The sequence below is a fragment of the Ochotona curzoniae genome, unplaced genomic scaffold (assembly GCF_017591425.1).
Source record: "Ochotona curzoniae isolate NIBS_2020 unplaced genomic scaffold, NIBS_Ocur_1.0 contig_430, whole genome shotgun sequence".
NCBI lineage: Eukaryota > Metazoa > Chordata > Mammalia > Lagomorpha > Ochotonidae > Ochotona > Ochotona curzoniae.
In genome coordinates this window covers 6,605,488-6,749,666 of record NW_024466219.1, presented here as the reverse complement: position 1 = coordinate 6,749,666, position 144,179 = coordinate 6,605,488, and the positions used below count along the sequence as shown (strand labels likewise).

General features: G+C 43.3%; 2 protein-coding genes across 2 annotated transcripts; one reads left to right on the top strand and one right to left on the bottom strand.

Moving 5' to 3' along the window:
• Positions 1-38,650: 38,650 nt before the first annotated feature.
• On the bottom strand, positions 38,651-136,930 carry CDC73 (cell division cycle 73). Its single transcript, XM_040985399.1, has 17 exons — positions 136,769-136,930; positions 134,302-134,407; positions 130,116-130,185; positions 125,516-125,578; positions 125,379-125,431; positions 121,265-121,353; positions 113,845-114,061; positions 109,493-109,591; positions 106,681-106,759; positions 103,178-103,242; positions 70,013-70,070; positions 58,733-58,768; positions 58,335-58,422; positions 52,533-52,694; positions 49,791-49,891; positions 42,652-42,793; positions 38,651-41,878 (listed from the first exon to the last, which is right to left on the bottom strand). Exons 1-17 carry the CDS (start codon positions 136,897-136,899, stop codon positions 41,842-41,844), a joined length of 1,596 nt encoding a protein of 531 aa, XP_040841333.1. The 5' UTR covers positions 136,900-136,930; the 3' UTR covers positions 38,651-41,841.
• Positions 80,246-86,154, top strand: B3GALT2 (beta-1,3-galactosyltransferase 2). The gene is made up of 2 exons (XM_040985332.1): positions 80,246-80,830; positions 85,013-86,154. Exon 2 carries the CDS (start codon positions 85,132-85,134, stop codon positions 86,152-86,154), a length of 1,023 nt encoding a protein of 340 aa, XP_040841266.1. The 5' UTR covers positions 80,246-80,830; positions 85,013-85,131.
• Positions 136,931-144,179: the final 7,249 nt, after the last annotated feature.

Below are 144,179 nucleotides of genomic sequence, written 5' to 3'. Positions count from 1 at the left end.
GTCACTGCTTGCAATATCCACCTGTTCTCGCATGTTGCCCACCTATCCCCTTCGAGTCCTCAGCATATTGCTCACTGTTGTTTTAAAGAAAGTACTGGTATGGTAACTCCAACTTCCCCGCCGTAACTAATCCAGCTGCCTGTTGTCTTTTTTAACTGGGCTTTCTGCCCTTAGTGTGTCTTGTGATTATCTGTGGTGAGCCGGACACACAGGTTGGAATGAAGCGTGTACTGGAGCCAACACGCCTTCAGTGATGTGCTGGCAAGGTGCAGGGAGAGGCGTGACATTCCGTGGCACTCTGGTCACCTCTCGGGCTGTTTGTGAACCTGCCCTTGCGCTGTGAAGCCCACACACATCTCAGGAGGGACAGGAAGGCTACGGGGGCTGCAGGAGGTATCCGCTTTCCCTACATGGAAGCTGCAGCAGCTGGAGTCAGAGATCTTTCTTCCAGGCTGCTGAGGCTCTGCTTAAACCCGAGCAGGATGGGCTCCCAACTCAATATTTCCTTTGAGGACAGGCCTTGTCGAACAATATACTCTGGGCATATTTCAGATGGTTCCTTTCTCCTTCCTCCTGAAGCACTCTGAGGTCCTTGGTGAGCTTCTGGAAGGAAAGACTGACGAACAGGTGGGGCTCTCCACAGCTGAGGGCCTCTGGAGTTCTCAACTCTCAGACTTGTCCATGAGGAGCCCCTAGCAGCGTAGCCATTGTGGCTCGGAGCCTCCAGCGAGGCCACTGACACACAGAGGCACGTGCTCCTGTGGGCTTCCATCTCGGCTAAGTCTGAGGCTCAGCACCCTCGGAGCCAGCTCCGCAGCCTCTTGCTCAGTCGCTTTCTCTGTGACTGATTCTCCGGACAGACCTCGGAAGATCTGGCTGTTAGGGCACAGTACTGACTTCCAAGCTCTGGCTCCCCGCACTGGAGCTCAGCAGCCTGTGGTTTGCACAGGGCTTGAGTGTGAGCCCCACTGGCTCGGGGGCTGGCAGCTGGGTGCCCGGTTTGGTAGTGCTGGGAGGTGGTAGAACTTTAAGCAGATGGGGCCTAGTGGAAGATGGTTAGGTCCCCGGGGGTGCCGTTCTCAGCATGGATTCATGTAGTTCTCTGGGACCTGGCTACTTCCCACGAGAGGATGTTGGCAGGAAAGCAAGCCGAACTCTTGCGTCTCTCCAGCTTCCTGGCCTGTCCCCTGACCTCTCTCATGCACGCTCCACCGCGATGCGCTGCAATGTGATACGCACAAAGAAGCCCACACCAGCTCCAGAACTCTGCACCACAGAAACTCGCTTTCCTTATAAACAGGTAACAGACGGTGGATTGAAACACAGTGCCAAAGGAAAACACTACAGAAACTTATTAGTCAGAAGGATTTTTAGTCAGACGTCCCCAGAGAGGGAGAAAGACTCCAGTAGGAACTGAGCTCAGCTCTAACGTAGAGGTTCTTAGAGGGAGAACAAAGAGGGAATGAAAAAGCAGGCCTTGAGAAAACTAAACAAGAGGGAAGTAGGTGGCAGGCAGAGCAGGGACCAGAAGGAAGTGACCCAACCACGCTCACGTCCTGGGAGCTGGGCTGGCCTGTGGGATGGCCAGGCCCACCTCGTCACGTCCTGGGAGCTGGGCTGGCCTGTGGGATGGCCAGGCCCACCTCGTCACGTCCTGGGAGCTGCACTGGCCTGTGGGATGGCCAGGCCCACCTCGTCACATCCCGGAGCTGGGCTCGCCTGTGGGATGGCCAGGCCCACCTCGTCACGTCCTGGGAGCTGCACTGGCCTGTGGGATGGCCAGGCCCACCTTGTCACATCCCGGAGCTGGGCTGGCCTGTGGGATGGCCAGGTCAACCACGCTCACGTTCTATGACCTGGGCTAGCCTGTAGGATGGCCAGGCCCACTGCGTTGACATCGTGTGGTACAGAGTCAGCACCAGTCTTTTATGTGCAAGATTATGGTTACAGCAATTCTTTAACTCATCTTTTCTAAATACTACTTTATTTTAAAAGGCAGTTTCACAGAGAGAAAGAGAAGGGGAGAATTTATCATCCTTCTCCTGGTTCACTCCCCAAATGGCTACAACAGCTAGGACTGGGCAAGGCTGAAGCCAGGAACCAAGAGATTAATCAGTGTGTCCCAGATAGGTGTGCCATCCCCAGTACTTGAGCCACCTTGAGCTGTTTTCTCAGGTACACTAGCAGGAAGCTGGATAAGGAATAGAGCATCCAAGGCTTGAATTGGCCCTCACATGGGATTGACCCTCATGTGGGAAGTACATGTAGGCAGTGCTTAACATGCTGAGCTCTGACACCGGGCCCTCACAACAACTTTATTGACATGTTTGACCAACAATATAACAATGATAAGTGTGCAACTATTTTATAGCCCTAAAAGTTAGTAATTTCTCTACATAAATAATTAATGGAATTTTTCAATGCTAACGAAATAATATTTAGGGGTCAGAACTGTGGTGTCTAGGTTAAGCCACAGCTTGTAATACCAGCACCTCTTATGGCACCAGCTAAAGTCCTGCATGCTCCACTTCCAACCTGACTCTGCTAATGCCCCTGGGAAAGCAACAGATGAGAGCCCAAGTGCTGGAATCCTGCCCCACACGAGAGACCTGAAACAAGCTGCAAGGTCTACAGCCAGCTGGGGAGCAAACGAGAGAATGAAAATCTCCCTCTCGCAGCTGTAGGCAATTGTCTAGGTTACATTATACCTAGGCAAGCGTTATACAGCTAAGAGAAAAGCAACAGCTGGCAGGCATCCTGGGTCTGGTTAATGTTGAATTTGTGTTAACTATACCAGTGCACTAGCATAACTGCCTATTCTATCAAAAAAAAAGAGATATATGGGGGGCAGAAGCTGGTACGGCAGCAGACAGGGTCTGGGGCCCCATGCACAAGTACACATGGGCCCTTGGCAGGAAAGCAAGGTCCCAGCTGCCATGACACGCCGCCATGTGCTTGGGGATCTGCATGCTCACAGGCTTGTGGCTTGAACAGGAAAGTGGGTCTGGAGATGTGCAGGAGGAAGGGCTGCCGAGGGAGAATATGACAGGTGAAGGAGTGATTTCCACCTACCAGTCTTCTGCACTTGCAGGTAAATGAAGGGGCTGGGACTGGGTGCTTTAGAGGACCTTTTGAGGCCAAACCAATACACTGGCCCACTAGCGGGGCTAGTAGGCATCTACCACTGCCTACTGATGCACATGAAAGCCATAGCTGGGGACCTACCTGTCAGGGTTTAACCACAGTACCTTTCAGTGAGTGTTGGGGCAGCAGGTGGGCCATACTACACTGGGCCATGACACTAACCAGCTCATGCAGAACTGGGTCTGGGGTGGGAAATCATGGGCTCATCCCTGTGGGACTGCCATACCAGCTGGTTTGCTCAAGGGCTGGGGATGGTAATGGGCTGAGCTAGGCATGACTGTGGAACTCACCAACACTCATGGGTACTGAGGTTGAGAACAGGTGAGGCTGGTCCAGGCACCTGTAGGCACACCCAAGAATTGGGTGTGGGGCAGCCAGGCATAACATCAACCAGCATACACAAAGGCCAAGATCAGGGGACAGACTGTAATGGGTAAGGGTCCACTGGCACATGTGAGCTCTGGGTCTTGGAGTAGATCTTGTGGGAGAACTTGGGAAACTTCCCAGCTCCCCTGGTAGGCCATCACTCTGGCTGGTCAGGCCGGGAGGGGCTGCTTCACATGTTGGCAGGTGTGTGGGATGGCTTTCAGGGGGCAGACCAGGCAGGACCAGGCAAACAGAGCACACTGGCTTGCATGTGAGCCAGGCCAAGCTAGGCTAGGCTATCACACCTGGCAGTTTGCATGAAAGCCAGGGATGGGAGCAGCCTGGGGAGGGCTAGGCTGCAGCATCTCCCAGTAAGTTAGGACAGGGAGGCAGGCCAGGCCAGACTGCAGCAAAGGCCAAGCTAGGTGATAGGTTATGCCAGGCTAGATCAGAATAACCAAAGCAGCATGCACAAGGTCTGTGGCTGGCAGCAGGAGCTAAGGAGATACCCTAGCAGGGCTGCAGTCCCTATAGTGAGTGCAATAGTCAGAGTGGAGGCAGTGAACTGGGCTGAACATGGCTATAGTATCCATTGGCATGGGGGTGGACTGGGTCTGGGATGTGCGAGACTGGGCTAGACTCCAGCACCTACTGGTGCTTGTAAGAGCCAGAGTGGGTGTAGAATGCTCTGGACTAGGACTCTGCACTCACAAAACATTCAAAAGCTGGGTCTGGGGGTGGACCAGGCAGGGATGGGCTGTAACACCCAATAGCAAGAGCAGGAATAGGTGTGGCCTGGTCAGGCAAGGCTGCTGTTCCTGCCATGATAGGAGGTGGGCGAAATTAGGCGAGGCCAAGAACCCACCAGTGTGCACGAGATCTGCAACTGAGAGGTGATCCAGTAAAGGAGCTCAGGGAACTCTATCAGATACGGTCCCTGCAGGTAAGCACAAGAACCAGAGCTGAAAGCAGCCCAGAACAGGCCAGGTCACAGTACCTGCCAGCATACTTGTGGCTCAGGTCTGGAGACAGGTCAGGTTGAGCCAGTTCGTAGCATCCACTGGTAGAGGTGAGAACCAGGGCGGGGTGTAGTACAAGCCGGATTAGGCCACAACACCACCCGGTTCACATTAGGGCCAGGACTGGGGGATGGCTGGACTGGACTAGGCTGCAGCCCTGCCAGCATGAGCTGGAACTAGGTGCAGGCCAGGCTGAGTCAGACTACAGCATTCACTGGTGAATGCTGAGATGAGGCAGGCCATGCCAGTATGGATCCCAGCTTATATCTCCCTCTCTCTCTCTCTGTCCCATCCCAACTCCTTTTTGTAAGTCTGTCTTTCAAATAAATAAATAAATCCAAAGGGAAAATAATTATGGTTATTGAATATAGGTTAAATGATATTTAAAAGGCACTTCTTCAGGACCAGTGCAATGGCAGTGCCAGCATTCCATATGGGCACCAGTTCATGTCCCAGCTGCTCCACGTCCCATCCAGCTCCCTGCTTATGGCCTGGGCAAGTCCAAAAGTCTGGGATGGCCCAAAGCCTTAGGACCCTGCACCTGCACGGGAGACCTGGCCTTAAATTGGTTCAGCTCCAGCCATTGCAGCCATTTGGGGAGTGAGCCATTGGATGGGAGATCTTTATCTCTGTATCCTTCTCTCTGTAATTCTGCTTTTCTTTTTTCTTTTTTTTTAATAAGATTCTTTTTATTATTATTATTGGAAAGGCAGATAACAGAGAGGAAGAGAGACAGAGAGGAAGATCTTCCATCTGATGGTTCACTCCCCAAGTGAGCGCAATGGCTGGAGCTGAGCCAATCCGAAGCCAAGAGCCAGGAGCTCTTCCAGGTCTCCCACATGGGTACAGGGTCCCAAGGCTTTGGGCCATCCTTGACTGCCATCCCAGGCCACAAGCTGGGAGCTGGATGGGAAGCAGGGCCGTCAGGATTAGAACAGGTGCCCATATGGGATCGCAGCACGGTCAAGGCCAGGAATTTAACCACTACACTGTCATGCCGGGCCCTAACTCTGCTTTTCTAACAAATACAAAAAAATTTTTTAAAGGAATCATATTTAATGCAATTTCAGGAATGTTAACCATTTCATCTGATTCCGTTAATATGAATGATTTATATAGATACATATGGGCTATTCCATAAAACTTTTAGCTCTTAATAAATAATATTTCTCCCCAAAGCAACTCAAAATGTAATATGAAAACAATCTTGGGCCCGGCGCGGTGGCACAAGTGGTTAAAGGTCCTCGCCTTGCACGCCCGGGATCCCATATGGGCGCTGGTTCTAATCCCAGCAGCCCTGCTTCCCTTCCAGCTCCCTGCCTGTGGCCCGGGAAAGCAGTCGAGGACGGCACAAAGCTTTGGGAACCTGCACCCGCGTGGGAGACCCGGAAGAGGCTCCTGGCTTCGGATCGGCATAGTATCGGCCCGTTGCGCTCACTTGGGGAGTGAATCATCGGACGGAAGATCTTCCTCTCTGTCTCTCCTCTCTGTATATCCGCCTTTCCAATAAAAAAAAATAATAATAATAAAAATAAATCTTTAAAAAAAATCTATATTATAAATAGGGATACTACAGTTCATCCACTTTGCCAATTCAGGTTCATGATCCGATTTTATTTTATTTTATTTTATTTTTGAAAGCTTTGCAGCTCAATGCAGCTGGAAATGCAGAATTTTCTGGAATTTAGCTAGGTCATGCATTGCTGATACCATTTGTTATGTAACAACAGTTCCACAGAATGAGATTCATTAAGACTTTAGGAGCAAAGTACATGTATATCCACGCTAAGTGTGATCGAGGAAACCGCATAAAACTTCGTGTCAGCTCAGCTCAAGCTACGCTACCAAATGCATGTTGGACCCAAACTGGTGAAACATTTCTCACACTGCTGAAAATTCTTCATTTCAAACTACAGATGAAAGACTGTGAATATTTATGAACAAACTGAGGTTTCTAGAAACGGACTGAAAGCCATGCCCTGCTGGTGCAGGACACAAGGCTGAGGCCAGATGTTATCTATCAGCACATGTAACATGACCAGGACCAGGGCCTAGGACACCTGTGTTCTTTCCAGAACCACTCTAACTGGTGGCTGGTTCTAGTGCTTGGTAGCACTGCTTCGTTTGGAAGACAGGTGTAGCCGTCCTTGACTGCTTTCCCAGGCCACAAGCAGGAAGCTGAATGGGAAGTGGGGCTGCCAGGACTGAAACCAGCATCCATATAGGATCCTGGCATGTGCAAGGCGAGGACTGTAACCACTGAACGATTGCGCCAGGCCCACAAATCTTGCTTGCAACATACAATTTGAAATTTTGTTTTTATTGAAACAGAATTCAAGTACCTGATAATCAGTGGGGCAATCCCAACTATCCCAGTCTACCCATCTTTGTCTTCCACTCGAATTTTCATTTTTATAGACAAAAGCACTTCATTTTCTAAAAAAAGATATATGTATCTTTCTTCATTGTTTCAACAAGTAAAAAATTGGTCTCGTTGAGACATCATAGCAAACAAAATTTTCAGACAAGCCATATGGAAACTGTACTAAGAAATTCCAGGAAGCAAAAAAAAAAAAGAAAGAAATTCCAGGAAGCCACAGTTGGCATGGAAGCTGACTCACAAACACTTTCGTATCATCTTAGCATTTTACTCTGAACAATTAATTTTTAACTCTATAACAAATTCTTAACCAGAACCACATCCTTTGTTGAATTCTGGTCCTAAGTCTTTTTGGGCTCCCAACACTCCTTATCAGGGGCAAATTCCCCTAAGATGGTAGCTCGCAGCTTTGGCTGAGCCAGGGACTCACATGCGAGTTTGAACGGACACTGCTGCCAGAGCCACCCCAGCAGTGCCTGGGATCCCCGTTGGTGTGGGCCGAGGCAAGCTCACAGGGAGCTGGAGCTCCTCGTCTGTGGATGCTGAGGCATGAGCAGTGCTGAGAACGGCTGCCCCACATCACGCACTGTGTCTATCAGCTTGTTCAGCTGCCTAACAGGAGCCTAGGACATCCACCTCGCTGCAGAGGCATCTCATAAAGCCTTACTCTTCATGTCTACTGTGGTAGTTTGGAGTAGGAAAATCTTATAGGAAAATGATTCTTTTCAACAGCATTTCTCTATGGGTGGCCCAGCCCTCCTGTCAGCTGGATTGTCTTTTCTATCCACCTTTCCTTAGCCATTTGATATGAAACCAATCACCTGCCAACCTGGACTATTAGCACTTGGATGGGCAGTGCTCTAGACTTCTAGGGACACACACACATATCCTGTCCGTACCTTCGATTTACAACTGAAAGCATGTTCCACATATCTCCATCTCAGACACAGTGCCTACTTCACTCAATCTGTAGTACAAACACAGTGCTTTTCTATGACTCTCCGGAGCTGCCAGGATTTTCAATTCCTTTTCTGTTCACATTTTTATACTGACCACAGGCTATTTCTTGTAAAATACAGAATGTGGTATTTCTCAATTAGAAATTCCCAAAGTGAAATCCTTTGAGTTCCACAGGTTTACCTTTTTCCTCTGACATCCTATATTTGACATTCGTTAGATTTTCACTGTGGAGGGGAAATCGTTGGCCCTGAAGCCGGGGGGATGGTTCTCATGTGAATTCAGCCCTCCTGACCCAACTGCAATCTACGCGGTAGACCTGCAGTCACATTCCTGATAGTATTTGACCAGAATTCAAAACAGTGTGTAGAGCTCTAAACATACGACTTTCCAATAATCATTTACTTCTGTTAAATAGAAGAAGTCAAGTCAATTGTTTTAGGGAGCAACTCCAGTCACAGTTTGGAGAAATGCAATTTAATCTTTTTGGCTGAAGTATTTGTCCATAAAGGAAAAACAACGCAACAAAATCAAAAGATGCACCTGCAGCTGTGGACCCTGGTCCATGCTCTGGGATGAATGCTGAGCCCCACGGCCACCGAGCCAGGAAGCCCCTCGGGGAAGCAGGCAGCAGACTGCAGGGGTCCCTAGGAAAGCATCTCCCATACCCGTGGGAGCCACTTCCAACCAGTCCCGTCCTCACCCAGCTCAGGCACCTGGCAGAAGCAGCCCAACAGTGGCACTCGGAGACCCCATCTTTACAGCAGGCGGCGACCCATTCCCTCATCCACAGCACACTTCACAGACAACAGCAGATTTCCTGTACAAAGCTCAGAACTTAATCTTTGGTCTCTTAAACAGAATTAGCATGCATTTCTTTTCTTTTTAAAGATTTATCCATTTGGCATGTACAGGGGTCTTTTAAGATTTATTTATTTCCATTGGAAAGGCAGATTTGTAAACAGAAGAGACAAAGGGGAAGATCTTCCATCCACTGGTTCACTCCCCATATGGCTGCAACAACCAGAGCTGAACCGATCCAAAGCCAAAAGCAGGAGCTTCTGCCAGGTCTCCCATGTGGGTTCAGGGCCCCAGGGCTTTCGGTCACCCTCTACTGCCTTCCCAGGCCACAAGCAGGGGCCTAGATGGGGAGTGGAGCAGTCAAGACATGAACCAGCATCTATATGGGATCCCAGTGCTTGCAAAAGTGAAGATTTAGCCATTGAGCCATCATGCCAAACTCTGTGCGGGGGGAGGGGAAGTAGAGTGTGTCTTCAAAAATTCATGAAAAAGGCATTCTTTAAAAGTTAAGTTAAGCATGAGCTTCAGGGCCAACACTATGGTATAGCATGTTGAGCCACCATCTGCAACATCAGCATCTCATATGAGTGCCGGTTCAACTTCCGTCTACCCGACTCTGATCCAGCTCCCTGACAGTATGCCTGTAAGAACCGCAGAGGATGACCCAAATGCTTGAGCCCATGCACCCACATGGGACACTCAAAAGAAGCTCCTGGCTCCTGGCTCTCGGGTTGGGCCTGGCCCAGCTATTTGGCAAGTGAACCTGCACAGACAGACCTCTCTCTGTCTCTTGCTCCATCTCTCTCATTCTTTGTAACTCAGCCTCAAATAAATAAAAATCTTTTTTAAAAGACAGTTTAAAAATGAATTTCAAAATTAAATAAGCTGGGCCCGGCGCGGTGGCGCAAGTGGTTAAAGGTCCTCGCCTTGCACGCCCGGGATCCCATATGGGCGCCGGTTCTAATCCCGGCAGCCCCGCTTCCCTTCCAGCTCCCTGCCTGTGGCCTGGGAAAGCAGTCGAGGACGGCCCAAAGCTTTGGGAACCTGCACCCAAGCGGGAGACCTGGAAGAGGCTTCTGGCTTCGGATCGGCACAGTATCGGCCCGTTGCGCTCACTTGGGGAGTGAATCATCGGACGGAAGATCTTCCTCTCTGTCTCTCCTCTCTGTATATCCGCCTTTCCAATGAAAAAATAACAAAAATAAATCTTAAAAAAAAAAACAAAGAAAAAAACAAAATTAAATAAGCTTATCTTTTAAGTCCATTATTTCTATAAATTTTCTGAAGTATCTTGATTGCCATTTGGTTTGGTGATGCAACTTGTGAGTGGAGCCTAAGGAAACAAAAGGAAGACTGATCTAATACAGACACGTCCCACACTCACTGCAGAACTGTGTGGAGGAGCTTTCTTGCTCAAGCCAGCAGGCACGGCCATCAATGACTTTCCTGTTGATAAATCAAAACTTGAGTTGCTTCTGTTATGGGTCCCTTGTGCTACCTTGAATCTCCACACTCCCTGGATGCTTTTGTTACTGGACACGCCTTCTCAGCACGTTCGGCTGACTCCATTTCATCAACACAAGCGGATTCTTTGGCATGTCCTGGGTTACAGCGCTTACACTTGTCCTCTTTATTACTGCTAGTCTAAGCATCTCAGCTGGTTTTATGGCTCCAAAAGCATAACGCCGAACTTGGTTTCTCCAGCCATGATTTCTCTCCTAATCTCCATCCAGCTGCCTACCTGTCGATGCTTCAAACCAAACACTGAATTCCCCCTCTTAATGCTAATGACCCCGTATAAACCTGCGCCAAGTTCATTCCAATGAAAGGAAATGATTTGTAGGAATACAAAACCAGAACTCAAGCCAAGAGTTAGAGACATTTTTAAGTTACTTTTTGCCTTCACAACCCACAGGCAAATCATCAATACATTCTCTCCACTTTAACTTCTAGACACGTCCCAACACCTAGCATTTCTCATTGTCTCCACCAACAGATTGTCTCATTGTCTCTCAACAAGATTACTTCAATAACTGCCTTCCTAACCTTGCTGTTACTTCCCTGTATATCCTAAACACAGCAGCCATTTTCTTCAAACAAGATCCCTCTAGCCCCTCCCTAGTTTTGGCTCCCATACCCTCCCTCTCACTGGCACTTCACCATCCAACCTGACCTTCTTGGGTCTTGCTATGCCCTAAGCTTCAGGGTCATTTACACTCACTGCTTCTATTGCTTGAGAAAGTCTCCTTCCAGATTATCTGTGGATCTTCATTATCCTACTCATTTATTGCCATATTACTCTCCTTTTACTGCTATCTACCATACTAAAGGCTTACTTATTAATTGCCTGAATCTCCCCTTAGAATGCAAGCTTCATTAATACATGGATTTTGTTTTATTGACTATTGTATTACTCATGCATAGTGTGGGATCTTGAAGACCAGAAACTAAGAAAACATGTGTTCAGGGAATAAACAGACACTTGCATGAGATGTAAAAAGAACAGGATAGGATGGAAAAGGTGTATTTTCCTCCACTGCTTTCCATAAAGTCAGTCAAAATCATCTTCCACAGTTGCATTGTACAGTGCGACAGCCACTGCACAGAAACTCCCGTTGAACAACTACAGCATGGTTAAGTCCAAAACAAGATATAACAGCTGTGACATAAAATTTGCTTTCTTTTCAAAAACTTATTTCCAAAAAAAAGAAGCAACCAGCATAATAATAATAATAATTTCCATACTAATTCTACAATGGAATGGCGAGTATCGGGTGGGGCAGGCAGTGTGGCACAACACACCAGCCACAATCTGCAACGCTGGCATCCCATATGGTTGCCAATGTGAACACTGGCTGTACCACTTCTGATCCAGCTACCTACTGGTGTGCCTGGGGAAGCAGTGGAAGATGGTCCAAGTCCTTGGACCCCTGGACCCACATGGGAGACCCAGACAGAATTCCAGGTTCCTGGCTTTGGTCCAGCACAGCTCAACCCTGGCTGCTGCTGTAATTCACAAAGTGAACAAGCAGGTAAAAAAATTTCTGTCTCTTCCTCTCTGTAATCCCACCTCTCAAATAAATGAACGAATCCCTCAAATATATTTTGAACATATAAACTACATTGTTAAAATCAACTTTACTTCTCTTTAGTGTGCACATGAGAAAATCAAAAATTACATCTGTTACTGTGCTATTCTAAAATATTTCTTTTAAAGTTCAGTACTATCTTTATTCTCAATTCTTGTGGCAGAGATTAAGAATTACAGCCTCAGCATCTCCTCACCCTTTCTGCTTTGGTAATAGTGTTTATCATTTTTAGTGAGGCAGACAACAGCCAGAACAAAGATGTCTTATCCCTGGCCCGCTGCTTCCCATTCCATCCCCTAAGCCTACTCCCTGCAGGCTGGATTAGGTCCAAAGTGACATGTCACCACAGAACTTGCAAACAAGAACAAAATCTGACACAGTGACAGATCAACAAGCTGAAAACGACGACACTGGGCTGGCCACACTGGTCCATGGGAGGAACACAAAATTCAATATTATCCAAACCACTGTTGATTTGGATCTCAATTGTAAGCAGTTAAAATTTAATTGACACAACTGACCATTATATAAAATCAGTTTCATGGTACAGTCATACACCTCATTTCACATTTCTAAACATTTCTCAGTATTTCATTTAATGGTTACAACAGCCCATCAAATCTGCAGACACACCCCAGTATTAAAGTTGGGAGACCCAGGCTCAAAGAAACTTTGGGACTTGTCTAGAGGTGAGATGCTGGAGTGGCTACATGGCGTCACTCCTAGTGTTTCCTGCATTGTCCTCCAAGGCCCCTTGCCCTGTGCCATCCTGCTGCCTTGTGGGAAGCCCCCAAGAGCGCCACACAGGGCATCCCCCCAGGCCTCTCATACAAAAACACAATACACACATTTCGGAGGACATCTCTGTTTCGGCAGGAAATATAGCTAACCCTACAGAGGCTGAGAATGTAGACTACACTTTCCAAGACTGCGGTCTCCAGGCCAGTGTTCTGAATGGTGGGTCACCTTAGAGAAAAGAAGTGCAAGTAACGGCACAGAAAGTTCTGTGGGCAGAGTCAGAATCAAAAGCCAAGTGTGGGAATGGCAAAGAAGATACCATTGAAAGAAGAAACACGACGCGTGCAGTAAAGGCCCCACCAGCTCAGGAGCTACCAATGAGGACATTTTGCATTTTTCAGTGACAATATTATACTAAAGGAAATTACTGAAACATTAAATTCAGGAAATGCCTAGGTTTAAATTTAGATGTTATAACTTTTTGTAATAATGTTAAAAGAGAAAACAAAAAAATAATAAAACACCACTGAGTGGGACTTCAGGAATTTTTGTAACACATTTTTCTTACCAACTTGAGTTTTAGTAAAGAATTAAACAGTTTGATGCTCTGAAAACAAAACCCTGTTTTAACAACTGCGGTGTTGGAAGTCCCCATGCTGTCTTCCACATAAGCATCCAAACTTGTGCCCAAATCCACACTCAGAGGTCTCTCCTCATTCACGTCATCCTCTGCGAGGTAGACCGGCAATAAGGCAGCTATTGCAACAGCACTTTGAGGGATAACGGCTTTGGTCTACAGGAAATTGAATTGAGAACCACCCATTTTACACACTCACTAGCCATCAAGGGATACAATTCAATCTCTATAAAACCCTGACAAAAGGGAAAAGGCTTGAATTCCCTATCTGTTTAGTTCCTGTATCTCTATTTGCTTTTTAAAGAGTTTTTAACTGGAATATCACTGAAAAATACATTTAAAATCACCTTAGGATAGGTCTGATGTGGTGGCAACGTGGGCTAATCTTCCACAGGCAGCATCAGCATCCCATATGGGCACTGGTTCAAGTCCCAGATGTCCACTGCTGCTCCAGCACTCTGCTAATGGCCAGGGAAAACAGAAGATGGTGGCTCAGGATCTTGGGATTCTGCACCCACATGGGAGGCCTGCAAGAATCTGCTGCCTCCCAGCCTTGAACCAGCTCAGCTCTGGCCATTGAGGCCATGTGGGGAATGGAAGTGGAGAGAAGATCTCTCTCTCTCTAACTCTTTGTAACTCTTAACGAAAAAAATCACTTTAGGGCCCGGCGCGACAGTGTAGTGGTTAAAGTTCTCGCCTTGCACGAGCCAGGATTCCATATGGACACTGATTCTAATCCCACCTGCCCTGCTTCCCATCCAGCTCCCTGCTTGTGGCCTGGAACAGCAGTCAAAGGCGGCCCAAAGCCTTGAGACCCTGCATCCACATGGGAGACCCAGAAAAAGCTCCTGGCTCTTGGCTTCGGATTGGCTCAGCTCCAGCCATTGCGCTCACTTGGGAGTGAATCATCAGACAGAAGATCTTCCTCTCTGTCTCTCCTTCTCTGCATATCTGCCTTTCCAATAAAAATAAATAAATCTTTTTTTTAATCACTTTAGTGGTCCAACATAATGGTTCAATGCTTAAATCCTCACCTTGCAGTTACCAGAATCCCATATGGGTGTCAGTTCGTGTCCTGGCTGCTCGACATCTAACCCAGCTTCCTGCTTGTGGCCTGAGAAAGCAGCTGAGGATGAACCAAAGCCTTGGGACTCTGCACCCATGTGAGAGACCTGGAAGAGCTCCTGACTCCTGGCTTCAGATTGGCACAGCTCTGGCCATCACAGCCTTTGGGAAATCACACTGCAAATGCAAGACCCTTTTCTCTGTCTCTCCTTCTTTCTGTAAATCTAATCTGCCTTTCCAGTAAAAATAAATCTTTTTTCAAAATCACTGTAGCAGAAATATATAGTGTATATAAATATATAGTATATATATATATAGTATATATGTGAACTTAAGGCTACAATGTTTTTATAAAAAATGTATACAAACAGGTAAACTTTAAGTTGACTTTTTAAAGTCATTACTTTATTTAAATTCAAAGTTATGAACTCGAAGAAATGATCTCACACATTTCCACAAGTGGCTTCCAAAATAGTCAAACCAGATTAAACTAATGAATAAGTTTCCACATGAAGCAAGCCGGAAATCGAGGTGGCATTGCTTAGAATTAATTGCCTCTTTCACGCCTGAGTTTCAACCAGAACTAAGACTTTAGGATTTACTTATTTGGAAGGCAATTACAGAAACACAGAACAATCCCATCAGCTGGTTCACTCCCCAGATGGCCAGAACACCGAGCAGGGGGCCAGGTCACAGCCAGGAGCCAGGAACTCCATCCACTGTCCCACATGGCTGGGCCATCGTCCACTGCTTTCTCAAAGGAGCGGGACCGGAAGAGCTCATATTGGATGCTAGCAGTTTAGCACACTGAGCCCCTAGGCGAGCTTCTCTATTCTTGAGATTCTAGTTTGAGACAGCCTACATATCAAACTCAGCCTACACTCATACTTCGTTTGATTCAGTGTGTTCCATTGAAGGATAGGAGATCCCACAAGAAAAGCCTTCTGAAGATACAGCTGTTCCAACACTGAGACACCTGCCCAGGTAGCAGCGGGCTGCATTCTGACGCTCTCCTGAAGCCACAACAACTCTAAGACAATTTCAACACGGATGGATTTCTAGAAAAAGTCATCAATCTTCAGGCATGGATGAAAGAAAAGGCCCATCAGCTTTATGTTTCAAGAAAAATATGGAAAACATCTATTCCAGGACAGTAAGGTATTTTTATTCTATTTATGGTGTAAAAATATCTATCTCAGGGCTGGCACCTGTGTAGCAGCCTAAGCCTCTGGCTTGACACCAGTATCCCCTATGGACACCGGTTCATATCCTAGCTGCTCCATATCCCACCCGGCTCCCTGATAAAGGCCTGGAAAGGGAATGGAGGATCACTCAATGGCTTGGGCACCTGCACTCACACGGGAGGCCTGACAGATGCTCCTGGCTCCTGGCTGCAGCTGTTGCAACCATTTGGGGAGGGAACCAGCAGATGGAAGACCTCTCTCCATCTCTTCTTCTTTCTCGGTAACTACCTTTAAGATAGAAATACATTTTAAAAATGTATGTCTAGCAAAATAAGATGAAACTCCAAAATGACACAATCATGGAGACAAAACAGGAACTATGAACAGCGAGCTTAACTGCAAATGTGCTATAAAGACTAAGATTGCAACTGTGCTTGTTAATATGATTCAAGCTGAGGACAGGAAGAATAGCCAGTCCTAAGTAAACTCACTGCCCAAGCCTCAACATCTTATAAGTTTATGAACTGATTTACAGATGTGCCGACTGACTGCAGCAGAATGTGAAGACACAAATGCCAGTAACCGCAAGGCTGCTCAGAAACACGGTGCTGCACGTGAGGGTGCACCGGAGTGCCTGGAATCACAGCCACCGAGATGACACTGGGCTTCCAGTGAAATGCCCTGCACACACCAGAGAGGCCCTCCACTTGACACAACTACAAGACCTCTGAAAATCTGCTCAAAATTGACCTTTCAGAGACTAGGAAACAACAATAACAAAAACTGTTGCCATTTGCACAGCTGCAATTCAATAACTAATTGTGAAAGCACTTGCTCAAGAAGCACTTCACTAAGGAAATGAACATTTCTGTTTTATCAGCACAGTTCAACAAATATGCTGGGATGAGAAGGGTTTATTAAAAGCCATAGGAAAGCAAAAAAATCAAAGGGATACTTCAAATCTTGTATTTCAAAATTCCTGCTACCACAAGTTGTCCATGCTTCCACAGACTCCCTAAATCCAGGCTCTCACTCAGCCAGACACCTGTCTCCGAACAGACTTGCTGTCTGTGGTTCAGCTGAGACCTTGAATGCTCCTTGGGGATGCTTCCCTGGGTGATCACGGGGACACAGACCTGGCAGCCAGCCTCCCTGCACCCACGTGCTACTCCAGTCCCCTCCACACTTCCCAATGTTGCTCAGTGTGACTACCCACATAGGCTACTTCCAAGATCAGGTTACAGGGCAGCCTGAGATCCTCTTGGCCTTTAACATAATTCGCTATGCAGGAAGCACTGGGCTGTGCCACCTGCCGACCCGTGCAGGGGCTTCCAGGGACAGAACCGGGAGCCTGTAGAGGAAGGTAGAAGAGAGTAGAGTGCAGGCAGCATTGGCAGCTTGGAGCGGGAAAGCTGACGCTCTGTCCTCAGGAAACCTCAGGAGCAGCGCAGCGACCAGCCGACCTGAGGCAGTACTGAGCAGCCAGGCAACCCGCAGAGGTGACTCAGAAACTCGCTGACAGCATCACTTGCTTAAATCTACTGTCAGGGTGCTTGGTTACAGCAACGAATGAACTGCACACTCTCATGATGACTTTAATGGATAGTGCTATAAAGCAGCAATCCCATTGTAAACACACTTAATCCAGGGGTTCTTGGTATGTTCTTCTGATTGTCTTAAAATAATTCCCAAAAAGTCAAACATTTTATAACAACGAATACTGTAAAACTTTCAGTGTCCCAAAATAGCACAGTGACTCGTACGTGGTAGACACTCTCTAAACACCTTAATGTAATTTTTTTTAACATTTTGTTTTTTTTATTGGAAAGGCAGATTTATAGAGAAAAGAAGAGAAAGATAAAGATCCTCCATCTGCTGGTTCACTCCCCAGCTGGCTTTAATGGCTGGAGTTGAGCCAATCCAAAGCCAGGAGTCAGGAGTTTCTTCCTAGTACCCACAGACAGACTGGCCTCCTTTTAACCACTGAATATCATCTCGAACTTTATATGAACTCACTCAGGGCATGCTCTGCTACCTTGGTCTTCTTAGGTTCAACATGATGTTTTGAGGTCTGTCCATAGCTTTACTTATATCAATAATCTTATGAGTTTCTGGGCTCAGTCGGTTGATTTGGCATTTCACTTCAGTCATTATTTTAAATATTTTCTTCTCCATTTTCTCACTCCCCCCCCCTTTTTTTTTAAAATATTTACTTGTTTTTATTGCAAAGTCAGACATACAGACAGGAGGAGAGACAGAGAGGAAGATCTTCCATCTGATGATTCACTCCCCAAGTGGCTGCAAGTGCTGGAGCTAAGGCAATCTGAAGACAGGGGCCAGGAGCTTCTTCTGGATCTCCCATGCGGGTACAGGGTCCCAAGGCTTTGGGCCATCCTCGACTGCTTCCCCAGGCCACAAACAGGGAGCTGTACAGGAAGTGGAGCAGCCAGAACATGAACCAGTGCCCCTACAGGATCCCAGCACATGCAAGGTAAGTTTGTAATTCTTAAGCCATGTTTTACAGTACACACTACTGAAGGTTTGTATGCCCTCGTGTAGTTACAAAGTGACTCTAGATCCCAAGAACTAAGTGATCAAAGAACAACACACAATTAACATGAGAAATCAGAAATGTAAGGAGAAACACCTTTGATAAAAGTCTTCAATAAATCTCAAGTAGTTGGATCAGGTAGTGAAATGTAACAACATAAGAGTGAAACTTGGGGGCCATGGTTTACCAGCATCCCATATGGGTTCCAGGTCAAGTCCTGGCTGTTCCACTTCTGGTCCAGCTCCCTGCCTTTGGCCTGGGAAAGCAGAGAAGGATGCCACAGGCCCTTGGGACCCTGCACCCAACTGGGAAACCCTGGAAAGGATTCTGGCTCTTGGCTTCGGACTGGCCCAGCTTCGGCCATTGTGGCCACTTGGGGAATGAACCAGTGGATAAAAGATCTCTCTGTCTCTCTGGCTCTTCTTTACTCTCTAATTCTGCCTTTCAAATAAAAATAAACCATTGTTTTAATAGTGAAAACTTTTCTGTATTGAGTCACACTAAGTCAGTACAATTTTCCAGATACCTTCAAGCCCTCATTTATTTAATTTCTATGAAGATTTTTTAAATGGCAATATCCAATTTACACTGATACACCAAATAAAAAGTTTTAATATTTACAAAGCTAGGTTTTCTCAAAATGCTTTAAGCTGGTCTATGATCTGTGGCTGATTTCTCTGTCATTCAGCATCAGTAGGGGGAGCGGATCTCAGATGACGTCACTGGTCTCTGGCAGCCTCACGCAGGCCAGTCCCTAACACATTTTGTCCCTTTTTGACTCCAATGCGACCAAATCATTCCATTTTCTATTACACTTCTGACATTGCACGATCCAGAAGATGCAGGCGGAATGTTCTGACACTCGCCATGGTAGGAAGTGAGACAGAATTCAAAAGCTGTGATGGGGAACAGTGTCCCATGACAACAGACAGGTTTAAGGGAATCCATAGACCAAACGTCAGAGCGTAATTAATTGTAGGTCACTGAAAACAGTAGGAATCCATGAGTTCAAATTGACAGTAAATGAATGAACCTACAAGCAGATACATGAAAGAAGTTAGGGCTCTGCTGACAGTAGACTGCTGAGGCCCAGCTGGCATGGAGAGACAGCTTGAGCTGGAAAACTCTCATTTTGGAATCATGATGGGCAAGATTGGTTTGGGCAGGAAATGTCAAAGGACGATAAATTGGTGGGATGAGAAGCTTGATTTTGAGTCTTTTCCTTTTAAAGATTTATTTATTTTCATTGCAAAGTCAGCTATACATCGAAGAGAAGAGACAGAGAGGAAGATCTTCTGTCCGATGAAGTGACCGCAATGGCTGGTACTGCTGATCCAAAGCCAGGAGCCTAAAACCTCCTCCAGGTCTCCCACGCAGGTGCAGGGTCCCAAGGCTTTGGGCCGTCCTCCACTGCTTTACCATGCCACAAGCCGGAAACTGGATGGGAAGTGAAGCTGCCGGGATTAGAACCAGTACCCATATGGGATCCTGGCATGTTCAGGGTAAGGACTTTAGCCTCTAGGCCACGCTGCCAGGCCCGATTTTGACAGTCTTAAAAACTACATCTCAACAAACTGCTTACTCAATATAATAGGTTGAATATGGTAAAGATACAGAGGAGAAACTGGACAGCACCTTGACCAAGTGATCCAAGAGTCCCCACTAAAAGAAACACTGTGAGCCCCTGGCTGTGACGCCTGGAGACTGGCTCTGTCCCAGCAGCACATCCGTCATTAATAAATACTCCTCAACCTTGTTGTGAGAATTTATCTGCCAAACTTAACAGGAGGAACCTTTAACTTAAAGGCAGGTGACCGTACTCCTCAAAAACACGTTATCAATGGAGCCCAAGGAACCCCTCCCAATGGGAGTCAGGAAATTAAATTAGTAGATGAGGCTAGGCTAGGGCCAAATACACACTATTAAAAAGGCATTACTGGGCCCAGCACAATACCTTAGTGGTTAAAGTCCTTGCCTTGCACGAGCCAGGGATCCCATATGGGTGCCGGTTCTAATCCCGGCAGCCCTGCTTCCCATCCAGCTCCCTGCTTGTGGCCTGGGACAGCAGTTGAGAATGACCCAAAGCCTTTGGCCCTGCAAGACCCGGAAGAGCTCCTGGCTCCTGCCTTCGGATTGGCTCAGCTCCAGCCGTTGTGCTCACTTAGTGAGTGAACCATCGGACCAAAGATCTTCTCTGCCTCTCCTCTCCATATATCTGCCTTTCCAATAAAAATAAATAAATCTTTTTTAAAAAAAGAAAGACATTACTGGGTCAGTAAACAAAACTGAAATATGGACACCAAAGTATTCTGTCACGATAAGTACACTTACAAGAATTACCTCCTTAACACGTGAGAGTCCTAGGACAATGATGAATGAACAGACTCCATGTGTGTCTGGGGATGTGGGTGTTGATAGAGGGGGAAGGTAAGGAAAAGTGAATGACACAGAGAGAGAAAGTGGCATAAACGTTAAATGTCAACAATACATGCACGTTAGCAAACCGTACTAACACCAGCTAACTCTTGGGGAGAGCATACAATACTTTCACTCTGTTTTTTCTATAAACTTCAAATTCTTTCCAGACAAATAGAAAATAAAACTAAATCATTGGGAATGGGTATCTACCCTAATGGTAGAGATGTCCACACGCCACAACCAAGCACTTGGCCGTGGTTCCCAAATCTGGCTTCCGAGTCCAGCTCCTGCTGACGCAGACCCTGGAAGGCAATCATTACGGCTCATGTAACAGTTCTCACAACCCCATGGGAGACTGGACTGCGTTTCCAGGTCCTGTCTCCAGGCCCAGCCCAACCCCAGCCAGAATGAATTAACAGATGAAAGAATGTTCGTATGTTCATTCTGTCTGTTTCTGCTTCTCATGGTCAAAATAAAACTAAATGAATTTTCATCTAAAAAAACTAATCATTTTAAAATCCAAAGACAAAATAATTAGACTCTATTTAAATGTTACAAATGCATTTTTTAGGATTCTAATCACTTCTCTAAGCACTATGTACTTAAGTCCTGGATCACACCAGTTTTTATGGATGACTTTGGCAGAAGTAATTTTCATGTGTGCAGTTTCTTTCTTTTAAGACACCAACGCTGCGCATGCATTTGAAGTTCCCAAGCTTCAAAAGTAGGATGAACTTGAGTATCCCTGGCACTACCTACAGTCTTTGATCCCATAATTCTTAAACTCTCTCTACCTGAAAGTCAGCTCGCACAGTGCAGAGGCCCCTTCGCACTTCTCCACCGGCTCCTTTCTGCTCTGTGAGTTCATACAAAAGGATCATGACCACCGCTACCCCTTTAATTTCCAACACTACACTTTATCCTGGACACCCAGCAGGTCTGGACATGAAAGTACCTATGGGTACTCTTACTTCTGCTCTTCCTGTTTAGGCAAGCACAGTCTCTTCTAAGAGTGACAGTCTTCAATTCCACGTGGTTTCATTCGTCACCTCCCTATAAACCAAATGTGGTCCCTCCTTTACCTCATCCTTCACCACATAAATTGCTCCATGTGGAACGGTGTTCAATTCTGTAAGCCTGTTTTTCAAATCTGTCTCATCTATCCTCATGACTACCGCTATCTGAATTCAGAATTCATCCTCTGCTTGCATCATCCCAGCTCTACGGCCATCCTCCAACTACGCTCTTGCCAGAGTTCTCTCAAAGTGAGCATGTTGATATTTGCACAGGCATGTTCACAGTGGCACAACTCATGGTAATTAAGATATGCAAGGCAAACATCCACCAACAAATGAATGGACAACCAGAGTGTGCTATGCACATGCAATTGAGCCTAAGCTAGCCCTTAAAGGAAGGCAAAGACAGGAAGTGAAATAATCTAGTTACAAAGACAGATACCAAATTATTCCACTTGCACGAGGGATCTGAAGTAATCCAACTGACAGAAATAGAAAGCGAGAGTGCTGGTTTCCTGGGTTTGAGGGGAGGGGGAACTGGAGAGGTGTTGGGAAGTACAGTCTCAGATTTGCAAGACAAATCAGAGCTGGAAAGGAAGCGTGGTGATGATTGCAAAACAGGGTGAGTACACCAGATACCACCAAACCGCCTGCCACCTTCAGAAAAAGTGGAAATTCTGTATTTCTTTCTAATATTTATTTATATATTTGCTTATTTATTTTGGAAAAGCAGATTTTTTGGGAAGCAGGGCCACTGGGATTAGAACCGGCACCCATATGGGGTCCTAGTACCTGCAAGGTGAAGATTTAACTGTTGAGCCATCATGTCAGGCCCAGAAATTCCATATTTCAATGAAGGCATCTCATGATCTGACCACTATTTTCTATTGTAATCAGCTCCATCATAATAGTTCCAAGTAAGTAACTCCCTAAATTCATAATTTTCTGTTCCCTTCCTGTCTTTGCCTTCAACAATATCCTCAAGTCTCATTCATGTCAAGATCAATGCAAACCTCACCCCCCTCTGTACTCTTCTTTGAGATACCTGGGCAGAGGCAGGACCTCCCCACTGCCTTCTCTCATCTCATCCCATAAATACTTGAGCTTAGCACTCTACACCATAACCACAGCACTAGTTGCTTGTCTCTCAAAGTGGTGATCCTCAGGTTAGCAAAACAAATGCAGATTTTTACTGCCAGAGCCCCAGCTCGAGCACAGCCACTGTATCTGTGGTAGCAAATCAGTAAGAACCAACACAGGAATTCCTAACCAAGCTCTTAAAACTTCTAGAAATTGTTCATACCATAAAAACATGTTTAAAATAAATACTCACGTTGCTTAGGAAAATCCTTCAAAATTATTTTTGGCAGACTAGTATTTATCCCCCTTTTTGGAGAACTTAGCACTTTGCCCTCTGCATAAATTCTGATGGGAATAACAATCAAGGTGACTTTTTTTCACACAAGGCTTGGGCACACGACCCAAGTCAGATCAAGTTATATCTTTATTTACCAAATTTGGATCCTGATGACAGAGTAGCTACAGTGGAAATAGGCAGATTGAGAGAGAGAGGTTTTCCATTACTTGGTTCACTCCACAAATGTCTGTCACAGCTGGGCAGACCGAAAGAAGGAGCCTGAAACTCAACCTGGGTGTTGCACGTGGGTGGCAGGGACCAAATCACTTGAGCTATCTCTCATGATGCCCATTAATAGGAAACAAGTAGAAGCAGAACCTGGACTTGAACATAGCTATGTTGATACAGGATGCAGACATACCAAGCAGAGTCTTAAATGCTGTGCCAACCACCTGCCTTCATCAGTTACTCTTCTATATCAATTATTTCTTGTCACAATGATATTATATAGTCAACTATTCTAAAACTTAACGTCTTAAGGGACTGACATGGGGCTCAACAAGATCATCCAGCAGCATTGGCATCCCATATGGGCACTAGTTCATGTTCCAGCTGCTCCACTTCCCATCCAGCTCCCTGCTTGTGGCCTGGGAAAGCAGTCGAGGAGGGTCCAAAGCTTGGGGATCCTGCACCCATGTGGGAGACCCAGAAGAAGCTTCTGGCTTCAGATTGGCTCAGCCCCAGCCATTGCGGCCACTTGGGGAGTGAATCAGTGGATGGAAGATCTTTGTCTCTCCTTTTCTCTGTAAATCTAATTTTCCAATAAAAATAAATAAATCTTAAAAAAAAAAACTAATGCCTTGAAAAAGTAAGTATTTATGTGGCTCATGTAGTATGGATCACTGATATGAGCTAGTTGTTACTGAGCCGTTTTTCCTGTTTTGTACAAGCTCACATGGATGTCTGGCCATGGCATTCTGCTTGCTGTGGTGACAGAAGAAAGTGACATTTGAAATTCACTGGTTGGCTAGTCTTGTGTATTTCCACAGTAGGAAAAGCAAAGAAGCCCTAATCACTTTTCAAGTTCCTGAATAGAACAAGTCCCATGGCTGACTTGACTCCAAGTCAAGCAGTGCAGCAGGCAGGCGCAGCCAGAGTGGGAGTCTTCATCCATTTTTCAGCCATCAACTGTCTGCAAGCTCTGGGAAAGCAAGATCACTAATCGACAGGATCAGTGAGAAAAGGGCAGAGAGAGCCTCAGCCATCATTGGTTCAAAATTAACTGGATTGAGTAGATAAAACATACATAGACTCTAACATGGACTATGTCAATCAGTGGATTCTTCAACGACCTCATCGTGTTTGGAGTGGCAAGATTGGCAGCAATTCATAACTGCTGAACTCTCCAAACCACTTGAGCAAGACCCTCAGAGCATGCCCCACATCCAGGACCTGGGGTGGGAAACTGGGTGGGGTTTCTCCCTTAAAACCCCCTTTACCTCAGATACATGAAACATTGTGAAAATAATAGTCTTACCCACTTTCCTGTAGCCCTTGAACCTTTTTACCCTAATTAACTATGTAAAGATTGCCAAACATAAAAATGGAAAAACTTAAAGTTTTGAAACTGTTTACCAATTATTATGACTATGCTATAAATATTATTTACTAAATTAGCTATAAATGAAATGTTTATTTGTGCCACCCTTTGATAAATGGAGAATAAAGAAATTGTCTCATTGTAGTTATTATAATTACTGGTGAACCATGGACTCTAAACTCCACAAAGATCATGCATATATTCTGATTGGGAATGAATAGAAAGAAAATCGCACGCCGTAGCCATTAATCCTGCAAATCCTGCAAATTCATCCCGCAGTGCCAGAATATCATATATCATATGGATGCAGATTTGAGTCACAGCTGCTCTGCTTCTGAGCCAGTTCCTTGTTAATGTGGCTCGAACAGCAGCGAAAGACAGCTCATCTCCTTGGGTACCACACCCACATGGGAGACCTGGCTTCAGCCTGGTTCAGTTCTGGCCATTGGGATGATTTAGGGAATGAGCCAGAGGATGGAAGATCTGTCTTTCTGTTGTAACACTGCCTTTCAAGTTAATAAGTCTTTTAAAAATTAAATTAACAATGAAGAGTACATGGTTTCTAAGTTTATCATTTCTAGCAAATGATAAATTTGAAGCTATTTGCCAATTTTTCAGTACAAAAGTTTAGCAAAGCCACGTAGAACAAAAGAAAATATGAACTATAAATACCTCCTGGGACTTAAAAGAAATATTTCCACTACAAATAACCCAGGAGAGATCATAAGATCTTATCGCCTAGGAGATCTTAGATAATGTCCTATTTTCCACACTGATAATTTAGAAATTCTACTTTCATTTAAGAAAGATAGATAGTAAAGAAATCTAACAGGATGTTAAAAATTAAAGCTTGGGCCCAGCGTGGTGGCCTAGTGGTTAAAGTCCTCACCTTGAACATGCTGGGATCATATACGAGTGCCAGTTCTAATCCAGGCGCTCTGCTTCTCACCCAGCTCTCTGTTTATGCCTGGGAAAGCAGTCGAGGACGGCCCAAAGCCTAGGGACCCTGCACCTGCGTGGGAGATAATGAAGAGGCTTCTGGATCCTGGCTTCAGATCGGCGCAGCACCAACTGTTGCACTCACTTGGGGAGTGAACCATCGGTTGGAAGATTTTCCTCTCTCTCTCCTTCTCTATATAGATCTGACTTTGTGATGAAAATAAACATTTTTAAAAAATCAAAGTTGTGGCTGAGGTAGAAAATGTAATACATGTGAAATTCCAAAAGCCCACCAACATGTAACTTACAAAGGCAACACCAAGAAATCACGCTTGGAGTCTTGTACTCTTCATCCAGCAAGAGGAACTCAAAGGAGCATCAACAACGATGTTTGTGGATAGCTTGCTGTTCACTGTGCTAGGAGCAGGGAATTGTGATGGAGGAGTTTCTGCCTTCACTCCGCACAGGGGAATCCACAGAATACTGGAGCGACACTTGCAGGTAAGAAGACATACACTACCTCATGTCAGAGTCAGTATGGACAGTGGCCTGAGACACAGCTACGAGGCCATTTTGAAGAAAATGCATGGATAACGAGGGAGCGGGAGTGAGCTGTGGATCAGCTCAGGTCCCCTTGAGAAACACTGCAACCCTGGGCAGAGGCTGGGGGGAGCACGGAGGTGCAGCAATAGGGAAGACCTCATGAGACCTCCCGGGAGGACAGACCGGCACTGCAACCCTGGGCAGAGGCTGGGGAGGCGCGGAGGTGCAGCAATAGGGAAGACCTCATGAGACCTCCCAGGAGGACAGACCGGCACTGCAACCCTGGGCAGAGGCTGGGGGGGCATGGAGGTGCAGCAATAGGAAGACCTTATGAGACCTCCCGGGAGGACAGACCGGCACTGCAACCCTGGGCAGAGGCTTGGGGGAGCACGGAGGTGCAGCAATAGGGAAGACCTCATGAGACCTCCCGGGAGGACAGACCGGCAGTGCAATCTACTCCCACAAGGAACAACATCTGCACTAACCCTGTGCTGGCCTAGAGTGTGACATCAGCTTCCAAAGGTGCCGTTTTCTATGTGAACTTATTTCCTTCCCATTCTTCTCTCCCAGCTCCAGCCTTGGAGAAGTCAGCACTGAGAGAAGAAACCAGAAATCTCTAACTCTACCTTTCAAACAAAAATAAATCTTTTATAAAAAAAAAACTTGTATATTAACAACTATAAAATGCTATAAAACCCCAGTTATAGGAAACTGCCTAGGTTGCCTTGTACCTAGGCAGTGTTACACTGCTGGAATAAAAGCCACCAGGGCCTGGCAGGCATTCCAGGGCTAATTAATGCCAGATTTGTGTTAATTATACCAGCATGCCAACACAGTTGTTTGCGGGGAAGGTGGGGCACTCAAGGCTGGGACATGCCACCCTGGCACCCAGGCAGGGGAGGGTGGACCAGGCCAGGCTAGACTATAGCACCCACTAGAGAGAGCAGGATTGGGTGTGGGCAAGTTGGGTTAGCGCATAGTAGCCGCTGGTGAGTACTAGGACAGGGGCTGACCATGTCAGTCTGGCCAGCAGCACCCACTGGCACATATAAGATCTATTATTGGAAGTGGGCCTGGTAAGGAAACTTAGGGAATTCGCCCACTAGGCCACAATGCCCACAGTGAGTCAAGAGCCAGGGCTGGGAGCAGGTCTGACCAGGCTGGGCTGCACCATCGATTGGCAAACGTGTAAGCTGTATCTGGGTTTGGGCCAGGCAGGGTCAGTCTACAGCACATACTAGCACAAGTAACAGCCAGGATGGGATGTGGGTCAGATCAGCTTGGACTACAACACCTGCCAGGCTGGGCTGGGCTGCTACACGTGCTGGCAAGCGCTGGAGCAGGGTACAAGCTAGGCTGAATCAGGCTGCAGCAGCTGCTGATGAATGCTGAGAGTGAATGATGAGATGGAGGGTAGGCCATCTTAGACCAGGCTGCAGCTGGCACACACACCAACCAGGGCTGGGAATGGGCCTGACAGGGGAACTTCAGGGTCTCCCTTGCTGGATCACTGCTTCTACTGGGACTGGCAACAGCCAGGCTAGGCCACAGCACCAGCTAGTAACTGCCAGGACTGGATGTCAAGTTATACAATGCCAGTCCACAGTATCCCCTGGCAGGTGCAAAGTCTAAGGCTGGTAGCATGCCTGGCAGGGGATCTGTGAGTAAGTCCCTGCTAGGCTGTTATCTCCTGCTGGTGAGCATGACAACCAGGGCCAGAGGTGGGCCAGGCTGGATAAGGTGGAGGCAGTAGTAGGCATATTTGAGGACGAGGTCTGGGGGCATGTTGGGCTCAGCTAAGCTGGAGCACCCATGGGTGTGCATGAGAACCAGATGGGATGTGAGCTGGACCAGGCTAGGCTGCAGCAGAGGCTGGCACACACAAAATCTGGGGCTAGGGGTGGGCCTGGTGGAGGTTTTCAGGGGTCACACCAAGTAGGCCATGCTACTGGCTGGTATGCTAGAGAACTGGGTCTGTGGCAAGCTGGCTGAATTGGGCTGTAGGGTCTATAACTTCACTTGAGGTATGGGGCTATGGTGGAACTGACAAGGCAGGGTGTCCACTAGTATGAGCACTGGCAGGTACAGGTGACAGAACGAACCCGACCCTGCACTGTCTTACAAACACAACAGTCAGGTCTGAGGTCACCCGAGGCAAAGTTTTTTGAGTCATTCCCCAACTAGTTTGCTGACCTCAGACCCTGCTAACAAGGAAACCACAGAATATATGTTCCAAACTTGGAGGACTGGGCCTCCTCAGTTGCTAATCCCTGTGCAGTAAACAGCATGCCCAGATGCACACAGGGGACATGACAGCCAGCTTATCCAGCCCACTAGGGGATGTCAACTGCCTTGTCAATGGATAGACAGCAGAACAGGGCGGATCTCTCCCGGCCGAGCCTTGCTTCATGCTCCTGGACCCACAGTTGCACTAAGGTAGAACTGGTCAACCAATAGGCCTCCGAAAGATTTTCTCAACCCTGAAACAATGAAACCAATAAAGTCTCCAAACTACCAAAAACTCTCACGATTTTATGTCATGCCCTTGGAACACTCTTCCTTACGACAGGGTCTCTAAAGTGTCATCAAATGACTATCCCCACCCACATCAGGGTGTGGACGTAGTCTGTCAGCAGAGCGGCCCCCTCCTCATCTCACCATGAGGACACAGTAGAAAAAAATACTGCAACATTTGTTTCACCCATTTTTTTCCATTTCTGACCATCTCCACCCTAATTGGAGGCCCATATAGGGGTTCATCCCTCTAAATTATATAAACATCAAAAAGAAATTTTTTGGAATTTTTAAAAATTCTAAATACTATGTAAACAATTAAGAAAACTTTAAATGAAGACACTGCGCTCATGAATTAGAAAAATTCCACAATGCACAGGTAATCATCTCCAAACTGAGCTACACAGGATTGTAATTTCTATCCAAATATGAGCTTAACTGGTTTTGAATTATTTTTAGATGATTTCAAAATCTAAATGAAAAACGGAAAGAATTAGCCATTTCAGTTTAAAAAAAAAAAAAGATGGGAGGAATATTTCTACTCAGCATTGTACATAAGACAACGTAGCATTTTCGGAAGGATAAAGCCATTAAATCAGTGGAAAAGAAGAAAGAAGCCAGACATAGGAAGCAGATTTTCACCGTGTGCGTGGAGGCAGGACGGCCTGTCCCATCAGCAAGGGTAAAGTACAGCCACAGTAAGAGAAAACAAACCTGACACAAAGCTCACAGCTTGACTGATAATTAACTGAAAACACACTGAAACATATTCGTAAACCATATATCTTCAACCTTTGCATAAGGAAATCACCAGGTCTTACAAGTAAAGACTTCTTATGTATGACACCAGAAGCGCAATAGGTCAATTGCATTCCATCAAAATTATTTTTATACCACGAAAGAAACCTGTTAGGAGGCTGAAAATGCAAACTGTAAACTAGAAGAAAGCATTTTCTAACTGTGAGCCCAAGACAATATTAGTATCTAGGGGATACTTGGCTGTGTTTATTTGTGTGCAGCACAGCGCGTTAACGATGACTGCACAGGGGCCAGGCAGCTAACAGTGGTTAACAGTGCTCGGATGTAGCAACACATGCACTGCAGTGCCTCGCCTCAGTGCTGGCTCCTTCACTTCAGCTGCCTGCGTGGACTGTGGGAGGCAGCTCCAGAGGCTGGGATGCAGATGCTGTTCCAAGCTCAACTAAAGCCTGGTCCAGCCAGCTGTTCATAAGCATTTGAAGTGGAAAAGTATATGGAAACTACCCCCTTCTCGCCTCTCCTTCAAACAAAAACTGAAACATCTTGAAGTGCGTTTAGTAATCATGCAAACTGAGCTCACACAAAACAATCTTAATAGTGGGAAAATTTGTAATTGTTCGATTTTTAAAAACTGCCAAAATTTTATCAATAAGAGCACAGGGAAATTTAAAATGCCTTAAAGCTAGTAAATGTATTCAGTTCACTTAACAAACACATTAGAAAGTTCAGAAATCATTTTTTTTTAATCTTGGTTAAAAACATCAAAGTTACTTATACTGCCTTCTTAGGTCAGAGATGCATGTTTTCTATGCCACGGTGTAATATTTATTTGGATCAACTTCCAGAACTTTCTCTTGAATATCTAACGGCATGAACTACCCCTTAGGCTTTCTCGGTGCTCTGGACCAGCTTTATTCTCTCCTTTATGTCACTAGATCTGCTCCCACTCAATTCCTCGGGCCACCCCCTACAGTCTACTGAACAGCAGCAGAGCCCAATTAGCTTCTCATGGTTTATTAGAAATTCAGTCTGTTGTTATAATTTTTTTTCTGTGCTGCACTTTAATCTTTGCTGGCCAACAGTTACTTTTAAGCTTCCATTTTCATAAAATGTGACATGTATTTATGTTGGATAAGGAGGCAACACAACACTAAGATGTGTAACAATCATGAGAAGACTTGGGAAGGGGGCCTTTAGCATTAACCATGAACATCTGTGACCTAGAGAGCCAGCAGTGCCTGCCATCACTCAGTTAACAGAAAATGGCAACTGAAATACAGAGGGTTTGTTAAGCTATGGCAACAGGAAGCCACAGATATTGGAAGCACACAGAATTGGGACTGTTGCATGAAGAATTCTCAACATTCAATGACTAAAACGAATCAAATTACAAATGGGCAAAAGAACTGAGAAGATACTTTAAAAATGAGGATAAACTACAACAGCAAACACATGAGACCATATTCACTATCACTAGCCATTAGGGACAAATAAAAACCATGATATATTGCTACTAACAGATCACTCACAAAGGAGGGAGAATTACGAAGGTGTTTTGCTGTAAAAAATGTTTTTAAAAACTCAGCATTTTTTAATAGAACACATTTTCCATGAATTTTTGTTAGGATTCCTTGTGATTTTAACTTTTGCTCCCCAAATAAACTTCTCATCACATTGTTCACAAATGTTTGAAATTACTTTTCAGCTTAGTAAGTTATTTTCCAGAATGATCATACTGCTTTGAGAATGACAGTTTCTCTCAATATTTTCCAACCCTGGATTCTCATTTCTTTTCCCCAATCTGAGTTATGGGGGAGCTTTAAAAAAAAAAAAAAAGCCCAAGGAAAAAGAAATTTACCTTAGTGTAAAAGAGCTTTGATATTCACAGATGTTCATTTTCAGCTTCTTGAAGACTTCTCATAAAATATTTGCCTTAATTTCAAGGAAAAAATTAAGAAATCAGAGAAAAAGTTAAAAGGAGATACAATGACTTAAAAAAAAAAAAGGTTTATTTTTATCGGAGAGTAAGATATACAGAGAGGAGAGACGGAGAGGAAGATCTTCCGAACACTGATTTACTCCCCAAGTGACTGCAATGGCTGGAGCTGAGCCAATCTGAAGGCAGGAGCCAGGAGCTTCTTCTGGATCTCCCATGCAGGTACAGAGTCACAAGGCTTTGGGCTGTCCTTGACTGCTTCCCCAGGCCACAAGCAGGGAGCTGGATGGGAAGCAGGGCAGGTGGGATTAGAACTGGCGCCCATATGCGATCCCAGCACATTCACGATGAGGACTTGAGCCAGTTGGTTACCATGCCTGGCCCCACCCACATGATGACTTTTAAGACACACTATTAATCTTGTCTAATGGCTGTGACCTCCCCACAACCAAGAAGTGCAACATTTGGAATCGTGTCCTTCATGGTTGTAGAGTTGGCAAAGCAGAAAATAAAGGAATTACATGTGCAAAATAAATATATGCTATTAACTGAACAAGATACAGAATGTTGGTGTTCACATGACAGATGTTGATTTACGGGTTAGTCTATCAACACAACCACGCAGGAAGGTTCCAGCAAGCAAGACAACTGCTTACAAAATGTTGGCTTTTAAAATTTTCATTCCATGTAAACAAGTCAACGTTTATTAATGCCTAGATTCCTACCATCAACACCATGATTTCACACTCAGGTCAGGTACCAAAACTCAGTATCTAATCCCCCCACACACAATTGTTCACCACAAAGTTCTCTCTCTCTGCAGTGGCTCTGACACTGTATGTTCTCATACAAGGCTCCTAGCACACTTCATTCATCCTGTTGGAAAGAAGTTCTCATGAACCCCACAGCTCACGTACAAAGCACAGTGCAGAGCTTGTGGGGAAGCGCGATGAGGAGACCAGCGGGGGGTGGGCACAAATCTAATGTTAAGACACCAGGTCCAGCTCTTGGCTCCAGCTTCCCACAGTGGTGGTGGCCCAAGGAATCGGGCACCTGCTATTCACATTCAGGACCTGAAGAGTGTTTCCAGCTTCTGGCTCCAGTCCCAGCTCAGCCCAGCTTCCGTGGGAGCTTCAGAGTGAGCCAGTCGGTGAGAATTGTCTGTCTCTATGTATCACCACCCCCTCAAGCTTAAAATGGAAATAAATCCAATTTTGTTCAAAAAATGTTTTAAAATCCACATTTTTTAATATATATTTTCCAGGAATTTTCTGAAGACACTTCATATGCAGATTTCAAACACATATGCAGCAAAAAAAAAAATCCATTTTTAATCAATTTTTACAGATTTATTCATTTTTATTGGAAAGGTAGATTGACATACAGAAGCAGAGACTGAAAGATCTTCCACCTGCTGGTTCACTCCTCAAATGGCTGTAATGGCCAGAGCTGAGACAATCAGAAGCCAGGAGCCAGGAGCTTATTCTGGGTCTCCCACGCGGGTGCAGGCTCCCAAGGCTTTGGGCTGTCCTCGACTGCTCTCCCAGGCCACAGGCAGGGAGCTGAACAGAAGTGGGGCTGTTGGGGCACAAACTGGTACCAGTGTGGGATCCCAGCCCTTGCAAGAGGAGGATCAGCCAATTCAGTCATCGCATCAGGACCTTTTAATCAACAGTTTGAAGTCCACTAAGATAAATCAGCATCCAATCAAAAGACAGAAACCATAATTTATGTAATTTCAGCAGAGTGGATTAGAATATTGTTAGTAAGAGATGATTAACTTAAAGTAACCATGAAATGAGAAGAACACAGAGTTCACTCTCCATGTGACTGTGGGAAACGAGAAAGAACAACTAGGGCCTGGTGACAGCATTCAGGTGCCAGGGGAAGAAACCGGCCCAACCGGGCAGTCCCACCTGGTGGGAGATACGGCACCGGCTGCTGCAGCGAATGCTACCAGACCCGCCCCACGCCAGGCTGGTGGCAGCCAGGAACCAAAGGTAAACCCTTGGTCCTTACTGTGTCCTTGCAGTGACAATGCCCGGCACATAAGAGAAACCCGCACAGCGCTGTCAAACATTACAAAGCAGGGCAAGCAAGGTTGTATCTGAATCTGAGACAGCCTGAGGTCAGATGAATGTGTGCTGTGGTTAAGGGGTGCTGCTGCTGCTGCGAAAGGACCAAAAGGGAAATGTGAATCTCTAAGTTCTCTTTATTAATCCCCAAAACAGGTAAGAGGTTCATGTTTTTTTTTTTTTCAGATTTTAGATTTTAAAGTGAGTAGTAGCATTCTGAGTGTGGGAAATGAAGATCTCTTTTCCTATTGTTAGCTGACAGTGGTTAACAACTGTATTGTATTCTTGTCCAGTTGCTTTTAAACAGCATTAATTCTGCTGGGTTTTCAAAGGAAACGATATCAGCAATGGGAAAGACCCTATGCTGCTAATAATGTGTAGAAGAATTATTAAAAAAAAATCAAGTATTATTTGATATTTACAAATACTAAGAATTTCCAGTTGCGGTATGAGATCTCTGACACGTAATACAGGCAGAGCCCAAGTTGTGCAAGGGACACATCAAATGAGGAAAAACAATGTGCTTAGGTTTTCAAAGTCACTTTCTCTCAACGGTGTGTCATGAATCATCAGAGAATCCCATCAGGTACACACATTCCCAGGCCTTAGCTCCAGTCTGTCCAGTTAGCCTGAGACAGAGGCCGGCTACAACTATCGGACAGCACAGAGAGCCACTGTCTCAGTACACACATCACAATTTGATAAATACCGTACTGAGATTTTTACACATCTCAGGGAGCAAGCAAGGTGACTGCCGAGTGCTGGAGGAAGACACTGAAATGCTTTATTAGCAGTAAGCATGTGGACTGCTTGAGATGCCTCGGGCCTAACTGGAAGGTGCACAGCGCCAAGGGGATGGCCCGGAAAGGACGGTCCTCACTCCCTCACTGCACACTGAGACGGCAGCTCAGCCTTTTCACAAAACAACCAGCTGGAGGTGAAGGTTACAGTAATGACACAGTGCATGGCCAAGAAAGGGGCAGAGCTGATCTTGTTCTAAACCTATAAATATTCGCCAAATTATAAGGTTGAAACTTGTAAAATCATATAACCTGTGGATAATTATTTCTAGAGGAAAATTATACTATGGAAAGAGTCTCCTGAAATAATTATTGAAATTTTTTTATGCTTCTGCAGCTGAAAACGTAAGGACATTGCGTTAAGAAAATTCTCCAATTTTTACCTTAACAGTTTGGAATTAACTTCATTACGTATTTAGAAATCTACAAAGTCTAAAATCACATTTTTTAAAAGTATTCCAAAGTTGCTTCTGTAGGTTTTATAAAGGTACCTGTTAGAAATACAAAACTTGGGCCCGGTGCAATGGTGCAATGGTTAAGGTCCTCGCCTTGCACGCCCGGGATCCCATATGGGTACCGGTTCTATCCCGGCAGCCCCACTTCCCTTCCAGCTCCCTGCCTGTGGCCTGGGAAAGCAGTCGAGGACGGCCCAAAGCTTTGGGACCCTGCACCCGCGTGGGAGACCTGGAAGAGGCTCCTGGCTTTGGATCAGCATAGCACCGGCCGTTGTGCTCACTTGGGGAGTGAATCATCGGATGGAAGATCTTCCTCTCTGTCTCTCCTCTCTGTATAGCTGCCTTTCCAATAAAAAAATAATAAAAATAAATCTTTAAAAAAAAAAAAAGAAATACAAAACTTGCCTGGTCATTGGAACACATGTTATTTATCTTCCATGAAACAAACATTCGTTCTCTTCAGGAACGGGACACTTAGACTTTAGAAAGCTTTTGTTCATTTTACCTTAGCCTCCCACTAGATGATTAGGGTTCCAATACCTTATATCTTCAGAATTAAAAGAAACTAACACAGCATTTGCACTTTTAAGAATATCCCTGCTTGCCCATGACATAGGAGAACCAAAAGACTTAATCAAGAGACTGTTGGAATTCTTAAAGAGAATGTGGGAGGGTAGCAGGATACAAAATTAACAAACATAAACCGATGGCACTAAACAACTCCACGGCTGAGAAGGAAATTTAAGTACAGTCTCCTTTCAAACAGCTGAGAAGAATCTCAAATGCCTTACAATCAACCTAACCAAAGCTGTGCAAGACCTCTACGATGAAAATTATAAAATACTGGAAAAAAAATAGAAGAAAACATTAAAAGAAATTTAACATGTTTCTTCATCGGCAGAAATAATAAAACGTCCCTAATAACAAAGTAATGTACAGATTCGATGCAATCCCAATGAAAATCCCAACATTCTCCTCAGGAATAGAAAAGCTGTTTGTGAGTCAGCACTGTGAACCTAACGTGCAGCCAATTGGAATTTGCTGGCAAATGAGTGTCAATAAAATATCCAAACATGATGCACAGAATCTGACGTCTCTCACTTCACTGCGGTCTCGGCTATCACTGACACTGGCTCTGTACCATAACTCAGCATTGTCTGTGTGAGGATGAATTATGAGCTGTAATTCTGTGCCAAGTAATCTACAAATAGGAACTCAACAATCTACACTTCTCCAGGGTCACTTCATGCCCTTGATACAGCTGAGAGGAAACAGTCTCTCAACTCACCATAAACCCTGGTCATTACCACATGAAATATATAAAAAAGTTGCTGAAGACTTCAGGCAAAAGAGCTTTTTGCTGCTACTGTCTGTAAAAAATAATGACTATGCTGGGCAAAATTTCCAAAATCCATGTAGTTTTTCCAAAATACACTTTTCTCAAAAACTTTTTCAGAGAGTTTCATTCTTAGATAACAGCACTTCTGAGCCTTGAAAAACTTAAACAGCATTTACAATGCATGTTTGGTGTATTCTAGCTAAGCAGAGAGTCACCCAGGAGCAGATGAACACAGGAGCACAAAGGCAGGATAAAAACACAAGCTCAGTGCAAGTTAACAAAAATTAATTTAGGACATGGTCCATTAAAACGTTCACTAAAGAAACAGACATGCAGGGCTGGAGTTGTGGCACTGCATACAATACCATGCCTCATTCAGGAGCGTTGGTTCAGGCATAGCCTGTTTCACTTCTGATCCACTCCTGGCTAGTACACCTCGAAAAGTAGTAGGAAACGACCCAAGTACTTGGAGCCCTGCACCCACGTGGGCGAAGAGCCTGAACTGGAAGCTCCTGGTCACCAGTGGCTCAGCCCTGAGCAGCGCACTCATTCGGGGAGTGACCTGCTACAGGGCGGGTCCCTGCCTCTGGTCCTCCCTGCTGTATTTTGTTCCTAATAAATAACTCTTAAAATTTTTTTTGAAAATTCCTATGTGGGCCCGGCGTGGTGACCTAGTGGCTACAGTGCTTGCCTCAACACGCTGGGATCTCTCAGCAGCTCTACTTCCCATCCAGCTCGCTGCTTGCGGCCTGGGGAAGCAGCTGAGGCCGGCCCAAAGCCTTGGGAGCCTGCACCCGCATGGGAGACCTGGAGGAAGGTCCTGGCTCCTGAATCCTGGCTCCTGGTTCCAGAGAGGCAAAGCAGCAGCCACTGAGGTCACTTGGGGAGTGAATCATCGGACAGAAGATCTTCATCTCTGTCTCTCCTCCTCTCTGTATAACTGACTTTGTAATAAAAATAAATAAATCTTGTAAAAAAAAAAAAAAAAGAAAATTCCTGTGTAATTACTGGCACCACAAATACAATGACATTGATTAACTGCACAAAAATACAATTTGTTTTCAAACTATAAAATGGTAAAAATCAACTGTAATAGTAAAATTTATGAGGGTATACTCAATCCTACTTAAAACAGAAAATTTGGACACAATAAAAACTAGTTCAAAAAGCTGAAGCTTGCTATTTTCTACAATTATCTTATAATTCATTTAAAATTCTCTAACTTAATGAAAAAGGGAGTTTTTCTTTTTTAGGTTTTTTTTAAACAGTAGATTATGGGTGGATTTACCTAATTTTCAAAATTAATGCTTGCATTTTATTTATTACCAAAGCAAGAATACAGTGCTTGCCTCAAAGCTGCAGAATCCCTTCCTGTAGAGACGACAGTCGAAGCTGCCAGACAGTGGCTGCTTTGCTTCTCCGTCTGGGGGTCTGCGCCGTGGCTGGAAAGATCCCCAGCAGGCTCCAGGACACAATGATCCGTAAAACCTACAGCTAGCTGAAATAAAACCAGATGGAACAGGACAATTTTCAGGCCACACAGTGGCCCACGTTCACATTCTATTCATTTGATTCGAGCAGTGCTACCAACAGCCTCCATTCAAGCTAGAGCAACTGTGTGTCCTTCACAAAGCGTGCAGGTTCATCAGCCTTCCAGACATTTTAACTGGAGAAACCAAACTCGATGGCAAACAACACCCTTGGGAGGAGAGAGAGCATGTGTTAAAAATTAATGTATTATCACCTCACTTTTTTAATTTTGGCAATAATATTAGTTTTGGGCCCAGCATGATGGCGCAGTGGTTAAGGTCCTCACCTTGCATGCCCGGGAACCCATATGGGCGCCGGTTCTAATCCTGGCAGCCCCACTTCCTATCCAGCTCCCTGCCTGTGGCCCAGGAAGGCAGTTAAGGACGGCCCAAAGCTTTGGGACCCTGCACCCGCGTGGGAGACCCAGAAGAGGCTCCTGGCTTCGGATTGGCATAGCATCGGCTGTTGCGTCACTTGGGGAGTGAATCATCGGATGGAAGATCTTCCTCTCTGTCTCTCCTCTCTGTATATCCGCCTTTCCAATAAAAATAAATCTTTAAAAAATAATAATAATATTAGTTTAATTTCATTAGTTTTATTCATATAAGAAGTTTATTGTACTTCAGTAAGTGGCACATACTTATAACTTCTAAGATATTTTCATGAATACTACCCGGCAAAAATGCATACAAACCCAAAGAGATTAATAATTTCAAATTATTACCTGTTATGTATTTACCTTAATATAATTTCCCATATGTCATTTTTACATTTTCAACTTCTCACATATTACTCCAACACAGGAGTTTGGGAACAACACTGAGACTAATGCATGTCCCCATGTTGCAATGAATATGCCAGAACACATAGGATACAGCATTTCAAAACCCCAAACTAAGGCCTTATTTTAAACCAAAACTGGAAATTTCTTTCTGTTTTACTTCTATCATTAGAATCAACAGATGAATCATAAACAAAAGTGAACAGTAGAAATTCAGTTAGTAGTATTAAAACTAATGTAACTTGAATTTTTCAATAATTTCCCTTTTAACAGAAAAACAGTAGCTGCCAAATTTTCATCTAAAAATTTCTACAGCACTTACTTGGTAATTACTACTCCTTAGCATTCTACATAGTTCTTACCAGATAAAACAATTTTTTAAAAAATGCTCATGTATATGTGGATGAGACTTTAATAAAGTTGTCTGAAATAATAACAAAACATCTCTATTTCAGTTGTAATTTTTCATTCAATGAACAATTTCAAAACACAAAGATTAAAGCTGCTTTCTAAGTCATTAATTTGGACCATTTTCTAACTACTGTTCATAATATGAAACTGCAAACCTTAAAGAATTCTACACTACATTGCTAGTTCAATAAATACTCCCTCCCACTCACCCTTTGAAAAACAACAATGTCATCACTCTAGCTTTGTTAGAAGTCACAAAAAAGTTTTATTTAGGAAAAATATTCCCTTCGTGTTTATTAGATAATGAATTTTATTAAACTGAGTTATTTATCTTTACTTTTCTATATAGATCAATTAAAAAGAACACTCTTTTTCATAATTACTTGTCTCATTCTGCATGGCAGATAAGAAATTAATACCTTACTTCTTCCTACTTTAAAAACCATGAGATTTTCCTCATTACAAATTAGCTTTTTCTGTACGGACTGCTGTTATGCTGCTGCTAAAAACAGAGTTCAGGATAAGGACACAGGGAAAACAAACCAGCAAAGGTAACACCAATCAATAATGGAATATATTAAACATTGTTTAAATAATAAGACAGCAAAATATTCCTATATTAAATAAATTAAGCCTTGAATTGTCACAGGGTCTGAGTGTAGGCCAGTATCACCAATAATGGGGAATATCTAATACAAAGTGTAGAGACAGACACACACGCACATCCGCACACGCGCGCGCGCGCACACACACACACACACACACACACACAGCGGGGTGGAGGAAAAAATACAACATTTAATACTGGCACTCAACAAAAACCACTGGTTCTCAATCCTTCTTGCACACTAAAAAACTATTTAGAGAAATCTGTGCTAATCAGCTCTCATCAATTAAACTGACAAATTAAATTAGAACCAGGATTTGAACAGGCATTTTTTTAAACTCTACTCCAAAGCTGCGAGCTCCTCCTTGCCATCTCCATCCTCTCCCTGCTCCCTGGCCCTCAGGAAGAAGCACCCGACACAGAAAGAAACGGAGCCATCTGCAGAGGTGGGGCAGACAAGTGCATCACCACTGAACAGTAAGTTATGGGAAGATGTTTAATGTGTTTGCATTTCTATTAAAATAGGTATGCTTCATTTATTCATTCATTCCCTGTAATTCTATATTATCACACTTCAAGACCAACTGCAGTCGAACCACTGTTACAAAATATACCAGTTGTAAGGAACAAACATCATTCATTCATGCATTTGTATTTACTGAATGCCTATAATGTGCAAGGCACTGTGTTACATGCTAATACAGAACCAAGTCATCAAAGAATAAACGGTGATCGCATGGAAGATTTGTTTTTTGTGTGCCCTTTTTGTCATATAATGACCATAAAATTAATTACATGGACCTAAACGAGGGACTAAACTGCCAAAAAAAAAAAAACCCACACACAAAAATGTGGGGGGCAGGGAAAAAAAACAAGAATACTAAGAGACCAATTTAAAAATACATAGTACAGCATATTTGCACTTTTCCTAATGTTCTGTACAAAACATCCAGGGGCCTTTGAATATACATAAGGCAAATTCGAAATAGAAAAATAAATTCTGTTCAAAGCAGAAAGCAGATGCTAATTTTAACCACATCCTGCATTAAGTCAAGTTTATATGTAAATACCCCAAATCTTTATGGAAAGGTAGTCAGCTTTTCTTTGTACAGTATTAACAAATAATTTTACACTAAAATCTTGCAGAATAGTCCTTAACTATTTCATCACGGAGAAAGTTTACACAGCGCAATTTTGAGAACAAATTTTTATGCTGTGAAATTCCCATGTGAACAAATTCAAGTTCTGTGTTTTATTTTTTTTTTTAATCTTTAAGAGGGAACGCAGAGAAGGGAAGAAAATGGAGGAAGAATCAGTTCAAACCTTACAAAAACACTAAAATGTAACCTAAAATGTGGGCTGCTTTTCTTCTGAAGAACATTATAAATTCCATGTGAATAAATATTTTTCTACTTACTACAGGTAGGAACCTTTCTGGTTACTTAAAAAATAAATAATAATTTCTTCTCATTTAATTATGAAAACAGGAAAGGTAGTCAGTTGAATACAAAAGGAGCTAAATATTCACACTCTTCTCCCTTCCCCCAAACCAAAAAACTGAAACCACACTAAGAAAGAATGGAAAGAATGGGGGGGGGCCCCCCCGCAAAGAAGAAGAAAAATATTGACCTAAAACTAACAGCAACGGTTGTGGTGGCAAAAACAATTTTGGGGATAAAAGTCCTCAGTTTTAGTAAAAGATGAAATCAACACTTAAGAAAAATGGCCATTCACATTATACCTTGTACACAATGTCTATAGAGAAATAGTAAAATATTTTACTAAGTTAAAATATAAGTTTTATATTTTATATCATATTGAATACACACATAAAAATACCAGTGTTTTTATCTTGTTTCTGTTCACTTAATTCGGTAAATGTATTCTTTGGTGCCTGAAATTTATGTGTATTTAGGGATAACAGAAGATAGGAACACCAAAAGTGACACGTCTAGAAACAGAAGCCTGGAAACCCAATTCCAGACATACAGAATCAAAGACGGACTTAGGACAAAGGAAAGGAAGTCAAGTCACACTGCAATGGAGCTGACACGTGATCCTTCTGCCAACTCACACCGAGCTCCCAAAATAAAAAGTAGTACAGCCCCGTGTTTTTAACCTGTGTTTTGAGATTTCCCAAGTGGAAAGATATCACAGATAGAAATGTATCATTCTAAGTTTTAAAATCACCAAAGTCAGGGAAGAGAATGTACATTCATTAACTGTATTCATTTATAAGGGAACGTCTGAATAAAGGCTGAACAATTCAACGAAACTGAAGGGTTATTCTTGATTTTTCCTCATTCCTTTGTAAATAGGATAAATGCAGATGTGGAGACTAACAGGCCAGCATTGTCATTCATTCAAAATACTCACATCCCTTTGCTTGCTTCTGGAAGTTCCAGACACTAAAATTTAACACCATTCATAACATAGTATTTTCAATTAAAGGAATTAATAAAGCAATAAAAAATCAGAAGTGAGATGGCTTAGAAAGCCTTATAATCTCTAAATATACACACATTTATATCCTGCATCTATTTTCTAAAGAAACAAGTTTTAAGTAATGCTAATATAACCAATGAGAAAAAACTTCTATCAAAATATACAATTTCAATTACAGACTAGAAGGCTAATATTAAAAAAATAGCTGTAAGCCAAAAGTTTGCTTATATGGATGATAAGCATCAAAGTCTAGAAGAGATGGGTGTGTGACCTTCTTCATTGGTCAGGCTCCTGATAAATTCATAAAGCTTGAGTCTCAGTCTTTGTATCAACGTATATCTGTGTTTCTTAATCCAGATTTCCAGAAAAGGGGAAACCAAATAATTCAGAATCTCAAGTGGGATTTATGCTTCACCATGTATCTGAAAAACAGATTACATTAGGTTATGATCATTGAAGTTTAGAATTTTCAGGATGTTATACACAAAATTAAGTTGACATTTCTCAACACAGAACAAAGCATTTTGCTTTCTGAAAAAAAGTGAAAAACTAATAATGGTGTAGAGCAAATGTTCTGATAACTTATATAATGTAGAAGCTTCTAGCCAGAATAAATGCTTTACTTTAATATACTCCAAAACCTATGAAATTGATGAGATTTGTATCCAAAAAGTAAGAGATTTTAAGCAGTACCACAAAGAAAACAACAGTTTCATTGGCACCATGACTATAGCTACTCTTAATTTTGACAATGACAAAACTATTGTAAATGGCTGTAATAACTCTATTTATACTAGTAATTACAATAGACTCAAAAACACAATTATATCATGAGCTTCCCAAATAGAGCCAGAGGCAGAGATCTCTTAGTACTGCTCAAACACACAGCAACCACTTCCCCCACGCTCCCCAGAGAGGAGGTTCACAAGAGACACATGATTCAACAAAACCAAAAAGTAAATGTCTCCTGGCTCAAAGCTTGGTCTCCTTTTCCATCAAGCAATTAGCCCTTTTTGTACTGATTTCCAAAGCTAATATATCAAAGAAATGTTGAATTTTGTACTGTAGATCAAACTACACAGGATTTGAAGCAGTGAACTGGGAAACAGGGTTCATAACTAACTGACAGTTAGATGAGAAGATCAGAACAATTACTACAATAAGCACAGGTAGGAATATTTGAGATCAAAATTACCTATCCAGTGTCTCCCAGAAGCGCAGGAAAACGGGTCTATCCAAATGACGTCTATGGTAGCTGAGTTCTAACACTGTCACATCCCATTTCTGAACATTTGGATCTAGACGGACTTCATCATACTTGAGATGGAAGGCTTTAACTAAATAGAAGGTAGAGAACAATACTTTATAAACAAGTATTGAAATTATGAAAATATTTTACAGCATAAAAAATTCAAGACATTAACCAAAAAACTAAAAGAGAGTAATTCCAGTCATAAATGACTTTTAAATAAATGGTAAACACTGCAATACCCTCAAAAACATTAAAAAAAATGGTTAGAGAGAATTTATACATACCATCTACAGAGAATTGAAATCACAAACTATCAGGTACAGCAAATAATAATAATAATAACCAAACACAGCACAAGAATACTAAGGTATGATATGAGTAAAAGGGAACTAAGAGCTTAAAAGATAAAATATTCTTCAGTTTCTCCCACAGAAAATAAGGGCAAAACTAACTGAAGACAAGAAACAGTTTGTGGGCCCGGCAGCGTGGCCTAGTGGCTAAAGTCCTCGCCTTGTACGCACTGGGATCCCACATGGGCGTCAGTTCTAATCCCGGCAGCCCCACTTCCCATCCAGCTCCCTGCTTGTGGCCTGGGAAAGCAGTCAAGGATGCACCCGTATGGGATACCCGGAAGAAGTTCCTGGATCCTGGCTTTGGATCAGCATAGCATCGGCCGTTGCACTCACTTGGTTGGGAAGTAAATCATCGGACGGAAGATCTTCCTCTCTGTCTCTCCTCTCTGTATATCTGACTTTCCAATAAATAAATAAATCTTTAAAAAAAAAAAAAAAGAAGCTGTGAATGAAGAGGAGTGACAATCAACTCTGTCAAGAACAGGGTGAAGTCTGAGGTACAGAGATATGACCTGGTAACTGACAAGAATCTCAAGACAGAGACACAGCTTTCAGAATGAGAAAACACAAATGGTAATTAGAATTAAAGGGGAAGACAACTGTGAACATGGAGTCATTAGTTACGTAAGAGGGAAGCAGTAAGGGAATTCAAGATGCAGTTGCTGAAAAAAAGCTTTATAAAGAAAAAATGAAGTATGAGCTGGCGCCAAGGCTCAATAGGTTAATCGTCCTATTGCCAGCACAATTTTAAATCCAGCTCCCTGCTTATGGTCCGGGAAAGCAATGGGGAATGCCTCAGGCCCCTGGGCCTAGGCAGCTGTGTAGGGAACCCTGAAGAAGGTCCTGGCTCCTGACAGCAGATTGGCTGAAATCCAGCCACTTGCAGCCATTTAGGGAGTGAACCAGCACACAGAAGATCTTTTGGCTCCCTCTTCAAAAGAAAAGGAAAAAGAAGAGAAGAGAAGAGAAGAGAAGAGAAGAGAAGAGAAGAGAAGAGAAGAGAAGAGAAGAGAAGAGAAGAGAAGAGAAGAGAAGAGAAGAGAAGAGAAGAGAAGAGAAGAGAAGAGAAGAGAAAAAAGAAAAGAAGGGTGAAAATTGTCTAATGATTGGGTCACTTTTTGTGGAGAGAATCCTTTTTGTGGAGAGTAAAAGACAGACTTCAGAGGACAGAGAACTGAAGAGAAAGTGAGTGAGAGGGAACAGTTCTGTCAAAGAGAGGAGCAGCCATGGGGAAGGGCAAGGCCAAGGCTAAGGTTCTGCTTTGGGAACACTTACAAGTGCTGACAAAAAACAAGCCAGAACAGAAGACAGGTTGATAAAGAAAGAATAATTCATGGAAGAAAACCACAGATTATTGTTAAAACTCTATAAATCCTGATTTCAGAAAACTAAAACTCCAAACAAAGTTTAAAAAATGATGATATTCGTTTAAGAGTTTAAAATTTTTTAAAGGTTTATTTTTATTGGAAAGTCAGACAGACAGAGGAGAAGAGAAAGAGAGGAAGATCATGCATTCGCGAATTCACTCTCTAAGAGGCTACAAAGGACAGAAGCAAGCCAATCTAAAGCCAGGAGCTAGGGGCTTCTTCCATGTCTCCCATGTGGGTGCAAGGTCTCAAGGCTTTGGGCGTCCTCAACTACTTTCCCGGGCGACAAGCAGGAAGCTTATTGGGAAGCTGGGCCGCCAGGATTAGAACAAGCGCCCATATTGGATCCTGGTGTATGCAAGGTGAAGACTTTGGCCAAATACCAGGGCACTTAGCCACGTGAAACAAACATTAATGGACTTAAAGGAAGAAATAGACTTCAATACAAAAATAGTGGGGGGCCCGGCGTGGTGGCACAGTGGTTAAGGTCCTCTCCTTGCACGCCCAGGAACCCATATGGGCGCCGGTTCTATCCCGGCAGCCCCGCTTCCCTTCCAGCTCCCTGCCTGTGGCCTGGGAAAGCAGTCGAGGACGGCCCAAAGCTTTGGGACCCTGCACCCACGTGGGAGACCCTGAAGAGGCTCCTGGCTTCGGACCGGCATAGCATCGGCCCATTGTGCTCACTTGGGCAGTGAATCATCGGGCGGAAGATCTTCCTCTCTGTCTCTCCTCTCTGTATATCCACCTTTCCAATAAATAAATAAAAGATATATTTTTTTAAAAAAGTGGGAGACCTTAATACCCCCACTAGCATCAATGGACAATCACAGACAGAAACTCAGCAAGGAAACAACAAATGAAACTTAACTGTTATCTACACAACCTTTCATCCTACAAACAGAAAACACATTTTTTTTCATCAGTAAATGGAACCTTCTCCAGAACTGACCATGTTATAGGCCACAAAACAAGCCTCAGCAAATTTTGAAAAATCAAAATTATACCATGCATCTTCTCAGGTCATCATGGAATGAAGCTGGAGACCAACAAGTCAACACACCCAGAAAGATTGCAAATACATGGGGACTGAGTAATATGCTACTAAATGAGCAATGGGTTAGAGAAAATCAAAGCAGAAATTTTAAAATTGCCTGAAATAAATGAAGGCATCAGCACAACGTATCAAAACTTATGTGACACAATCACGGCAGTGTGACAAGTTCATCTCAACCAACACCTATATTAAGGAATCAGAAAAGCACAAAGTGAAAGAACCAACCATACATTTGAAGGAGCTAGAAACAAAAGCAAAGCATTACCAAGATTAACAGGAAAAAAACAAATAATCAAAATAAGGGAAGAAATAGAGACCAAAAGAACAACACATAAAATCAATAAATCAAAGAGCTGATTCTTTAAAAAAAAAAACAACAAAACAGATTCCCCAGTAGCTCAACTAATCAAAAAACAGGAGGGAAAATACATGAATCAATAGGATCACAGACAAAAAAAGGAAATATAACAACAGACACCTCAGACTTCAAAAGCATTATTATTAGGAACTATTACAAGTAGTATATGGCAACAAATCAAAAGACCTAGAAGAAACGGATAGATTTGTACCCACATACAATCTACCAAAATTAAATCATGAGGCAATTCACAATCTAAACAAACCTATAACAAGAACTGAAATTAAATCAGTAATCAAGTCCTTTTATGAAAAAAAGCCCTGAACCAGATGGCTTCACTGCTGAATTCTACCAAATGTTTTAAGAACTTACTCCAATTCTCCAAAAGCTGTCCAAAACAATACAAAGAGGGGCAATCCTTGCAAATTCTATGAAGTCAATATCACCTTAAAACTAAACCCAGAAAGAGATAAAGAAAACCACAGATAGATATCCCTGATGAACATGGATACAAAGATCCCCAACAAAATACAAGCCAACAGAATCCAACAAAACATCAGGCAGATCATTCACCCAGAGAAACAGAATTTATCCCTGGCATGCAAGATGGTTTAACATTTACAAATCAATAGAGCCCAACCGACATGGCCTAGCACCTAAAGTCCTCACCTTGCACATGCCAGGATCCCATATGGGCACCGATTCTAATCCCAGCAACTCTGCTTCCCATCCAGTTCTCTGCTTGTGGCCTAGGAAAGCAGTTGAGGACGGCCCAAACCCTTGGGACCCTGCAACTGCATCGGAGACCTGGAAGAGGATCTGGGCTCCTGGCTTTGGATCTGCGCAGCACCGGCCAATGCGCTCACTTGGGGAGTGAATCAGAGGATGGAAGATCTTCCTCTCTGTCTCTCCTGCTCTCTGTATAAGTGACTTTGTAACAAAAATAAATAAATCTTAAAAAAAAATTGCAAATCAATAAATGTGATTTACTAGTCGGCAAACTGAAAAACAAAAACCACATGATCATCTGAACAGATGCAAAGAAGTCATTTTCAAAAATCCAATACCATTTCATGTTAAAATCGTTAAGCAAGACTGGCATGGAAGGAACACTCTACAACACAATCAAAGCAATATACAAAAAACCCAACACGAGCATCACACAATTTGGAAGCTTTTCCACGAAGAGCTGGTGCGGCATGAGGATGTCCATTCAGACTGCCCTTCAGTACTGAATCTGACGTCCTTGCCAGAGCTATTAGGCAAGAAAAGGAAACTAAACAAATTCAAATTGGAACTAAGGAATTAAAATTATCCCTACGTGCAGCTAACATAATTCTCTACATAAGAGAACCAAAAAAATCAAGAGAGTACTGGAATTCTTAAGAGAATGTGGGAGGGTAGCAGGATACAAAATTAACAAACATAAATCAATGGCACTAGTGTACACAAACAACTCCATGGCTGAGAAAGAAATTTAAGTACAGTCTCCTTTCAAATAGTGGAGAAGAATCTCAAATGCCTATCCAAAGCTGTGGAAGAAATCTATGATAAAAATTTTAAAATACTAGAAGAAAAATAGAGGAAAACATTAAAAGAGAGATTTAATATGTTTCTTCATCAGCAGGGTCAGCATCCACAAAATGTCCCTAATAACAAAGTCATGCACAGATTCAACGCAATCGCAATCAAAATCCCAACAACATTCTTCTCAGAAATAGAAAAGATGATACAAAAGTTCATCTGGAAACACAAGAAACTACGAACCACCTAAGCCATCCTGAAGCATGAAAACCAAGCTCAAGGAATCACAATTCCAGACTTCAACACATACTACAGAGCAATGGTTTTCAAAACAGTCTGGTCCTGGTACAGAAACAAGAAGATCAATGGAATGGAACAGAAACACCAGAATGGAGCCCACACACGTGCAGCCAATCAACTGATCTTCAAAAAGAGAACTTAAAATAATCCAGGGGAAAAAACCCTGGTCTGTTCCACAAACAACACTCGGACAACTGGATAGCAGTCTGCAAACGAAGAAGCAGGACTCCAACCTGTCACATCATACAAAAATAGGTTCTAAATGGATCAAGAAACTGCACCCAGAAATCTAGAAAAGAGACTCTTACAGGAAAATATAGGAAGTACTCTCCAAGATGTAGCAATGGGGAAAGACTTCTTAGAAATGACACCAAAAGACAGCCAAAGACAAAGGAAACAAATGGGACAACATCAAACTAAAAAGTTTCTGTATGCCAAAGGAAAGGATCAACAAAGTGAAGAAGCAACCAACAGAACGGGAGATAGCCTGCACAGACACAACTGAGAGGGGACTAATAACCAGGATTCTCAAAGAGATTAAGAAACTAAACAGCCAACCAACCAGCCCTGTGAAGAAATGGGTGAAGGAAATGAACAGACATTTTTCAAAAGAGCAAATTCAAATGGCTAACAGACACAAGAAAAAATGTTTAGGCTCCCTAGCTGTTAGTGAAATACAAATGAAAACTACATTGAGAGGCCTGGTGCAACAGTGTAGTGGTTAAAGTCCTCACCCAGCAAGCACCAGGATCCAATATGGTCGCTGGTTCTAATCCTGGCAGACCTGCTTCCCATCAAGCTTCCTGCTTGTGGCCTGGGAAAGCAGCCGAGGAGAGCCCAAAGCCTTGGGACCCTGCACATACATGGGAGACCTGGAAGAGCTCCTGGCTCCTGGCTTTGGATTGACTCAGCCAGACGTTGTGGTTACTTGGGGAGTGAATCAGAGGATGGAAGATCTTCTTCTCTGTCTCTCCTCCTCTCTGTATATCCGCCTTTCCAATAAAAATAAATAAATCTTAAAAAAAAAAAAAAACTACATTGAGGTACCACCTAACTCCTATGAGATTGACCTACATTCTGAACTAACATCTGTTGCAGTATACACAGGAAGAAAGGTAACTTTCTTTACTTTTGGTGGTATAGACTAGTAAAGCCACTGAGTCAGTAAACAAGCCGGATGCCTATCCAAAGAGGAGTGGATAAAGAAACTGTGGTACATCTACTCCATGGGATAACTCAGCCATTAAAAAGAATGAAATTCTACCATTTGCAACCAAATGATCCCAAATACAGACCATTATCTCAGTGAAATAAATCAATCTCAATAGGACAAATATCATGTATTCTAAGGCAGCTTTCACACAAAACATCACTAGACTTTTCAGTACTGTTTGGTACATTTATGGAGGGTTGATTCTCTTTTTCATTTCTTCAAAACAATTCTTTTTTCTTATTCCTTCCTTCACTGACTCACAGGTCTTACAGTAGTGTCATTTGTTTCAAGATTTTTGATTTTCTTTTTTCACTGCTTCAGCAACACACTGGTCATTCAGTAGCATGTTATTTAACTTCAAATTGGTGTAAATTTCGTATTTTCCTCCCTATTTTTTTTAATGTTTCTCATTTAATGGAATGTATACTAACTACATAATAGGGATTGTCATATCCAGATGCGAAGATACCATGCAGCGTGCATCTCTACTTCCAAATCACAGGGACTCCCAATGAAACTGTGAAATGTGTCTTGTCAATAGGATGCTGGACTCTCTGCCATTGTTCACACCTAGAATGTCAGGACAAACTTAAAGACTAGAATGACCAAGTGTTTATGTAGGACTATGCTACTGTAGTAATATGGGGGGAAGTTGGAACAGTGGTGAGGGAGGGGGGGAAAGGAAAATCCCAGAACTTATGGAACTGTATCATAAAATAATAAATATAAAACCCACAAGGAATATTAATTTTCAAAATTTTAAAACTATTTTATAGCAAAAAAAAAAGTTAAACCTGTTACTGAACAGCAATCTTTTAAAATAAATATCACATATGCAGAGTCATGTATGGGTTTCTCGTAAACCAAGAACATTTCTAATAGTGGATATATATCAATAGAAAGAAAATCTTACTTTTGGCAAATATGTCAACTGGTGATCCATCAGGCAAAAGCCACGGCCAACCTTTAAACTGCCAAGCAGGACCTTGCACAAAAACTGCCACAACCCGGTCCCTGCATGCAGAAAAGGGGAATAAAAGGGACAGAGGAAAGATATTCAAACTTGAGTGTTATAGAAAATCCATAAGGAAATGGCTCATGAACAGTCAAGCAATGGTTTCCGACCAATCCTCCTGGGAGGGAAACAAAGCCAGTACATGCACTTTCCACTAGGACAGTCCTGCTTAGAGCACATTAATGACTCCCAAGCATTTGTTTTTGCACTTACGTCTTCTAAATATAATTATATATACAGTTATTCACTGATCTAGTTTTTCTTCTTCCCCTCCACTGAGAACAGCTATTCTTCTATTAACTGATGAAAAAAAAAACGGTTTTACAAAAGAATAATTTAAAATTCAAACACATCTTAAATATTTTACTTTAATTAGAACATTAAATCACAGTAACTCACTGACCATTTTATAAGCCTTGAGGTGAGGGCCTTATGTTTGAGATCTTTTATATACGAATCATCTAGGCTTTCATAATTTCTCAAGTCATTTTACAACAGTGTTTCACTCTAAATTCTCTAGGTTTGTATCTTCTGTTTGATTTTATTTCTTTATTAAATAACTTGCTCTTATAACCATACACCCTACTTATGAAATAACAAATCCTTTTTGTGTCCTCATCTTTCATGACTTTGTACAACCATCAATTAAACAGAGACACTGAAAAGATTGTAATAAAGAGCTCAACCCTATAATCAAAAAGGAGGGAAGCAAGTACCAACAGTAATACTTTACACTAGTAACACTTACTGTGAGCACTTACTACTGCAGCATTCTACATTATTTATATTTACACATCATCTTCAAATCAATCCAGTGAGGTGACTACTATATAACTACGCTTGCTAGATGAGGAAACACATGGGTATACTAGAGAACACTACACACATGAGAAGGAAGTAAGAAGTGGAAGGGAAAAGGGGAAGAGAAGCAAGAGGAAGGGAAGAAAGAAATGAGCATTCATTACTATTCCTGGACACCAGAAATGATCCTGCTCTTGAATGACAAGTAAAAAAATCTCAGAGCGGCCATCTTACTCTACCACAACAATAACTTTTACCAGGAAACTCCCTGAAATGCTGGGATTGCCCAGAGCCCTGCAAGCCACGTTCTGATAAGCAGGGTTATCTTTTATTCAAGTACAAGATGTAAAGCAAAGATCAAAGTTAGCATAAAAGGAGTATGAGTTTAAAATTCTTAAGCTACTTATGACTAATATAATAATCTATTTAAGAATAACTCTTCGTCCGAAGGTTAAACACTATGCAAGGCATGCAGCTGGGTGCCTGCCGCCCAGTTCTGGCCACGTTCCGTCCCAGCTTCTGCAAACATCAAAGTACTTCAGTTAACTACCTAGTCCTCAATTTCTCAAATAATTACCCCCCCCCTTACACAGCCTAAACGCTTCCAAACACCAACACCACAGTAATGCAGCAAGCTGTTAGTAACCCTGGGATTTTACAGTATACCTTCTATGATTTAAAAGGTAAAAGCTTAGAGTGTCTGAAAAACTAAAAAGAATTTGCTAGGTAATGGTCATCTAGCTCCGAGCGGAGCCTTGTAACTGTCAAAGGAGAATAACAGGGTTGGTGTCAAATTCTCTAAGAGATTAATTAAAAAGAAAGAAAAAGGCAAAGGAAATATGGTTTCTAGGCTATATGACACCAACAGCTAGAAACCCAAGGCAATGTGCATCAGCGACATCGATGGAGTCCCAGGTTCCTGCCACAGACACCGTCCAGCCCTGGCTGGTGCAGCCACCTGGGTAGCAAAGGAGTGCACACAGCATCTGTCCCACTCACTCTACTTTTCAAATGAATAAATAAATCTTTAAAAAAAAATTTTTTTTAAAGCTATACCAAGGGCCCAGCATGGCTGCGTAGTGGCTAAAGTCCTTGCTTTGCACTCGCAAGGTTCCCACTGGGGCATCAGTTTTAATCTCGACTACCCTGCTTCCCATCCAGCTCCCTGCTTGTGACCTAGTAAAGCAGTCGAGAACGGCCCAAAGCCTTGGGACGCTGCACCCGCGTGGGAGACCCGGAAGAGGCTCCTGGCTTCGGATCACCTCAGCTTCAGCTGTTGCGACCACTTCAGAAGTAAAACTGTGGACAGAAGAGGATATTCCTCCCTTTGTCTCTCCTCCTCTCTGTATATCTGATGTTCCAATTAAAATAAATAAATCTTTTGTAAAAATAGCTACACTGAGATCAAAGAACCATATTAATTTTTAATAAATTATTTCATTGTAACTGAAGTTACTATGTCATCACTATAATTTCTTAACAGAAAACCTGAATTCTAATTTTTTAAAAATCTGCAGGCTACCTGTTCTAATAGCTTATTTAGGGAAAAAAAGCAAGTGGAAGTAACTTCTTAATCTAAGTTCCCCAGAAGTTATAGCACTGCTTCTTTTAAGTAAAATAAAATGTAGGTATTACAAGAATTTTAACAACAGTGATAGCCAAATTAGATTCATATACGTTAATACATTAAATTCATACACATTAAATTCATATTCATTAACAAATACATTAATATTTCAAGATATTTTCTATTTAGAACCCACGATAAAATGATACTTCCTTAAAACATCAAAAGTAAAAAAAAAAAAAATTTAAATGTAGAAGTCAAAGCCATCTTACCAATCTTGAGGCATAAGTTTAAGGGGCTGATCCACCACCCTATAAGGTACTGTGACACTGATTGCGGTGCCACCTGGTTGCATTTGATCTTTTCTTCTCTGAATGAGAGTTTCATTTTCTCGTTGACAACCCTGTTTCTTCTTTTCATCTGATGGGACAAATCTGAAAATACGTAGATGAGACAAAGTCAAATGTATCCAACATGGTGAAGATGGGAAACCACACTCTGAGTATCTTCAAAAACAACAATTTCCAAAAAAAAAAAAAAGTGTTCATTTCAGAATAAACCTGCTCTGCATGTATACCATATTGCTTGAATTTGGGCCTTCCTCTGTATGCCAAAGGGGACTCAAGTGTACTTCGGCCATAAATGGTATCTGTGTGTGTAGACGACAGAAATGCACTCACTCAACTAGTTCGTAACATTCTGCAAACAAAACCTTGATTTCTCAAGTGTTATTCAGGTAAAATTTTGTGATAAAGGGAAACTTGCAAATTCACAAGTAACACAAACATTAGACACTAGCTAATAAATCAGATGAGACTGTACATTTGACTAGGTGTGTTCAGAAAAGACTGTGGCCAGCAAAGCTTCTTCTTAGAGTGGCAAATTAGCTTTTTTCACATCAGAAATATGCCACAAAACTCCACAGTTGCTGTAAGGAGTTGTAACATGGGGAGAAAAACGTGCCAATTTTCAGCTTCTTAGCTGTCTCCCCCGTCCCGCCCCCACACCCTAAACCAATGCACTACTGGGTATCTATCAGCTTTGTCTATGTGGTTCAATTCTCCACTGCGTCCACAACAGTCAGTCTCAAAAGTAACGGTAGATTCTGAAGAAATCTAGGCTTTGCAAGAATTTGCAGATAGAAAGAAAAGAGGGATAATGAGGCGAACAGCAGTAATGACTAAATTGTGAAGGACAAGACTCCGAACCAACAGAGATCAACAGTTCACAGATTTAATCCTAACACATCAGAAACAGGATTTGTAAAAAGCATAGAACAAATGTAAAATGACCTTTCTTGAAAGTAATCACACGCGTCCAATTTGCTTCACACACTGTCACTCTAACAGCAAACTCCTCAGCATCAACAAAGGACTCTGTAACTGTGCAGTGATAGCATCAGTTTGATGAGAAGGACATAAGCTCCTATGCTGCTTCCCAGAGTGGGACATCTTTTTGCAAGGCCTGGGACTGCTATGAGGGAGAATTCTGTGGGGGAGGGGCAGATGAGCTCCAGCAATGGACCTGCAGGCCTTCCTTCCTGGTGCTGTGTCACAGGACTCGGGTGGCTGACCACCCGGAGCATGCTGCACAGCACCTGCTGAACATCCATCCCTTCCATGGTACTCCCTCCCTCCCCAGTCTTCACCTGCCACACTTCGTACAGAATTTCTGTCAAGTTGCCATCCCACGAGAATCAGAAGCTGCACCCAATCAGTGCATTTTAAATTATTTACCAGTCTCGCTAAACTTCTGTCAAAATCATACTTTTTCATTTAAAATGTTTTTTCTTTTTAATTATTATTAATTACATTGCATTATGTGACACAGCTTCATAGGCTCTGGGATTCCCCAAACCCCTCCCAGTGCCCTCCCCCCATGGTGGATTCCTCCACCTTGTTGCAGTATTACAGTTCAAATTCAGTCAAGATTCTTTCTTTGTGAACATATACCAAGCATAGAGTCCAGCATCTTATTGTCCAGATAAATTCAACAGCATCTTGGGGAGACCATCTCTGGTCTGAACGTAGATCTGGCAGAATATCATCCCGATCAATTAAAAGCCACAACACAACATCAACAACAATTTACAACATTATGGAATTAATTGACATGTTATTGAGTAACCAATATGTTTTTTAAAAAATGCAAGTTCTTAACCACATCCTGTGACTACTTCATTGACATTTCAATTTTAGTTTATATACAGAACAGGCTGCTATATACCTTAAAATGGCTATAGGGTACTATTCAGTTGCCTCGTGTCTATTTTCATTTTAATATTTAGCACTTTATAGTGTTGAAGCATAATTTTGCTGAACTTGGCAGATTTTAGGATAGTCTAAACTGGGTTATACTCTAACAAGGCATATGTCAACAGGTGAGGTGCAGAACAGTTTTAGGAGGGGTGTGCAGAGAAATCCTCAATACTCCAGTGAGGAGCAACTGATCTCTGTGTCCCACCTAGTAAAGTCTATGTGAATCCACGCTGGCCATTTCCTCTCTGGTTCTAAGCTTTCCTTGTTGTTCTCTATCTATTCTAAATTTTTTCTCCTTTTGGGGGGTGGGGGGCTCCGCTTTGACCCTGATGGTCTTCTTATAACTTTCATAATATAACCTTCATTTTGCTAAAAGTTAAGCTGGGCTTCATCTTGTTCTATTTCACTTATTGAAGAAGGGCTACAAAACTGAAGAATCCTCAACTCTACATAAAATGAAACAGAATCCATGCCAACTTGAACCATGGGTTACAGCCAGAACCATAATTGTGTGGAGGAGGTTTCAATTATGCATTAATTACCCAGCAAAGCCTCCAGCTGACTCAAACAGCAGGGGAGACGTCAGCTCCAATGAGGTGTTAAACAATGAAGGGAGTCCTTTAAGCTCTAAAGGGAAAGACAGACATGGTCTATCCTAAAAATGCGGTCCAGCTATATAATCTCTTCTCACTTTGACAACTGTAATATGTTCAGACGAACACTGCAAAGGTTCTGGAGAATTAAGAATTGAAAATAGAACTTCTCTTCTGATCTTTCCAAACTTACTGTTAATATTTAGTAATCAGTCAAGTATGCTTTTAAAACTATAAAGTTCTCAGTTACTAAAAATTGAGAAACAAATCCCAAATTTTAAAATCATACAAATGTGTTTGAAAGAACCCTGATGATACCTAATCCAAATATCGAAGTGTAAAAATTCAGCATCAAGTACAACGAAGTCCCACAGAGCTACACTCCATGTCCACAAATGACCACTCTACATAAAAGTCTTTAAATCAGAGGGAAACACACTAAATCATAGGCTATATTCAACACAGCCCAAATTTTAAATTTCAGATACAGAATTTCTTCATTCCATTCTCCGATTTTAACATAATGTCTGCTTTATTCTTTTTCTCATCCCTCTATTTAATACCATTAGACAAATATTTTTAGCAATGCAGCAACAATCACCATTAAGGTTACAAACCATCATCTTTGTAGAATTCACAAATATAATTCAAAAAACTATCAGCAGACTGGAAAACAAAGAAGCCACCCCCAGCCAAAGCGCACAAACAAGATGTATATCAGGTCGTACATGTCATAAACAGTAGTAAAGTACTTCTGTTTCCTGAACACAGGGTAGACAGGAGAAACGTGAAGGTACCCACAAAGACTAAACATTGTGAAGTGGCCAGAGTGATCCACAGCTGCCTACATCTCACAGTTTCAGGTATACTATTTCATGAGCTAGATCGCAGATGGACTGTTTTTTCCCAAGATGCATTTATTTTTATTGGAAAGATTTACAGACAGAAGGACTGACAGATGAAGACCTCCCATCCACTAGCTCACTCCACAAACGGCCACAGCAGCTGGAGTAGAACGAGCTGAAACCAGGAACCTGGAGCTTCTTCTGGATCTCCCACATGTGGGTGCAGAGTCCCAAGGCTGTGGGACATCCCTGACTGCTTCCACAGGCCACGTGCAGGGAGCTGGATGGAATGTGGAACAGCCAGGATACAAACTGGCACTAGCCTGGGTTGCCAGGCCTTGAAGGCAGAGGATTAGCAAAGTGAGCCATCGCACAAGCAACCAAATAGATTTCTTATTCACCCAATTGTGTATTATGCCATTAGGTAGCACTTTCACGCAAAAGACCAACATCTGCCAGGATATAAATACTCTCATTGGAAACAGTTATTTAAAACTGTCATGTGAAACTTAATATACGGTATATGCAGGGCTACCTAGCTTTTCTTTGAAAGGCCATTTAGAGTGATGCACTAAAATTTAATTCTGCACTTGATAACACCTAAAAATCAACCAAGTACTACAACTACTTTTGCTTTCATTTTTAACCAACCTTATTTCAAAGCAGTATGGTTACTTCCCAGAGACGAGCTTGTTTTTAGCTTCTTCCTTATAAAGCACACAGTCACTCTACTGAAAACAAGCCACTGCTATGACATTCTTCCTTCTAGGTGTTAATTGCGTCACTCAATAAAGGTGTCTTCCTAATGGCCAGTAAAAAATCTTTGATATTAGAAAATTCAGCCTATAAAACAATACAGTTAACCTAACAGAACTTAGACATTGGATTCTGCAGAGCAGTTATGACTCTTGATAGTGAGCATCACATTCATGAAGGTCAAAAAAATACCCAATCTCTTGACCGACAAATGTTGGGTTCCCACACTGTCCAAAAGGTTACCCCACTGAACTGGTCATTTCTATTTCCTGCCCTCCACCCTACCAGCTGACCTGAAACAAAAGGGACTTTCTTTAATCTCTTAACTAGATGAGTTTTATTTCCCTTTTTGGTCTCAAACTGTAAAAACAAACAAAAAAACCTGCAAAAACAAATACCTGGACCCAGCACAGTAGCCTAATGCCTAAAGTCCTCGCCTTGAATGAGTCAGGATCCCATATGGGCGCCGGTTCTAATCCCACCAGCCCCGCTTCCCATCCAGCTCCCTGCTTGTGGCCTGGGAAAGCAGTCGAGGACGGCCCAAAGCCTTGGGACCCTGCACCCGTGTGGGAGACCCAGAAGCTTTTGATTTTGCAATAAAAATACATGAATCTTTTAAAAAAAAAAACCAAAAAACAAAAAACAAATAAATACAAAAAAGTTTCACATATTTCTTTGGATTACTAAAAAAAAAAATCACTACACATATTTTCTGTCAGCAAGTTAAAGGTTTAATTGATGATAACTTATGAGGTCTAATTTGAGTCAAAATTATCTTTAAAATGTGATTCAACGTTTGCAGTGTCAGGACAATGTTTTAGAGTTCTTTGAACAATAAGCCATTGAGAGTCTTACAAGTAAGTGCTGGAATAAATTATTTCATCAGTTGCAATTACTGGCCAACACCAACACCATTAACTCACCAACACCATTATCTTACAGGGCGGAGCTTATGGTTTTATTTATCCACTTGGCAGTTTGCTTTGTCATTACCATTCTGCAAGTTGAACAAATTGAATACTGCCAATGGTCTCCCTAAATTCAGTTACATCTCACAGATGAGATACTAGCATGACTGATTAAAGATTCAAATTCATTACACCAAAGCTAAAAAATTTCTTTGGAACTAAATAGGGAAATATTTTATGAAATATTCTGTATATTTAGTTGTGTACAGGTACAACTCAACACAATGAACAAGCATAAATTAAGAAATTTTCTGGTGGTTGGCACTCTAGTGCAGTAGGGAAGGCCTCCTGGGACACTAGTAACCTCATTGAGTGTGTTGTGTCCTGGCTGCTTCACTTCCTCTCCAGCTCCCTATTAACGGCCTGGGAAAAGCAGCAGAGAATGCCCCAAGTGCTTAGGCACCTGCCACCCATAGATGTGGATGAAGCTCCTCGCTTGTGGCCACTGGGTTTGGCCTGGACAAGCCCCAGTCAATGTGGCTTCTGAGGAATCAATCAGGGATGCAATATCTCTCTCTCTCTTTGACTCTCCCCTCTCCATTTCAACAAACAAAACCCAAAACTTTGTTCTCCCAAATAAGCAGTATTAATCATTAACAATTTCCTCTCAATGGTATCTCAACATTCTCTCAAATATTTTTGCCAATTACTTACTTTAAATCCTGTAGAAGGTCTTTCGCGTTAAGCATGGTTATTAAAGAAGTGGTAGCTGCGGGAATTATGATAATGGGTGTTCGAGAACCTGTAACGACAATTTTTTAATGGTATAAAACACACTACTACTATAAATTGTAGCTACATTTTCCCTGTTGAAAGTTGAACATTTATAAATTTGTATCATTAGCTTCCTTCTGAGCTAAGAAAAATTTATCTTAAGCCACTGTGCTATTAAAAAGTCAATAACATTATGCCAGGAGTATTGATTAATCAGAGTGGATATCAAATACAAATATGTCATGCTAAACAAGCAGAACCCCAGCTCCAGCTGCTGTCACCTAGCTCATATGGAATTACTTGTTAAAGTGACTTTCCAATCATAAGCACAACCTCACCTTTCTTCTGATTTGGGGGGGGTCTTGCTTGGGAAACTGTGAGAGAAGAAAAAACAAGCACAACTGTTAAAAAGAATTCTATACTTGTAAAATTATAAAGCCAGATAAAATTATTTGTATTCCCATGGCTAAATATTAAATTCACAAAATACATACTGTAATCTCCTCAATTAATAATGTCTTTCTCTGCTTCAAAAAGTATTGAACTGTGTGAGCATTATTTAACAATCTGTAACCACAAAGAAAACATTACATTGTCAGGCACCAAGTGTCTACTTTTGTGGATTTTAGGGCTAGCAAGCAAAAATATGCATATATATAACCCCACAAACCCTCGCAGACCTAAACATAAAAAGAGGGCACTGCGTAGCCCTTGACGCTGTGGGAGGGGGCAGGTGCAAGTGCTAATAACCATACTGACACAGAGACAGGAAAGAGCAAGGATGCACAATGTTTCACACAATTTTTTCTTTCACAAATTTTTTTTTTTTATTCGCACAGGAAGGGGATGGTCTTGGGCACAGCACATAAAGCTGCCTCTGATGCAGCCAAATGTCCTCATTCAAGGACCTGCATGTGATACCAGCCAATGCTTGAGTACCAACTGCTCTGCTGCAAACCCAACCAGGAGCTAAGGCAAATGGGACAGTACTGGAAAGTCCTTGGGTCCTGCCCCCTGTGGGAGCCCTGGGTGCAGTCCCCAGCCACCAGCTTTGGCCAACCATACTGCAGCCATTTGTGAGCACAAATATTCATGTCTTCTTTTTTCTATGTATGTACAATGCTTTATTGCAGAAACATGATGTCATAATGCTAACAATGTAAATCAAGGTAAATTTTAGACTGGAAAGGGCATCATGTTTAATTTTTAGTATTTATTAGAAAGATAAATGCTATATCAATAGGCTTCATTGTGCATACGCTGTGCTGGAGCTATCTTTGTTTTTAAAATCATAAAAATAAACACAAATTTATAAGATCAGAAATTGTAATTCAACATTGGTTCTTAAAGACAATTCCTTAAAAAGCAATCACACAGCATACATTGTTACAATATGAACAATCTTAAAGGGTAGTAAAAAAGATTATTATTCTGAAAGTCTTCTGACAAAGAAGGGGGAGAAGAGCAGGGCAGCGGAGGAGGAAGGGAAAGAGGAAGGCAGGAAATGAATCTACTGGATCAATCTCCGCGTGGCCACGTGGTCAGGGTTGAGCCAGACCACAGCCAACTCAGGAGCTTCCTCCCAGGCTCCTTTTCTGCTTTTCCCAGGCCTTTAGCAGGAATCTGGATCAGAAGTGGAGAAGCAGGACATGAGCTGCTGCACATACGGGACGGCACTGCTGCAGTTGATTGATGCAGGCTTTACTGTTATGCTACAATGTCAGTCCCAAAATACAAATCCCAAATAATTCTTAGAATCCCTTATACAGCTATCTTACTGTCATAAAATATTACAGTTAGGACATTTCTAGCCAAATAAACCATAGAACCACATTCACAAATACAAGTTTAAACATATTTATCTTTCTTCTTGATAAAAATATTTAATTTTCTTAAATCATCTTTAGATGTATTTATTTTATTTGATTTGATTTCAAATAAAACATTTTCTTTAGAGAATCAATGCAGAAGACACCCTATTAAGTTACCGCAAAATCAGAGAGAGAGAATCTCTGCTCACAAGGAACCTTCCTGGTGGAATAGGGAAACGAGAGCATAAAGAAGTGTGCGTGCATACACCAGCTCCACATGCATATACAAACATGACACAAACTAAGGAAAACAGGAGCACACACTGGCAGGAGAGGGTCCTTTAGATGGGATGCTCAGAGAAAGCGGCATTTAAACAGAATTCCAGAGGATGCTAAAAGCCCCCTGTGAAGAGCAAGTACCTGAGCAGCCCAGATGACAGGTGATAGTAGGTAACCATCGCAGGAAGGGAGCAGCTCTCTGCTCAGAGAACAAGCAAAGCGAGTATGCACGCCACACACAGCAGGCGCCAGCACAACTGCGCAGCCATGCGGTGCGGGCATACTGTAAGGGCGCCAGGTCATGTCCCAGCTTTTCCACTTCCCTCCCAGCTCTCTGCTTATGGCTGGGAACGCAACAGAGGATGGCCCAGTTCCTGGGAGGACCTGCACCCATTTGCACCTAGCTTCGGATTAGCTCAGTTCCGGCCACTGCAGCCAAATGAGGAGTGAACCAGCAGATGGAAGACCTATCTGACCCTTCTTCCTGTGTAAAATCGACCTCTGAAATAAAAATAAATAAAACTTGAAAAGAGAAAAAGGGAGGAAAAAAAGGAGCCAAACCATATAGAGCCTTCGTGAAATGTGAGCTTTGTTAAAGTGCTACCCTACCAGTCCATCCTAAAACTACTAAGCCAAAAAGTGACATGACTGTCTGGTAGTGGTACAGAAACAGAGATCAGTGGAACAGAATGGGAACACCAGAAGAGAGCCCACACATGGACTGTCAACTCATCTTTGACAAGAAAAGTGAAAACAATCCAGGCAAAAATCCTACTCAACAAATGCTGTTGGGACAAGGATAGCAGCGTGCAAAATTACTAAGTAAGACCCACACCTGTCACATTATATGAAAATTAGCTCTAAATGGGCCAAGGACCTTAATCTACTCTCAGAAACCATCAAACTATTAAAAGAAAAACATAGGAAGCACACTCCAAGATATAGGAACAGGTAAAGACTTCTTAGAAAAGACGCCAAAAGCAAAGGCAATCAAATCCAAAATGAACAAACGGGACTACATCAAACTAAAAAGCTTCTGTATAGCAAAGGAAATAATTAACAAAGTAAAGCAACCAACAGGATGACAGAAAATTTTTACACACTACACAAGTGATAGGGGACTAATATCAAGGATTTATAAATAGCTTCAAAAACCCAGGGACAGCAATAATAATAATAATAATAATAATAATAATAATAATACTAACCCTGTAACAAAATGGGCAAAAGAAATGAACAGACATTTTTCAAAAGAACAGATTCAAAAGTCTAACAGACACATGAAAAGAGGCTCAGGCTCCCTAGCTATCAGAGAGATACAAATGAAAAAACACGTTGAGGTACCACCTAACTCCAGTGAGACTGGCCTACATCCAGGACTCAACTAACAACACCTGCTGGCGTGGATGTGGGGAGAAAGGCACCCTCCTTCACTGCTGGTGGGAGTGTAGGCTAGTACAACCACTGAGGAAATCAGTATGGAGTGTGCTTGGAAAATTGCAAATGAACCTGCGATATGACCCAGCTATCCCGCTCCTAGGAATATACCCAATAGAAGAGAAATCTGCATGTGAGAAGGGGATCTGTAATCCTATATATTTTTTTAAAGATTTATTTTTATTATTTTTTTATTGGAAAGGCGGATATACAGAGAGGAGAGACAGAGAGGAAGATCTTCCATCCGATGATTCACTCCCCAAGTGAGCACAACGGGCCGATGCTATGCCAATCCGAAGCCAGGAGCCTCTTCCAGGTCTCCCGCACGGGTGCAGGGTCCCAAAGCTTTGGGCCGTCCTCGACTGCTTTCCCAGGCCACAGGCAGGGAGCTGGAAGGGAAGTGGAGCTGCCGGGATAGAACCGGCGCCCATATGGGATCCCAGGCACTCAAGGCGAGGAGCTTAACCACTTGCGCCACCGCGCCGGGTCCTGTAATCCTATATTTGCAGCAGCACAACCTACAATGGCAAAGACATGGAAACAATCCAGATGTGCGTCCAAGGAAGAGTGGTTAAGGAAACTTTGGTATATCTACTCCAGGGAATATTATTCAGTTATTAAGAAGAATGAAACTATTCTATTTACAAACAGGGGTCCCAACTAGAGACCATTATGCTCAGTGAAATGAGTCAATCACTAAAGAACAAATACCATATGTTCTCTCATATATAAGGAAATCAACATGGAAAGTGTAACTTCAATAATTCAATCCACACTGTTTGTTTGCTTGTTTGCTTTTCTGGCTGTATCCCATGTGTTTTGATGGGGTTTTTTTGTTTCAGTTTGGTTCATTCCAAATAATTTCTTTTCTCGGGCCCGGTGCGATGGCACGGTGGTTAAGGTCCTTGCCTTGCACACCCGGGACCTCATATGGGCACCGATTCTAATCCCGGCAGCTCCACTTCCCATCCAGCTCCCTGCTTATGGCCCAGGAAGGCAGTCGAGGACAGCCTAAAGCTTTGGGACCCTGCACCCGCGTGGGAGACCCGGAAGAGGCTCCTGGCTTCGGATTGGCATAGCATCGGCCGTTGCGCTCACATAGGGAGTGAATCAGTGAATGGAAGATCTTCCTCTCTGTCTCTCCTCTCTGTATATCTGCCTTTCCAATGAAAAAAAGAAAAAAATTCTTTTCTCTTGTCGAATTTATCACAGGCTCATGGATTACATGGTAGCATCATTTTTCCCAAGAGACATTTGTGTTTCCTTTTTGTCACCCACGTGTTGGTTACTCAGTAGCACGTTTTTTTCATGGTACTGTAATTTGTTGTTGATGTTGCTGTTGTTGTGGCTGTTCTAACTCATACCAGTTGTTGACCTTGTTACATGGCTTCTCACTTACGGAAATGTATAGTGATGGAGTCCTGGGGTCTATCATATACAGATGTGGGGGTAAAATGGAACATGCATCCCTGCTTCCAGACGAAAGATGGATTCCCAATGAAACTGTTGGACATGTGTAGACAATGGGATGCTTGCTGGACTGACATTGTCTGTGTCAGGGTACACTTAAATAAGAGACTGATAGAATTATGATTCCATATGAAGGACTATACTATTGTAACAAAATGGGAAAAATCTGATGGGGGGTGGGAGTTTGGGGGGCAATCCCAGCTTATACGGAACTGTACCACATAATTCAAAATTCAAAATAAAATTAAAAAAAAAAAAAGAAAGTGATATGACTGACCTTTTCATCATAGCCTATGTAAGCAAAAACCCAGGGGTCAAAAGAAGATAAGGACAGGCAGAAGTCTTGATTAGTACTTCACAATAGTTTACAATAGTGTTGCTCAAAATACGGGCAATTTTTTTTTATTCTTACCCAAGGTCAATTTAGCACAGATAAAATTGGTAACCTAGGACTTGGCTACTATTTAACTCTCAGTTTCATTATTTATTTTGCTGAGGATAGAAATAAAAGGATAAGAAACTGATATTGGTCTGAAGACCACAATCTAAAATGCAACAGTCTAGAACTAAAGAAATGCTAATTATTTTGAAGTGATGTCTGGTAGCAGAGATAGAGAGAAATAATTGGATCTGGAAGACAATAAACCTGAAAGTAAAAACACTTACTGTCAGAAAAGGAAGAGGAAGAAATCTCAAGGATGAAAGTTTTCATTAGTTTTAAGATGCCTAAGGCATATCTAATATTACACAGTTACATAAGATAATCAAAGCAGCAGTATCTGAATTACAAAGAGAAACATGGAGATTAGCCATCAGAATAGAAACATTCCTATCAGCACCCGTGTTTCTGGTTGGATGGCTGATCAGCATAAAATGTTTATATAAAGAAAACATAAACAACTCAATCTCAAATGAATATTAGGCAACTAAAGTAGAGCTATATGCCTCCTACCTCAAAATATTATGAATTGGACATACAAAACTGAGGTATGACCAGGCATGTTTGAAAGAAAGGGGAAGACAGGCAGCTGTTCAAATCAGAGTTAAATCTGACTATAAAATAGAAATGAAACAGGGATGACTACTACCTAACAAACGCTTGTACTATACGTGCCTCTCACATTTTCACTACAGAGATTTCAAAAGACTGGGAATTATTTTTTTTATTCCCCACCACCCAAGACTGGAAATTCTTAAAGGTTTGGAATACTAGACCTGTCATGATGTCTCAATTGGTTAATCATCCCTCTGAGAACACAAGATCCTAAGTGGGCAACAGTTCCTGTCCCAGCTGCTCCACTTCCGATCCAGATCCCTGCCTGTGGCCTGGGAAAGCAGTCGCGGACGGCACAAAGCCTTGGGACCTGGCACCTGCATGGGAGATCTGGAAGAATCTCCCTACTGCTGGCTTTGGATAGGCTCAGCTCTGGCCCTTGCAGCCAATTGGGGAGTGAACTAGAAGATGGAAGATCTTTCTGTCTCTTCTCTCTGCAAGTCTACCTTCCCAGGAAAAATAAATAAATCTTTAAAAAAAAAAAAAAAAGATTCGCAAACATAAACTCCCAATGAAACTGCTGGATGTATCTTGACAATAGGATGCTGAACTGTCTGCCACTGTGTGTACCCGCAATGTCAGCGTACACTTAAATAGCAGAACTGACGGGCTATGACTGCTTATGAAGGACTACACTATTGGAATCATATGGGGGAAATCAGCTGGAGGGAGGGAATTTGAGAATGGAGAAAGGGAAATCACAGAATCTACGGAACTGTATCATAAAACAGAAGGAAAACATTTAAAAAGCTATTTTTTCTTTGAAACAATTACACAAAGGGAGGCAGAGACAGAGACAGACTTCTGTCTGAGTTGATTATTCCCCCCCACCCCAAATGCCACAACTTCCAGGGCTAGGCTGGGCTGAGGGGGGGAGCCAGCAGCTTCCACCAGGGATCTCAGTTGGCGGCAGGCCCAAGCAAGTGCACTATCGTCCACTGCTTCCCCGGGCACATCCGCAGAGAGCTGGATTAGAAGTGGGACAGCACAGACCACAAGCAGCTCTTGTCTGAGATGCCAGCACTGCAAGTAACAATGCTGTCCACCATAGCACACCAGTCCGAGACTGAAAAGTCTAAGCTGTGTACATTGTAAATGTTAAACATACCAGTAATTTATCTGGTACAATAGAACTAAAGAAGTATCTGATGAAAGAAAATAGGTAATCCTGGGCTGGCACTAGAGCACACAGTTAAGCTGCCACCTCCGTCAGCAGCACTGTAAATCGCAATGCTAGTCTCAGTCCCATGGAAACCCAGACGGAATTCTATGCTCCTGCCTTTGGCCTGGCTCAGTCCCAGCTGTTGCAGTCACCTGTGGGGAGTGGAACAGCAGATGGAAAATCTTTTTTTTTTTTTTTGTATGTCACGTAGCCTTCCAAATCAGAAGTCTTAAAGAAGAAAACACAGGGCCCGGTGCAATAGCGTAGCGGCTAAAGTCCTTGCCTTGAACATGCCGGGGTCCCATATGGGCACCGGTTCTAATCCCAGCAGCTCCACTTCCCATCCAGCTCCCTGCCTGTGGCCTGGGAGACCCAGATCAAATGGAAGATCTTCCTCCGTCTTTCCTCTTCTCTGTATATCTACCTTTTCAATAAAAATAAATAAATGTTTTTTTAAAAAAAAAAAGATAATAATCATTGAGTCAGCTAATTCAAAGAGAAAATAAGTAATTTTCACATTTCCTATAGATTCAAATGCTACCTAACAAGTAAATGTGATTCTATAATCTCATAAACTACAGATTGCACTGCTAAGATGTTCTAGGCATGTGCGGGTTTTTCCCAGATCTCAAAAAATACAGGTAAACATATCAAACATTAAATAACATAACTTCATAACTGGACTACAGTCCCAAACATTTAATATTTTTGCAGCTAAAGAAATACATAAAACTAATCAGGACCTGGAGCTGGTATTGCAGTAATGCTTGTAGTGCCAAGCACCCCACATGGACAACAGTATGTGTCCTGGCAGCTTGACTTCAATTCAGCTCACTGCTAAGGGCCTGGGACAACCAGCAGAAGGTGATCCAAATGTTTGGACATCTGCTATCCTCAAGGGACACCCCAAGCTTCCTGGCTCATGGAATCAGCATGACCCCGCCCTGGTTGTGCGCAGCCAGCTGGGGAGTGAACCAACAGATGAGCAACTGCACCCGCTCTTACCACTTTCTATCTCCCCTTCTCTAACTCTTTGAAATAAATTCATCTTTAAAAAAATAACCCACACAAAATAATGAATTAAGTGTGGAGAGACAGAAACTTGGAGGACAGAACTCCTTGCTAGCCTAAGACCATAATCCACTCTTCTGTGAGAAAGCTGCAGGGATTCGGAGAAAGGTCCTGAAGCAGTTGCTATGGCAATGCACCGGCCAGGAGCTCCCTGATCTTGCATCTTCTCCCTAGGCCGTTAGTCACTAGTAGTCTGCGAGAAGACCACACTGCTTGCTGACTGCACATAAACCATAAACCACTTACGGTTTCAAACTCTCCTGCCTAGTCTACGTGAGCCTGTCTGTAAGTCTGACGCTGTTAATAAACTCCAGCTACCGGCTGTCAGGCAGTAACTCATATGTTTGATTATCAGCTCTGTGCACCAAGTCATCACTGCTGGACAGCAAACAGTTACAACTCCTAAGAAGTAGTAAATGAAGAAATAACGTACAAGGAATGAATAGCTGAGCTATTACAGAGCACTAATTTACAGTTTATTCAACTTTAATGTTGCCAGTATACCCGACAGAGCAACTGAAAAAGAGTTCAGAAGTACAATTGTCAATTTACATATAACCCTCCATAAGCTCAAACGACAGACGGGCCCAGCACAGTAGCCTAGTGGCTAAAGGCCTCGCCTTGCATGAACCAAGATTCCATATGGGCGCTGGTTTGTGTCCCGGCTGCCCTGCTTCTCATCCAGCTCCCTGCTTATGGCCTGGGAAAGCAGCAATGAATGGCCCAAAGCCTTGGACCTTGCACCTGTATGGAAACCAGGAAGAAGCTCCTGGCTCCTGGCTTCAAATCAGCTCAGCTCTAGCCATTGCAGCTACTTGAGAAGTGGATAAGCGGATGGAAGATCTTTCTCTCCTTCCTTTCTTCACTCTGTAAACCTGACTTTCCAATAAAAATAAATAAATCTTTAAAAAAAAAAAAAGCTCGTATAGCGGGAAGTACCATTTTGGCATCCTCACTCCTTCATCTGCTCACTTTGAGAAAGTGTGTTACAGAGACCATTTAGCATCACAAGCACACAACGGGGTCAGGATCCTCAGCTGGGGATGCTCCACATTTCATGTCATTCTCATGGGACCTTCACAACACATGATCATCAAGCTCTCTTTGATCAAACATAAGGAAAAGATACTAAAATGTGCACATGAAAAAAATCAATTGACACTATAAAGAAATGCCAAATTAAACTCACAGCAAGCTCTACAGGCCAGAAGAGAATGGAGTGACATATTCCGGATTCTAAAAGCAAAAACTGTTGGCCTAGGATAACAAACCCAGCAAAGCTTTCCTTTGTCTTTGAAAATGAAATAAAATTCAAGAAAAATTAAAGAATATGCCTCTTCCAAACCTGCCCTACAAATGATACGTCAAGTTGTTCTCTTGACAGAGAAGAGGAATAACACCCACCAAAACCAAAGACAAATGTGAAGAACATCCCAGTAAAATGACAACAGAAAACCAAATCAATGAACAACCCATTCCCAAAATGACAGGATCAAATTACCACCTACTCATATTAATCCTGAATGTAAATGGCTTAAACTCATCAATCAAATGTCACAGATTAGTAGACTAGATTAAAAAACAAAAACAACAGCAGACATATCTCACCAACAAAGATCAATGGAAACTATATCTCATGGATTTTGACGCCTTTTTTTTTTGCTTCATCTCTTTAAAACACTTTCTCATTAAATTCTTCACTAGCTCACAGATCATACAATAGCATCATTTTTTCAAGAAGGCTCTTGATTTTCTTTTTCATTTCTTTAGCGACACATTAGTCATTCAATAGCATGTTATTTAACTTCATCGCACTGCAAATTTCTTTTTTTCTTTCTGTTGTTGATTTTGTTTTGTGACTCTTCATTTAAGGGGATGTACAGTAACTGTGTAATGGAGACTGTCATATGTAGTAGCATGTTATTTAACTTTATGGCACTGTAGTAAATTTCTATTTTTCTCCCTAGGGATGATTTTGTATGGTGGCTTTTCATTTAAGGGGATGTACAGTAACTGCATAATGGAGACTACCATGTCCAGATGTGAGGATACAATGTAGTATGCATCTCCACTTCCAGATCAAAAATGGCCTCCCAATGAAACTGTTAACTATATCTCAACAATAGGACGCTGGACTCTGCCATTGTCCATGCCCACAATGATTGACATATGACTGTATATGAAGAACTGTACTATAGTATAAATATAGGGGAACACAGTGAGGCAGGAAGGAATAAAGGGAATTCCAGGGCCTATGGAACTATATCATAAAATAATAATAATTTAAAAAGGAAGTATGTGTGTGTATGTAATATATATATATGAATGAAGAGAGCCGAGTCTGTTTCTTTGAAACTACTAAACCAATCAGCCAAACCATCCAGTTAAACTAGTCTGTGCCATTACTCTTTACACCACATTTTATAGCAGTACAGAGGTAAAAAAGTAATATAACCTAACACCAAAGCTATACCAAATTACAAAATCAATACTAATTACTAAGCACTTTCAGCTGCACAGCGTGCTAAGCAGCACGTGTATCTGTAACGCCCAGCCTCTCGGGCGCTGCACGGAGTGGGAAAGGAAGGGCTTTCCACGATGACTCAACATCACCTTTGTTTAACAAATACTTCTAACAAATGATTAAAGAATATTACATGCTCAATAACAAAGCGACATGTGAAAGATCAAAGCTCTACAACAACCTATTAAAATTATGATTTTGTGCTTTTCTGGGGGAAAATTACACCAACACATTCTACCACAGAACTACAATGGAACTGTTGACCTACATAAACAATATTTCCAAAGTCTTAAAGCAAAAAATACTCTTAAAATCTTTCATTCACTCTCCAATTATACCTACTTCTTCAAGTAAATATCCATATGGTATAACTGGAGAAGTCATTCAAGTGTACAGCTGCATAGTGTGTGATGACTTCCATTTGGTATTATATAGGGACAATTATAGACGCTAAATAAGCCATTTTAAGTGACTTTTCAATCAAATTGAGGGGAAATTTTCAATAAAGTACACAAAGTCCAGCAGAGCTGTTTAAACTGCACGACAGAAAAATAATTCAACACGCCTTCACGTAAGTACATTCTCTCTAAGAATAGATGTTACTGGTGCTAAATGAAGTTTACAAAGCATTCTATGACAATTATCACAACCTTACCATCTTAAATAACAGCAGCATTTAACTAGAAGAAAAACAATCTTTGAAAGTATTTTATGTAAAATTTCCAAGTTTTCAAAACAGTGTTCCTGTGACAAAATTCACAGTAATGTCCAATGAAATTACAAACAGCAAAAGGCAGTGCTGTCTTTTACCTGGTCTGGGGACGGGCTGTGCTGCAGGAGTCTGAGTCTTCCGGGCAGATGCACCCTCCTGTGAAAACATAAAAAAATTATTACATCAAACATCCTATACAGAAAAAAAAAAATTCCAATCAGTGAGGAAACATCTCATGTTTGCCAGAAATCTCTTCTCTCTCATTAAACCATTCACCCTACAAAACGCGATATGATCCCAGGAGTTTGAAACCAAAGCCAAAGCCTCTATTTTTTATGTAATTAGTCATGACATTATATTGATCAAATTTTCAGTGTAAAATAAACACATTCTTATCACTGAGCACTTCCATAAGGCTGCTCAAGACGCAACTGCTAAAAATTAACAGTGTTATGATGTCACCCTTTGACCTCATGACGCCAACCTTTTTAACCTTTAAACAATCTCAAAATGAATAATGTATAATCTCAGATAAGAAAGATGAAAATAAGAAAAACAAACATTTCAAATAATTAAATGTCTAAGATATTTGAGGGAAAAATCACATCAAAGGATTTGTTAAATTGTAATTACAAGCAGATGAAATGTATTAAAAACTAACCAACCTAACTCCTTCCTGAGCACACACAAGCAAATTCCCTACCTGCTGCAGCAAAGCGACACACTGACACCCAGGAAAGATGGCTCCCAAAGACTGAGAACACTCACATCATTGTCTGTATTCAATAAAATAGTTTCACTTGGGCCAGGCCCAATAGCCTAGTGGTTAAAATCCTCGCCTTGCATGCACACCAGGATCCCATATGGGCACCGGTTCTAATCCCGGCAGCCTCACTTCCCATCCAGCTCCCTGCTTGTGGCCTGGGAAAGCAGTCAAGGATGGCCCAAAGCCTTGGAACCCTGGACCCACGTGGGAGAACCGGAAAAAGGCGTTGCACCTACTTGGTCAGCGAATCAGTGGATGGAAGGTCTTTCTCTCTGTCGCTCCTCTGTAAATCTCACTTATCAATAAAAACATATAAATCTTAAAAAGGTGGGGGGAGTGTGGAGTGTAACTGAGGACAGCAGATACTCTCACAGCTCTTCATTTAGTCTGCCAGGAGTATATTTAACACTGAGTCACTTTGACCAGGCCTCAAAGATGTGAATGTTCAACCTGTGAAAATTCACCAGGCTTCTTTGGACATGGTCATGTTTCTTCAAGTAAATTATATTCAGGCAAATTATCAATGAATCAGTATCAGAGGATACAGAAAACATTTATACCAAAATGAGCTAATTTTCCATTATTTGCTTCTAACTTCACTTTGAAGGCTACAACTGGTTTTGGTACTCAGTCTCAATCTCTAAGCCATTGCAGGCACTCCATAAATGAAGTATACAGAATCTAGATTTTTAATTAGATGGTAAGGGAGAACATCCAGCAGGACTAAACGAATACCATCTTCCCAGGACAAATTCCTACACAAAGACAAATGAGCCAGACAATAACAAGAGTCCTGGACCCAGCACAGTGGTGTGCTGGGCTCACCCTCCCCTGCAGCACCTGCATCTGTATGGGTGCTACGTAGCACCCCAGCTGCTGCCCTTCAGATCCAGTTCCCTGTCTACAGCCTGGACAGTAGCAGCAGATGGCCCAAAGCCTTGGACCCTTGCATCACAGCAAACCTAGAGGAAGCTCTTGGCTCCCAGCTTCAGGCCAACGCAGTCCTGGCAATGGGGGCCATCTGGGGAGTGACCCAGTGAATAGCAGATCTCACCCTCTCCTTCTCTGTAACTCTAAGAAAAGTAAATCTTAAAAAAAGTTAACTTAATATTACTTCAATTCTAATAAGTACATACTCATGGAGGTGTGGTGTTGAGTACTGACAGAAAAGGGTAAAATAAAGGAGATGGGAGAACAATGAGCAACACATAAAGCAGCCTCCTTCTTTCTACATGTGACGACGGGACTGGCTGGACCCTGATCAAAGTCCTTCCCAAGAGTTAAAAGGAAGCTCAACCATCAATAGAACGCAGCACTATGAGCAAGTAGACTATCCAACTAATTCCTGAAATCACTTTTACTATATGAACAAATCTTGATAACAGGGGTTTAAAAAATATAAGCACACCTAATAAAATGAAAAAAATAAAATATTGTCCATTATAAATTATGACCCTTTTGAATTTTTCTACTTGTGAATACATGCGGCACTTCAGCCCTTCAAACACTGACAAAGGTATTTTCTGTTTGCCAATTAAGACATCTTTGTTTCCTAATCCAAACCACTCCTTTTAAGGAACACACCCTATTCTGTCACTGGGAGAGGCTTCGGTGTACTATTATATCAAGTGAAAGGTTTGGTTTTTCTTGATCAGAGCTAACTGGTAACACTTCTAGCCATAAGGCTATGTCAACTGCTGTCCCTACCCCTTCCTAATTACAAGAGCCATTATAACCCCCATCTTACAACCACACATCTCACACTACACTCAGGTGAGGCAGTACCTATCAACTGCAATAGAAAAGAATGTTATCGAATTTTGTCTTCTCACTTACTGAAAACTTGAGCTGTCCAATATGGCTTTGCTTGAATTCTGAGTTACACATACAGACATACAGTTAAGACACACAACAGTAGACTGTAGCTCTTCCAAACTGAGTCCGCCTCTGCAAATCAAACTGTCAGCTGAAATAAAGTCAAAGGGGTGCTGAAAAGAGATCATAGTTACACGGCTTTATATAACCTACCCCCAAGATGCTCCATTCCAACAGTGAAAAACAAAGGTGAGTAGCCTTTTAAAGGCAGTTTACCTGCCACATGCTAAACAACAGGAATAACAACCCGGCAGTGAATATAAAATAGGCTGACGATTCTGTATTTGTAAAGATATTTGAATTATACAAGGAAAAAAAACACCCCATCAAGAAATGAAAGTTCTCAGCACAAAAGCAACCAAACGAGCCGACCGGCTGTGCTGACCGGAGAGAACCTGGTTTCTCGGGAGAGTTGAAAGCACTGCAATTTCACCACGACTTGATGCATTCTAGCAAAAACTAAGTAACTGAATTAGAAAGAGAAGAAACAGCAGTGGAATTATATTTGCAAAGCACACAAAAACTAAGATACACTGTTTACAAATAATTTTTGCAGTCTTTATTTGAGCAAATGAGAGAATCTAAAATATCCTGGGTTTGGGACACAAACTACTAGTAGTTCCTGCTTGAACAAGCAAGAAAATATAACAACACCATACAAATATTCATATCTAGTATCAGTGTGGGAAACAGCTGACTCTGAAAAGCCCCACCCCCAGGAACACTGAACGGCCCCAGTGAATAAGCTGCATCACATACAGACACACGCTGTAAGTTCATGGTCTACTCTTCAACTACTATACTAATCAGAGCCAAGGTCAATTAAAAAACACAAATTGTACCACTCCTTTCTTATGCCTTTAAATAAAAAACAAGCTTATATCCAAGTAGTATGATGCTAAGCTTACTTTTAGGGTACACTCAATGAGTCCTTTTTATAAAAGAAAAAGCTAAGACAGTATTGTGGAACAGAGTTAAAGGGGTTACTCAACACCAGTATTCTATTTCACATTGCCCGTTCAAGTCCTGGCAGCTCCACTCCCAATCCAGCTCCAGACTAACAAACCTAGGAAAGCAGTGAAACATGCTCCAAGTACTCGAGTCCTGAACTTCAATTAAAAACTCAGACAAATGGGGATGGTGTGGTGATGTAGCTGGCCAGTTTTCTACCAGCGTTTCCCAACTGCTCCACTTCTGATCCAGCTCCCTGCTTGTGGCCTGGGAGAGGAGCAGAGGCCCAAAACCTTGGATCCCTGCACCCATGTGGGAGATCCGGAAGAAGCTCCTAACTTTCAGCATGACTAAGTCCCAGCAATTATGACATTTGGGGACAGAACCAATGGATGGATAACCACTCTATCTCCCTCACTCTTCCCTCTCTCTCAACATGCCATTCAAGTAAAAACAAATGTACTAAAAGAAAAAAAAACATTTACAAGTTACAAGCTCCTGGCTTTGGCACAGCACAACCTCAGCCACTATGGGCTACCATGGAGGCACAAATGAGCGGACACAAGATCTCCCTCCCTTTTTCTTTGGCTAGTGTGCCTTTCAAAAAAATTTAAAATCTTTATTTTAAAAAAATGAAAAGGAAAACACTGCTGCAGAAAAGGCAAGCAAAAACACTGGAGACAAACAGCAGTAAGTCTAAAAACCAGAAAATTTTCAGAAGCAAACACTTGAACATGAACAGTAAAAATTTTAGGATTTTGTGTACATAACCTGGAGGCACAGGTACCCAATGTCTGCTAACACAGAAAATACTAAATAAACATACAAAGCATAATACTTCTCTCCTTTTAAACTTGCAGATTAAAGCCTCTGAATTTTATTTTATTTTATTTTAAACAAAGGGTTTTTTTTAAAGATTTATTTTTATTATTTTTTTTATTGGAAAGGCAGATATACAGAGAGGAGAGACAGAGAGGAAGATCTTCTGTCTGATGATTCATTCCCCAAGTGAGCGCAATGGCCAATGCTATGCCGATCCGAAGCCAGGAGCCTCTTCCGGGTCTCCCGGGTGCAGGGTCCCAAAGCTTTGGGCTGACCTCGACTGCTTTGCCGGGCCACAGGCAGGGAGCTGGAAGGGAAGTGGAGCTGCCAGGATTAGAATCGGCGCCCATATGGGATCCCGGGTGTGCAAGGCGAGGACCTTAACCATTTGCGCCACCGCGCCGGGCACAAGCTTCTGAATTTTAAAACATAAATTAAAAACCATCCTTGTCCTAACTTGATGATTGTTAGAGGCAACCAAAATGTTAAAAGGTCTACATATTAGAAGTGGGTTGAGTAAGTCAAAAGCAACTTGAATTTAAAGTAAAAAGAAGTTTCTACAAATGACTTGAGCCACAGTCCCACGCTTAGGCTGTGAGGGTCAGTGGGTCTTTTGCAGGCACTGATAAGAGTAAGAGCAAGAGCCCATTGTCCCCCACACCCAGGCTCAGGATGTGAGGGTCAGTGGCCCTGATAAGGGTAAAAATAAATAGCTCCATGGTCTGTATTTCACAGATATGTTACCTATTGCTTTGCATCTGTGACCCCTTAGCTTAGAATAGGTTTGATTTGTCATGATGAATAGGGACTTGAGGCATTTCGTGAGCCTTTAGTTGACTGGAGTGTTTCATATTTGCTTTAAAATGATTGGAGTGTTTTTCGCGGGCGCAGGCTTTGCTCTAACGGCCAAACTGGCCTATAAGAATCTGGCTCGTCCCTAGCTCGGGGTCTTGCTTCATCCACCGGTCCTGCATGTCCGTGTGAGGAGCTTGACCCTGGCTAGCCAGCTCAATAAACTCTGCATGCTGATTGCATCCATGTCTGGTTCTTTACTATCCAACAGCGGGGCGATTTTGGACCCTAACACTGATATGCCACCAAACTAATTCTTAGAGTTCAAAGAAAACAAAAACTGCATGACAAACCTTTTGCTGACTCTACAGGAAAATTCAAAATTCTTAACATAAATTTTTTCTTAAAAAAAGACATTATATAACCAAAAATAAATCTTTCCTCTCAATCATTTATGAAACAAAACATTATTTCACCTGGTTTTTAAATCACAACAGTCAAAACAAGAGAGAACCCTGAGCAAACACTAGTACAAAATGCCGTTGAGTAATCTCAGCATAACCAACACTGGGCTGGAAAGAACAGACTGTTTTCAAGTGAAAACTCTGCTTGACACTAAATATAATAAAGTGCCAGCCTTGCATTTAGAGGCTAATGACCCCACCACCACCACACCACCCAACCTTTGACACTATGGCTCCACTGGCTAACCTTCCCCCTTCAAGTGCTAGGATCTCAGACCAGTGCCAGTTTGTGTCTCCACTTCCCATTCAGCTCCCTGCTTGTGGCCTGGGAAAGCAGTGGAGGACGGCCCAAAGTCTTGGGACCCTGCACCCAGATGGGGGGCCCAGAAGAGCTGCCTGCCTCTTGGCTTCAGATAGGCTCAGCTCTGACCACTGCAGATATTTGGGGAGAGTACCCGCAGTTGGAAGAGCTTTCTCTATGGATCATCGTCTCTGCACAAAATCTGATCTACCTTTCCAATAAAGATAAACAGATCTTTAAAGCAAACAAGAAAAGCCACAAATGGGAATGGAGACCAATACAGTAGAAGAAGCTAGATTTACATCTCCATTTCCATGTAACTGGAAAGACACTCACTCACTCTCATTCAATGGAAATCATGTACCACTTCACCAGAACCAACACTTAACTTATTATACTTAGCAGACACTGTGTTACTAACACTGAGCAACCAGAGCAACAAGTTTATGTCAGCTTTACCAAGCAATAATCTTTAGAAAAACTTAGCTCCATGAATAAAGGGATAATTAATTCCTATGTGCAGGGGCAACTTAGAAGCAGTTCTACCCTAAACATGCTCTACATACCACGTTGGCTCTGTCCATAATCCACACAGCAATGCTATCTCTCTTTCTATCAAGGACATGTTATAAAATTTTAAAATGTGCCTAAGTGGCTAGTAAGCATAGGTCACTCATAACAATAAATTTCAACAGGCTAGTTACCAGTTGGTTTATTGGGGGGGGACAGGCAGAAAAAGACACCAGCCTGCTGTCTTCAGATTTTTCCCTGCCTCTGCATTGGGAGCATGCAGGCTGCTAGAACAACTCACCAAAAGAACTTCGATCTCATGTCCACTCTGCTTCTTATATAGTTCTTACCAGCTTAAGTGAGATTCAAAAACAGGTTGTAAACACACCTAAACGTTTGAAGGAAACACTGGCTGAGCACAGAAGTACCTCTTGTCAAAAACTTTCAGAGTTCTCCTGTTTATACCAACACTTTCCTATAACATATGCAGCTGAGGAAACAGCCCACTGCAAGTTCAGGGGCTCCCGCCAACACTGAGGAACTGTGAATCTGCAAGTTAGTCAAGGGCTCTATTAATAATCAAAAACATAGTAAATCCAGGGGGCATACAAACAGAACTGAAAGGAAATGGGAGGGAGAGGGAGAGAAAAGAGGAGAGAAAAAAAGAAAGCGGGAAGGAGGGAAAGAGAAAGAACAAAGGCAAAGAAAGAAAACTCAAATAAGAAGAATTGTCAAAACAATTATTTTAGGGCCCAGTATGATGGATCAGTGGCTAAAAAACATCTCACTGCATGTACTGGAATCCCACATGGGCACCAGTTTGTGTCCTGGCAGCCCCGCTTCCCATCCAGCTCCCTCCTCAAGGCATGGGACAGCAGCAGAGAACAGTCCAAAGCCTTGGGACCCTGTATCCATGAGATCTGGAAGAAGCTCCTGGCTCCTGGCTTCAGATTGACTCAGCTCCAGCAGTTGGGGCCACCTGAGGCATGAACCAGCAGATGGAAGATTTTCCTCTCTGTTTATCCTTCTGAGTAAAACTGCCTTTCCAATGAAAATAAATAAATTTTTAAAAAAATGTCGGGCCCGGCGCAGTGGCGCAAATGGTTAAGTCCTCGCCTTGCACGCCCAGGATCCCATATGGGCACCGATTCTAATCCCGGCAGCCCCGCTTCCCTTCCAGCTCGCTGCCTGTGGCCTGGGAAAGCAGTCGAGGACGGCCCAAAGCTTTAGGACCCTGTACCCGCGCAGGAGACCCGGAAGAGGCTCCTGGCTTCGGATCGGCATAGCATCGGCTGTTGCGCTCACTTGGGGAGTGAATCATCAGATGGAAGATCTTCCTCTCTGTCTCTCCTCTCTGTATATCCGCCTTTCCAATAAAAAAATAATAAAAATAAATCTTTAAAAAAAGATGTTAATAATTATTTTATCCATTCCCTAAAGAAAGGGTACACAATGTCTAAATCTTCTTTACATTTTCAACAATTAAGAAGCTGTAATTAAAGTGTTAATACATAATTCCATTACGAATTTATATATGCACTGTGCATGTTATAGAGAGAAACCATCCACAACCCCCCAGAAGTCCCATGTGGCACAATGTTTAAAAAGTTATCACAGGACTCAGAGGATATTACCTCCATTTCCAACCTGGCCTCTAATTGCTAATTTGCTGATACTTGGGTCACTAATTTAGCAATTCTATACTGTGCACAGCACACTAAGCTGCCAACAGCATCCCATAGCTGAGTGACACCCCACGTCTGAGCATCGGTCCCAGCTGCTCGGCTTCAGCTCCAGTGCCTGCTGATGCACCTGGACGGCAGCTAAAGATGGCCCAGCTGCAGGACTCCTGCATTGGACCTAGGCACTCCTGCTTCTGTTTGACCAACCCCAACACTGAAGGTCCTGAGAGAAGTCCAATAGCTAACTGACAGATGATCTTTCTCTCTCTTCCTCTGCCTTTCAAATAAACAAACCAAAAGTTTTAAACTCATATTACAATAAAGCTAGTGGAAGACAAATATCACTTACAAAACAGGTCAGGTGGGCTTGGCGCACAATCGGATCTGGGGCAAGCATTCACTAGTCATTGCTACTAGCTTCGGTCAGTCACGTAAGTAATCGCTGATCTATGAATCTCCAGGCCCACATTTTAAAGATTTATTTGGAGTTCATTTACATTATTCTGTTATCAGTTGATCTAATAACATTTTTAAAGATTATTTAATTTTCTGGAAAGACAGATCAGAAGGCGAGACAGAAAGATCTTCTATTTTCCATCTCCTCAAGTGGCCGCAATGGCCAGACCTGAGCCAATGGGGAGCCAGCAAGTCTGCCCCATGGATGCAGGGTCCCAAACTTTGGGCCACCCTCTGCTGCCCTCTCAGGCCATACACCGGGAGTTGAATGGGAAGTAGAGCAGCCAGGACATGAACCATTGCCCATACGGGAGACTGGCACTTGCAAGGTGAGAATTTCGCCATTGAGCCATTGTGCTGAGTCCTGTCGTTGTTTGTTACAAGCTATCAACACTACAGTATGGTGGACCTAAGGAAAAAGCACCAAGAACACTGGGTCTGAATCCTCTCCTTTACACGGGACTAGGGAAATCAAGTTTTACACACCTAAGGTTTCCTGCTTAAACATTCTTTTTCTCTCTTAATGTTTTTTAATATTTTCAGGAAATTTACATACATTTTTTAAAAAGCTTCTAAAACTACTGAGCACATCTTGCCACCAAAAATTTCTCTAAATATGGTAGAAACAACAAATCTACCTTCATTTAAAGTAATAACCATTACTGCGGAATACAAGTGAGCTGAAGAATAAATGCAACTATAAAAACATAGATTTCTGGGACTTAAGCACTGCCCCCAGAGTCTCAAAGGAAACACCAATGACTGAGAGCACTAAAAAAACCAGAAATTTAAAAAATCACTCTCCAGGTGCTCTACCGAAAACAGAAACAAGGTGCCCAGCAGCCAAGCCAGCCAAGCACGGTCAGAGACTGCAGACTGCATGTCAGGTGGGTGCAAACGTGCCGGATGGTGATTCCCAAACCATCCTGGAATCCCGCAAGGAAATACAACTAGTAAAACCCACGGGAGCCGAGAAGATCCTGGCGACATGTATGGGCGTTACATTTACTACATCGTCCTGCTGGGTTCTAGAGCAAAGAAGGGAAAATCATAAATGCTGAGATTAAAAACCTTAACTTCCTCAAAGAACACTAGAAACTACAATAAGAGCCAAAAATAAAAAAGAGAAAGAAAAGCACGCTGTATCACATCACATATTGGTACAGCAATCCTCGACAGCTGACGTACAAAAAAAAGAGAACAGAAAAACAAAGAACAAAACAGAAGCAGGAGTCGAGGTAGTTGAGGGCGCAGCCTGGTGACACAGGCACCGTAGCGGCTCTCTCAGTGTTCACCAAGGAGCGTCAGCAATGTCAAGGGGAAAACACCTCAGGACAAAGTCCAGCAATGGGTTAAAAGATACCAGTTTACACATAAAAGCTTTAATTATGTACACCTTACAACAGTACATACGAAACAAAAAAGCCAACATCAAGCAGAAAACATTTAGAAAGCCTTGCTTAAGCACGACGAAGAAACAGGAAATAAGCTAGAAAAAATAAAACTAAAACCATTCATTTCATAATCATTCTATTTTCAAATTATATACTCATCACTACATTTGTACTGAATATATATAATTCATCACATGAGAGCAAAATCTTCAAGCCTCTCCCTACCTTGGGTTTTTAGTCAAAATGAATGCAAAAAATCACGTGGGATTCAGCCAAGCAGTGACGTTAAATTCTGCTCTGTCAGAGAGAGCATCTGTCAAGCCCACATTTAAACTGCTGCCTGCCTGTGCAGCAGCTGAGGAACCTTGGACTCACAGAATGGACTAAAACCCCGAGACACTGCTCAGAGAAACCCTCCCTGCAGCTCCCAGACAAGAGCCGAAGGAGAGGCAAACCCACGCTTTCAACACCGTCCAAGCGCCGGATTCCAGCTCTGGCTGCTTTACATTGCAGCTCAGTGCTACCACCAGAAATATGGATACTGAGCAGAGAACACAGCACCGCATTGTCCAGCCGGGAAAACAGCAGATGTAAAAAGCCTCAATGCATCAACTGTCAGCAAGAGTCAACAGGGCTCCCGACACAAGGGACAACTACAGCTCTTTTGTTTAACAAAGGAGAGAGAAAATGAAAGAAAGGGAGAATCTCCGGAGACGAGTGCCCATATGAACACGCAGGGGAAGTGGGAGACGAGCAGACAGATGGACTCTGGAAAGCAATCGCGGGAGGCAGGCTGCTGGGGGATGTGCGCAGGTTCGACAGCAGCTTTCTGCTGAAGTGATGGCGTGCCAAAAGTCTTCAGTGGGCACGATCCTCTCCACATCAAAGGCTCGAGCAAGGAAGGTATGTCGCTCTGTCGTGTATGATCTGCATCTAAATGTGTCCCCTTTCTCTCGCCCCAGAGGCAGGAATACCTGATAAACAAGTTCAGACAGTTCACTGCCCTTGAAACTATGAGGGGGGTTTCTAAATATATGATCTTAAAATTTGTCATTGTTTAGAAGACAAGCTGTCACTGCTTTATTCAGCTAAACATGCAGCTTAGAGTAATTCTGGGTTATAGACATATGGGGGAAGGCAAATAATAATCTGATGTGTTTAAAGGGATTCTCTGAGAAATTAAAAATTTACTGACTTAACAAAAAACATAGCCAGCCTCTACCAAATCAGGTCAAACTGAATCCTTATCTATTAGATTTAAGTGCTCTCTTAAAAACGGCTATCAGGAGACAATGCAATGCAATTACATTAAACACTACCAAGAATGATCTACATATTAAGGATTTCTTTTATTCCAAACTCCTTTTAAAGCAAAATTTTATATTTGATCACTTTTCTTCCCTCCAATAATTACCTCCACAAGATAACAAAATAGCATAAGAGACCACCAACAAATTTGAAGTATTACCGAGCGACAAGATACGAAAAAGAAAGCATTAGCATAGACTCACATGAGCCACTGAGCTTATGCACAGCACGATACCAGGGTAGAGTCGCATTTTATTACAAGATCTTGGACATAACTTTAAACAAAAAAATATCAAGAACTGCTAAAAAAAATATATATCCTTTCCATTATCCTAAAAGATCACATCTGAATCTACTGATAACTCTAAAACTGAAATTCAACAATATGAAAATATTTTGTTACAAAATATCCACACTGCAGGCAAGACAAGATTAAACAACAAAGTATAAATGTAGCCACTGTGCTCGATGCCTTCACATGCCTGAGGAGCTGCTCCCACTGCCTGCAGGCACAGGACAGAGCTAAAGCAAATACATCTAAAATGCTATGTATCATGATCTTTATTTTACCTCAATTTCACATTACTCGACAGCCTACTATTTAATCATCACAAGCAGTGAGACAAGAAACATTACATTAACGCTGGTTGAGCCTTTCAGGCCCAACTGTATCTCAGTATCGATTCAAATCATCATCACGAGTTTGTATACTAGTGTAAACAAACAGTATTCTTGAAAAACAAAATATAGTTGGAAAATCTCGAGTCTCTCGGCACCTCCATCTCTCACTACTTAAAGTTCCTAAGCAGTTTTACGAGCTGCTCATCTCAAAATGAAGTTCAGAAGTTTTCTTTTAAAGCACCACTTGAATCTGCTGGAGATAAACACTTATAAAAACTGCACAAAAAACTCTGTCCACAAACTAGACATTGTATCACAGCGACCTTCTGAACTCAGTCACACCACATGAATACACATTAAATCTAAAATACTACCAGCTAAATAAGACAGCCAAAGCTATTTCTATTTTGAAAACATAAAAGCACAAAATTGCTTTGCATAACAGAACACTTTAAATTCCTTGTCTTGTTCTCATCTATCAAGAATTTAAATAAGTAATAACTGGAGAGGTATTTTATTGAGTAAAACAAGAACTGTAACTTCAATTATACTTCCTTTTGAACAGAAAACTTATGATAATCTATGAGAAACTTCACTAACAAATCCTTCAGGCTGGCCGAATGGCTGTTTGTCAATGGGAGGCAAATAAGAAGGTGAATGCCACAGCAGCTCACCATTTTACAAACATGGAACTATCACAAAATTTGAGTTCAGATATACCTTTACCACATACTGTTATAAAAGCATGAGAACAAAAATCCCGTTATGTGGCATTACAACACAAACAGCCTGCTGTTCTCCGTTAGCACCGAGATGCTCCAGAGCCACGTCCTCAGAGTTTTGAAAATTGTATTGCATTAAAAAATTAAAAATTGTTTGCATTAAAACAGTGTCACTTGTTACTACAGGATTAACTCCCCACTTCCCTTTGGTCTTCCATTTACCCATTCACTAAGATATCTAACTTTACACTTATTGCTTCTTGAGCCAGAGTTTGTACTAATTCAATACCACAAAGAGCAGACTTCAATCAGATATGTTTTTTACATGAACAGAATGCTGGCATACTTATGTAGCCTTGGAAATCTAAAAATAAATGTTTAAAAAATAACTTGTCTATTTGAAATTTATAAACATAATCCTACAATAATGCTGGTCTTACTATAAAATTAAAAGGGTATTCAGCACCATCTACTAAATACACAATCAGGAAACAAAAGCTTTTCCTTTCCTGATCTAATCAGAACAAGTATTGGCAATTATGGGGGAGGACAAAACTCCTGCCTTCTGACTCCAGAGGACTCGGCTCCCTCGGCTTCCTCTTGGTTCTTAGCAGAATTACAAATGTGTTCTGTTGGGGCAGTGAGCAGTGTGAGATTCAAGTTCATGTAAATAAATTCTAATATTAAGACAGTCATTTTTCAAATCCAAGGCTTAAACATCATTTGTATCTCTCAAAATGATCATTTTTTCCAGTGATAACTACTAGAACTTCTAGAAGTTCTCTGTAATTTCACAGATCAGAAATTATCAAATGCTGGTGCCTGGATGGTAACACTTAAGAAATTCACTCAAAATATCATCTACTTGCTCCTCCTAGTGGCTAGTACTAAAATCGCACTTTTGTTCATACACACCCAAAATTTAACTCTGTATTTTCAAAGTACTTCACAATATATAGATTTTTATCATACAATTTTCAAAACTCTGAAGATTTACATGTAAATGCTATTATTTTCCAAACATAATTAAATTTCATGGCAAGGCTAAGCAAATTTGTTACGAACCATCAATCAATATCATTGGTTAAGTAAACAGTGACAGTCACACATTTAGTAATGCCAAATACATACTCCTGTATTAAATTTCCAATTGGTTTCTTCTGCTTAAAAAAATATTTTCCACAGTAAAAATCTTAAAACTAAAGCTATATATTCATTGGTCTCCCTTTCCCAAAAGACGGTCTCTCTTTTTAACAACATTAAAACTTCAGCCATTCTCCTACCTCTAAAAGCCTTGCACCACGGCACAGAAAAACTAGAAACAAATGTGAGTCAAGTTTGTGCTGTAAGTTAGAAAGCTTGCTGTGAGATAGTACAAGAAATAGTTAATATGTCTCATAAACTCCCAAACACATTATTAAAATATGTATCTATGGCTCCAAGAGGTGTACTATTAGAAGACATAAAATTTTAACTGATCTTCTGCAAGAAAATAGCACAACTCAAAAATGTTTTAAAGTACATGTTGTGAACGTTAGTGATCTTAAATAGCTGGGTTAAACAGCTACCATCTGTTTTGCTGGAAACCCAGAAAGACTACTCAAGGTAGTTTTGGGTTTCATCTTAACACGGAGCCATACAGATATGTGACAGTGCTTTGCCAAAGCCATCGGTCATTAAAGACAACACTTATTCTGCTTTGAAGCCCATCTTAAGTCTAAGCAAAGGCAATAATCTCTCAAATACCTCATATTTAAGGACAAAGTTCAAATTAGGATGGAGTATTTGAATATGTCCGTCACTTATTACTGTCTAAACACCGAGCACTGAAGTTACTGAACCCTGAAAATCAGTTCTGACAGGTGCATCTTCTCATTGACTTTGTCAACACAGTAGGGGCCAATGGAAACATGCCAAGCAGTGTACTGTGAATACAGAACTCTGCTGTAATCAACCCTGCACCGTCTGTCCCACAACTCCCACAACTAACGCATGACCATTTTACAGAGGCCACAGACTGTGCACCGTACCACCAACGGCATGTCGAATCAATTCTAATTAAAGCCAATAAATTTTCTATCTGCTCCCAAGGGATTCTTAACTTGGCCTTTCTTGGAATTCTAGTAAGACCTACATCCATGTAACTTTTGAATTTTAAGTGTGGGTCAAAAACACCATTGACTAAAGCTGCTGAGACAATGAAGTAAATGGAGACAGTTATCCCACTCCTCCCTCCAACACGCTCACTGCGCTCAGCCCCATTCTCAGGCATGCCATGCTGCCAAAGGGAACCCAGTCCTGAGCCCAATGTCTGCGCTGCCAAATTTTTACATTTTAGGAAATTTCAATTTACTTAATTTTATTAACATCCAAGACTTTTAGACAGTTTTATAAGATTTGTGGTTTTGTAAACTTTTACAATGTGTCTTTATAGAATGACTGCGAGGGACACATGAGTGAACTAAAAATGATGACCAAAGAACAGCACTAACTCAGAAGAAGCCAGGCAACGCGCTGCCGCCTCCCCCCAGACCGGCCCTGGACTCTCACACCATGCTTCAGTGGCGGAGGAGACACTGCTGCTTTGCCAAGATGACCTGGAACGCCAAGAGGTCTCTGTTTCGCACCCATCTCGTCGGCGTGCTCTCCCTCGTGTGTCTGTTTGCTATGCTTCTGTTTTTCAGTCATCAAGACTGGCTGCCAGGCAGAGCTGGACTCAAAGAAAACCCTGTGACGTACACTCTCCGGGGATTTCGCTTCACAAAAAGCGAGACAAACCACAGCTCCCTTCGGAACATTTGGAAAGAAACAATCCCTCACACTCTGAGGCCTCAAACAGCAACCAACGCCAACAACACAGAGCTGGCACCACAAGAGGTCACAGGGCTCGAGAACACACTGAGTGCCAACGGAAGTGTTTATAATGAAAAGGGCACCAGATATTCAAATTCTTATCATTTCAAATATGTCATCAACGAACCGGAAAAGTGCCAAGAGAAAAGCCCCTTTTTAATACTGTTAATAGCAGCAGAACCTGGACAAATTGAAGCAAGAAGAGCTATTCGGCAAACGTGGGGCAATGAAAGTCTAGTACCTGGTATTAAAATCACACGCATTTTTTTATTGGGCTTAAGTATCAAGTCAAATGGCTACATTCAACGTGCAATACTGGAAGAAAGTAGAGAGTATCATGACATAATTCAACAGGAATACCTAGATACGTACTATAATTTGACCATTAAAACACTAATGGGAATGAACTGGGTTGCAACATACTGTCCACATACTCCGTACGTTATGAAAACTGACAGTGACATGTTTGTCAATACTGAGTATTTAATACACAAGTTACTAAAACCAGACTTGCCTCCTAGACACAACTATTTTACGGGTTACCTAATGCGAGGATATGCGCCCAACCGGAACAAGGACAGCAAATGGTACATGCCGCCAGAGCTGTACCCGAGTGAGCGCTACCCTGTCTTCTGCTCTGGAACTGGTTATGTTTTTTCTGGAGACCTGGCAGGAAGAAATAACCACATTGACCACAATTTACACCTACTTAATCAACATTAATATGTACTCATTATATTTCTCATACTTTCAAATTTAATAAAATACCCAGACCCCCCTCCCCCCATATTAATTTTACCATCCCTGTCTAGAATACTTAACCACCCCTCCATACCTACCCTCCTACACAACACCTATCCACCCTAACCCTCCCCTATCCATACACTAATCACATTCACCCACAATGCACCATCACCAATCACACCGCAGATCCATATCATCCACTTTTAATTCCTTCTCACCTTCCCCTTCCCCACCCCATCTCACAACCACCTATTTATCTCATACCCACTACTCATCAATCCTAACAACCCCCTACATCCACCCCCTTCCCAATAATAACTAACAAAAACAACCCAACCCTTCCACCCCCCCTAAAAATAAAAAACCCAACTTTTACACTTATCAACAAACACCTCTACCTAAACCAACCCCAACATATAAACACACTTAACCCCTATATTCCACACAACAACATTTAACTTTTCCAACAAACCCCCCCCCCACAAACCCCATCCCCCCTCTTCATCCACCCAACCATTAACCCTAATCCCCCAAACATACAATCCCCAACAAAACCCCCACCCAAAACAAAACTCCCCTACCCACCCCTCACCAACCAAAACCTCTTTCAATTTTCATTCAATACATAATTAAATGTAAATAAAACATTATCATCAGCTTCAAGGAAACTTTGTAACTGTGCAAAGGGCAAATCTGACCTGACTATTCTAGGGTTATAAACATTATATCCCATGCAATAAGATTGAGTTCCCAAAGTCATTCAGAAAGCTCAGATGTCTCATCAATGCAGGTTTCAACTATTTACTTTTTAAAACTAAGTACAAGACTCATTTCAACCTATTAACACATATATCAAGGAAAATTATTTTGATATAATGTGATAAAATGTGGAAAAAATTACTCTGTTCAGGCTCAAGTTGTTCTTTAAAAAGTTATTAAACATTTCAAAAACAGAAAAGTCTGTTTCCTCATTTGTAAAGTCATGCAAGTATTTCAGTAAATTATGCAATTCTATCACCCACTGCGCGTTTTCAGAGTACTACCATCTAATTACAAAACTATCGGACTTCAAATGTAGCTGTAAAAATAACCACATTCTTCCAACGGAAGCAAAAATTATCACTTAAAGACACAAAGAACTGCTGTTGAAAAAAAGATGGAGACTGCAGTGCCAGTCCCATTCAACACATGAAGATGCATGCCAGCCACAATGCGACACGTGGGAAGCCCACTTCCTGAGAGCAGGTGCTCACATGCCAGCACTTAACCATGCGAGTGCCAAGTTTACAAATCCGCATTTTTAGAATATCAACAGTTGACAATCTACATACCAATGAGTACCTGGGGGGGGGGGGGGATACAGGAAAACTATAAATGTTTCAACAACACTTGATTCAAGGCTGAAAAAGGTATACAATGCACTTTTACTGAGGCCGTAACTTGAAAAAGCAAAGAAAAAGACCTTTACTGAATGTTATGACATGGAATCTCACTCATGAGTTTTAGAAATGAATATTAACTGAACAACATTAAAATTATGGTTGCTTTCCTAAATGTATACGTCTTGTCTTGTTACATGTCAAATTTTAATCCTATAAAGTCATTTGTTTCGATCTAAAAGATAAATCATCCGAACAGCAACATATCTTCAGCTCAAAATCACAAAAAATCTGCTAGATTTTATTATTTGGTATGTTGAATCCTACACAATTTGATTTATCTCCCATTTTCAAATAAGTAGTCCACGTTCTATTCTATATAATTACAAATAGTTTTTAAAAAATTACCTTATATAATGCTGCCCAATTCTCAGTTCAAGTCTGCTTCACTTACTTTATTCTATATGATTACAAAATGACCAAACAACGATATAGTGGACAGTCACTAAGAGTTAGCATCTTCCACTGGAAAAAGTCAAACTTTAGAAAATCAATTATGGGCCTGGCGGCGTGGCCTAGTGGCTAAGGTCCTCACCTTGAACGCGCCAGGATCTCATATGGTCGCCGGTTCTAATCCCGGCAGCCCCACTTCCTCTCTATCTCTCCTCCTCTCTATGTATCTGACTTTGTAATAACAATAAAATAAATATTAAAAAGAAGAAGAAGAAAATCAATTATGAAAAACAGGATTCCTAAGACATTTAAACTTTTTCAATCTTAGCTATCACTTTAATGTCATATTTATATTCCTGATAATACAATCCTGAAACATGACAGTAATCCGATGATATTCTAAGTCCCTAAAAGGGACTAGACTGAACCACAGTTTAATATAGCCAAACATCTTTTCTAATCATAAATATTCTACCAATATTTTATTAAGGCGTACTAATATTTCACTAACTTATTAATCACAAATATTCTTCTAATTCATTGGCTTTTCCCTCTGAACAAATACAGAGGCTGATTTCTACAGCAAAAAGAGCTGCTGGTGCCAATGAAGATCCAAGCATCCCGCCAACTTAAAGCTGCCTTCTTCAGATGAAAATATAATTCTGTACTAAAAAACTAAAAAATAAACACTTTTTTGGGAAAAAGAGAGAAATGAGAAATCCATCTTCCTTCTACTGGTTCACTTCCCACATGCCCCTAACAGCACAGCGCCGGGCCAGGCTGCTCTTCCAGGTGAGTGGAGGGGCCTAGGCACTTGGAGCCACGACTTCAGCTTTGCAGAGCACGCAGCAGTGGGAAGCTGAAAGTGGCACCCACGCCAGCATTCAGACCCGGGGACTGAGACATGGGCTCTAACTGCAGTGCCAAACTCCCACCCTGAAAAGATATTTTTTAATAACAGCACTGCATTTGTGTTACCAAAGAAATTTACAAGAATTACATAAACTTCATGCTCCAAATATTAATGAAAATTTAAAAGATGAAAATAAAACAAAATCTCCAATGTTCACCACACTAGTTTATTATCATCAGAATTCGCTGTGATGGAATTACAACTCAAGCTTTTCTTCTTGCCTCTCTGTAAACAATATAATCACAACTGGAATATTGTTAATATCTTTCTCTAGGAAACTATACAAAAACAATAGTAACACCAGTTACAACTATTTACTGACTGTACAAGCAGTGTGTGGCTGATGTGGATTCAAGCACATGACATGCACAATCTAACACAGTCCCAGGGTCTAGCACAGTGTCTCAACATGCCAACCCGCCAACTCAAGCGCCATCAGCATTCCACATGGGAGCTGGTTCGTGTGCCAGCTACCCCACTTCCTATTCAGCTCCTTGCTTGACTGGAAGACAAAGGAGGATGCCCCAAGTCCTAGAGACCCTAGACCCACATAGGAGATTCGGAAGAAGCTCCAGGCTCCTGTCTTCAGATTGGCTCAGCTCAGCCATTGTTGCCATTTGGGGAGTGAACCAGCAGATGAAAGACCTCTCTGACTTCTCTCTGTACACCTGCCTTTCAAGTAAAAATAAAAAAGAGATAGAAAGAACACAGCCTGTGAGTTTAACATCTAAGAGCTGAGAGCCAGTAAGGCTGTACTGACCAGTGACATGACGCTGCTCCACTCTATTTGCCTAAGAGAGCTGCTAAAGAGACACTCCTCTTCCTCACCCCTGCTGGGGCCCCAGGCTGCATGACTCCTTTTGCACACACTGGAAGGACACCTGATGTCTGCTGCATGTAAATAAAGATAAGGAACAGAGGATAAACTGACCCCTAGTTGTTCTCTCTAGTGAATGGTGACCAGAACCTTACAAACCATGGCTATTCCCACTGTCTACTGCTTCAGGGGAAGCCAACGTGTGTGCGTAAGCAGAAGACAGGTAAAGCAGGACTTGGACACATTTTAAAATATGCGTATTTTCAAAAGCAACTGATGATTTTTAACAGACACAAGTGGCACTACATCGTTTCTACTGTTGAAACACTTTCTGTGGTAAGGTGACAATGCTCATTTACCCAGCTGATTCAAGCCAAAATTTCCCCATTTTCCTCCTTAATTCACAATATAGGATATTCAAACTTCATAAAAAAAAAAACTTGTGTCTAGTAACCTTTACATAATACCTCAACTCCACCGTGTGAAAAGGTAAGAAAGAAACCTGGCATGATAGCCTAGTGGCTAAATCCTGGCCTTGCATTCACTGGGATCCCATATGGGCGCTGGTTCTAATTCCAGCAGCCCCACCTCCCATCCAGCTGCCTGCTTGTGGCCTGGGAAAACAGTTGAGGACGGCCCAAAGCCTTGGGAACTTACACCCTTGTGGGAGACCCTGGAAAATTTCCTGGCTCCTGGCTTCAAATCGGCTCAGCTATGGCCATTGCGGTGACTTGGGAGTGAATCAGAGGATGAAAGATCTTTCTGTCTCTCCTCTTTCTATATCCTTTCCAATAAAAATAAGTAAATCTTTTAATTTAAAGGTAACAAAGGCAATGACTACAACTAGTCCCATTATGATAGAAAATGGACAAAGAATATTAATACACACTTTAGAAAAAGAAATTACAGCAACCTAAATCACGGTCAACCTTGGCCACAAGAAAATAAAACTCAAACTTCACTGAAAAACTATTCTTCACCTATCAAGTAAGCAAAATCTTCAATCTGGCATGACACACTCACAGGAGCTCTGTCAGTGCGTGCAAGTAGGAACACAAATGGCACAATGCTGTTTGGTTTTAATTAATTCGCTTATTTGAAGGGAAAGATACACACTAAGACTGTGATGGAGATCTTCCTCCCACTGGTCCAAACCCAAACAGTGCTGGCAAGTCAAAGCGAGCACTCCACTCCAGCATCCCAGGTGGTAATCTGTCGATGTGCTTCCTCAAATGTAAGCATAAAGCCAATAACCAAAACAGAATTTGCAGCAGCAGCAGACAGAAAACAATCTACACGTTCATCCACTGGGATTTGGTTAAATAAACCAAAGTACACACATAACATATCTATGCTAGCTGAGTCCATCAACAGATTATTGCTGAGAGAAATAATTGCACAAAACTATTTTACAGTAAATAGCAAGAAAAGCATTAACTTTGAAATTAACAAAATACTAGGTAAACAAGAAATTACATTAATATAGTTAGGAAATGCTACGAACTAAATTGTTTCCCCAAAATTCATACACTGAAGGCGTAATTCCCAATGTGATGATACCTAGAGTTGTGGGTTTGGGATATAATTAAATCTAGATGAAGTGACTTCGATGCAGGGGGATCCGGAAGTACACATTCTCCTAAAAAATTTCTCAATCATTTTCTCTTTCCCCTTACATCCCTCTCTGCCAAGCAGAAGTGGCAAATATCAAAGCACTGGAATTCCACTGCTAGGCCACACCTCCGCCTGCTGAGTGAGAGCTGGGACTGGGGGCAGGCCAGAGTGGGCCAGACTACAGCACACTCTGGCACAAATGAGAGCCAGGATTGGGTAAGGGCAAGGCTGTAGTCGACTCAGCTTAGCCAGGCTGCAGGACCTGCTGGCAAATGCTGACAGAGGTCAGGCCATGCCAGGCTGGGCTGCAATTTCTGTCACCGTGCACAAGACCCATGGCTGGGAGTGGGCCTGGTAGGGAAAGTTTGGGGACTCCCCTGCTACGCTGCTGCTTGCTCTGGTAAACATAAGAGCTGGGACTAGAGGCAGGCCAAGCTGGGCTACATTACCGTGCATGCAAGAGCCAAATTGGGTGTGGGCTGGCTGGATGAGGCCACATTACCTGTTGACAACTTCTAGATCTGTGTGCAAGGCATGTCAGACTTAACTGCAGTACCTATGGCAAGCTCAAGATCCAAAACTGGGAGTAGGCTGGTTAGGGAACATTGGGAACTCCCCCTGCTGGGTAGCAACTCTTCCTGGTGAGCAAGAGAGCCAAAGCTGGGGGTGGGCCAGGCTGGAAAAGGCACAGGCATATGTGTGGGCCAGGTCTAGAGTCAGGGTGGGCTGAGATAAGCCAGAGCATCCATGGATGTGTACTAGAGTCAAATGGGATGCAGGCCAGTCCTAGAGACCCATCAGTTCGCAGGCCGCAGCACCCATCAGTTTACGTGAGAAATTGGGTTGGGGAAAAGACTGACCAGGCAGGGCATCAGTATCCAGTATATGTGTTGGCTGGTGCAAGTGAGAGACTGAACTGGATGCTGCACTGGCTGACGCATACAAGATGTAAATCTGAGGTCACCCCAAGCAAGGTTTCTTGTGGGACTCCCCAGCTAGACTACTGGACTGAACCACCAGCCACAGGAAAAACACAACATACATGGTCTGACCTTGGAGTGCATATGTCAAGACTGGGTTTCCTCAGCTACTAGTGCCTGTGCAGTGCACAGAGTGCCCAGGTGCACAGAGGGGACATGACTGCTAGGTCATCCAGCCAGCCAAAGTTGTCAACTGCCTCATGAATAGTTTGAAAGTATTAAGTGGTTGAACAGGGCCCAGCACCATGGCCTAGTGGCTAAAGTCCTCACGTTGAATCCCATATGGGCGCCTGTTCTAATCCTTGCAGCACCGCTTCCCATCCAGCTCTCTGCTTGTGGCCTGGGAAGGCAGCTGAGGATGGCTTGGGACCCCGCACCCATGTAGGAGACCCAGAAGAAGCTCCTTGTCCTTGGCTTTGGATTGCCTCAGCTCTGGTCACTGTGACCAGTTGGGGAGTGAATCATCAGATGGAAGATATTTCTTTCTGTCTCTCCTCCTTTCTCTCTCTCTATATATATATCTAACTTTGAAACAAAAATAAATAAATTTTTTAAAAAAGAGTCTGAACAACTTTCCTGCCTGAGCTTTGCATCATGTGTCTGGACCTACAGATGCACCAAGCCAGCAGACCTCTGGAAGATTCTCTCAGCCGTGGTGCAACACAGCCAACAACAAGCCAATCTACCAAAACCAAGTAACAACCTCAAACTCTCCTTCCCACATTGGGCTTCTAAAGAGTTACCAAGTGACTGCACCCATCCCAGAGTGCTGATGCAGTCTGACAGCAGCAGGCACCCCCTCCACTCCCCCAACAGACACAGAAAACAAGGAAAAGAACTGGAACATTTGTCTCTCCCACTCAGCTTCCTCCATACATTGATCCTCCATACCCCGACTGGAGGTGCATATGAGCATGCATTCCTCTCAATTATGAAAATATTAAAAATAAAATTTCAAACTAAAAAATACAAAATAAGCTTAATATAAACGAGGGAACAATCACTCATAGAGGAACACTGAAAACCCGCCCCCCCCAAAAAAAACACTAAAGGAAATATGCATCAAGAAAAATTTAAAAATTTAAAAAATAAAAATTAAAAAAAAAAACACCTTAGAATTAAAGATCAGCAGGCCAGGTACAGTAGCCTAGCAGCTAAAGTCCCCGCCTCACATGTGCCAGGACCCCATATGGGCGCCAGTTTGTGTCTGGTGACCCCACTTCTCATCCTGCTCTCTGCTTGTGGCCTGGGAAAGCAGTCGAGGATGGCCCAAAGCCTAGGGACCCTGCACCCATGTGGGAGACCCGGAAACAGCCCCTGGCTCCTAGCTTCAGATCAGCGCAGCTCCAGCCATTGCAGCCACTTAGGGAATGAATCAACGCACAGAAGATCTTCCTCTCTGTCTCTCCTCTTCTCTGTATATCTGACTTTCCAATAAAATAAATAAACTGTTAAGAAATAGAATTAAGAATCAGTGAGGCCTGGTAAGATGGAGAGGAGAGGGAAGAAATGAAGGCAACAACCCAACAAAACAACTAAGAAAATATCTGAATTCAAGAATTACACAAAAGGTGGAATCCAGTGGATATAAATCAGTTTACAAAAAGCTATTAAGAAGCTCAGGTGACAAAAAGTATCAGTGAGGACCTTTGTAAACACTCAAGCAGAACTTATTCATAAAAATATCAAGATTTTTTCTTTGAACAAACTGGCTCAAATTACATCACAAAATTAAAGGAAATATTAAAGACCTCTGTCCTTCAAAATAATCAAGAAAATATATAAAAGTATTTGAGATAAAGATCAGCAGTACTAAAACAAAATTCACTGAGCAATGAGTTACAATTTAAAGCAATGAAATTCATTCAATGCTCATACCAATTTTGTTAAATTCTCTTGGACTAAGTCTAAGAGACATCAGAAAGCAAAAAAGTAAACTAAAATTTGCTTTTACATCATCCTGAAAGTCATATAAACTTACAGTACTACAAATTCAACCACAATTAAAATATATGTAATCTAATCAAAATTTCATAGAAAATTGTATCATACTGACAACAAAATGCACTATTTCAAACTGGTTTCTATTTTCTCCTATTACTAAAATAAACAAGACCACCCTGAGGCGATGTTCAATTAAAAAGTATACCAAAATGTTGATAAAATTGCCAACAATAAGGCTATCTATACTTCTTTCAAAAAGAGCCTTGGCACAGCATCAGCTGGAATCTGGGAGTGGGAGAGGCCTGGGAGGGTAATAGTGGGCTCATCCCTCTTGGGTTACCACTTCCACGGGAGGACATAAAACTAAGATAGCCGCTGGGGTGGAATGGGGTGTGGGACAGACTGGATTACTGCTACACTTACTGGCAAACCAGGGTAGGGGGCGGGCCTGGTGGGGGTTATTGTGGGTCACTCCAACTAGGCTGCAGCTCCCACTGGTTTATGTGAGAGCCAAGTATGTGCTGGGCAGAACCAGGCTGGACTGCAACACCCATTGGTTCCAGTGGAAGTCGGGAGTGAAAACAGAACCAACCCAGCAATTCCAACCACCAGCTGATTGGGGCGATGGACGGTGCCAGGCCCTGTACTTGTTAGCACATACAAGAAGTTTCTTTGGAGATCTTCCTAATCTAAATGCTGGACTCAGAACCCTAACGAAGAAAAGAGAGAAGACAGAACAGGTCAACCAACCATCTCAGCTACAATGGACTATGTCAATCAGTGGATTTTTCAAAGACCTCATAGTGCTTGGAGTGGCAAGACTGACAGCAATTCATAACTGCTGCAATATCAAAACCACTTGAGCAAGAACCTCAGAGCATGCCCTACATCTGGGACCTGGGGAGGGTGGGAAATTGGGTGGGCCTTCTCCCTTAATACCCCCCTTTAAACATGAAGGTATATATATATATATATATATATAAAGAGCCTTGGGACAACACACCCATGTGGGCTACACAGAGGAAGCTCCTGGCTTCCGGCTTCAGATTAGCTCAGCTCTGGCCTATGAAGTCATTTGGGGAGTGAACCAGCAGATGGAAGATCCTTCTGTCTCTTCTCTGTAAGTCTGCCTTTCCAAAATCTTAGAATAAAAAAACAATCAATCAATCTCGAGCCACCCAACGGCCAGGGAGAAGCAAGCGATTGTGAAAGTGGTTTGAATAGACGAGTTCCTCCTGGCTTTGGCCAACCCAGTTCTGGCCATTGTGCACAAGCATTGGGAACACTGGCAAGGTGGCCCCACTCTCTGTGTACCTGCCTCTGTGTTCCCCACTGTCTCTCTGCATCTTCAACCAATTAAAAAATTTAGGAAAAGTTAATATGTCATGGATAAAGGACAATTTTGAGTAAAGAGAAAAAATTGTCTGTTAAATTTTGCTGTTTCTTAGGAAAAAAATGAGCATGCCAATCTGTTAAAGAACAAGCAATGTTTGACACGTAAACACTACTTCATGCAACAGGCAGCAATTTTGTAAAATCAGCATTGAAAAGGTTAAGAGATCAATGTTTATGTTCTGATGTTTGTAAACCCTGTGTGTGCGTGTGTGTGTGCATGCATGTGTGTGCGTGTGTGCATGTGTGTGCGCATGTGTGTGCGCATGAAAGTGAGTGCTGCTTTGCTTGGAGCAGAACACACAGTCTTTGGGCCATGTAAGGCTCTCGATAACATTTGGTCTGGTCGCAGCAACCATAAGCAGGACTCTAGATTTCAATAAATCTGGTGCAAATAACTTTGCAGTTGGTAATTCAGCAAATGTTAAATTGGTAATTCTGTAAGACACAAGTGGCCCTTTATTCACACTATCCACCTGTACACAGACTACTACCCTGTTCTCTGACACATCAAGACAATAAATTTTAGAAAGCTCTTTCAAATGCCATATCATATCCTCAAGTAGAATATTTTAATCTAAGTGTCAAGTGTAGAAAGTCACATATTACAAAAGTAACATACATACTTTAAATTTTGTGATTATAATTAAAATTCTAAACGCTTTATGTATTTTTTACATCAAAGAAAATACAGTAAAATATCACAACAGGGACACATCCTGAGAAGAGCCTCGTTAGGCAATTCTGTCCTGTGAAAATCTCACAACAGCCACAAAGGACAGGAGGCAAGTCCTGCAGGATCACCGTGCGTGTACCATCCACTGCTGAGCACGCACCAAGGCTAGTCCTGCAGGATCACCGTGCATGTACCCACTGCTGAGCACACGCCAAGGTTAGTCCTGCAGGACCACCATGCGTGTACCACCCACTGCTGAGCACACGCCAAGGTTAGTCCTGCAGGATCACCGTGCGTGTACCATCCACTGCTGAGCACGCGCCAAGGTTAGTCCTGCAGGATCACCGTGCGTGTACCACCCACTGCTGAGCACGCGCCAAGGTTAGTCCTGCAGGATCAACGTGCGTGTACCACCCACTGCTGAGCACACGCCAAGGCTAGTTTTGCAGGATCACCGTGCGTGTACCACCCACTGCTGAGCACACGCCAAGGTTAGTCCTGCAGGATCACTGGTGCGTGTACCACCCACTGCTGAGCACACACCAAGTGGTACATGATTATCAGCAAAATCCAACAACTAAACCCACTTCTGTATGAATCCTAACTAGAGGACAGAAAAGGTTAACCTAGTTATGCTACTTTCCCCTTTACATGGTAACTTCTTTAGCCATGTTCTCTCAACCACAAAAGGTCTTTGCTACAAGATAAAAATGCACAACTATTGCAGGAATATCCCAATTACATAAGAGAGAAAGGCTTTTTTTAACATTTAAGCAAACTGTGAAACTGTATCATTAATCAGGCATTATTTAAATATATCAAAAGCTACAGCTGCCTACATTTACACCTAAGTCAAACTCACACAGAATCACAAATTCTATAATAAAAGTTATCACACTTCTTCAGTCCTCTGTGAGCTAAGCAATTTATATGATGTCTCAGCACTCAACAATATTTAGGCATAAAGTATTACAAAATAAAAATAAAACCACTGGTAGGAGGATTAAATGGCCTTCGCAACTTCACTAGCAGTATGAGTAGCAGGAGAGAGACTCAAGACCAGAACTGACTTCAAACCCTTCCGTCTGCAGGGTCTCCAACTGACCGAGACCTCCACCACGCCAGCAGCCTCTTTACTCAGATCAGGAGTTTCAAACTGAAGAGCCAAAGGGAAGATTACATTAAAAAAAAAACAAAAAACAAAAACAGGTTGGGACCCAACTTCAGAACCTTACAACTACAACTCCTCCACAACACCTCTAACAGAGATGAGCAAGCAAGTCATTAATAACCCAGTGAGAATGAAGGAGGAGGTTTGGTGAAGTCTTGGCGGGGCAGGGAGATTCCCGATTTAAGTGCTCCTGCCTTTTTTTTTTTTAAACATTCATAGAAAGTACAAATGCCTTTTTTTAAAAAAAAAAAAAGTTTATCTATTTTTATTGGAAAGGCAGATATACAAAGAGGAGGAAAGACAGAGAGGAAGATCTTCCATCCTCTGATTCACTCCCTAAGTAACCATAACAGCCAGAGCTGAGCTAATCTGAAACCAGGATCAAGGAGCTCCTTCCAGGTCTTCCATGCGTGCAGGGTCCCAAGGCTTTGGGCCGTCCTCAGCTGCTTTCCCAGGCCACAGGCAGGGAGCTGGATGGGAAGCGGGGCTGCCGGAATTAGAATCAGCACCCATATGGGATCTCGGCATGTTCAAGGAAAGGACTTTAGTTGGTAAGCCACTGCTCCAGGCCCCAAAGATTTGCTTTTTAAAGATTTTATTTCTATCGGAAAGGCAGATGTACAGAGAGAAGAGACCCAAAAGAGTTCTTTCATTGCTGTTCACTCCCCAAATAGCCACAATGGCCAGAGCTGAACCAGTCTGAAACCAGGACCCAGGCGCTTCCTCCAGGTCTCCCATGTGGGTGTGCAGGGTCCTAAGGCATTGGGCCATGATTCACTGCCTTCCCAGGCCACAGGCATGGAAGTGATGGGGAGTGGGGCACATGGGACACAAATGGTGCCAATATGAGATGTTGACACTTGCAAATAGAGGATTAGTCCCTGTGTATGTTGTAGGCATCCCACCCACATGGGAGAACCAGAAGAAGCTCCTGGCTCCCAGCTTTTGATTGACCCAGCTCTGGCCACTGTGATCACTTGGGGAGTAAACCAGCAGATACCAATCAATCAATACCTCCCTCCCTCCCCACCCCCGTTTCTCCTTCTCTAGGTAATCCTATTTCTCCAATAAGAACACACACACACACTTTACTTGGGGGCTTGCCTCGTGGTATAGCAGCTTAAGCCTAATGTCTATGAGACCAGCATCCTTTATGGGCACCAGATCAAGTGCCAGCTGCTTCACTCCTCTGTTTACACATTCAGGAAAGCAGACGATGGCTTAAGCACTGGAGCCCATGTCACCTACTGAGTAACCCAGACAAACCGCTGGCTCCAGGCTCCCACTTGCCCTGACCCAGCTGTAGCAATCTGCTGAGGAATGAACAAAATCACTTTAAAAAAAAATCCTCTCCCTGTCCTTATAACTACCTGTTTCAAATAAAATGAACAGACCAGGGCCCGGCACAATAGCGTGGTGGTTAAAGTCCTCACCTTGCACGTGCCAGGAACCCATATGGGCACAGGTTCTAATCCCAGTGGCACCATTTCCCATCCAGCTCCCTGCTTATGGCCTGGAAAAGCAGTTGAGGACGGCCCAAAGCCTTGGGACCCTACACTCGCATGGGAGACCTGGAAGGAGCTCCTGGTTCCTGGCTTCGGAATGGCTCAGCTCTGGCTGTTATGGTTACTTAGGGAGTGAATCAGAGGATGGAAGATCTTCCTCTCTGTCTCTCCTCCTCTCTGTATATCTGCCTTTCCAATAAAAATAGATAAAATCTCTAAAAAAATATATAAGCCTTATTAAGAAAAAAGACTTATAATTTGTTGGAGATTCAGATTCTAGATTTTCCTTAAAATGAAAATTGGTAGTTAAATTATATCTATAACACTAAAAATATAACTCCAAAAATGAGTTCACCAAAAAGTATATTGTAAAAATTACGATGTCAGCTAGAGCCAATTCAGACATCTTGAAAGCTTTCACCATCTACAATTTTAGACTGCAAAATCTTATTTCAAAAATGAACCCAGTAAGGTCATCAATAATGTTCAGTAAGGATCATGGAAATACCAGGAATTTGCAACCTTCCCGCCTCATCATGAGTCCGACAGGTTGAAATGAATTGCTGCTCAACACAATTCCTAAACCCCTGCAAGCAAGAGCACTCGGCCATGGCAGCTGAAGTCCTCCCCCAGACCTGGCCTCACAGGGGAGTTCCCGGCTACTTTCCAAGCAACAGAAATGGGTTCTTGTCCTCTCTTCTTGTTTACTGTGTAAGGAAAAGCACTGTCAAGAGACACTGTCTTTGTCTACAATGGCTGTTTGATACAGGGAACCCATTAGGATAGAATCTGCCAATCCTACACACACACACAGAGCATCATGTTGTCCTTTGAGCCCTAACCTTCAGCCAGGTGGCCTTAACCTGATTCTATTAGACAGCAGTTCCTACCAAGTTCATCCCAGAGAGGGGGCTGAAAGCTCTGGAGACGAAAGGGGTTGGGCAAGAGTACATAACTTTGTCTTCACAAAGTATTAAAAAACAAAATTCTGAAGTAAAAAAACTCCTTAGTGACTTTAAAACAAGATGGAACCCAAATAACACACTTTCCAGGAATGTTTTCAATTCAGAAAAGCTCTCTAGCAATTCAATCATTTCACGGCTTGTGCTTCTGAAGCCTTTACTATGAGACACATTTCATGACCTACTTACTCAGAAGTTAACCAAAGACTCGACTACACAATCCCACAATTTAAAACACACCTGGACTTCTGTTCCCATATTTCAACAATTTTTTTATGAAATATTAGGGTGTTTCAAAATGTCTATGAGAAATGGAGTTAGAAGATACATTCTGGTGCGAAAATTTCTTAAATTCATGCATATTTTCATCATAAAATTCATTAACAATGTGTACTGTGAGAAAATTGCACGAACTTCTCATAGCAAAATAAACATCTTTCAATTCTATTTTTCACAAACCCCTTTCCTTCCAAACACACAAAATAAAGCACATGCTTGTGTAAAAATAGCCTTGACATCTGCACAAGCCAATTCGTTTTGTTTTGGATCTAACACAACTCTGATATTGAATATTAAAGATTAATAATCCTAAGTAGACACGCTCAGCTGTCCCAAACCCTGAAGGGCACATCACTGAGAACGGGCGAGAGAACGGCCACACTAGCCAGCAACTTCTGAAGCGCACAGGCAGCTTCAACACCTCCACACGGCCAAGTGGTTATCACAAGGCAGAAACTGGAACATTCACAAGTTGGTGCAGCTCACAAGTTCACAAACAGGCAATAATAAAATAAACAGAAAAAGGATTTTTAAAAACAACATTAAGTTAAGGAGCCCGACACTGTGGTCCTAGGCAGGCCATATCCGCAGCACAGTACCACAGCAAGGCCTGGTGCCCGAGTCCAAGCTGGAAGCGAGGGGTTGAACAAACCTACGACCCCCGTCAAGTCTGAGGTTGGCTGCTGGCATCCGAGGAAGGCTGCCCCAGTAGTGTACCACCATGCCAGTCTAGGAATGACAGACCAGGGTCTGAATGCCAGAGGTCCTAGGCAGGCTGCACCATGGTGTACCTCTGAGCTTGGTCAGAGGCTTGAGTGCAGGGGCCTGTTGTGGGCGGGGGACTCCTGACGGCCTTTGGCAGGCCAAATACCTGTCCATTCCTGGGGAGGCAATGTCTGCTGCATGACACTGTTCTAAGCTGCATGCAGCAGGCCAGGGGTGTAACAGGTTCTACACAGTCTCACCCATAGTACCTAATCACGCTGGGCCAGGAACCTTTCCAGGAGAGAGGGACCCTTGATAGCTTTTGGCATCCCCAAGAAACCCAGCATTTCTTGGCTAGTTGTTCCCATATGTGACAGATCTCTGGTCTCAGGGACCAAGGTGAGTGTGCTGGCATCAGAAGCCACTGTGCATGTTGCATCACCTGCTATGCTGACTCCTGTGCAATGGAGAGCATCATGCCCAGGTGCACACAAACAATAATTCAACCTGTTCCTGTTAACTAGTTGATGCCCTTAAATGCAGCTTCAAAGGACAGAAAAGAACAGTGACTTCTCAGAATGACAATGTGGGAAACAGCCATTGACAAGAGCTAGCATCCTATGGCTTGTAAGACAACCCCATTAAAGTTGATGTGGAAAGATGCCCAAATCGGGACACACAAGGCTTACGATGCTCAATCAACATGAAGCCACAGAAGATGAAATCAATCTACATCCATCAACAACAGGGTCAAAAACCCCAAGAGGGGAGTAACATGGGGCCGGTGGCTAACAAGTTTAGAGTCACAAACTGGAATCCCTATCTGCCCTGCCCTATATAATACAGTATAATATACTCTGCCTGCTTGTCAAGCAAATGACCCCTTCCCCAGGATACGCTCCTCTCCACCTGGGACATGGCAGAAGTTTCATGCAATACTCCATGGGCGCGTAAGATGCTAGGCCACTGGGAAGCGGGAGTGCAGACAAATGGACTCTTTCCCCGCCCACACAAGATGAAATTAGAAACATTTCTTTCCTATCATTTCCCTCTCCGCCCACTCCATCTCTGAAAGTGTCTTTTCCTCATCTTTTAAAAAATCCTTATCAAAAAAATCTGATTGGAAGCATATGTTTGAGATACAACTAAAACAATTATCTAACTTGAAAGCAATGAAGTTTGAATTTCTCTACGCATTCTTTCTCCAGCTTCTGAGTGCACCAAGTACAGGCAATACAGCATCTCTAAGCATTAAAATAAAGTGACTAGCAACTAAATTACCAACTAGCAATTAAACCACCATCATTAGTTTTGCTGTTGCATTTCTACACAACATCTCTTTGTGACTACCCTTTAACTCACAGCTTAAATTCACTTCTAAATATATTTAGTAATAAAGTCTTTAACAGGGAAGCACAACCCTATCTTCATTCAACTAAGAAGCTCTGCACAAAATATCATTGCAAAAAGTTAACTATTTGCACAGAAACACAGCTAACAGAATACATTTCTCACCACTTTAGAGCTACAGAAGTGAAGAAAGTAAAAATATTTTGATGATAACAAAAACTCCAGTGTGATAATTACCTTAAGGGTAAAACTGTGTACCTCCAGTAATTCACTTGCAGCAGGCAAGCCATATACCCCAGGAAGATGTCAATTACTCTTACCACATATGAATTTAAATCACCTCTTACAGTGACAAAATATATTTTGATCAAGAACAATAAGGCAGCTCTAATCTCTTTCCTCTCATTCACCACATCCTAGCAAATTGGCCTTTCTACTCAGTTGCTCTATTGGGCCCAATTCCAGATCCCTGCCTTGCCTCACAGGCAGAGCTCTCTCTACTAAACCATTACCATCACCTCCCCAGAGAGAGCTTTTTCATAGCTGTATTCCAGCAACTGGAACAGGGTCTGACTCAAGTGTTCAATAAACACCTGCTGAATGAAAGTCAATTTCTTTTTCAATAACACAAAAACAAATCAGATGATTAAAAAAAAGTGTATAATTATACACACAACTCAATTGGGGGAGGGAGGGGGGACTGAAAATCAAGTAATATACCACGCAGCCCCATCAGCAGAACCGGTCACTGAAGACAAACACGGAAAATCGGAAATTTCACAAGCTGAAACTTTTCTTCAACATCTGCTACCCACATAAAAAGCCTCAAACAAAATAAGCTCGGCCACTGAAAATAACTCACCGTTACAGACTTCAGCGTCATCCCGTGGTAGGTGCCCATAGTGTCAATTTTGAAACCTTCCGTTTCTACAAAAAGAGTATTAACAGTGAGACTTTATGTATCCTATATTCAATAAGAAACCTAATCTACAACAGTTCAACAATATAACAGAGGCTTTGATATAATATATATACATGATGTTAAAGCACATATTTCTGAAGACTTCAAAACAAAAGCCCAAGTTGTGGTGTGCTAGGGGAAACTGCCAGCTCTTCCAATAGGCATCCCACATTTGAAAACCAATTCAAGTCCCAGCGCCCCACTGTCAATCTAGCTTCCTGCTAATGTGACTGGGAAGGAACACAAAATGGCCACTGTCACTCAGGTGGAACATGAGGATAGAGTTCCTAAACCTTCCGCTGGGCTGGCTCTGGTTGTTACAGCCACTGGGAAGTGAACCAACAAATGGAACATATCTCTCTCTCTCTCTCTCTGTCTCTCTCTGTTACTCTGCCTTTCAAATAAATATGTATTCAACCAAAGCTTTAAACAAGTCTCCTGTGTAGAAGGTGCTTAAGATTATCTAAGCATTATGTTCAAAAGTTAAACACTCCCAATTACCAAAGTGCTTACTATTAATTTCAATGACAGTACCACTAAAAGTATCTGTGACCAAGGAAAGTCCCTGAACTATTAAAACTTGTGGTATAACACAAAGTCACTGCCTGTGATTAGAGCATCGATTAAGGGCATCAGCTCAGGACGTGGCTGCTCCACTTCTGCTCCAGCTCCCTGTTAACGCGACTAGGAACACAGCAGAAGATGGCCCCAGTTCTTGAGCCCATGCACTCACATGAGAGACCCAAGAAGCAGCTCTTAACCCAGGGGCAGCTTTGTCATTGTGGCAATTCAAGAAGTGAACCAGGGGCCCAACGGCGTGGTCTAGCACCTAACATTCTCGCCATGAATGCGCCAGGATCCCATATGGGCGCCAGTTCTAATCCCAGCAGCTCCACCTCCCATCTAGTTCCCTGCCTGTGGCCTGGGAAAGCAGTCGAGGACAGCCCAAAGCCTTGTGACCCTGCACTCGCATGGGAGACCCAGAAGAAGTTTCTGGCTCCTGGCTTCTAATCGGCACAGCACTGGCCGTTGCAGTCACTTGGGGAGTGAATCATCATCGGACAGAAGATCTTCCTCTCTGTCTCTCCCTCTCCTCCTCTCTATATATCTGACTTTGTAATAAAAATAAATAAATCCTTAAAAAAAAAAAGTGAACCAGAAAATACAATACTGCTCTCTCTGTCTCTTTCTCTCTTTTCACTCTCCCTGTTAACTGTCTTTCAAATAAATATAAAATAAATCTTTAAAAAAATCAAGTTCCAAAATTACAATCACAAGGTATGTTACTTAGTAGAAAATAATTTGTAAATAATGATGTGATTCTCTGGACAAAATTCCAGTATGTCTTTAATGAGTCATATAGTATTTCATACACTGAATGCCAGTCATTATCACTACTGAATCCTGCAGTTATGGTATAAAAACAGCATGAGGCCCGGCGCGGTGGCACAGTGGTTAAGGTCCTCGCCTTGCACACCCGGGATCCCATATGGGTACCGGTTCTATCCCGGCAGCCCAGTTTCCCTTCCAGCTCCCTGCCTGTGGCCCAGGAAAGCAGTTGAGGTCAGCCCAAAGCTTTGGGACCCTGCACCTGCGTGGGAGACCCGGAAGAGGCTCCTGGCTTCGGACCGGCATAGTATCGGCCATTGTGCTCACTTGGGGAGTGAATCATCGGACGGAAGATCTTCCTCTCTGTCTCTCCTCTCTGTATATCCGCCTTTCCAATAAAAATAATAAAAATAAATCTTTAAAAAAAAAAAAAACAGCGTCAACAATGTATGTTTACAAAAGGGAACAGTCAGGTTCGGCCTAGAGAGCGTTAATTTGGTTTCTGGCTTACAACTGTCAACCAATGCTTTACATAATTCACCCCAAACAATACAGTGAAGGACAGACCACCATCTTTCTTTTCTTTTTTTTTTTTTTTAAGATTTATTTATTTACTGAAAAGTTAGATATACAGAGAGGAGGAGAGACAGAGAGGAAGATCTTCCGTCCGATGATTCACTCCCCAAGTGAGCACAACGGCCGATACTATGCCGATCCGAAGCCAGGAGCCTCTTCCAGGTCTCCCACACGGGTGCAGGGTCCCAAAGCTTTGGGCCGTCCTCGACTGCTTTCCCAGGCCACAAGCAGGAAGCTGGATGGGAAGTGAAGCTGCTAGGATTAGAACTGGCGCCCTTATGGGATCCCGGTACGTTCAAGCCGAGAACTTCAGCCGCTAGACCATACCGGCGGGCCCCAGACCACCATCTTTCTAAGACAATGTACTTAGTGTGTGCTTTTATCAGTAAGTGAAGTAAGAACACAAACTTACAAACACACTAAATCAAGACAATATATCCTTCAAAGAGTGGAGATGTCTAATTACACAGAAAGAAAACAAATGTTATACCTCTAGTTGCTTCTATTTTCATACATCAAGTCAAAATGAATGAGGATTTCAAGAACTGACATCGATCTTATCTCCCTAACCATATCACTAATGCACAAACAGTTCATTACTGTATAAGAATACTACACAGACTATCAAAGAATAAACTCACACTGATACTCCAAGTCTGTGCTTACCAAGCTCTCGATGTACAAATTTATAATTTAGCAAATAAAGGTCTGATATATAATCTCCATTCTAAAATAAGTACTTTTTTTTTAAGAGATGTATGTATTTGAGAGTCAGAAACAGAGAAAAGAGACCTTCCATCTGCTGGTTTGCTCTCCCAGCAGCTACAATCACCAGAGAAGCAGCGGGATGAAGCCAGGAGCTGCATCAGGGTCTCCCCTGAGATAGAGGCCAACACCTTGAGCTACACTCCACTCCTTTTTCCAAGCCATCAGCAGAGAGCTGGATTAGAACTGGAGCAGCCGGGACACAGCCGGCGGCTATACATACCACACTATGACAACAGCAGCCAATAATGACTCCTAAGAAACAGGACTACTACTAATCGTGGCAAACATTAAGAGTTAGACATCAGACACTCTTCTAAGGAATGAAGAACTAACTTAATACCTACAATAAGCCCAAGATAGGCACTATTACGTTCAAAAAGTTAATATAATTATATACAGAAGAAAACCAAGACAGAATGCAGTTAAAGTAACATTAAAATTCACACAAAAAGTAACTAGCACAAACATGAACAAGGAGCTGTCAATCTCTCTGCTGTCAGGAGCCAGACAGGCTTTGCAGCCCGCACAGTCTACCAGAACAAGACAACACTGCTGTCACACAGGCAGAAACACCACGGTGACACACACGAATGGGCGTGCCTGGGTGTCACCAGAGACAAAACGTCGGGTACAGCTGTCACGTTGCCAATGCTTGACCTTAAAACATGAGGCACACCACACAGTCAAGTTCAGCACAGCCACAGGGCAGTGATAAACACTACGCAACTTGCCTTCTTTTCCTTTGAATCTCTCCTGATCATATCTGTTGTATGCAGCTGGGATAGGCTGTTTCGTACGCAAAGTGGGATCCTGTAGAAAAATAAATTATGAGTTACATGTTAATATTTCTAATATTTTTAATAGAATAATTACAATAATAAGGAAGATTTAAGTTCTTTTTCCTGCTACAGTCAGTAAGATAAATGGTGGGGATAGACTACCAGCTCCTTTAGCTCTCACTCTGAGATGCCCGTCTGGGGCGAGCAGTGATCACACCACCAGGGAGAACACGGAGTGACCCCAAGGACACTGAACTCTAAGGCAAAAAGCACAACTCTTACAAACAGAAGGGGGGAAACGTGTGACAAGTAACTTCATTCCGACTACTTAATGTTTTTAACAAATAATTTCATCCCTCCAGTTGTGACTTCTTTAACAAAGAAAAAATAACTAACTCAAGAGGTACTGAATGGACATTTCACATTTTTTTGATTTTTTGCCCAATTTTCAGTCCTAAAATAAAATAAACAAAACAATCAAGATGTTAAAGCTCTAATAAATGTATTAGTGTATAAGGTAAAGGTGAGGCAGCAGGAATTATTTTCTACACACTTGATAAAGGCTGCTCCTCCAATGATGTATAATTTTTAACATTTTCACTTCTTTGATTTAAAAGGCAGTCACCAACACTGCTTATGTGCAAATAACTGCAACAGCCAGGACTGGGCACCCCACCTGAGTCACCCACATATGTGGGTCCTCTGTTGCAGCTTTCCCGGATCAGAAGCAAAGGAGCTGGAATTCAAACTGCCAAGGAGATGGCAATGCCAACACCAGCTAGCATAGTTTAATTCCTAAGTAAGTTCTCCTAAACTCAGTCTGTGATTTAAAAAAAAGAAGAAGGATAAAGAATATTCCTAATCTTGCTTTGGAAATCCGTGATATGAAGGTCTTTCGTTTGTTATAATAAAATTAAACCTCAAGTATCATTCAAAATTAAGATACGTGTCAATACCATCAGTAGGTATTTACTCCCACAGTCAAACTCTACCACTACTATTGTCAAGTATTCCAATGAGAATGTCAACACTGCTGTATACTTTGACATGTTTCCCACGACCTGCTATCCAAAGCAAACCATTGCGCAAGCAGAAGCACTCCATGCTACACCATCACAGAGGAGTTGGAGCTGTGTCTTCTGGTAAGTCTAGCTGACGGCACTGAAAGCTCAGGAGCTGAGGGCTGCCTCATTGGTCCATCTCAGGATTCCCAGGATACTGCCACAACTAGGCACTAAAATGTTTCTTGGAAAACAACTCTAAGTATTTACCTAATCTGAGCAAAAACTGAAGCAGGTACTGGGTGCAATGTTTAGGAGGCGCCTGGAAGCATGCACACCATTTATGAAATGTCTGGTTTGAATGTTGCCTCGGATTTGGATTACAGTTTCCTGGTGAAGCCCAAGTACATACAGTTCAAGTACCTGGGACTCTGTCACCCATTTAATCATTCCCAGGTTAAGCTTCTAGCTCAAAAGCTGGCCTCTGTGCATGGGTCCCTACCACCTGGGTGGGAGAACAAGACAAAATTCCTGGGTTCTGGCTTTGACATGGCCCATGGCTAGCCGAAACAGATGTCTGGAGAGTAAGCCAACCAAAGGAAGATTTCTCTCTAACTCTGAATTTCAAAAATGAATAAATAAGTCTTTAAAGATTTCTGGCTTCAGACTTCAGCCTGGCCCAGTCCCGATGGTTCCAAGCATTTAGAATGTAAATCAGCAGATGGGAGCTATCCTTCTGCCTATCCTCCAAAAAAATGCAAAAAACTTTAAGCAAATATAAGTAAAAACCTACTACCTTTGGAAGTGAAACACCAATAAACTACGTCTTGCAAAAGCTACACTAACACTCTATCAAATTCATTTTTTAAATGACATAAAATAGAAATAAATGTGTTTGTAGCTTTTCTTTTCTTGAAGCATGCAAAAATTAGAGGGTTTTTCAGTAAAATCGAAAAACATTAGAAGTTTAAATACACACTAAACACACTTGCGATTTCTTCGGGGACAGTCCCAAGTGGCACTTCCAAGAAGCCAACTGCCCAGGATGAGAACCGAGACGTGGCATGACTACGGTGGCAGGATTTCACATTCAACAAGGCTAACAAGTCTAGGCAACAAGGAATAGGCCAGCAGAAGTTTACTGAAATAAACTACAGAAAGTCTCACCGAACTAACTCCCTTCAAGCATGCATAGGCATACTCTGCTGTAGTAATGACTGCAGTAAATGCAGTAAATGACTGCTGTAGTAAGAGTCCTGGGAGACCCCTCACATCCTCCAAATGTGAGCCAGCAGACTGAAGATCCTTCTCTCTAACTCTGCTTTCCAAAAACAAAAACCAATTAAAAATGAGAAGAACCTACTGACTGTGAAAACTTGTAGATGTTTTCCGCACTGTGGAAAAGATTAAGCCACTTTCTGCAACGACAGCATCCCAAATGGGTGCCAGGTGGGGTCCCGAGTGCTCCACTTCTGATCCAGCAACCTAGTGAGCCTGAGAAAGCAGTGGAAGATGGCTCAAATGTTTTGGCCACCGCCACGTATATAGGAGACTGGCTCTTGGCACCAGCGATGGCCAGCGATGGCCACCATGGTCATTTCGGGAGCCAGTCAGCAACAAAAGGCCTCGCTGTCTCATTCTCTCATCTAAGTCATGTCTTTATATAAAACTAAGATTTTCTTTTAAAGTCTGCAAAACCACAACAATGAAATGCAAGAGACAGTTCCCTGAAGATGATTACACAGACAGCCAAAGAACCTTACCACTGGGGCGGCATTTGGAGCTGGTCGCTGTTCAGGTGCCCGCCCTTCTTCTCTGGCTTTCACAGACTGAAGAATTGCAAAAATATTCTTCGAAAAATTCTAAAGTAGAAATAAATTTCAATTAAGCTCAGTTAGGATTAAACCGATACAACCAATTTGAATTAGCAAACAATTTAAGACTGAATTTTAGTTTTCTTTGTATCAATTCTTCTCTTACTATATCATAATAAGGCAACACACATTTCAGTAAAAAAAAAAAAAAAAAGCCAGCTACGACTGGGAAGCTGATAAGGAGATTGATTATGAACACAGAGTTACAGTATTTGCCTTTTAGTTAAACCACACAGCTAGCAGCAAAGTTACTCCTCTTCAATGTCTATTCAAACACAAAACCAAGGTTACAGTAAATAAATCATCCATTGTCAATAGGGTTTCAATGATTTCTCATAACTACCAAGAACCACTAAAGCAACACCCTCCACTCTTCCCACGTCGTGGTATCTAATGTCAAAGCCACGCCCCCATTTACTACCGGGTGCTGACATAGTTTGACAGCAAGGAGTGGCTCCCTCCATTTCCTTCCCTGCGGAGTGGGGGGGGGGGGAGGGCTGAGACATCTGTCCCCCTAATCAGGGGCCCACACAGGCATCTATCCCTTTCAACTATGTAAATAAGAAAATTTTTTTTAATTTTTGTAAATTTTCCTAACAGATGAGGTTTTTTTTTTTTTTTTGAAGATTTATTTTTATTGGAAAGGCAGATATACAGATAGGAGACAGAAAAGAAGATCTGCTGTCTGATGATTCACTCCCCAAGTGACCGCAACAGCCAAAGCTGTGCCAACCCGAAGCCAGGAGCTTCCTCCAGGTCTCCCATGAGGGTGCAGAGTCCCAAGGCTTTGGACCATCCTTGACTGCTTTCCCAGGCCACAAGCAGGGAGCTGGATGGGAAGCGGGGCTGCTGGGATTAGAATCAGCGCCCATACGGGATCCTGGTGCATGCAAGGTGAGGACTTCAGCTGCCAGGCCACCACACCGGGCCCTAATGCCTGAGTTACTAGAAGACAGCTACATCCCCATAGTTGTTCCTACTTCTAGTAACTATTGTATTATTCTGTCCAATCCAAGAATGCAAAGAAAAAAACAACTTCACATAGATAGCGGGTAGGAGGAGTATTTAACAGCTTCTCACATAATTACAGAAATCTTTCTTTGATACACACCAAAGTGCAATAAAATGGCTCTCTTAATGGTTGCTGTAATGTGGAACCACACCCATTAACTTTTTGTGTTATTACTTTTAAATCTGCCAGTCTGGTCTTTCCTGCACTTGTAATCAACTTTTTTCTAACCACATACATGGGTTATTTGGATAATATCAACCACTGAATTCAGCCCACTTTCTAAATATTAATATGTTGTCTTATATAACATCATCAAGCTAAATATCTTATTTATTATAAAGGCAGAGTTATGGGGAAGGGAGGGATGTGGGAAAGATAGAGAGAAACCTTCCACAGCCAGTTCACTCCCCAAATGGCTGCCAACAGCTGGGGCTGGGCCAGTGCTAAGCCAGGGGCGTACACCACTACAGGCCCAAGCACTCGGACCCACTTCCACTGTTTTCCCAGGTGCATTAGCACGGAGCTTCATAGGAACTGAAGCAGCCAGGTCTGGAAACAGCACAATGTGGGCTACCAGCAGCAGCTTAACCCGCTTATACCCAGCAGAGGCCCAAAGTTGTATTTCTTCATACCATCATTTGTAAAAAAACTCATCCCACGAGGCTTTATGAATCCAAAGCTGGACCTGGCATGGTGGTACAGCAGGGTTAAGGCATGCTTTCAAAGCAAGAATATCACATCCAAGCACTGACTAAGCCCGAGCTATGCAGCTGCTGACCTGGCGTCCTCCTAATGGTCCTGGGAAGGCAGTGAGCTGAGCCAAGCACCCAGGCTCCTGCCACCAATGTCAGAGAACTGGATAAATCCCAGCTCCAAGCTTCAGGCCAGCCCACACTCAGCCATCACAACCGCACAGGAAGGAAACCAGGAGATGGAAGCTATGGCTCACTTGGGTCCAACAGAGCTTGGGCAGGTCCCAAGGCTTTGGATCGTCTCCCACTACTTTCCCAGGCCATAAGCAGGGAGATAGATGTGAAATCGAGCAGCCAGGACATAAACCAGCACTTATATGGGATCCCGGAGCTTATAAGAGGACGATCAGCCAATTAAGTCAGCATGAAGGGACCCTACCACTATTTTTAATTATACTTTTATGTTATTTTATTTTCTTCCTCTTCCTACATTTATACTGTATTTAATGTACACAATGATACATTTAACAACAAAATGAATGACTGTAGTAACTAAGGGGAAAATATAGGGATACAGGTTGGAAGGAGGAGAAGGGATGAGACCCCATGCAGGTAAATCTGTATCAAGGGAAAAAACAACCATATATTGGGCCCGGCGCGGTGGCGCAAGTGGCTAAGTCCTCGCCTGGCACGCCCGGGATCCCATGTGGGCGCCGGTTCTGGTCCCAGCAGCCCCGCTTCCCTTCCAGCTCCCTGCCTGTGGCCTGGGAAAGCAGTCGAGGACGGCCCAAGGCTTTGGGACCCTGCACCCGCGCGGGAGACCCGGAAGAGGCTCCTGGCTTCGGATCGGCATAGTATCGGCCCGTTGCGCTCACTTGGGGAGTGAATCATCGGACGGAAGATCTTCCTCTCTGTCTCTCCTCTCTGTATATCCGCCTTTCCAATGAAAAAATAATAAAAATAAATCTTTAAAAAAAAAATAATAATAATAATAAAAAAAAAACAACCATATATTAAATGAAAATTAATCAAATGTCCAGTTTGTGCTATTGTTAAAGCAGCACAACACGGTCTAAGAGAGACACTAACTTATGTCAAGCTTAAACACTTCTTCACAAATGACATTACAAATGTAGGCTGTTTCATTTGGCTACATATAGCAATAACATAAGTGCATAAAAAGTACTTCTATTTCTCATGGAACTCTGATTCGGTCTTTTGTTCTCGAAGCTCAAGAGAAAAAGAAGGCCCCCGATGTCTGTAAATAACGGAGGTCTCCACCAAATCCACTGAGCTGTAGGAACTGAAGAGTAGTTTTTAAATGAATTAGATCAAATTAGTATAAAGAGGGACTACCAGCTAAAATTTTTGCTGTGGGTTTCTTTAAATACGAATGCTCATAAAGGCAAACCTAGCCACCAAACATTTTTCCAATTATGAACTTGAACACTAAGTTTAAAAATGGTACAATTCTGCCACCTAGGGTCCAAAGGAAATAATTCTCCTTAGCTGAAACTCAACACTCATGACTGAAAGTTAATTTTACTGCTCTACTACATGTTTCAGATTCTAACAGTGAAAACTGATGATTCAATAAATCAATCATAATATTATTAAAGTGCTACCTGTAACAGGTACTGAAAATGAGTAACAACCTATTTTACTGAAAAGAAAATTTTAAAAATGGAAGTTTACTCACAGAACTGTAAAGAATGACTCTCAAACTCAACTTTAAGTACTTAGTAAAACAAGTCAAAGCAAATTTTTCCAAAGATTTATTTGAGGGCCTGGCACGGTAGCCTAATGGCACAAGTCCTTGCCTCATATGCACCAGGATCCCATATGGGCACCAGTTCTAATCCTGGCAGCCCTGCTTCCCATCCAGCCCCCTGCTTGTGGCCTGGGAACACAGTCAAGGATGACCCAAAGCCTTGGGACCCTGCATCCACAGGGAGACTTGGAAGAGCTCCTGGCTGCTTGCTTCAGACTGGCTCAGCTGCAGTCATTGTGGTGGCTTGGGGAATGAACTATCGGACAGAAGACCTTCCTCCCTGTCTCTCTTCCTCTCTGTACATCTGCCTTTCCAATAAAAATAAATAAATCTTAAAAATTAAAAAAAAAAGGAAAAGAAAGGAACAGTTACAGAATTGGGAGAGAGGGCTTACACCCACTGGTTTACTCCCAAACACCACAATCCCTGGAGCCAGACTCTATCCAAGGTCTCCCACGTGGCTACAGTGGCCCAGGAACTTAGGCCACCTCCCAATTTCATCAGCAGGGAGCTAGATGAGAAGCAGAGCCAGGATCCAAACCAACGCTCATGGGGTGCCAGCACCACAAGCAGCACCTTAAAACTCACTGAGCCCCGGCCCAGCTGTATTCTTAAGAACGACCACTAGGAAATTTGTACTGCTACTGTTCTTCCAAAGGGTGAAAACTAGAAGCTCCTTTCAACAAAAAAGTTGCAGCAGTTCCACAGCCTACCACGGGTTAACACATGCGCGCAGCCCTCTCACCAAGGAGTAAAGCACTGTTACCTTGCCTGTGCTCTGTAAGATGGTCGTCCGTGTCCTCCACACTCTCTCCCTGCTGACAATATCCCGGGTCACATCTACCTCAGCATCTACAAAACTCCTCTGCTTAAGGGCAGTGATATCATCATCTAGGTCAGTCTTGATAGTAGACCGTTTCTTAGCCATAATTTTGGCTTTGATTGCAGCAATTTTTTCCACTGACATGGCTTCAGACAAAGACCTAAAAGCAAATTCTTTTTTAAATTTTGAAAGCAAAGATTTCTTGAACACATCACATACATTTTATTACATTTCCAAGCTTTTAGTAAAAAACATTTTGAGTAGCAATATTAAGACCTTCTTCCTAAGTATAAAGCTGAGACAGCTGATATTTTGTAATCACATAAGATTTTAACAGATAAAGAAGGTAAAGAAGGGTGCATGTAGGTATTAACCCAGTACTAACTTTTAGAATAATCAGTACAACAAAGTACATTTTCATCTGTCCCCTCCAAGAGCTGGAACTTTTTAATACAGATGTGTCTTCTTTCCGCTTTTCTGAGACTTATTAGTTAACCCTCACCTATTACAAAAATTAAACACAAACAGAGGCCAGCTGGTAAGAAGGCAGGACATGGGAAAGAAATGAGATTCATCCTGTTCCTTGAAACTTATCTAAACATTTTCAATCTGTACATTATGGTATGTATTACGTAGGTAACAGAGGCTTCCATATAACACAAGAAGAATCTACAGACCCCCTCTGCTGGGCTGTGGGTGAACCTGGCTGGACAGACAATGACACCCACCGGCATGAGTGTGGGTTGGAAAACAGGATTGGTTAGGATGAGCTAGGCTGTATATATTCATGTGTACAAGAGCCAAATGGGACATGGAACAGACTGGACCAATCTGTTGTCCTGGAATGCACAGGAATGCACAGGAACCAGGGCTGGGGGCAGGCCTGGTGGGGGTTACTGTGAATTGCTCCAATTGGGCTGCAGTTCCTGCTGGTGTGTGTGGTGGGCAGGGATGTGGACCACAGCATCCACGGGATTGTGCAAAAGATATGAGATGTAGCTGGAGACAGAACTGACCCAGCAACTGCAACTCCTGTCTGGCACACACAGGAGTCGGGTCTAAGGTCACTTCTGGCAAGGTTTCCTTAGGGGAACTCCCCTCAACTGGTCCATGGGATTCAGAACTCCAAACACGGGCAAAATCACAGGATCGGTCATCTGAGCCTGGAGTGCATGTGTCCCTTTGGTTTTTGAAGCCTGTGCAGCAGACGGCATGCCACATGCTCAAGACGGCAGAGGCTGTCTAGTACCAAAGAGGACAGAACAAGTTGGAGAGCTCTCCTGCACAAGCTTGGACAATGAGTATCCGGGCGAATCAAGACTCCAAAGGCAGACTATGTCGGCCAATCCCCTGCAGGGATTTCTTCAACCTTGGAGCAGAGAAACATACAACATCTTAGAACGATGAAAACCACTTTAGCAGTATTCTCAGAACATGTCCCACACTGAGGACCCTGGGATGACATCAGGTAGCCATTTACCATCTCTGGGTACTGGTGCGGCTGGGAGCAGCTCTCTCTCATTCTCGTCCCACTCTCCCCAGACACAGGAAGAAAAGAGGAGACTGGAAACAGTTCTCTTATCCATTTCCCCCAATCTTCAACACTCCCCACTCTAACCAGCTGATCCTTCTGAACTATGTAAACACCATCAGAAATAAAATGAATTTTTTAGATGAAATACATTTGACATGTAGAGAAGAACTCTTATTCCCTTCCAGTCTATAATCTTATTTAACTATGTTTTTGAAGTTCTCTATATCCTAACAGCATTTTTTGTCTTATCAGATAAAGACGCTTGTGTGCCACTGCAGACTAATTATGAATTTGTTCCATGATGGCACTATTTTCTGCATTAAGCATTTTGAATCTTTGGTTTTATACATATTTTAAATTTAGAATTCTATCTTTTTGGATAATTGAAACCTTATTATGTAAATCTTTTTAGTTCTAGTAATGCATTTTGTATTACATTTTTGTTAATGTAGGTAGCATACTTAAAAAAAAAAAAAGACCTAACAGATTTTTAAGAGAAATTTTAAGCAGACCTTTTTCATAAGAGAAAAAGAACAGTAGACAAAAATATCACTTTAGTCACAAGACGAAAATCCTGAAATAACTTTACACAGAATATGGATAAAGGACAGAAATTCCTGCAGGTTTAAATACAACAGTATTATATGGTGAACTAATCATATTTAGATTAGGTAGGAAGACACTTTACCACACATGCTAAATATGCATCTGGTCATATTTGACTCATTTTACAACACTGTACTACATTCCCTAAAACCTACAAGCTCGAACACTCTTCTGAACTGTAAGCAGCCTGCACTGAACTCAGCGCAACTGGACTCTTTCTTCCCGCCGCATTAAGCAGGAAATCTGAGTAACTCAGGAAAACCACAAGGCAAGATGGTCTAAGAGGGTCTAGATGTCAAATGAAAAACCAACAGGGTCAGTGCTGTGCTGCCTTCCTGCCTCCCCGCCGTTACTGCCTGGACAGCTTCCAAGACAGGGCATCAGAAGGCAGTCTGGGAAGGCTCAGAGAACTCCTCATGTGAGGAAATAGAGTGGAAATCATAGCAAGGCCTCGGTGGCTGGAATTCACAGGCCAAAACACACTAATGGCTAAAGTCCTCACCTTGCACATGCCAGGATCCAATATGGGTGCCGGTTCATAGCCCGGCTGTTCCACTTCTATCCAGCTCCCTGCCTGCAGTCTGGGAAACCAGTAGAGGATGGCCCAGGGACTTGGGACCCTGCACCAACATGGGAGACCCAGAAGCAGTATCTGGCTCCTGGCTTCAGACTGGTTCAACTCCAGCCATTACGGCCACTTGGGGAATGAAACAGCCGACAGAAGGTCTTCCTCTCTGTATATCTGACTTTACAATGAAAAATAAATAAATATTAAAAAAAATCCCAGAGTAATCCAGCAGAATAGTGATCAGCACATAGGGTGAGGAACTAGTTAAACCTGAGTAACAACAGTAAAACTAGTTAAGGCTAGGTAACAGCAGTAGCTAAGGAAATTGACACAACACCCAGCACCTACAGACTGAGCAGTACCTGATATATGACTCCTATTCCCGAGGCAAGGAAGCATATTCAGAACTGTGCTGCTAAGCAGGGGGAACTGATTACACCAACTGACCATTCATTATTCACATCTTGAAGCCAACACCAAAGAGCAGTTTCTAAGAGATTAAACTGTGTGCCAGAACACACATTTGGAAAAACACAAAAATGTGCCCCAACAATAAACCACCTAATGTCTAGTATCCAAGGCCAGAGAATCAGAACAACAGAAGCGACAAGGAGGGCCAGGTCAACTCAGAGACAGCTCAATGTAACCACACTCCATGTCCATAAAGTTAAGTCTTCTTTTTTAAAAGTGAAAAACAAACTTTCAAGGATGAGAACTACAATGCTAGAGGCTAAAAATACAACCTAGACTTGAATACCAAGAGATATTATCCAAGATAAACTTTATAACAGAATGTTAGCTACATAAAGCAACTCTCAAACCTGTTTTAGATTCATCTTAATAAAAAAAAATAGAAGCTTATTATCATTCCAATGAATTAGAAAAAGAATTCAGCAATGTCTAAGATTCATTTCTGATTGTAAAAGAGTACTCAGCAAACTAGGACTACAGTAAGGGAGACTTCCTTAACCTCATAAATACATTACTCCAAACAACTACATCACATAATGATAAAAGACGATGCTTTCCCAGTAACACTTCGAACAAAAGAATGTCTAAAATCTGTTTCTACCCAACACTGAATCAGACAACAGAGCAGTGCGTACAGACACAGAAAGTAAAAGGTCCCACGACAGAGCGGCTACTGCAGCCTCAGCCCTCTGAGCTGCAGCTTGCCACTCCAGCATCCCACATCCAGGTGCTGTCTCCAGTCGGATTTCATCCTCATGGATCTGGGAAAGCAAAGTCGGCAGCCCAGGGACCTGGGCCCCTGCCTGCCACGTGCAGACCCACCCAGAACAGCAGGCTCTCCTGGCTCCTGTCTGGCCAAAGCCCGGCACTGCAGCCATGCGGGGTCTCAACCAGGCTGAGACATCATGCTCTATGACTTCCTGCTCTAACTCTGTGTCTTTCACACACATACATACATAAAAAGGAGGGGAAGAATGAACCCAGGTACCCAGTTCAGAAATGAGTTTACCGTGATCATTGAATACAATATGTGGAAACCAACTGTTATTTCTATAAAAGAAATAAATAAGCAGGAACTGGCATTTTAAAATACCTGTTAGAATAGAATTAAAATAGGGCCCGGCACGATAGTGTAATGGTTAAAGTCCTCGCCTTGCATGTGCCAGGATCCCACATGGGCACTGGTTCTAATCCCGGCAACCCTGCTTTCCATCCAGGACCCTGCTTGTGGCCTGGGAAAGCAATCGAGGAAGGTCCAAAGCCTTGGGACCCTGCACCCACGTGGGAGACCCGGAGGAGCTCCTGGCTCCCAACTTCGGATCGGCACAGCACCAGCCATTGTGTTCACTTGGGGAGTGAATCATCGGACGGAAGATCTTTCTCTCTGTCTCTCCTCCTCTGTATATCTGCCTTTCCAATAAAAAGAAATAAATCTTTAAAAAAAAAAAACCAATAGAATTAAAATATAAAATGTTTGTAAGTATGACTAAAAGGTCTAATATTATATAATAATTATAAAGCAGTGTTGAGAGAAATTAAAAAACGAAGTATCCCTCTGCTAACCAACAGAGAACTGTATTTTATTTACCCTTCAGAATGTTACAATCATTAGCTCTCCCCAGACTAGTCTATAAATTCAATTCAATCTCAAAGTTCTAGCTGGGTTTTACATGGAAACCGAAAATTCAGGGAAATTCAAGGAAATTCAGGAAACCTAAACTCAGGGAAATGCAAAGAATCAATTACTGATACAGCCAATAGCATAAGTCTCTAAACAGTTACACAAACAAAGACACCAGATGTCACCTGAGGTCATCAGCTGCCTTAGCAAGGAAGGCAGCGAGAGCAGGTGCCAAGTCAGAGACTGAGAGTACACAGGAATCTGAAGACGTGATGTTTTATTTAATACCTTGATTATAATGATTGTACAGGCATAAATCCACATAGAAACTTAAAAAGTTATACTAAATATGTAAGGTTAGCTTTATATCAATTATATATATATATCAATAAAGCTTTTTAAAATCTGCATTAAATTTTAAGTTTGGATAAAACTTCAACAAAGATCATAACACATCAAAGAAATACTATGAAGTGATCCTTCCTAATTATAGTGACAATGGGGGGGGGTGGTCAGCAAACAAGGGCCGCAGGTCAAGTTCACTCATGACCAGGCGCTAACACAGCCTCCATGGCTGGCCTTCTGCCAGAAGACCACAGCATTGCAAAGCCAGAAATACTGAGCTGTCATCCCTCTGTGTACGGGTATGACTGTCCCAGGACCCTCACAGATAACACAGCCCACAGGTGCTCAAGGTCCTTGAATAAAATGGCACAGTACTCGCAATGTGCCTACCCACATCTTCACGTTTACTTTAGTAACTCTAGGTTCCTTACAATGCCTAATTCAATGTGAATGCTACATAAATATCTCTTACATTGTTCTAAAGAAGATATACGTTCAATACAGATGAAAGTTACTTGTCCAAACCTTTGTTGACCCACCATAAGCTGAACTGATAGCTGCAGACCCCATGGAAATGGTATCAGCAGGCACAGGAAGTTGAATGAACATGGTATTTTCCAGAAAAAGCTTGCTGATCAATAAGAAATTATCTGATAATATGAATAAATCAGGTTGACAAGTTGATAGTCTAGAAAACTCAATGTGGTAACAGGCACAGTATGATGGCTTTCCAGAACGCATGTTAAGCGCAATGGCTTCCAAATGTCCTTGTATCATAAACCACAGCCACGAGTACAGTTAGCCCTCTACACCCACAAGTTCCAGACACGTTCTGAAAACTGCAGGTTCAGAAAAAAAAAAACAACTGGCTGAGCCAGGGCGGAGGGGCAGTTGACACAAAATTATGCAGGGCCCTGGGACACCTGCATCTCCTACTGGGCAGCATGAGTTGAGTCAGCTTCCCCTGTCCATGTACACGGACTGAAGCACCCAGAGCTCAGTCCCCAGAGGGGAGGTCTGGACTGACTTCTGAGCTCCTGCTCTTGTGCGCATCAGGGGAACAAACCAGTAAACGGAAAATCTATCTCTTTCTGCCTTTCAAATAAATAATAGATATTTTAGATAAGAACTGTCTCCTGCACTGCACAATTACAGACTTTCCTTCTTGTCTTTACTCCCTAAACTGTATAGTGTAACACCCACTCAAAGCACTTAAATTTAGCATTAGGTCTTATAAACATAAGTAACATACATATTTAAAATACATGGGAGGACATGGTTAAGTTATATGCCACTATTCCTTTTTTTCTCTAAAGGACTTGGAGGAACCATAAACTCTTCCTACGTGCAGGGGAGTACAGGGCAAAGGGCCTTCAAAGAACAAACAATGAGGCACTGTGCAGAGGCTCAATCAGCTAATCCTCTACCCAGCAAGTGCTGGCATTCTCCATGGGTGCAGGTCCATGTCCTAGCTGCTCCGCTGCCCATCCAGCTCCCTGCTTGTGGCCTGTGCAAGCAGAGGATAGCCCATCAAAGCTTTGGGATCCTGCACTGATGTGAGAGACACAGAGAAGCTCCTGGCTTCAGATGGGCTCTGCTCCAGCTGTGTTAGACACTTGGGGAGTGAACCAGCAGATGGAAGCGCTTTCTCTTGGTCTCTCCTTTTTTCTGTAAATCTGCCTTTCCAGAAAAAAATAAACGATTCTTACAAAAAAAAAAGCAATGAATGTGTGCTTCTGAACTTCCTTGCACAACTGCCTATAATGAATGGAAGATCAAAGTGAAGTGTAGAGAACACTTTAATAACCTATTTCTTTTGTTTTTATTTATTTATTATTTTTATTGGAGAGGCAGATATAGAGAGAGGAGGAGAGACAGAGAGGAAAGATTTTCCACCCAATAATTCACTCCCCAAGTGGCTGCAACGTTTGGAGCTGAGCCAATCTGAAGCCAGGAGCCCAGAGCTTCCTTCAGGTCTCCCACGTGGGTGCAGGGTCCCAAGGCTTTCCACCATCCTCGACTGCTTTCCCAGGCCACAAGCAGGGAGCTGGATGAGAAGTGGGGTTGCCGGGATTAGAACCAGCGCCCATACGGGATCCCAGCGTGTTCAAGGTAAAGACTTTAACCACTACACTATCGTGCCAGGCCCTAACAGCCCATTTCTTATACACGTTTACAAATACCTGAACAACCTACTTTCTACTGAAGAAATCCTTACCTAATCTGTTCAGTCTGTACAATCCCTTCTTTATGACCCTCCAAACGGGCAGCAAGTCTCTCTTTATCAAGACGCACGCATTCTTCATCCTAGAAATGATGACTGGTTAGTATTTTCAAATTTTATTTAAGGACACTTAACATCGCCTTATACAAATGCCCATCTACACAGCTCTAACAATTACTGTTTTCATACCAATCATAAAACCATTCTGTTATGTAAAGAGAACAATTGTAAGTATACACTGGCTCATGCTACACAGAACTGAGTCTCACTACTCAACATCCTGATGGGGTTGTATTTCCTCTGAAAGCTGGCAACACGCTCAGAACACCTACCTTGCTGGTTTGCAATCAGCCAAAATCCTCCAACCCAAAGCCTGCATTACCATGTTTAATAGATTATGGAATGTATAAAAAGTGAAACAGCTCCTACTGAATACATGTCACCTGCCCATTACCATAAAGTCTGAATCCCAGCTGAACCATCCTAAGCCAGGGACATCTCGTAAGCTTCCCTCCAAAAAACCTTACCTAGTCATTCATTCTATGATTTTTTTTAAATGTATTCTTTTGAAAGAGTTATAGACAGACAAAGAGTCAGGACAGACATATCTTCCATCTACTGACCAACTCCCCAGAAGCCCACAACAGCCAAGACAGACCACGCCAAAGCCAGCAGCTTCATCGGGGTGTCCAAAGGTGGGTGTCCTAAGCAGAAGTGGAAGCACTGGGACCATATGACACTGCTTTTCTAGGCCAGTGCCAACACACGGGATCAGAAGTGGAACAGCTGAACACACCCCACATGGGACACGAGCACAGGAGGAAGCAAATTTACCCACTACACAACGCTATCACCTTGGTTTCTCCTATGATCAGTAAGTGTTCTTCACATAATATTCCAGAACTATTTTTATTTAGAAAGAACACAAATCCCCTTTGTTTGCAAATTTTGTATACATCTTCATTACACTGGAATTTCATCTAAGAGCTACATTTTTTGTTCCCATTTGATGACACAGGTCTCAAATCCATCAGCACACATGAAAACTCTAGACTGAATCTTACATGATTTTCAAACCATGTTTTTCATTACATTACGAGTTTCCAACCAGGGTCAAGTGAGAGCCACCTAGATTTTTGTCAACCTAGGAACTTATCTTTCATCTGGATTATTTATATTAGGTTTTCAGGAAAATTTAGTCTAAGAAGTGTTTGCTTAAGAACAAAACAATAGGGCCCTGTGTGGTGGCTTAGAGGCTAAAGTCCTCGCCTTGAATGCCAGGATCCGATATGAGCACCGGTTCTAATCCTAGCAGCTCCACTTCCCATCCAGCTCCCTGCTTGTGTCCTGGGAAAGCAGTCGAGGACAGCCCAAAGCTTTGGCACCCTGCACCCGCATGGGAGACCCGGAAGAGTTCCTGGCTCCCAATTTTGGATCGGCGCAGCACTGGCCATTGTGCTCACTTGGGGAGTCAATCATCGGGCGGAAGATCTTCCTCTCTCTCTCTCTCTCTGTATATCTGCCTTTCCAGTAAAAAAATAAATAAATAAATTTTTAAAGAACAAAACAATAAGGCCCCAGCACAGTAGCCTCGTGACTAAATTCTCGCCTTGCATGCGCCAGGATCCTGTATGGGTGCCAATTCATAACCCGGCTTCTCCACTTCCCTTTCAGATTCCTGTCTGTGGTCTAGGAAAGCAGCTGAGGATGGCCCAAAGTCTTAGGACCCAGAACCTGTGCAGGAGACCCGGAAGAAGATCCTGGCTCCTTGCTTTGGATCAGCCCAGCTCCAGCTGCTGCAGCCACTTGGATAGTGGACCAGTGGACGTAAGATCTTTTTCTCTGTATCCCTTCTCCCTGTAAATCTGCTTTTCCAATAAAAATAAGTGAATCTTAAACACACAATTCAAAAACTGATTTAGTTCAATATCTCCTTTCAATAAATAAAGATGCTAAGGCCAGTGCAACGGCACAGCAAGCTAATTCTACACCTTTGAGCACCACCATCCTAAACCGGGTTCAAATCCCGGTTGCTTCATTTCAGATCCAGGTCCCTGTAACTACACCTAGCCAAAGCAATGGAAGTACTTGTGCTCCTGGCCACCCATGTCAGAGACCCAGAGAAAGCTGGCTTTGGCTTCAACCCCAGCCCCAGCCTAAGCTGCTGTGGCCACATGAGGAGGGAACCAAGGGATGGAATATTAATCTCCAGATTTCAATCCATAATCAAATCCACCTCTTTCCTGATTCTATCCCCACTCTCTGTAACTGTGTGTCAAGTAAAATATTATTAAAAAATAAACACAACGCTATTCCAATCTAGCAGAGTGCTTAACTGTTCTTCAACACAGAAGTGAAAGTTCTTCTTATAATGAAGACAGCTGTTGCTACCGTAAATTTTATTTCTGCAGATGACCTGGAAATAATTCTATGCCACTTCATGTTGACTTTACAAGTTACTGAAATCCTGGCAAATGAGCATTTCTGAAATGACAACTTCTTCCAAATTAGATGATGACTGTGCTGCTCAGGTTCTAGACTCATTAGTCTACACCCTCATTAGTAATTAACCTTCTTTAAGCAAGCAGCATTTGGGAAACTCTCAGTTTCACTGTAAATAGAATCTGTGCCCAGCTGAGTGGAATGGCTAAGAGGCAGACTTCCTGGGTTCTAACGAGGATTCTGTGCACCTAAGCAAGCTCCCTGTTTATCTGAGCCTGTTTGTCCAGAGGTGACATGTACTATCCTACCAACGTCAGGAACGTGTGCTCAAGATTATAGCAATTAAGATACATAAGGAACATCATTTAACAGAGCACTAACAGAGATCTAATTATCACAACCACCATTTTTCAGATTAATGAGTCGGAATTAAAATTACACCATTTGCCAAATGTTGTCCCTGTTTCCAGTGCATGTCCTTACTACCCAGCCTGGTCCCTTCAACGATCACCCCGTGTCAGTGCAGACACACTGTTCATGCAGCAGACAGCACACAGTTATCCGTCAGGAGCCTGAAATACAGACTAACAGTTCCTAGCAATGCTAATTAACGTTAGTGATGAGTACTTGTGCTTTTTCTTTCTTATGCTTTTTACTTACAAATGACCACTGTGGTCATTTCTGACATTAAACATGGGTCTAGTGAATTATTCTTCCATTTGGGCAGTTTTATGTGTAACTGCTTATCACAAGTTTCACATAAATACCATAAATCACAGTTAAATCTCTACGGTTTCATTACTTTATGAAACATACTTGTCTACTAAAACCTTTCTGTGTCACTTGATGTTCTGACATATACACATTCTACAACAGTTCAGGCTAATCAGCATGGGTATTATCGCACCTAACTGTTCTGTGCAGAGAGAATATTTGAAACCTATCCTTGTGACCATTTTCAAATCCCAGTAGCTTGCTAGTAAGCGCGGTCTCCTGGTAAACACCAGCTCTCTCCGAGTAGCCACACTTCCTACATGGCTTCTACCCTGATTTTTCCTCCCTGACATTCATGTTCCACTTGCTGGTTATAAAACGCTACAAGTGATCTGGAAGCTAATGTCAATATTTTCGCTGAGCTCAAAGATTTGAAAAGCCCAGCAAATCCCCAATCCACCTTGCTCCCAGAGGAGGCCAATTCCAGCCAGCCACCCACTTGGCACTTTTACTAAGACAGCCCCATCTGTACACGTAGGCATTGTCAATGGTTCCCTCAGCACCAGCAGACAGACAGCTGCAACAGAGACCAGACGACCCAGAAAGCGGAAACATTTGCTCTCTGGTCATTTATAGAGAAAATTTTCTGACCTCTACTCTAGCACTGTATTTTCATCAGTGACGACAGAAAAGCAAGTAATAGTACGTGACCCTAACAGAACTTACACAGAGAGGGCTCCAAAAAAAGTCAGGGAAAATACATTCTTAATTCTAATTTTTAATTATATAAGACAGTTAAAACTGTAGTTCGGGGTACTTATTGACCAAGTGTTCTTTCCATTACAAAATTTCTTTGAGAGAAAAGTTGACAGGATTATCACAAACCAAGATTTCTGGTACTACACAAACCCAAGCTGAGTAACCAGGTGAATCATCTTTTAAGTCCCATTACCTCAATTCGTGGTTTCTTGGCTTCTGCCAGAACTTCATCTGCAGCTCGTTTGACTTTAAGAAAAAAAAAGTAGTACATAAACATTTGGTTTGGGAATGGGCTTTTAAAGTTCAGCATAAAAATGTGACAAGCCATACCTTGAGTGGACCGCTGAAGCCCTATCTCCAGGGGAGCACTTCTGTCAATACTTGCAGATGTGGCTGAAGAGTTAAAAAGAGTTACATGAGGTCATCAGGGTCTAGACCAATACAGAATACACATTACAAATAGAATGCTCTAGGCTGGTTATCCTTTTTTTCTTTTCTTTTTTTAAAGATTTATTTTTATTATTTTCTTATTGGAAAGGCAGATATACAGAGAGGAGAGACAGAGAGGAAGATCTTCCATCCGATGATTCACTCCCCAAGTGAGCGCAACGGCTGATGCTATGCCAATCCGAAGCCAGGAGCCTCTTCCGGGTCTCCCACGTGGGTGCAGGGTCCCAAAGCTTTGGGCCGTCCTCGACTGCTTTCCCGGGCCACAGGCAGGGAGCTGGAAGGGAAGCGGGGCTGCCGGGATTAGAACCGGCGCCCATATGGGATCCTGGGCTTGCAAGTCGAGGATCTTAACCACTGCGTCAACCACGCCAGGCCCTGGTTATCCTTTTTTTAGATTTTTTTTTTTTTTTTTGGAAAGGCAGATTTACAGAGAAAAGGAGAGACAGAAAGATCTTTCATCTGCTAGTTCACTGCCCAAATTGCAACAATGACCAGAGTTGAGACCATCTGAAGCCAGGAGCTCTTCCAGGTCTCCCACACGGGTGCAGGGTCCCAAGGCTTTGGGCTGTCCTCAGCTGCTTCCCCAGGCCACAAGCAGGGGGCTGGATGTGAAGTGAAGCAGCCAGGACATGAACCAGTGCCCAAATGAGATCCTGACGCTTGCAAGGGGAGGACTACCCAACTGAACCACCATGCCAGGTCCATACTTCATATTTGCATATGGTGATTTCCCTAAACTAATTTTCAATGCAGCTCTGTAAAAAGAATTTCATTAACATCTACCTTATTTCTAATAATTTAGCTTAAAATTACTGAAATTATCTGGCAGAAATTAACTAGTCACTTTTTTTTTAAGATTTATTTATATATTCGAAAGTCAGAACTGCACAGATGGGGGAGACAGAGAGACAAAGGGATTGTTCATCCACTGGCTTGCTCGTCAGATAGCCACAATGGCTGACGCCATGCCAGGCTGAAACCAGAAGCCAGGAACGTCTTCTAGGTCTCCCCCACGGGTACAGTGACCCAAATGTTTGGGCCATCTTCTGCTGCTTTTTCCAGGCTACCAGCAGGATTGGAAATGGAGCTGCCTGGAATTGAATCAGTGCTCCTAAGGGATGCGGGCACTAAGACAGCATGTTAACTCAGTAGGTCACAACTCCAGCCACAACCAACAACACAACAGAGTATGTATTACCTCCTAGCCTAGTCTAGATTATCAAGCCTCCACATTTTTGTCTCTCAGATTTTTAAATAATGTTACATCTGCATAGTCTAACTTCAAATTGAACTAATCATTTTTTCTGTGATTCTATCTTTTTCTTTGCGTTGCATAACTGTAAACTATTAGGTCATCGGTCTTGTATGCATGTAGTTTCAGGATAACTTCACGGATTGGTGAGATGGCCCATTTTTCTGAAGCATGAGTTACACAAGCTTTGCCCAGTTTGTCACATTTTTGTCATCAAAAACAGAGAAATATCTCAATCTGTCTCTGTGGTGTATGGGGTGCTAATGTCCCGGAAGAGCAGTGGTTCATTTCCTGGCTGATCTGCTTTTAATCCACGCCGCTGGTATGTGCCTGGGAAGGGAGATGGCTGAAGCGCACTGGACCCTGCCCCATGCGGGAGCTCCAGGTGTCATTCTAGGCTCCTGGCTTTAAAAAGTAAATTAATCAGTGAATTAGTTAATACAGAACTTTCTTACTTCGAATCGATATATCAACTGAATAACCTCATTTTCCCTCCCATTGATTTGACATGTGTCTACACTCATGCTAAATTCACACTCGTATTTCTATATCACACATTAAAAAGTTGTTTTATTGCTATGTTCATTCTAATTTTAAAATTACTAAGGTTTTATTATTTAAAATTCTGAACTCCAGAGCAAGTAATCTTATCTCTGTTCTACAAATGTTTAAGGAGAATTGGTTTTATCAAGTAAATTTTATAACATGTCTAATCTACCTCTTACTCAACACAGGACATGTGGATTTTTATTAAAATCATGGTAAAGGTATAAATTAAATCACAAATGTAATTTTCCAAAAGATGTATTATTTTATTTTTTAATTGCAAAGTCTGAAATACAAAGAGAAGGAGAGAGAAGATATTCCATCCACTGATTCACTCTCCAAGTGGCCACAAAGGCCAGAGCTAAGCCGATCCGAAATTGGGAGCCTCTTCTGGGTCTCCCATGTAGGTGCAGGGTCCCAAGGTTTTGGGCCGACCTCAATTGCTTTCCCAGGCCACAAGCAGGGAGCAGGATGGGAAGCAGGGCTGGTAGGATTAGAACCGGTGTCCATATAGGATCCCAGCACACGCAAGGCGAGGACTTTAGCCACTAGGCTACTGTGCTGAGCCCCAAGAATTAATATATTCAAATATTACATCTTCCTATCTAAATATATGTTCTTGGGACAGGTGTATGTCACCATGGGTTAATTCATAACCTATAAAGGCCTCATACCATTGGGCAACTAAACAGCTACCACTTCCGACTCAGGCTCCTATAAATGGCCCTGGAAAACAGTGGGATTTGGCCCAACTACTTGAGTGTCTGCAAACATGTGAGAGACTAAGATGAATCTCCTGGCTCCTGACGTCTACTGGGAACAGCCTGGCTCCTGCAGCCACTTGAAGAGTGAACAGAGAAGGGAAGATCTCTTGGTCTCCCTAACTCAGCCTTTCAGATAAACCAATTCGTATTAAAAAAAAAGGGGGGGGGGGAGGAATATGGTTAGGCACAGCTTCAACCACATCAGCACCAGCCCTTTGTCACAATGTGACAGACAGAGAAAACAGGGGCTGGTGCTGTGGACAGCAGACAAATCTATCAACTGTAATCCAACATGGGCACCTGTTCATGTCCTGGCAGTTCCACTTCCAATCAAGCTCCCTGCTAACGGGCTGAGACAGAGCAGCAGACAGCTCAGGTACCTGGGCTCCCACATCGTCACTGAACAGCTGGAAGGAGCTCCTGGCCTGTTTTTAGTCTGGCTCTAGTATGGCACTGCAGTGGTCATCACAGCCACCTGAAGAGTGAGCCAGTGGAATGAAGAGCTCAATCTCTCTCTCTCACTCTCTCTTTCACACACACACACACACACACACACACACTTTGGAAAAGCTCAATCTCTAACTCTCACAAATCTTTCCACAGAAAGAAGGAGGGAGGGGGTAGAAGAAGCGTCCAGAGACAGAGTGAAAGATAAGACTTGCTAATAAATGGTTACAACATGAGAGATCTGAGATACAAGAATTTGAATCTTTTGCCATAGTTTTTGTTGTTACCAACTGTATTAAAAACATGTCATTCTACATTACTGAGGCAGAAATGCTGGGAAAGTACAAAATCATCTTTGTTTTGTGTTGGGAGGAAAGAGGAAGATGACCTAGGCATTCTATTGCCAACATTAAATTTCAGAAGTCTGTTAAACAAGGGGGAAAGCGCTGGCAGTCAATTTATCACTCTGAGCACACAAAGTCAATGTGGAAATCCTCAGATTATTTAAAGTGAGAAACTGGAAAACATTACCTAGAAATTAGAGTTAAAATATAAATTTAAAAAAAAAGGATTCCTAGAAAATGTCAGGAATTCCCTGTGAGGCGCAGAGGTAAAGAACAGGCCAGCACAGGAGGGAGTGTACAGTCGGAGCCAGGGGAGAGCGAGCCCTGGGGCTGTGTGCACCTGAGGATACCCTGCAGTGGAAGACAGGCATTACAGCCACACGATGACCTCAAAAACACGCAAGGATACAACGAGAAGACAACTGGGGCGGTGGAGAACAGAAATGTGAACCCAAAATTTTATTTTGAAAGAAGGAGCTATCTCACTAAACGTCTTCTGAAAGGGTAAAAACTGATGGACTGAAAGAAAAACAACCTACGGGCCTGGTGCAGTAGCCTAGAGGTTAAAGTCCTCGCCTTGCACGTGCTGGGATCCCATATGGGCACCATTTCTAATCCCGGTGACCCCTCTTCCCATCCAGCTCCCTGCTTGTGGCCTGGGAAAGCAGCTGAGAACGGCCCAAAGCCTTGGGACCCTGCACCCGTGTGGGAGACCTGGAGGAAGTTCCTGGCTCGTAGTTCTGGATCGGTGCAGCACCGGCCTTTGCAGCAACTTGGGGAGTGAATCATGGGACGGAAGAGCTTCCTTCTCTTCCTCTCCGTATATCAGACTTTGCAATAAAAATCAAATAAATCTTAAAAAAAAAAAAAAAAGAAGAGAAAGAAAACACCTGACAGAAGCAAAATCCGAGGGAAATGGGATTCCCAACTAGGAAGGGGCACAGCCTCAGGAGCCGGGACAGGACACGGACTGTAAAGACAGAGCGACACCCAGGCACAGCTGTAGGCAACTGACGATTCAGTGGGTACACAGATGCTCAGCCTGTTACTTCTCATTCAGAGGTCCGGGGGGGAGGGGAGGGACAGGTGGACAGCATCCATGAAGAACAACTTCACCAAGTACTCACATGCTTCCCCATTGAGATAGCCAAGCAGGTCTTTCCGGTCAGGTCTTCTAACCACAGGAATATTTTCTGTCTGAACCAAAATTTTAAATTAGGCATTAGATAAAGAACAATACATAACTTAACATCATGTAATATCTGAAAATTCAACACACTTTGACAACACATTAGTAAAAATGAATGTGTAAAACATGACCAGATTTAAGGAAGCTAGTAAGAACTTCAATTAGAAACAATCTTTACTTTTTCATATAAGCATTTATTTGCTTTTTAATTAGAAAAGCAGAAAATGCTCTTCTTTCGCACAGTTTACTCTCCAATGCCTGAAGCACTAGGACTGCAGCCAGCCGGAGCCAGGACCCTGGGCTCCACCTGGTCTCCAGCGGGCAGCGAGCACCCACGGACTGCAGTGGCACATGTCACCTCCAAAGGCCACGCAGGACCCTGGCCAGAGCAGGGCAGCCAGGACTGCAGCCTGCACACGGCTCTGGAACATGGCTGTCCTGAGCAAAGACTTACACACTGAACCAAACATCTGCCACCCCTGGAAAATGTTGTAACCATTTTCAGTTTTCATAATTTCATTTTTGAAACTCCAGAAAATACACAACAAAACAACCAATGTGGGCAAGGCACGGAAGTCTAGCAGCTAAAGTCCTCACCTTGCACATGCCGGGAACCCATGTGGGCACAGGTTCTAATCCCAGTGACACCATTTCCCATCCAGCTCCCTGCTTGTGGCCTGAGAAAGCAGTTGAGGATGGCCCAAAGCCTTGAGACCCTGCACCCACACGGGAGACCCAGAAAAAGCTCCTGGCTCTGCTTCAGATCGGCTCAGCTACAGCTGTTGCAGGCATTTGGGGAGTGAATCAGTGGATGGAAGACCTTCCTCTCTGTCTCTACTTCTCTCTGTATACATTTAACACAAGAATATGTTTGTAACAGCTGTTTACCTTCTATATCATACAGAGTTCTTTTTATGTGTGAATGATTTAAGCTCTATAAGCAGAAGGGAAATATTAAAAAATTAACTATGGGGTCCAGCACGATAGCCTAGGCTAAAATCCTTGCCTTGCATATGCCAGGATCCTATATAGATGTCGGCTGCTTCCTGCCTGCGGCCTAGGAGAGCAGCAGCGGAGGGCCCAAAGCCTTAGGACGCTGCACTTTAGTGGGAGCCCTGGAGAACGTTCCTGGCTCCTGGCTTCAGATCGGGTCAGCAGTCAACAGTCCATCTACTGTTTTTTGTTACAAAAAATAATAATTAAATATGAAAAAAATCTATCCATGGTAATATGAGGGATAAATTTCCTCTAATTACCTACATTAACACTATGTGCTTCCAATCCAAAGCTCGACTGTGTTCATCCAGTCACACAGGTGACTCAAATGAAACTCCTGGCCCACCTCCGGTTGCTGTGGGCATTTGGAGCGAACCGACAGGGCAAAGATCTTCCGCACTCTGCCCATTCTTTCCCTGCTTCTCCTGCTCCACCACCCTGCACACCAAAATGCATACAGCAGGCACCAAGTCACGTTTGGGCATACACTGAGATGAATCCTGGCCTTTCTACTGTCTTCCACATAATTTTTCTAATGTAAACAACAAATGGAATGCAAAGCCACCGCTCCAGAGCCTGAGGAACTACACGGTTTACACTCTTATTGCCTTACATGAGAAACTGAAGTCAATGGGAAGAACTTACTCTCGGCGTGCCCAGGGTACCTCCACTTCCCTAACAAAACGCTGTGCATCCCAGCGATGGGCTGCTTACCACTCAAAACTGAAATGAAATTGTTTAAAGGTCTAGCTACATTACTATTTCTCCTTATGAAAAAAGTTTCAGAGCCCAAAATCAGACTACACAGATACTGTGAACAGCCAAAACTGCAACTAATTTATTGACAGTACTGCCACAGCCAACAGTTGGTCCCTGATGAATTTACATCACTGCCAACAGATAATCCGTGAGTTTACTCAAACAGATGTTAGTTCAGAAACAGAATTTCAACACCTGTTGGTGACCAAGAAGTTTACCAGGAACACAAAGAAGGTAACAAACAAAGTGGATAGAATTCCAGAGGTTTCTAAGTTTTCTCTTTGAACCTGGCCAACATGAATAAGACTCAGGGCGGGCGTCGTGCTTGCCTGAGACCCTGCATCCCATCTGGGCGGGTCTGGGTCGCAGCTGCTCCGTGTCCAGTCAAGCTCCCTGCTAGGACACGGAAGCAGCCAGCAGGTGCCTGGGTCCCTCCCACCCACGCAGAAGACCCCAAAGGAGTCCCATGCACCCAGCCTCCATCTCCAGACCTTGTTGTCACTTAGCAAGTGAATAAGAGATTTAGTTGGATAAAAGAACTTTGTGTGTCTGTCATTCTGCATTTCAAATAAATACTTGGATTTTTTTCCTTAAGGATTTATTTTTATTTGTGAGGCAGAGTTACAGAAACACAGAGAGGAAGTCCTTCCATCTACTGGCTCACTCTCCAAACGGCTGCAACGGCAGGAGCTGGGCCTACCAAAGCCAGGAGCTTCTTCAGGTCTCCTACGTGGGTGCAGGGCCCCACTACTTTCCCAGGCCATTTAGCAAGGAGGAAGATCAAATAAGAGCAGCAAGAACTTGAACTGCTGCCCACATGGGATGCCAGCAACACAAGCAGAGACTTAGCCTACTACACCAAGGTGTTGGCCCCAATAAACAGATTTTTAAAAGAAAAGAAAAAAACTAAATTTTGTATGGCCAACAGCCCCAAGGTTCACAGTGACAACTACATCATGCGCCACACACTACAGCCACTCAAGAAAACCCCCTGGAAATGGAACCAAGTGCTTAAAAACTTCTGTTACGCCAAAAAATATACATACCCCCAATAAAAAAGTCTAAGCACTCCGTGCTCTTAAAATCCAGTACAATTCAAAATAACTCCAAAGAATTCTATCAATTTTTTTTCTATTTGCCAAGGAGTTTTATCTTAATTCCATTTTCTCAAAGTAACTATTTTAAAAGCATAAATTTCTTGCTCAGAGAAGAGCAAGCCTTGCGGCCAGCACTGTGGCACAGCGGGCAAGCCATTGCCGGGTTGAGCCCCGGCTGCCCCACTTGCCACGGGAGGCACGGGCCCCAGACGCAGACGAAGCACCCGGCCTGCCCGGCCACTGAGGCCTTGCTGGGAGAGACGGGCAGACGGAAGCTCTTCCTGTCTCTGCTTCACTGTCCAGCTCTTCCTTTCAAACCAATCAATTTTCAAGAGACAGAAAACAAGTCTCACATTTAGCACTTAAGCCCACTGGGTGATGGGACACTTTCTCAATTTTTATGAGTTTAAAAATTTTTCACACCGAAATAAATTTTTCAATCCCTTTTCCACAAACTTTCTGAAGCATTGCTATGACAAAGCACCTCGTCATCAGACCGTGAAACAGCTCCTTGCCAATCGTTCCTACAGATCCCGGGTCAACAAAGGGTTATCCAGAGAAAGCTCCCAAAAGGGAAAACAATTTATCAATAGAGCATGAAAATAACTGGATTAAAATTATTGAAAATCAGGCTAAAGTCCTCGCCTTGCACGCACCAGGATCCCATAGGGGCGCCAGTTCTAATCCCAGGGTCCCAGTTCCCATCCAGCTCCCAGCTTGTAGCCTGGGAAAGCAGTTGAGCACAACCCAAAACCTTGGGGGATCCTGAACCTGCGTGGGAGACCGGAAAGAGGTTCCTGGCTCCTGGCTTCAGATAGGCTCAGCTCTGGCCATTGCAGCTGCTTGGGGAGTGAACCAGCAGATGAAAATCTTTCTCTTTCTGTAGATCTCTTTCCAATGTAAATAAATAAATAAATAAATTTTAAAAAACAGCTATTAGTGTATTCTGACCAAAACGAAAAGTTCCTGGAGATTAAACTAGAATCCCACAGTATCAAGGCCTTTCCACAGGCTTATTAATTTTTTATAACATCCCTGCAAACTCCTTTAAAACCTTCACTGTTATAAACATTCCCTACATTTCGCATGGGGCAAAAAAAAAAAAAAAAACCAACTTGGGGCAAGTCACGCAGTAGACACATCTTGACCATACAGACTTTCATACCTTTTGTTTTTTAAAAATAGGAAAACTGTGAAAGAAGTTATCCATGCCAAATAAGATCTGGCATAAAAGAAGCAAACAGAAAACGGCTTCGCAGTGCCGGTACTTACAGCCGCACGGCGGACATAGACGGGGTGCGAGAGGTGCACATTGTTGAGCAGGAACAGGATGGAGTCGAGCGTGTAGTACTCCCTCGGCTGGCCTTCCTTTCCAGTCCTGCAAGCAAGGCAAGAGTTCCATCACAATTCGAACGCAATTCTCCACGTTTAATTAGATGTATTCAGCAATGTATTTAGCAAAGTACTTAACACAGGTAACAGAAATATAAATGCAGGTGAAGTATAAAAAAATCTAATAAGCCAAAAGCCGTTACAGCAAAACACACACACACAGGGGGGATGACACAAGTCAAAAAGTCGCAGAAGAACACTCAAGTTCGACCTGTAGTTGAGATACACATATGCTCTTTTCATATTTAGATACAAAATAGTCCCCGGTCTCTATCAACAGAGAAACCTGACCAGTTGTAGACTGGAGAGGATCCATAACAAAAAGAAACAAAATATCTTAAGGAGAAGCGCAACCACCATCACTGGTGGAGAACTTAAACTTGTGCCAGGGTTCCGGCTAACTAAACTGTTGCCCAGCAGCCTGGTTAACAATGTTACAGCTGCAATTCCTAGAACATCCCTGAACTCAGACCAGGGACTCAAAACCTAAAGGTAAGTTCACCTGAGACACAACAATGTAACCAAGGGCTGCTCGCTATCCCAACCCCGCTTCCCCCCTGAAACCACAGCAAGGCCAACCTGCTCTCAGCCTAGCGCACCATCACTCACCGTCTTTGCAAGCCTCCTCCAGCAGCCCCACTTATCCTTGTAAACAATTTCAAACCACAAAATATCACCAATAAAACCAACACAAGCTTTTGGTAGGATATCAAAAAAACTAAAAGAATGTACTGCATGCAATAAAGATCACATGATGTTTTACATAATTGTGTGTAATCACACATGTATGCAAACACATAGAAAACAATAATAATTTTTGGGTCCAGTAAGGTATCCTAGTGGCTAAATCCTTGCCTTGCAACTGCAGGGATTCATTAAGGGTGCTGGTTTGTGTCCTAGCTGCTCTACTTCCCATCCAGCTCCCTGCTTGTGGCCTGGGAAATCAGCGGAGGACGGCCTAAAGCCTTGGGACCCTGCACCTGTGTGGGAGACCTAGAAGAAACTCCTGGCTCCTGGCTTCGAATCAGCTCAGCTCTGGCCACTGCAGCCACTTGAGGAGTGAACCAGCAGAAGGAAGATCTTTCCTCTCTACCTCTCCTTCTCTCTGTATATCTGCCTTTCTTAGTGTGATTTACTGTAGAAATAGTTTTAAGCATTGCTTTTTCACCGGCTGGGGAAACACCTCCTTCCCAAGCACCAAGCCTTTAAGCACACACTTCCCTTGTCCTGCAAGAGGCAATGCGCCATCCCCATGCTAGGCACCAGCAGGATGGGAACACAGTCAACACCGGGCTGTGAACACTTAGGAACCGCGCGCCAGAAGTGAGGGCTCTGGGCATTTCACAGCAGGGTACCTACTCATCCCTTCCATTCACCTAGGTCTAGGCGCTTGGGGGTGGGGGAGACATCAGAGCCTCTGAAACTTCCCGCAGATGAGGCCGTTTCCCCATCAGTACTCCTTGACCGTGCTGTAACCAGGGAACGATGCATCCCCCAGAGCCCAGTCCGTATGTGAACCCGAGAGGGACCCACACAGAAAACGCAGAATGATGTCATCTAAGCAACATTTCATAAAGCCAATCATTAAATCACACGGCCACACACACACACGTTTACAAAACCCGAAACGAAAAAGCCAATCAACTAAATCTGCACTACTCTCCCATCGACTCTTCCTAAAGCTCACTATATCCAAGCCAACAAGAACGGGTAGCAAAGTTCTGACCCAGGGTTCTACTCTTACAAACGGGGGGGACATTGGCCGCAGGGAGGGACAGCACTAAGAACGCCCTACAATGATATTAAACCTTCCTCCGGAGCTCTTCCCCAAGGACCGCAACTCAACGGAGCCCCACGTGGATCTACACTCCAAGACGCTTCCCTTCAAACGCACCTTCCCCCACGCACCTGCACCGCACACGCGCGCGCGCGCACACACACACTGAAAAGGACCTCTCTGCCGTGAGGCGCTCGCTGCACCCCACCCACCTGGGCACAAACTCCTGCCTACCCCGCGGTGTCCCCGAGGGCGCACTCGGCACGCCCTCCTGGTACCGCGGCACCTGCCCCGAGCCGGCGCCCCTTTGTGCACCCCCGCGCAGGTGCTCGCGGCCCGGCCGGACCCCGGGGCCGTCACCGACTCACTCCAAGTGCAACTTGGACTCCGCAAAGAAAACTTTTCCTGCCCCCAGAGCACCGGGGTCTCCCGGTCCTCCAACACACGAGCAGCCGAAGGGGCGGCAGGGGGAGAAAATTAAATCAACAAACACCGGAGGGGAGGGGGCGAGCGACAAGTCAGGACAGGGGTCACCTGGGAGCGCCCCCCTCGCGCGCCGCCCCGACTCACCCCCACACCACATAGTTGGTCTTGACGTTCTTGGGCCAGGAGAACTCCCCGAAGATGACTTCGTCCCCCTTGACCACGATCTCCTTCTTCTGGATGTTGTACTGTCGCAAGACGCTGAGCACGTCCGCCATCTTCCCCCCCTCGCCGCCTCCGCCGCCGCCGCCGCCGTCACCGCCCGCCCGGACGCCCCGCCGCCCCTCCGCCCCGCCGGCCTCGGCTCCCCGGCCGCCGCGCCCGCCTCGGGCCGCCCCGCCGCCGCCGCGCCCGCCGCGCCCCCGCAGCGGCCGCCCTCAAGGCCGCCCTCGCCGACGACAGCACCAAGGGGCTGGAGCCACCCCGGCCGCCGAGGACCCCGCGCCGGCAGGCAGGGCCCCGCCGCCGGCTGCCCGCGGAGAACGCCTGACTGCGCGCCGGCCGTGCCGCCCGCCCGGCCGCCGCCGCCAGGGGGAGCCGCGGCCGCCCGGGAAGATGCCCCCTCGGCGCCGAGCCGGCCGCCTCCGCGCAGGGCCCACGCACGGCGCACGCTCGGGGCGGCGGCGGCGGCGGCGCCCGGCGTGCGCGCGCCCGCGAGCGCGCCGCCCCAGCACCCGCAGGTGCGCGCGCACCTGCGCCCGGAGCCGCCGAGCTGCTTCCCGCGGCGCGAGGCGCGCGCCCGCCCCTTCCTGCCGCCGGGGCTGAGGGCTTGGGACGCCACAGAGCGGCTCCTTGACACGACCGTGTCCCTTCTGGGGTGCAAACGGGGCCGTTACTCTGAGGATCTTTCTGGGGCTAGCAGGGTGTCTAATGGTGTCTGTGAGGTGCTGGACACATGGGAGAAACTCAAGGTGCCGTGGCCTGTATCAAGTCGCCTTTTTCTCCATGCCTTTCATTGTGTCAGAACGGGGCAGGCGCAACTTTGAGACTGGCATCATCAGATCCTTGGACTATGAAGAGAAGATGCTTTTGTGTTACCTTGCAGCACGGAGGGCTAGGTAGCCGGTATGTGGTATGGTTCGCTCCCTGGCAGTTTGCGGCTGTGAATTTGAACTATCGAAACTCATCCAAAGGCGTAAAGCTGCTTCCATGGTGCCACACGCTTTCTGTTCCACGCGCACCTGTACCAGAAACCTGCCGTTGCCTGGTTTGTTTCCTTATCTCAATCCTACAAAGCTAAAGGGTGGCACGCCTGTGCGGCTGTATCCTGTGCCTAGCCCGTTATCCGGCTCAGAACAGGTGGCTAATTCGCGTCAGCTTCACTTCAACAACATGTGAACTCCATGCATACAATCACTCTTCGAACAGTTTGTGGAAAATGTTGATTGTGAAAAAATTATGCATGGGTTCCAAAACTGCACCAAAATTAACGTTTCAGTTCCATTTCCCAGGAGATTTTGTTGTGCCTGCGACACTGTGTACATACATACATATGTGTGTACATGAAAGAGGGAGTGTTCTTCCATCCACATTTTACTCCCCACATACCCACTAGAGCTGCGACTGGAGGTCGTGTGGGTCTCCCCAGCAGGAGGCAGGGGCGGGAGGATGGGAGCGCGGTCAGCTGCCTCCCAGGGTGCGCATTAGCAGGAAGCCGATGAGAAGCAGCACAGCCAGGACTGGAAGCAGCCATGCAGGGTGGACGGAGGGCACTCAGTACTGAAGCGGGCTTGTGAAAGCAGAGCCATGTGCCTGACCCTCTGCTTCAGTGCTTTTAATATTCATTTCCTTGAAAGGCAGAGTGACAGGGAGAGAGAGAGAGAAAGAGATGAGTCATCCACTGACGGCTCACCAAATGGCCACAGAGGCTAGTGCAAATCTAATTCTCATGTAGATGATTTCTTATTTTTACTTAGAAGGTTTTCTCCCTCATGGCTCCTCCCCGCGACCCTGACTTCTGTCATGTTTCTTTTTCCTGTTTTAATCAACACAGTACTTACCCATACTGATGGGAACAACATGACACTCTGATGCACACACACAGCGTTCGCATCCCATCAAGCCTTGATTGTTTGGTGGTGTTACGAGCCTTCACCCTCTGCTGTACCTCTACCCACTTTCTTCTAGACTGTAGTTAACCTGCCACGCTGTATGAAGTCTGCAACGAATCGTCCCCACTGTGTTTGGTACCTCCTGATGGAATTTTTTTTGTTTTTTTTCTGAAATTTAAAAACAATATACTCCCCAGGTGTGGGTTCAGGTTTGTTGGGTGCATGTGTGTGTGTTGAGGGGCTGAAAGTTAGAGACAGCAATCTTCCACCTGCTGGTTCTACCTACAGACTGCGCCGCTGCTAGAGCCCAGCCAAGCTGGAGCAAGGTGCTGGGGTGACTGGAGCCCAGCCAAGCCTGAGCCGGGAGCTGGGGTCACTGCAGCCCAGCCAAGCCGGAGCCGGCAGCTGGGGTTTCTATGCAGGGCTCTCTGCTGCTTCTGTTGTGTTCATTAGCAAGAAGCTGGAATTGAAGTGGAGCCAGGACTTGAACCTGAGAACTCAAGGATGGGATGCAAACATCTTGGGTGGCATTTTAACGAGTATGCCAAATGTATTCCCCTTTCGGGGGTTTTCTTGCATGCATCCTGATGTCCTCTGGGTTCCTGGTCTGGTATTTGACATTGGGGAATTCTCAGTTGTTACTGATTAAAACATTTGCTTGCTTTTCTCTTTCTTCCCCTAACATTTCTTGCAAAGTCGGGTAGGACTTGCCTCCCCACATCTCTTGTCGATGGAGACTTCTCTTGTGGTGGTTAGGAGGTGGGTGGGCTGGGAGATGTGTCAGGGAAGGCGAGTCCCGTCAGAGTGCTTGCCGTTTGGAGTTTGTTTGACCTTGCTTCTCTTCTCTTTCTGCTTCCCGCCACCATTGATCATTCCTTCAGACCAGCCACGACCGTGTGTGACAGATGCTCCCTCGTCCTGAACTATAACTTGCAAACCATAAACTGAAACAAAACCATTATTGCCTCTTGGTGTTTTAGTTAAAACCACAGAAAGTGGACGAATGGCTCCCCGATGCTATCTTTGCACTTTAGTCCTGGGACATGTCCAGGCTGCTGAGAGGCCCGTCACAGGTGTTCTTTGTTTCTGTCCTTGGGATGTCTCTGGTATCTAGGGTTGCCCTCGGTTCGTTCTTGGGATTTCTATCTTCCTGTTTAGGTCAGCTGCCTTTGCTCGGGAGCCATTTATCCGTTACATTCCTAGCACATTCCTCATGGTTGTAAATTCCCTGTGTCATCATTAAAACCCCCTGCTGTGTGTCTGCTGCCTGCTCTGTCTCCTCATCTGTGTATTTTGAATTTGAGTTTTTACAGTTTTTGATAACTGGACTAACTAGGACTTAGTACCATGGTGGTGAAGTTTGTGGGGACGGGCCCTCAGTAGTTCCGTGGCTAGATTCCCATCCTCTAGCAAGTGTGTGCCCCGTGAACTTCTCGAATGCCCTCAGCTTGCTGCACCCCCTCAGTAGTAAGTGCAGATTGGGCTAGGTTGGGCACCCCTTGCCAGTGGCAGCCAGGCTCTGAGGAAAGGCTCGAACATTGGACTTGAACAGCTAGGTCTGTGACAGACTTGGCTAAAAAGAACCAGGTCCTCTGGTGTGTTGGAGAAAGATCCCTGCTCCCTCGCCCTGCTACAGAAGGAGAGGGCTCTCCCTGACGTTAACTGAAGGGATCTGAGCCCCGGGACAGCAAGCCTGCAGACACCGGAGGCCCCTTCAGCCTGGTTCCCCCACGCGTGTTAACTCAGCCTCCCACGTGCCGCCTCCTGCTGCCCAGTGCCTGGGGCTGGTCCCAGAGGTGCCTCTCTGTGTGGCTAAATTGGGGCTCCAGAGCTTAGCTGTCTGCCTCTCTAATCATGGAGGGAGGGAAGGACAGGATAGCACCGTGTCCTGGCCTCTCTCACAAACCAAGGCTGAGTTGTTGATTTTGTTCTGTTTTCATGATGTTGGTAGCAAATGACGGCTTCCAAGCCCCCTCCTTGCAGAACCAGTGCATCGGGCTTCTACTGTTTATGAATTTGATCAGTTGTCTACAGTCTTTAAACTAGTGAACAATCTGGAATCATCATTTTGGTTCATCTTAAGTTTTTTTTTTTTTAGCACTGTGAGAATTTTTTTAAGATATATTTGTTTTTGGGCCCGGCGCGGTGGCACAAGTGGTTAAAGGTCCTCGCCTTGCACGCCCGGGATTCCATATGGGCGCCAGTTCTAATCCCGGCAGCTTCGCTTCCCTTCCAGCTCCCTGCCTGTGGCCTGGGAAAGCAGTTGAGGATGGCCCAAAGCTTTGGGACCCTGCACCCACGTGGGAGACCCGGAAGAGGCTCCTGGCTTCGGATCGGCATAGTATCGACCCGTTGCGCTCACTTGGGGAGTGAATCATCGGACGGAAGATCTTCCTCTCTGTCTCTCCTCTCTGTATATCCGCCTTTCCAATAAAAAATAATAAAAATAAATCTTTAAAAAAAAAAGATATATTTGTTTTTATTGGAAAGGCAGAGATACAAACAGCAGGGACAGAATGATCTCCCATCCTCTGGTTCACTCCCCAAATGACTGCAACAGCAGAGTGGAGCCAATCTGAAGCCAGGAGCATCTTCCGGGTCTCCCATGTAGGTGCAGAGTCCAAAGGCTTTGGGCCTTCCTCTTTTCTAGGCCACAAGCAGGGAACTGGATGGGAAGTGGGGCCAACAGGAAATGAACCGGCGCCCATATGGGATATACACAAGGCGAGAACTTTAGCCACTAGGCTACTGTGCCGGTCCCACAACATAGCAAATTAGGAAATCTAAATTATAAGATATTTAACTTGTGACTTAGCTGATTTCAACAATGATGTGGGCCCTTGATAATTTTATCTTACACAATCAAAAACCTAGAATGTACTAACCTTACATGTTGAGAGCAGAAAGGAGAAGCTGTCTCCCACCGTCCAGAAAATGCCTTCTCCCTCTGTCAGACGGAAGACGACTTCTTCACGAGGATTTCTCCCCTTTGCTCTGAAGAGCCTCTCTATGAACAGTCGTATTCTTGCAAAAGCAGCCGTCGTGAGCTCCGGTAATTGCACATGGCCCTTGTAGAGCTCCCTCGTTAGATGAGAATGCAGCATCACTCTGCAATGTGGGACTGGGGGAGAGGCTCTGGGCAACAAGGGTCTTAACAGAGAAGACTGTGAAGTGCAGTGTTCTCTGAAGATGGTGTCAAGCAGCTCGTGTCCTTGCAAACCAGCCACCGGCTTATTGCCCAACGGTTTGGACAAACCTCCTGAGTCTAAGCAGGTGAAATGAAAGCAGGACACCAAGACACACTAAGGAGGAAGGCTTGATGTCATTTTCCAGGAAAGACTCTGGCAATATTGGTTCAGACACAGCAGTCTGAGCTTCTGAGCTTCGTAGCCCCTTTGGCAGCTCCAGGATAGACTCGGAGTCCCTGCCTGGCTGCTCTGAGAGGCTTTCCTGTGGTAGACAACTAGATGAGCAAAGAGTTCAGATAAAAACGTAATCAAAGGTTAGAAACCAGTTTCCATCAAGAAACAGAACCAGGGGCTGGTATTGTGGCATGGCAGGGTAAGCTGCGGCCAGAAGTTCTAATCCCAGCTGCTCCACTTCCCATCCAGCTCCCTGCCTGTGGCCTGGGAAAGCAGTGGAGGACAGCCCAAAGCCTTGGGACAATGCAGCAGTATGGGAGACCCGGAAGAAGGTCGGCAGCTCTGGGTGTTGCAGCACTTGGGAAGTGAAGCATCAGATGGAAGATCTTCCTCTGTCTCTCCTCTGAAAATCTGACAAGAAAGAAAGAAAAAAGGAAGGAAGGAAGGGGAAGAGACAGTGACGTGGCTTAAGCAAGTGGTAAAGTTTACTCAGAGGGTGAGAACATAGACGTGTATGGGTGGTGCAGGGAGAGTGAGCCAGAAGGGAAAGGGTAAGGGGGAGAGATCACTACCTCTGTCCTCAGAGTGCATCTGCAGGAAGCAGGAGAGAGCCCCTCTAGCGGGCTTTTAAGGGGGCGTTGGCGGGCAGTTATCCTGCAGTGATGCAGTGCCGCCCCATCAGGTTCCAGGTGATGACAGGTGAGGGTCATCTGACTTGCAGGTGAGCGCAAAGGATCCCATAGGCAGGGGAGTTGCCTCCCAGCTAGCTGCCTAGGATCACAGCGGCTGGAGCTGGTGGCTCCTGGCTTGCAGTGGTCCCGGCTGTTGTAGTGCTCTAGGGACAGACAGCAAGCTCCCCTCTCCCTGTAGGTGGTCTCTGCTCCTGGAGTCACCCTGACTTGAATCTAGGAGATATACCCTAACGACCCAATCTAAGGAAACCACATCCCAGAAACCCTGCTGAGGCTAATCCCTTAACCCCAACGGAAGACTTTGCGGATCAGATCTTGAACAAGGGGCCCCTAGAAGACACCTGAACTAGCTCCAAAGGCAGCAAATAGAGACTGGCAATTTTTTTCCTGTGAAAAGACAGAATATTTTAGATTTTGTGGGCTACCTATAGTCTCATTCTTAGAACTCTTTTTATGTTGTTATTATTTTTTTTTTACCCTTTAAGTATATTAAAACCATTCTCACACAAAAGTTAAACAAAAATAGTCATGGGCCAGCTTTTCCCTGAGTTACTGGGTTTTGTTCCACCTAGCAATTGGAAGAGTGAAATGAATCCTGAGGTGTAATTGACACAGCAGCAACAGTTGCACGAGGGGTCAGGTGTGCATCTGGGTTAGTTATGGTTAGTGAGCAGCCCGGCATGCACCTAATGCTAGCTCCCATGAGTATTGGTTAGTTCTATGGTTATACCTGGCTTTGCCAGTCACCATCCCCACCTCTCATGCAAGCCAGCAGGTAGTACAGTTCCATAAGGGTGAGCCCACACATCCCCTACAGAATCAGCCCCAAGACCCAGTCCTCTTGCAAACTTCTTGGTGTCACATCCCAGCCCTGCATGGCCCATAGCCTCTGTCCCAGCACTTGCTGGCAGGTATTTCAGCCTAACCCTGCCAGACAGGCATGCCATGTGCCGGCAGGTAGTGGGCAATGCTACTTAGCCCAGCCCAGGCCTCCCGTATGTGCAGGGGCCTTGTTCTAGACACACCTCTGGTTTCCCCTCTCTAACTCACTCCATCTTGGCTCCCTGGTTTACCTGTGAGTGCAGTGGCCTGGTCCTTCGTCTCCAAGAAGTCATTCCACACCTGTCAAACACTGCCTTGGCAGCTCCACTCCCACACGTCCCCAAATTCCCTTCCCCAGGGAACCTGTGGAACTCCCCTAGGCACCTCCATTACCATCCCCTCTCCAGCCAGGTGGCCAGTAATGGTTTTAAATGTGAATGTGACTTTAATTACACCTTCAGTATATTCCTGGGAAAAAAAATAACACAAGGGGGAGACATTGCTCATTCTTAGATAACATTTGTGGTACAAAAATTTTCTCTTAACTTTTCAAACAGGTATTTAGCAAGGA

Coding starts and splice junctions, on each gene's coding strand:
- CDC73 (XM_040985399.1), bottom strand. CDS start 136,899: ATGGCGGACGTGCTCAGCGTCTTGCGACAGTACAACATCCAGAAGAAG. Junction 121,354..125,378: donor CCAAGAAACCACGAATTGAG/GTAATGGGACTT, acceptor CATCATTTCTAG/GATGAAGAATGCGTGCGTCT. Junction 109,592..113,844: donor TCTTACAGAGCACAGGCAAG/GTAACAGTGCTT, acceptor TTTCTACTTTAG/AATTTTTCGAAGAATATTTT.
- B3GALT2 (XM_040985332.1), top strand. CDS start 85,132: ATGCTTCAGTGGCGGAGGAGACACTGCTGCTTTGCCAAGATGACCTGG.